At 41.5% G+C, this 127340-nt stretch overlaps 4 protein-coding genes across 7 annotated transcripts; 3 read left to right on the top strand and 1 right to left on the bottom strand.

Moving 5' to 3' along the window:
* The first annotated feature begins 6729 nt into the window (after nt 1-6729).
* On the top strand, nt 6730-40200 carry rbm25a (RNA binding motif protein 25a). Of its 4 annotated transcripts, none has more exons than XM_061743420.1 (18): nt 6730-6905; nt 10767-10884; nt 14945-14994; nt 15991-16158; nt 17020-17077; nt 18128-18288; nt 19211-19399; nt 20527-20607; nt 26545-26831; nt 29514-29625; nt 29711-29800; nt 30767-30840; nt 30941-31091; nt 34840-35398; nt 37060-37364; nt 38138-38236; nt 38369-38416; nt 39751-40200. In XM_061743420.1, the coding sequence occupies exons 2-18, from the start codon at nt 10779-10781 to the stop codon at nt 39841-39843; spliced, it is 2631 nt and encodes an 876-aa protein (XP_061599404.1). In that variant the 5' UTR covers nt 6730-6905; nt 10767-10778; the 3' UTR covers nt 39844-40200. The 4 variants fall into 4 exon arrangements, with proteins under 4 accessions (XP_061599404.1, XP_061599402.1, XP_061599403.1 ...); XM_061743418.1 differs by having other exon boundaries at nt 30920-31091; XM_061743419.1 differs by having other exon boundaries at nt 20524-20607.
* A 2834-nt stretch (nt 40201-43034) lies between these two features.
* Nucleotides 43035-55027, top strand: slc39a9 (solute carrier family 39 member 9). Its single transcript, XM_061743918.1, has 7 exons — nt 43035-43393; nt 46009-46117; nt 49759-49959; nt 50833-50901; nt 51749-51834; nt 52592-52726; nt 53738-55027. The coding sequence occupies exons 1-7, from the start codon at nt 43298-43300 to the stop codon at nt 53975-53977; spliced, it is 936 nt and encodes a 311-aa protein (XP_061599902.1). The 5' UTR covers nt 43035-43297; the 3' UTR covers nt 53978-55027.
* Nucleotides 55028-73789: 18762 nt separating this feature from the next.
* On the top strand, nt 73790-107202 carry plekhd1 (pleckstrin homology domain containing, family D (with coiled-coil domains) member 1). Its single transcript, XM_061743395.1, has 13 exons — nt 73790-74014; nt 77706-77799; nt 77878-77967; nt 79692-79768; nt 82167-82258; nt 82340-82392; nt 82471-82565; nt 84105-84198; nt 85656-85873; nt 90514-90646; nt 94692-94836; nt 97085-97228; nt 106618-107202. Exons 1-13 carry the CDS (start codon nt 73860-73862, stop codon nt 106773-106775), a joined length of 1548 nt encoding a protein of 515 aa, XP_061599379.1. The 5' UTR covers nt 73790-73859; the 3' UTR covers nt 106776-107202.
* Nucleotides 107203-114536: 7334 nt separating this feature from the next.
* Nucleotides 114537-118669, bottom strand: ccdc177 (coiled-coil domain containing 177). The gene is made up of 2 exons (XM_061744112.1): nt 118532-118669; nt 114537-117234 (listed from the first exon to the last, which is right to left on the bottom strand). The coding sequence occupies exon 2, from the start codon at nt 117220-117222 to the stop codon at nt 114778-114780; it is 2445 nt and encodes an 814-aa protein (XP_061600096.1). The 5' UTR covers nt 117223-117234; nt 118532-118669; the 3' UTR covers nt 114537-114777.
* Nucleotides 118670-127340: the final 8671 nt, after the last annotated feature.

Raw genomic sequence — 127340 nt, 5'->3', positions numbered from 1 at the left:
GGGGTGGTGGATTTTATCATATGGGGACAGATCATTTGTGCTGATTACAAATAATATAATATATAACAAATGATAGCAGTGACCAAAACACCTGCAGAAATACTGCAGGAATGACATAGCAGCAGTTAAATGCAGCCTTCTGTAAGCTTTAAATATCCACTGGGCTTACATCAAATACATCAAAACACAACAATAAAAAACACTTTTCTGAACTTATCCATATGACTCTGTCCTTCACAGGATAAGTAACATGGATCACTGCAAAAACTCAAAATCTTAACAAGAATATTTGTCTTATTTCTAGTTAAAATGTCTCATTTTAGTAAAGAAATCTCATTACACTTAAAACAAGACTCATCACTGGAAAAAACAACAATTTTAACCTGTTTCAAGTAGATTTTCACTTGAAATAAGTAGAAAAATCTGCCAGTGGAACAAGAATTTTTTGCTTGTAATGAGAAGATAAATCTTGTTCCACTGGCAGATTTTTCTATTTATTTCAAGTGAAAATTGACTTGAAACAGGTGAAAATTGTCAAATAAGTTATTTTTCTGGTGTTATTTTTCTGGTGATGACTCTAAATGTTGAAATAGCAGTAAAACCACATTCATTGATAAAATGACAAAAGCGATGGAAAGGGGGGATGGCAGTTTTACAGGGGGGGGTGATTTTTGACCGTTTTTATTTCAACTCGAGTACTGCCGGTGCTCAATGACCTGTTTCTGAGTCTGAAACATATAGCGACAGGAAAACACGCGTGTATCGTTTACATGTTTACATTCCATTACATCACCGGAGTCCAGTTGCACCGGTTGTTATTGACCCTTTTGAATTGTGAAACTATTTATATTCACCCAGGGGTGCAGATCCGATGTCAGGATTGGGGGGGACACCAACGTGATTTTAATTTTTAATTTTATGCCAATATGCAACTCATACCATGCCATAAATTGGTAAAGGCTCGCCAAAAAATACTGCACAGGGAATCATTTATTGTGCCTACCGTTCTTGTTTATTTGTCCTAAACAGCCAACAGTGTGTGTCACTGCTTACTTAACTCATAATTTTAAGGGTTTTTATGTAGTGTCTACTCATCTCAAATTCTTCTCACCATCTTCCTTTTATCCTATGGGACTACTTTATGCACGATCAATTGATATATGGATGAAATATGGAGCCCTAAACAAGTTGTTTAAACTAACTTATCATGTTTTAACACAGTTATGGTGGTAAACAGTTCTAAAAAAAAAAAAAGGACCCATTGCTTTCATTCTGTACACCTCAAAACGCACCGTGGATGTATTATTTTTTTAGAAATATATTTTTAATAAATATTCTACATATTCAACCTTTAAGTCTGAAAATACATTTGCTCAATTTTGAATAATTTAGGGTATTTTTATTGGGGGGGGGGGCAATTGATGTTTTTCAGAAATTGGGGGGACATGTCCCCCCCGTCCCCCCCGGGATCTGCACCCATGTATTCACCTTAAAATAAGATAAACTCAATCTCGTTTTTGTTTTTTTTTAATCACCTAGAGGTGACACCTTTTTTCTTTTTTTCTTAGACTCACATATCATACATTTTGGCCCCGCTATATTTAGCTGCTTGGAGGAGATAAACACTCTCCAGCAGCGACTGGTTTCTTTGTCTAGTATAGTTAAACGAGATGAAAGCTATATTTAAAATGAACTTTATCCAGCAAAATCAAGAAGAAGAAGAAGACTTTGCATGACAGAAAACCAGAACAATTTAATGTTTAAAGCATGCACGTCACTAAGTATCTGAGAATAGAAGACTAGATTAGATACAGCTACATTTACCTTTGTGAATGAATTATGAATTCAAAGTGTCAATAAACAATCTCCAGCGACTGGTTTCTTTGTCTAGTATAGTTAAACGAGATGAAACCTATATTTAAAATGAACTTTATCCAGCAAAATGTATGATATGTGAGCCTAAGAAAAAAAGAAAAGAAGAGTCACCTCTAGGTGATTAAAAAAAACAAAAACGAGATTGAGTTTATCTTATTTTAAGGTGAATATAAATAGTTTCACAATTCAAAATATCAATAAACAATGTCCAGTGACCGGTTAATTTGTCTAGTAAAGTTAAACAAGATGAAACCTATATTTAAAATGAACTTTATCCAGCAAAATGAAGAAGAGGAAGACTTTGCATGACATAAAACCAGATGAATTTAATGTTGAACGAATAAGGCAAGATACAAAAGGAAATAAAAAAAATGTGATGCAGGAAGAGGGAGTAAAGTAACGTAAAAAATGAATACAATATACAGAATTTTTGATTTTATGAACTTGCAAACTTGATTCACTTTCTAACTTGCAACAGAAAATTGCTAATTTGCAAGCCAAACCTCTTTTTTTTTTAAATAAATGCAACATTCGATTATAAATTTGCTAACTTGCATGATATTTGTGGAATTATGAAGTTGTAAATTTGTGGGAAAAAAATTCATAAATTGCACCTTTATAAACTTGCATATTTGGGGAAAGAGACAAATTCAATTCAGACTATAAACACACAAATATCCAAGAAAACCATTTTGAATTCCCACGCAGGCAGTGCACATTTGTGGTATAAATTAGTGTATTGGAGTAAAGTATTTAAATGTGTTTATTAACAGGTGAAGAAAGTTAATCGTTATTCCTCCTGAATACTACATATCGAGGCTTAATTTGTAGCTTGGCGCCCCCTAGTGGCCACAGGAGGCCTCTACATCTGACTACTGCAGGAAAGGACTGGATATTACATAAGCAAAAACCTCCGATTGTTTATCTGCAAAGTTTATTTAGAGAAAACATCTGCTTGTTCATTTGGATTCAGAATTAAAACCATGTCCGAACATTAACCAGTAACAAATATAAAAACATGATTTTCACAAGGTACAAAGAGGAAGGGGTTTAGCAGCTTTTAGGGGCCTGATATAATTACTATTGGGTGAACGGGTAGCTTATGTTCAGAAATGGGCAGCTAATTATATGTGTATGTATGCATGTGTGTATATATATATATATATATATATATATATATATATATATATATATATATATATATATATATATATATATATATATATATGTATATGCAAATTTTCTACTGTCTCAGAAAAGAGTATTGTGATAAAGTTCTTTATTTCCTGTAATGCAATTAAAAAAAAACAAAAATGTCATACATTCTGGATTCATTACAAATGAACTGAAATATTGCAAGCCTTTTATTATTTTAATATAGCTGATTATGGCTTACAGTTTAAGATTAAGATTCCCAGAATATTCACATTTTTTGAGATAGGATATTTGAGTTTTCTTAAGCTGTAAACCATGATCAGCAATATTAAAATAATAAAAGGCTTGCAATATTTCTGTTGATTTGTAATGAATCCAGAATGTATGACATTTTTGCATTACAGAAAATAAAGGACTTTATCACAATATTCTAATTTTCTGAGACAGTCCTGTATATCGATATAAAGCAGATGGAGTTAATATAGAGATAGTATAATGTAAATAAGTATATTTATATCGGCATGTGTGTACAAATATATAGAAATACTCAACTATGTGTTTGTATGTAAGTGTGTGAGTACAGTGTGTGAGTATAAGTATAGTATAGTTAGTTATTATAAATACGTGTTAATAAATGATTAGTGAATGACGGTAGGATTAAATAAGTTTACACTTCTTCCTACTACTTTTTGCACATGTAATTAAGATGTTAAGTGTTAAAGTATGAAATTCTTTGTTTTGTTGTTTTTTGTTTGCTTAGTTTTGTTTTCTTATCTTCTCTTTAATTGTTGTCTTTTACAAGTACAAAATGAAAATCAAAAATCAAATCAAATCACGGCATGTGACGTCACTGAGCGTCTGAGAATAGAAGACTAGAATAGATACAGCTACATTTACCTTTCTCAACATATAAGAATGGAGTACTAACTTAATATTAATATAAAAAAAGTGAATTAATCTAACATAAACAGGTTTTGTCATCTTTTAAACCATTTTTTTTCTTTTAAACCATTTACTACGTTAATTGTGGTGGTGTGGTGGATATACACACACAGGACAATTGTTAATTCTCAGAGTTATAATTCACGGCGACCTCGCCCATGTTACAATGCCTTGTTGTTCCTTTTACAAGGGATATTCTTCCCTTTAATTATACGTGCTACTTTAAGAGTAGAGACACACCTCGGAGGTGTTCACGTCTTTACCTGCGCAAGAGTTTGTTTTTTGGTGGTTTTTGATTATTCACTGTGTTAATTTAATTAAATGGAGTGCTCTCCAAAGAGGAATTAATCTCCGTCGTTTCTCTGCCTACATCAACCGCACTCCTACAGTGGAACACATTACAGGAGCAGTCGAATTGTATACTCTGATTACAACTATCAATTTATCCTGAACCCCTTGTACTTGTCAATAGGATTTTCCTGCCTTATTTATGATTTAAGTACTCATTTTTCATTCATTCGTTTATTTATTTTTCCTCTTTCTTTCTTTCTTTCCTTCTTTCTTTCTTTCCTTCTTTCTTTCTTTCTTTCTTTCTTTCTTTCTTTCTTTCTTTCTTTCTTTCTTTCTTTCTTTCTTTCTTTCTTTCTTTCTTTCTTTCTTTCTTTCTTTCTTTCTTTCTTTCTTTCTTTCTTTCTTTCTTTCTTTCTTTCTTTCTTTCTTTCTTTCTTTCTTTCTTTTTTTTATATTAATTTATTTATTTTCTTCCTTTCCCTTCATGCAATCTCAATTTAATAGGTGTGATTGTTCTCTCAATCTGTTGTACTTATGTTAACATCTGAGTTTTTCATTGTTATTGTCAAACAAAGTAATAAAAAAATTAAAATTAAAAAAAAAGTGCTCGTGGAGCTACTCATAATGCACAGACATAAACAGGAAAAGGTGAACAAGTAAGAGGTGTCACTTTCGAAATAAAGCATATATTATATAATATTATATAAATTAAAGCAAATGTAAGCCTTGGGTAGTTATGGAATCCCATCCTTTCTTTATATTTTCTTTGAAATAGTACTGTATTTTTTTTCTCTCTTCTACTGATGTGTTTTTTTTTTTTTTAACCCAAATTTTGGGTTAAAAATAGGGTTAAAAATGTGTGTTTTTAACCCACCCCAAGTTCTACGCTGAACCTCAAGGCCAACACACTAACAAGACCAGAGAGTATCAATAGAATAGAATAGAATAGAATAGAATAGAAAGCCTTTATTGTCATTATAATAATATAATGAGATTAAGCAGCAGCTCCATAAAAGTGCACAAATGTAAAACGCTATGTAAAAACAAAATAAGAAAACAGACCAAGACACTACCAAGACCAGAGAGTATCAAGACCAAGACCAAGAAAAAAAAACAGTTTTTTTTTCTAGATTTCAGAGCACATGACTGCATCCCTTTACGAATCTAATTCAAATCAATTAAATCCTCAATCCTCCCCCTTGGACGGCGCTACAGAGCTCTGTACGCCAAAACCTGCAGACTCAGAGACAGTTTCTTCTCCCAAGCTGTTGCTCTGATGAACTCTCATCACTCATAGAGTCTCAGATTAATCAACCACTGTGCAATAATAACAATAATAATAATAATAATAACAGTAATTATAACACAATCATATGCTGTAGCAATGCACCTTCCAATAACCTTTTTAAAAATTGTATATCATCATCATCATCATCATCATCATCATCATCATCATCATCATCTTTATTTGTGCAGACTTCAAGGTCTATACATATATATCTATATATATCTATATCTATATCTATATATATATATATATATATATATATATATATATATATATATATATATATATATATATATATATGTGTGTGTGTGTGTGTGTTATTAAGAGCTGTCATTACTATGTCTACCTCATACTGCTGCACCTTTCACTTTTTTTTATATATCTTAATAAGTGCCACATTTGTTTATTTATTATTTCAAATCCCTTGTCAGGCATGCTCAAACTTGGCCAATAAAGCTGATTCTGATTCTTATTAAAAGAGATCCTCAGGTCACGTGCTTATCACATGTTGGAGAGTTTAAGTACTTCCGGAAGTAAATAAAATAAAATAAAAAACATTTTTTTTTTACTATTTGTTTTTATTGGCAGATTGTTTCCACAATACAGAGCAAAACAGATGAACATACCTTTTTCTTTTTTTTCTCCCTCTCCCCATGGTTATCATCATTAAGTTTCCTTTGGGAATAGCAAAAAATAAATAAAAATAAACAAAAAATAAAACAAATAACAATAACATTAAAAAAATAGTAAATAAATAAAAATAAAAAGATACTAATATAGTGACATAAAAGTAGTAGTAGTGCAATGACTGTAAACTTAAATAAGAAAATAAAGTGAGAACGAAACAATAAAAAACATTTTGAAACCAAATAAATATTTTAAACAACATTTAATTACTATTGACAGTCACCCATAGACTGAAATAACGCCTCCTTTTAATAATTAAATAATATTTTATTTTATTTTATTCTTCTTCTCTTGATTTAATGGCGGCGGCTCCCTAGCGCCCTCTACTGACCATCCGCCTCTTGTATTATATATTTTTTAAATATATTTTATTTTTATATTATTATTATATACACGTTTTTATAGTTTATATTATAAACTATATAAAAAAAAGTATTTAAAAAAAAAAGTCTGAACTCAGGGCGCGAGGGAGAGATTTCCCATGATTCCTTTCGGGAAGAATAGCCGTTTCCAGCATCGGTCATCTGAGTCTCACGCCGGCGTTCAATATAACTCCGTTTTCCCCTATAAACACACATACATATATGCTCCTATCTTTGATGGGATTTGAGGAGGATAAATCGTCGTGAGTTTCGTGCCCGGGTGTGTTTGTGAGACGAGGCTGCAGGTGAGTGAACCGTCCTCCATTAGCCAGGCCGCTAACGCCAGGCTGCGTCTCCGAGTTTACTCTCAGATCAAATGTTATAACATGTTATCAAAGGTTCCAGCTGCTGCAAACTAACTCCCACCGGCCTTAGACCAACAATGGTGTTGTAAATGCTAGAGCAGTTGCAGTTAGCGAGGTGAGCCGCTCCTGAATGCGCAGGAATGAGGATTCCTGTCAAGTTTAGGGTTTAAAAAATGAGGGAAATCTTCCACCAGCCGGAATTACAGTCCAGTTACTGTCCCTTAAAATACGGAATCTTTACGTAATTGGGAATTGAAAGTTGCGTTCCGTATTGAACCAATACGGGCATATATTATGCTCTTATTTATTGATGTCATAATATACAGATGAAGGTCGGAACATTTGAATATATTGCAAAACTTCATTCTTAGTAAATTCAACTAAAGGTGAAACAAATATATTATTTCCCACTACATGCAAAGTGAGATATTTCAAGCCATTATTTGTTATTATGTTGATGATTATGACTCACAGTTTATGAAACCCCCCCCCCAAAAAAAAAAATCTCAAAAAATTTGAATATTTTATGTAATCAATAAACAATTCAATCATCAAAATGATAACAAATAAAGGTTTAAAATATCTTGCTTTGCATGTAATGAGACTATGTAATGTATTAGTTTTGCCTTTTAAGTTGAGTTATTGAAATAAGTTAACTTTTACACCATATTCTAGTTGAATTATTGAAATAAATTAACTTTTACACCATATTCTAATTTTCCGACCTTCATCTGTAACTATTCTACATCTGGGCTGATGTGGACATGCATAGCATAGGAGGCTATTCCAGTTGCTAGTATGGTTGGCTGTCTGTACAGTCATGCAAGTTCAATGCAATTAAAGCACTTTAGACTTGAAATCAAAGCATTTTATTTTTTCATATAAAATAAATACATTTCTATGCAGTTTAGAAGTTTTGGGGATGTCCCTTTTTTTTGGCGCCTGCGCTGCTGAAATCAGGGCATCAGGGCATCCATTATTTCTATTTCTGAAAGGTGGCAACCCTGATCCAGTATCTTACATTAATACAGATTTAAGAGAAATCTAAAACATCTACCTGTTACCAACTTATAGAAAGATAATACCTAGTGAAATCCGTCATGTTGTTCTGATATGCATTTGTAGTTATTTTATATGTATTAAGTAATAGAATCAATCAATACAAATAGACACAGAGTAATTCCATAAATGTATAAAATAAATAAAAAACACATTTACATTTTCCCCTGAAGCCGAGGTGTGCGGTTGCCCCTGATCTAAATGGCAATAAAATTTCATTCAATACCATTCCGTTTTCATCTGTAATATTATAAGACAGTGTGCTTAAATGTTAAATGAATACTGCATTCAAACTTACACATTGACAGGGAAAGATCTAAAACATGCAGGACAGTGGGCCTCGAGGACCAGGGTTGGGAAACACTGCAATACGTAACGCAACTTTTAATTCCCAATTACGGAACAATTCCGTATTTCAAGGGACGCGTGTCAAAGCTACATAAACATGCACGCATTAAAATCTCTAATTCCATTCGGGTGAAAAAGGACATGGCGTGAAGTATGTGGATCTTCATTAGATGCAAACTAATGTTTCCTCAAAGGGATTTTGTAAATTGAAATGTTAAATTAAGTTTAAAAAGAAAAAAAGAAAAAGTATGTCGCTCTTTTGTTGTCGCCGGTTGCCATGGTGAATCCTTGTATCAGGGCTCTGCTAATGATGGCTTTTTAGCTCGAGCTTAACAAACTCAGAGTTGATTGGACTAACTCATATCAGCTGTTCTGGAACCGAAAACTCAGACTTTCCTTTCTCAGGTTAAGTCAATTCGGAGTTCAGGTTTAAACTCTGAATTTGTTGAACCTGCTTCCTGGAATACCCCTCAGGACAGACTTAGACCAAGACCAGAACCAGGACACTAACAAGACCAGACAGTACCAAGGCTAGGGTTGTCCCGATCAGGATTTTTTAGCTCCCGATCACTTGAGTTTGAGTATCTGCCGATCCCGATTTTTCCCGATCCGATCACTTTTTTTTGGCTCCCGATACATTTCTGATACTTTTTCCCAATCAAATACATTTTGGCAATTAATTAAAAAGAAAAAAAGAGGGCTAAAACTAAATCATCCCAAGTTTCTTTTATTGTCCAATGGAGAACAACATGGACATTTATTTAAACAAAGCTTATCAGCTCTGGTGCCACAAAATGTAAAAACATGAAATTGTAAACTAAAACAAAAAGTGCAGAATAGTGCAATAACAAAAATAAATAAATGTAACTTCAAAAGAGGTAGTTGAATGACATCCAGTCAAACTCACAAACACAAGAAAATTAAAATACTTTTTGGCTTAACCTTAGTGCAACATTCTGAATGGCATGAAATGAATATCAGCAGCTTAATGCAACATGAACAGATATAAAATTTCACAATTCAAACATGTAAACCATGTTAGTTTCGCTTACTTGCCGGAAGTGACGCCAGCCGGAAGTGAAGTTAAATTCAACGATATATAAAACAATTTAATATATATTAAAAACATTAATAACTAGGTATGTCACGATACTTTTATGGCCGATACCGATGCTTTGAAAATGCCGTGAACAGGCCCGATCAATCGGGACAACACTATCAGAGAGTATCAATACCAGGTCAAGACCAAGACCAGAGAGAATCAAGACCAAGACCACATTCCTATGTGTGTAATTCCTATAATAAATGAAAACACAAAAGGGGAATTAAAGCACACTTATTTATTTTAAATATTTTCAGTTTATATCATGCCTGTCAAGTTTTGGATTTAAAAATAAAGGACATTTTCCGCTGCTTTCCCACCAGCCCAACCGAGGTAAGTAAGAATGTAAGTAAAGTTTATTTATATAGCACCTTTCATAGATAACGAAATGTCACGAGGTGCTTCACAAAAAAAATAAAACAACATTAACAATAATAACACGAATAAAACACTACAATAAAAGTAGAAATGCGATTAAAAACAAGACAATACCGATAAAAAAACTCCTAGAATAAAAGTACATAAAGTCAACATGATGGTCATAAAAAAAACCTCTCACTACTAATGTTTAAAAAAAGATCCAGTATCTTACATTTTAAGACAGATTTACGAGAAATCAGATTTACAGATTTACAAGAAATCTAAAATAACTACCTGTCAACCACTTACAAACTACAATTATGTGCTCAGAGTCTGATAGTTCTACCTTTGTTGACACTGAAATTCTGTGGACATTCCTGTGTTTGTAATTCCTGAATGAAAACACAAAAGTGAATTAAAGCACACTTATTTATTTGAAATATTTTCAGTTTATAAACGCATTGATCGCCTTCAGGTGAAACGTTTACAATTTCTTTTAATTTGTCATTTTCACTCATGTGGCTCTCTGGCATTCGCTGCCTGACACAGACACATGTTTCTGTACCTCCTCTTTAGAAAAGTACATTTTCTATCCCATTTTTACAGATATTTACACAGTCTTCTCTTTTTCAGCAGAAATGTCTTCTCTCTCTCGTTACATCCATCTCTCTGATTTGTTGTTCCGAGTTTGTTCCTGTTGTTGCCACGAACCTCGCGAGAACTGGCACCCAGGATACAGCAGGGGGCAGTTCTCGCGAGGCTAGTGACAATTCAGTTAGGAGAGGCACGGGAATGCAGTTTAAAAATTATTATTATTATAAAAGGGGAAATTTACAGGAAAATACTAATACGGGAGGTCGGCGGGAAAGAGGGGTGAAAAACGGGAGACTGGACACGTCTGGTAACGAGGCTTGTTGGTGGTTTTGTTGCAGGTTTCCTCCAGGATGTCGTACCCCCCTCCCATGAACCGGCCTCAGATGGGCCTCCCCCAGCTGCCCCCCAGGATACCCCCCCCACAGTTCGGAGGCTTCGCCCCGCCTGTCCCGCCAGGTAAACCCCCGGACTGATGTTTGCACACATGACGCACACAGTGGACCTGCAAGGGCCCCCCTCCTATCACGACCAGAACCGGTTTCTGATGTGGGCTTTTATAGGCCTGTGTTGAAAAAATTGATTTTCCGATTCTCATATTAATTCCTAAAAATTGATTCGTATGTCTAAAGATCGATAATTTTTTTTTCATCATTACAACTTTTGGTATTTTTTTGTTTTTTTTTGGTTGGACACGAGAATAACTGGTGCCATGTTTTTGCCTTTAAATATGTTTAAAGGTATGAAAACATTACAGTTTTCAGTTATAATTGCATAAATTATCTATATTTCTTTGCTTTATATACTTTCTTGGGGTTACATTTGCATAAAATGCTAAAAAACCAAATTCTCAAAAATTAAAAACCGAAATAGACCGAAAATGGAAAAAATAAAACTGGAATGTGGGAAAAAATAAAACTGATTTCATCCGTCTCTATTTGTTGCCCTGCATCTGTTTGGTAATTCTGCCCCACGATGTTTCTGAAAGCAGTTCTATCAGCATTCTGGGAGGTGATTGGTCCTTACAGCATCATTAGCTGCAATACTTGCTGTTGAATCTCAATATAATACTAGTATTAGCTAGTATTATATAGCTAGCAACAACTCAAAAAACTGTTTTAATAACACTAACCCAAATCAATATCGGAATCGGGACTAATCAAATCTTGATAATTGATTCTGAATCTTAAGAATCAGAATCAAATCCATTCTTAACATTTGAATCGATCCCCAGCTCTAGTCTTTTACTGGTTCTGCTGATCTGATCATGCACTTGATAATGTGACGAGTTTGAATTTACGGTTGCAAAAAGTTAACATCCATTTTTAGAGAAAGACCAATTTATTTTCATTCCCTCCGTGGCTGACTGTAGACTTGTATTCCAGACCTCCTAAACCGAGACCAAGACACTACCAGGACCAGAGAGTATCAAGACCAAGACTAGTTTAGCTCAAGACTGAGATCAGAAACAAACCTAGTAATGTCCTGATCCTGCGTGATTGTATTCCATCATCCTGGTTCAGCTAGTTTCCATATCAGAATCAGAATCAGAAAGGGGGTTTATTGCCAAGTTTCTTAACACACACAAGGAATTTGTTGTGGTGATTGGTGCAATACAATAAAAATATAAAAACAAACAAATTTATAGAGATAAAATAAGAATAAGATAAAATGTATAAACAGAAATGTACAATATGAGGTTTTAAAGTGCCGGATATGAGCTTGTATTCAACTGCAGCTCAATAACACAGAGAAGTGGATGATGATGTTGAACTCACTATAAATGTTTCCATCCATCAGCTGAGATCAGATATGTGTGGTGACTGCACTACCGCTATTTCTACACTATTGGAGGATTGACTCCAGTGCTTTTAAGGATTGACACGACTACTAACTAGTCCCAAAGTCTCTAGCAGAATAACCAGCTCCAACACCCCCCTCCACCTCAGAAAAGGAGTGAATAGTAAATGTTACTGATTTAATTGGACTTAATTTGGAGATGAAACATGAATTTGAAATATTAAAGATTGAAATTACATTATTTACCATTATAGTAATCAGATTACACCGTATATCAGCATCACTGACATGGACCCGATGCTTAATCAATCGGGGAAATACCGTATTTTCGCGACCATATGGCGCACTGTGTGGAAAGGCGCACCCTCAGTTTTGTGTGTCATTTTTGGTTTTAAAACATACATACGGCGCACCGACCCAAAAGGCGCCGTCTACGGAGACGGAGCTGCACACACGCGCGCTGCAGAACACCCACGCGCTATAAATACAGCGGAAGCAAAACTTAGTTTGATATTTTATTTCACTTTTCACATCAATCAAACCCTTCAAAGGTTCATATTCTGTTTCTGCATTAAAGAATTTAAAAAAACACCGGGTTGCTGCACATAAACCTGTCTCAGCCACTGATCATCTCCTCATCCATCCAGCCCTTTTCATTTCACTCTGGCTGGAAAAGTCTCTTTAGGGAACGCTTTTCTTTTAAAAATCCCGACCGCGGCGGTCCCGGGTCCCGCTCCCCGTCTGCTCCCTCGCGCTGGACCGGGCCCGCTCCCCGTCTGCTCCCCCGCGCTGGACCGGGCCCGCTCCCCGTCTGCTCCCCCGCGCTGGACCGGGTCCGCTCCCCGTCTGCTCCCTCGCGCTGGACCGGGCCCGCTCCCCGTCTGCTCCCCCGCGCTGGACCGGGTCCGCTCCCCGTCTGCTCCCTCGCGCTGGACCGGGTCCGCTCCCCGTCTGCTCCCTCGCGCTGGACCGGGTCCGCTCCCCGTCTGCTCCCCCGCGCTGGACCGGGTCCCGGGTCCCGGGTCCCGGTCCGCCCCCCCGCGCTGGTCCTGCGGCGGTCCCGGGTCCCGCGTCCCGGGACCGCCGCGCTGGACCCGCTCACAGGGGAGCCGGTACCGGGTTGTATGCGACAGGAGCTCCGTTAATTCAGCTGCGCCAGTCCGAATTTCCAGACCTCTCTCAGCTTCTTGATCATCATCCTTTCATCCAGCCACCCCTTTTCATTCACCCTTATAATGACTCCGGCTGGAAACGTCTTATGCAAAGTTTTTCTTTTAAAAATCACCATACAGTTTCTGTCCATCAGCTGCGCCAGGCCAGCGCCACATAAACCAGTAAGTGTGTGTCGCGCCGCGAACACACCCGCGCATGTCGGGACCCGGTACCGGGTTTGTAACCGACAGATTTGGCTGCAAATTTCGGAGGGTGAAGCTGATCTGACCTGAGACAGACCCCAGAAATCTCTGCTCCCAAAGCGGCCGGGAACCAGGTCGATCGGACCGCTTTGGGAACCAGGAAGTCGGGCTGCAGCAGCGCCCATCACCGCGGCTTTAACCGGGGAAAGTGACCGGTTCCGACCGACCGGGACCGGAGCAGCCCACATGGACTGGTAGAAGGGGTTCCCGGGGGAAGGGCACCGGCATTTCAGCCGGATCTGCAGCGGGGATGCGGCGATCGGACCCGCAAACCCACGGCAGGTGCTTCCTCGGTTCCGACATGCAAAACACACGCGTGCTGCAGAACACACACACACACAAGTGTGCTTATTTAAATAGAGCGGAGCAAAACTTAGTTTGATTGTATTTTATTTCACTTTACACATCAAGCAAATCCTTAAAAGTTTTCATAATCTGTTTCGCATTAAACAGCTCAGTGGAGTCTCATTCACGTCGCAGCTCACGGGGGCTTCACCCGCCCCCTTCTCTTTTTACAGTTCTCATGGTGGCCGGCCTTACATTACCGTAATTCAGGTAATAGACACGGCGCACCGTTTCAAAAGGCGCCCGGGACATTTAAAAAAAAAAAAAAAAAAAAAATGTGCGCCTTATGGTCGCGAAAATACGGTATACGAAGCAAAGCTTGAAGGCTTACAAAAGTCTTGACGCTTGGTCCGACTTCAAGGCAGGATTTGTTGTAGAAATTAAAGTGATGAGGACACCGAACTTTATGATTTGACAGTTTAACGTTAGCTACCCAAAAATCCAACATTACCTGATACAAAATGGGAACCGCAAATCCACGTTTCGGTGTCTGGAATCCAGTTGTTTCTGAGAATTGCAGTGATCCATTTGTCTCTCTTAAGCTTATTTTTTGGCAGTCTGTAAAACGATAACTACAGTCGATCGCACAACAGCTCTTTCCCATTTTAGATGTTTTCCAGTTGCTCAAACTGAAAGTTTACGCTGACACTCAGTCTTTCTGCCACTCAGTGGGCGAAATCCGCTGTGAAGTCGCAACTGTGACGTCATGCGCATTCCCTCTATAGTCCAGAAAATACGGTAATCAAAATACCGAAGTTACCGACATGGGAAAACTGACGTCGGTCATCGCAGTGAATGACGTAACAGTAAATCTTCGGTTTATCGTCCAGGCCTGGGAAAAAGTGTCCTCAGCTTTACTGCCAGACGTTTCATCCTTTTCTGAAGCTGCATGGAATTTGTTGTGGCAACTGTTCATGATTATTGGTGATTAAAGGCGTGTTTTTCCCTGCTGTTTTCAGGTACTCCCATGATCCCGGTCCATATGGGCGTAGTGTCTCCTGCTCCCACAGTGAGTGTGAAACGGGAGTTTGGACTGCATGAAAACTGAACCATCAGCTTACGGAAGCGTATTGCATTCACTTGAGAAAAATCTGCTCTGTTTTTCAGAATTAATGAGTTAATTATTTCAGAATTCTGAGAAAAGTTTTAATGCAAAGAAAAATCTGCTCTGTTTTTCTGAATTAATGAGTTAATTATTTCAGAATTCTGAGAAAAGTTTTAATGAAAAAAATAATTCTGCTCTGTTTTTCTGAATTAACGAGTTAATTATCTCAGAATTTCGAGAAAAGTTTTAATGAAAAAAAAATCTGCTGTTTTTCTGAATTAACGAGATAATTATCTCAGAATTTCGAGAAAAGTTTTAATGAAAAAAAAATCAGCTGTTTTTCTGAATTAACAAGATAATTATCTCAGAATTTCGAGAAAAGTTTTAATGAAAAAAAAATCTGCTGTTTTTCTGAATTAACGAGATAATTATCTCAGAATTCTGAGAAAAGTTTTAATGATAAAAATTATTCTGCTCTGTTTTTCTGAATTAACGAGATACCTCACAACTTACACAAAGCTGTCATTCACTTGAGAGCTGGATTTCATGGAAGCAAACATGTCCAGTTTCCAGTTTAATCCAGTTTTATTTTGCTTTTGGTTTGAAACATTGGGAGATACTCTTGTCTTTAAGTTATATAGATGGTATTGTTATTAGTTCGTCGACTTTGCGCAGGCACCTCAGGACTTTGCGGTTGTTCAGACTGAAAGCCCATTCTGATCTGCTGGAAATTGCAACTTTTCTCCAGGATCAGTTGAACAAGTACGGCATGCTTCAAGCATATAAGATGATGATTATCTGGTTAATTCAGAAAAACAGAGCAGATTTTCTTTTTTCTCAAGTGAATGCAATACGCTTCCGTATCAGCTCCTCTACGTGACACCATATCATAATCATAGATCATAACAATTGAACTGAGCGGTAGCGACTGAATCCCTGACGGTTGCGCTGACGTTGCAGGTCCTGGTCCCGACCTCCGTCTCCGTAGTGCAGAAGCCCATGCTGTTGAAGAAGGAGCCCGGGGGCCTCAGGGTCAAGGACGACGACAGCGGGGGCCCCACCACCACCGTGTTCGTGGGGAACATCTCTGAAAAGGCGTCGGACATGTTGGTCCGGCAGCTTCTAGCGGTGAGCAAATCGCTGATGACCATTTGTTGCATTCTGGGAATGCTGCTCCACATATCGATGGACTTTGGTATTTTTTTATTTTTTTTTTAATTATTATTCGGAATCACACGAGCATTACAGCAGCATAACATAAGCTTACCAACATTATATCTCTACTGCGATCCATTTTTCTTTTTTTTTTTCTTTATCTTGCAAACAGAAAAACGAACAAAAACATAAACATTGGGTTGTTTTCATTAAGGCCCCGTTTACACGTAGCAAAAATTGTGGTGTTTTCATGCGTTTTGGCCGTTCGTTTACACGAAAACGAAGCTCAAAGTCACCAAAAACCATCATTTCTGAAAACTCCGGCCAAAGTGGAGATTTGCAAAAACTCCGTCTTCACGTTTGCTTGTAAACGGAGAGAAACGGACATTTAGGCTTCAGAACGTCACATTATGCCACAGAAACATCACCACACTGCAAAAGCTCAAACTCTTAACAAGAATATTTGTCTATTTCTAGTTAAAATGTTTCATCTTTAGTCAAAAAAATCTCATTACACTTAAAACAAGACTATTATATTTGGTGCCCAACTGTTTCCCAAGTATATTATTGCGTGTGTGAATGAATAAATGAGACGTAAAACATACATTTCTTTGTAGAAAGGTGCTTTATGAAAACAAGTCCATTTACTTGTATTAGTTTACAGCGCAGTGTTGCCACATCCAATATGGCGGCGACGTTGACGTACGGCTCAGCCCTTGATGGGGCGTTTACGTATATATGTCTATGGATGGTAACAACTCTCCAGGTACAAATGTATCAAGAACAAGCAAGTAAATGATGTGGTTTTTATGTCACTGTCTCTGGTCGTTACAGAAATGTGGTATTGTTCTCAGCTGGAAGAGAGTCCAAGGCGCCTCTGGGAAGCTTCAAGGTACGAGCATCTCCTTTAACCTGCGTTTGGTTGCTTTAATTTCATCTTTTTTGTTGAAATAAACTCATATTCTTAGTGTTAATTTGACTGTTTTTGAAGAGGAGAAACAAAAGTCTCAAATTCAGAGAAAAGCTGGGAGACTAAAATGTAGCTGAAGACTTCAGCGCCGTGAGGGTTGCAGGTCCGGACCTGCTCATGTCCCAACGACTTGAAACATGTTGCTGCCACCAAATTTAGAATGAGCTAATATTTTTCAAGTGGTAAAATGTAAAATGTCTCACTTTTAACATTTGAGATGTTTTCTATATTTTCATAGCGAACAACATAACAAATGATGAGATTTTGCAAATAATTTGTTTTATTTCCAGTTTACGGAGTCCCAACATTCTCAGAATCGGACTTCTATGAACCTTGCATGGTTTATTTTTATTCTTTCCTTTTTTTTAACATGCCGATTCCTAGTGAATAAAATTAGACCTTTTTTAATAGATACACTTTTTCTCTTTTCTTGATTTCACTTTGGTTTGATGGTGTTTGGTGTAAGTTGATGAGCGTTTCCATAAGGTGAACACCGAAAATGTCTCACTTTCAACATTTGAGATGTTTTCTATATTTTCAGGAGATTTTGCAAATTATTTGTTTTATTTCCAGTTTACGGAGTCCCAACTTTCTCAGAATCAGGCTTCTATAAGCCTTGTGTGGTTTATTTTTATTTCATCTTCTTCCTCTTTTTTTTACAATGCATATTCCTAGTGAATAAGATTAGACCTTTTTTAATAGATGCACTTTTTCTCTTTTCTTGATTTCACTTTGGTTTGATGCAAGTTATTGAGCGTTTCCATAACGTGAACACTGAAAATGTCTCAATTTCAACATTTGAGATGGTTTTATATATTTCCAAAGCGAATAACAGTTGATGAGATTTCCAAATAATTTGTTTTATTTTGGTTTACTTTGGTTTGATGCAGTTTGGTCGAAGTTGATGAGCGTTTCCATGAAGTGAACAGCAAAGGAAGTCAGTTTCTCTCTCGTCTCCTCTCGTCTTTGCAGCGTTTGGGTTCTGTGAGTACAAGGAACCCGAGTCCACCCTGCGGGCCCTGCGACTGCTGCATGAGCTGCTGCTCGGGGACAAGAAGCTGCTGGTGAAAGTGGACGCCAAGACCAAGGCCCAGCTGGACGAGTGGAAGGCCAAGAAGAGGAGCTCCAACGGGGTACGCTTGTGAAAAACAGACTAAGACTCTTACATCTTTCTTTTTTTTCCCACAATATGTTTATTGTCGTTTTAAAATGTTTTTCAAACATACAACATTACGCGTACATTACACAGACACATATGTGAGTGATAATGGACGACGCGGGGGCGTGAACCGTCCAACGCTTCGCCTCCGCGAAGTCCATATATTTATGTTAATGTTCACCTCGAAGGGCATTATCCCCTTTATACCACGGTCACTTACCAACAAACATAAATATTAAATCAGTTATTCATGCTTTAATGTGTTTCCAGTTGAAATCGTTAGTTTTATAACAAGCCACAGCTGAGCAACTATTTAATCTCTTGTCTGCAGCCGTTGTAACCTGGTAAGTTACAAAGTTTTTTAACAAGCCATAACTCAGTTTCCTTAGCAACGGGATATATTCTAGTCCACTCAGCTCCGCTCGGCTATTTTCTTTTCTCCTCTTCTACATCCCAGTCATCGAAATTGTTAAATTCACCAAATAAATTAAAAGAAATTACAAAATTACTCATGTCGCCGTCCTGTGGTAGCCGGCTCTTCTTCTCTGAATCTCCGTTGCCGTGGTTACCACCTGGCAGTTGATCCAGCGCAATGATATTAAAGTTATCAGGCAATTTGACCAAACTTGTTTTCTAGGTGTAGATTATCACTTTTAACCTAAACCTGCCAGCCAATCAGAATTGAGTATTCACACAGACCGTGGTTAAAAAAAAAAAAAAAAATTATATATATACACACACACACACACACACACAAATGTTATATGAATATCTATAATAACACATCCTCACACCTATATACACTGATATAAATATACCCTTTTATAAATTAATATATCAGTATCAACAATATAGAAAACCAGTTCTTCTCACATCTTTCTGACTTTGACACAAAGGAAACCACTGACGGGTCTAAAGATGAAGACGAGGAGGAGGTTCTGGACGAGGACACCCTGCGTCGGGACCAGGTGGCCAAGGGTGCGATCGACGTCCTGATCCGAGAGTACGCTAGCGAGCTCAACGCGCCGTCGCAGGACCCTGACAGTCAGCCGCGCAACAAGAAACGCAAAGAGAAGAAGGAGGAGGTAATCGTCCACCACGCAGAAGAAAAAACAAACATTTCCTTCTTTACGTCGTTAAATCTGCTTGATTGAGTGCATTTACATGGGAAACTTAATTCCTCTTTAATTCAGAATTAAAATTAAATCCGATTTTAAAATGAGTAAAAATTACCATGTAAACACCTAATTCCAAATGAAAATGACCATTCTGAATTAAACTTAATTCCAAAGTAAGGGGCTGGTTTATTCCAATTTTAAATCCGAATAGAATAATTCCACGATCATGTATCCACTCATTCCTCTTTAAATTAATTCTGGTCTTTCTTTCTGCTCGTTCCCTCGCCCGTCTGTCTCCATGACGCTTATATTCTGCGCTGGGCTTGTTTTCCAAACAAAGTTTCAAGATGGCAGCACACAGTAAACGGTGGTCAAGAGCAGAGACCATTTATTTAATAAATAGCTTGGAGGACCTGGAAATAATTAAAAGAACAGGTGCCAGGAAACATAAACATTGTGAGCTTTTCAAAGTTGTAGCGGCTAATAGTGATGCACCGAAATGAAAATTTGTGACTGAAACCGAAAATAATAATACACACTTGGCCGAATACAGAACAATACCCAACATGGTTCTTCAGCACTTTTTCATTTATTTTGCCAATTTTTTCACCATTGCGTAAATCAAATACATTTGATTTAGGCATGCTTTTCAAAGAAAAAAATCTTTACAAAATTACAAGGTAGAAAATATTTATTGAACACACTTATTCCACCGAACACCGAAAGTGTTTTTTTGCCATTTTCGGCCGAACAATTTCGGTTACCGAACAATCGGTGCATCACTAGTGGCTAAGTTAGTTTTTCTTCCGGTAGTTTAACTTCCGGTCCGCCCCCCTATCCAATCAGAACCTTCCCAACCCCCAGACCTTAAGAGGAATTGGAGAAAGACCATCAAACGTGTTTTCCATGTAAACCTCAATTTGGAATTAGTATTTCCATGTAAACTCGAAGGAAAATGGTTTAATTCGGAATTATTGAATTCGGAATAATTAATTCCGAATTAAAAGACATCCTGTAACCGTGGCCATTGTTGTAGCTCATGAATGTTTAGTGTTTTCTTTTTCTGTCTTTCTTTCTCTAATTTGCGTAAGGAGGATATCAATGCCATGGAGATGGAAGATGACAAGCGAGACCTGATATCCAGAGAGATCAGTAAATTCAGGGACACGCACAAGGTAACACGTCAATCTGCTGTTTCTACTCCGTATTTTAGATTTTTGAAGCAGAAATCCACCCACAGCCAGTGGATCTTCAGCTAATTTACTGTCGACTGTAGTATCTGGGTTGTAACTCCGTATGTAGAGTAATCAGAGACATTCAGTAGATGAGCAATATTCAGTCATTGATTTGATATTCTGTAGTTTGCATTAAAACACTGCAGCAGCAGAACAGAGATTCCTTTTAATTGTACCTGCCCAGATTTATCACTGTTGCTAATGCTGATTTGAGACGAAAGGTTTTAACTCTGCAATAAGCTAAATTGATCACAGAGCGTGCATGGACTCGATGTTCAGTTCCCAACCAAGCTAATCTATTGATTAAACCCCACCAATATGGTAGAATTCATTTGGTGACTAGAGCAAGATGAATCTCAGAATCTCAGCTTTGGAAAAAGTTGCGAGGAATAGGATGTAGGTAAGATCTTTCATTTCCTCTTTACTTATGTTGGGCGCTCCCTCCTGGAGGGTCTGCAGAGGGGCAGCCGGCTGCCGGTTCGGCAGAACCGAACGTTTCTGGGGGTGAATTGTTGGGAAACGGAGCACCGTGGGCGAGTTTTGCACCGTAGGAAAAGCCGGCTGGTGTTTGAGAGAAGCCGGGCAGCTCAGCGAACCTCTGCAGGTCCTCACCTGTTCACCATTGAGACTGAGAATAACCACTGCAGGAGTTTCACCTGCAGCCAGTCGCCTTGCTAAAGCAGGGAGCGCCCGTCCACAGCACTCTGCGGTCTGAAGACATGCCAGGTCAGTCACGGCTTCTCCTCTTCCCTCCTGTTAAAACCTTTCTCCTTCCTCTCCTGTACTCTAATCACTCCATCACCCCATCTTCACTTTATTAACAACCAATTCACAAAATATGTCAACGTGGCGTCGTTAGGAAATAAAAAATAACAAGCTCGAAACAGAATTTAGATACCAAGAAATCTGATTTCCATGTAAAACCCAACCTCCAATGTGTCAGGATATTGCGGTCAGACTTCCTGCTGCTGCTCCTGTTCGGTGTAACGTATGGAAGAGTATTAGGGCCAGGCAGGAGAAAAAATATTTTAGAGGGGAAGATTGCACGTCGAGAAAAAAGTTGAAATGCCGAGAAAAAAGTTGAAATGTCGAGATTAATGTTGAAGTAAATTTCGAGAAAAAAGTACATTTCATGAATAAAGTCGAAATTTTGCCTTTTTTCTCAACATTTCAACTTTATTCACGAAATTTAGCCTTTTTTCTCAACATTTCAACTTTATTCACGAAATTTTGACTTTTTTCTCGACATTTCGACTTTTTTCTCGAAATTGTACTTCCACATTAATGTCGACATTTTGACTTTTTTCTCGACATTTTGACTTTTTTCTCGACATTTTGACTTTTTTCTCGACATTTTGACTTTTTTCTCGACATTTTGACTTTTTTCTCGACATTTTGACTTTTTTCTCGACATTTCGACTTTTTTTTTCGACATTTTGACTTTTTTCTCGACATTTTGACTTTTTTCTCGACATTTTGACTTTTTTCTCGACATTTCGACTTTTTTCGACTATGGAGACGCATTTCGACTTTTTTCTCGAAATTGTACTTCAACATTGATGTCAACATTTCGACTTTTTTATCGAGATTTCAACTTTTTTCTCGACATTTTGACTTTTTTCTCGACATTTTGACTTTTTTCTCGACATTTCGACTTTTTTCGACTATGGAGACGCATTTCGACTTTTTTCTCGAAATTGTACTTCAACATTGATGTCAACATTTCGACTTTTTTATCGAGATTTCAACTTTTTTCTCGACATTTTGACTTTTTTCTCGACATTTTGACTTTTTTCTCAACATTTCAACTTTTTTCTCGACATTTCGACTTTTTTTCTAAATTGTACTTCAACATTAATCTCTATTTCTACTTTTTTCTCGACATTTCGACTTTTTTCCCGAAATGCATAATGGAAAAAAAAAATCTTCCCCCTCTAAAATTGTATTTTTCTCCTGCCTGGCCCTAATACTCTCCCGTAGTAACAGCTTAGTCTGGTTTAGAATATATTTCTCACATTTGATTGGTGCATACTTAATTTCCACCAACGAACGAGGCCTGAAGCAACCGGAGAATATCCAAACCCATGTTCTGCTTCTTCACAAATACCCTTGACATGTGCTTTTAAAATCTTTTAAATAATAAACTCTATAAAGCCGATGAAAGTTCAGGATGTCCCAGAGTTTTTCGGTGGAGCTGAAGCTGCAGATGTCCGAGTTCTGGTCCCTGTGGAACTGATACTCGGCAGCCATTGGTTCGTCAGTGTTCGAGGGGGCGGGGCTTACTGAAACCGTGTGGGAAAAAAATTAAATTAGATAAATAAAGTAACTTAGAACCTCAATTTTTTGATGACACGTCAGTTAAAAGATATCAGAAGTTGGTTGTTTTTTTTAGTTTGAAATGTCAACTTTTGTCAAAATACTCAGAAAAGAATCTGAATGCAAGAGGTAAGTTTTAAAAGAAAAATAAATGAATAAATAAAGAGGAAAGTTTAATCGCATGGCGTAGACCAGGTAGACCACACCTTTTTCCATCCTCTCTGACTTTTTGTTTCTCATTAGCTGTCGGCCCACATTTCCAACAGTCCAGCACATTTATGTCCTTTTAAATCCTCTAAACTGATTTGCACTACGATACAATATTTACAACAAAAACAAGTCAGCTGTTGGTCTGTTTGAAGTGTGGGGGCCGACAGTTTTGTTGCCTGGGTTGGAGACGCCGCAGAGAAGACACTCGCAGGTAAGACTGCTTCATTACTCTACTTGTGGCAGAAATGTGTGTGTCGTTGTTTCAGCCCTGAACTGAAAGCCGTCGGCCTCACGAGGACGAACGGCTCCGCAGGTTCTGTTGGGATGTTTGCTCTACTGTTCTGGGTCTTGACCTGCTCTTCCACTCGTAGCCTGTAGGAGCTGAAACCTGTAAGTCGGTCGGCGCGAGTCGCCGCCACGTTTACGACGTTAAGAGACGTTGCTGGTTCCTATTAAACTGGTAGCGGCTGTAAGTATCGCTGATTCCAGGTCGTCCTCAAGAGACGTGCTTCTCCTAAAAGGTCTACTCTGCAAAGTCACTCGTATTTAACATCAATAGTTCATCCTAGGGCTGGGCGATATGGACCAAAAGTCATATCTCGATATTTTCTAGCTAAATGGCGATACTCCATATATATCGATATTTTTTTCTGTGACATAATTGGGGTTTCCCCCAAAGCATTATAGCATAGCATCTCTGTTAGCATCTCTGTTAGCATCTCTGCTAGCATCTCTGTTAGCATCTCTGTTAGCTTCATTTTTTTCTGAGGAAAACCCTTAAAAAAACAGTCAGTTTTAATACAAAGCCTCGTGCCAAATGTCACACAGGTATCTTTATTAACAGAGGTCTGCACAATATCAAAATGTATAAAACAAATAAAATAAAAATAAACTGCTTGCATATATAGAATAAAAATGCTTCTTCAATAAAATAAAACAAATATCCCTTTCCTGCATAACAATTAAATTAAAATACACTGTGCAATTAATACAATGTAGACAGTAACAGGCAGACTTTTCCACTGAGGTTGACAGTTGTGCAAATACCAAAACATTTGTGCAAATCTCAAATAAAACATTCAAGTCAATTTGTCACAAAATAAGCTATATCAAAATCATAAAAAAAAAAGGTATCGATATAAACGATATTGTCTTGTACCATATCGCGTTTGAAAATATATCGATATATATTAAAATCTCAATATATTGCCCAGCCCTAGCACCAGCCATAAAATGCAAAATAAAGAAGGAAAAAACATATATAAGTTGCACTGGATTATAAGTATAAGGCATTTTTGGGGGAAATTTATTTTACAAAATCCAGCACACACATGAACAGACATGTCATCTTGAAAGGCAATTTAAAAACAACTCTAACTCCGGAGGTGGAAGATGCAGCTTCCTCTTCTACGTCGCTTACGTCAGACTCATAATCAGAGGGTGAATAAAACCGATAATTAGTTTAATTTGGGATGAAGAACATAAAAATTAGACGGGTTTCACGTCAGTACTCGCGTCTCTCACCTAATCCACGTGAAGGACGACCAGCAGTAACCGCAGGATCGGTGATTTATAATGGCACTTTTCCACTAGTATCGGCTCAGCCCGGCACGGCGCGGCGCGGCTTTACACGGTTCCACACATGTGTTTTCGCACTGCCAGGGGAGAAGCGGGCAGGTTTGGGTGAAGCTGCTGTGACGTACTCGATTGCGCAACCGCTTTGTTTATGTGGCGCTGATGAGAAATCAGCTGGAGCCGGGAGCGGCTGAGAGTAAAACAGCCCGTCTACATCGCTTTTTAAATTTTTTCTCGACAGCCACCAGGTTTATGAACATCTGCACCTCAGAGTTGGATCACCAAACAGACGTTTTGCGCTTTATAATAAAATCGCCGCGAGCCGCGAGTCCCCTCGCGCTGACTCCATGGATCGGCTGACTCCCGCTTCCTGATTCAAACGTCTGCCGGCCCCGCCCCCCGACCAATCAGAGGCGCGGAGGGTGGTGACGTCCCCGCCCCCCGACCAATCGGTGGCGAGGAGGTGGTGACGTCAGAAATAGTCCCTGCTCAGACCGCTTTCAGAACCTCACTGAAATGGTTACAGAAAAAGGTACCGGCTTGGAGCGGCTCTACTCGTCTCAGCCCTAGTGCGAAAGCGCAAAACGGGTAGAACCGAGCTAAACTGATACTAATGCAAAAGCGCCATAAGTGACTCCAACGGTTTAGGAAGTGGAAACTCCCCGCCATGATACAGAAAGAGGATGAATATCTTGTTAAAGTTCTGCTATCGGCAAGTAAAAAAGCAATAACGAGGTTATGGTATAAAGCAGAACCAGCGACCGCGGGGCCGTGGCTGAGAAGAAATATCTGTAATGGAAAAAATGACGTATAAACTACGATTACAAGACACAATTTCAGGAAAAATGGACAGATTATAGAGCACAGCAGGAGGACACCACCATCACCACTGGACAATAAGGACATTGATATAAGAATAATTGCTTTGTGAAGTTTGTAAAACCTGACACTGTAATTGTTGATGGAATTTTCATTAAAAAAAAAGAAACACCGCCACATCAATGTTCAAAAACCTAGAAAACTAAATCCAGTCTGATGTTCTGATAATAGAAACAATAGATCTGTAAATACAGTTTCCATTGATTAAAATGCACTACAATCAATCAAAATCAGGGCAAAATGATTCCATAGCTGGACACCAGAGGGATCGTGGGATGTTAAATATCAAGCGTTTTTAACCTGCAGCCTCACTTTTATCAGATCGAATCCATCGCTAATCTGCAACCAATACTCGTTTAGCCCACAGCTGAGTTTTTATCAGAATTATCTCTTATTACATCAGAGGATCCACCGTGAGAGCAGAGGTCAAACCCCCCTCCCCGTTACGAGTCTGGGGCTTAAAAAAAGAGAGAATGTAAACAATCTAAAGTATATTCTGGTTGTTTTTTCTTGTTGTTTTTAACTTCCATTCCTGCTACAGCTCCTCATGTGACCTTAGTTCTGTAGGAGTTTTCTAAGAATGAACTGTGTGTTACTGTCTGCTATGAATGTGGCCTGAACTGAGTGGTATTATACTTCAAACCTGCTCTAGCAGCGGATCGCTCCCCCCTGCAGGACCACAGAGCCAGGAAGACTCCCTGACTTGGAGCAGCCATCCTCTCTAAGTCATGGTAGTATGTGGACTTGTCCAGGACGGGGAATCTCAATGCTTTTTCTCATTTATCATGTGGACATGTACTGCTCATATTCATGTATTTCTTAAGACGGATGTCTTGTCCGGTGAAGTTGTGCCCCGTGGTGACGGCGGCCCCGTTTTCTCCTGTTGGGCTCCTGCAGAAACTGGAGGAGGAGAAAGGGAAGAAGGAGAAGGAGCGTCTGGAGCTGGAGAGGGAGCGGCGGGAGCGCGACAAGGAGCGCGAGCGCGAGAGGGAGCGCCGCGACCGCGAGAAGGAGAAGGAGCGGGAGAGGGAGCGGGACAAGGAGCGGGAGAGGGACCGCGACCGGGAACGAGAGCGGGAGCGGGAACGAGAGAGGACAAAGGAGAGGGAGAGGGAGAGAGAGAGGGAGAGGACGAAAGAGCGGGAGAGGAGTCTGGACACCAGCGAAGCTCGCAGCAGGTCCAGGTCAGTGGCTGGAACAGAGCCGTCCCACTCACTTAAGGTGGAACTAGTATTGGCCCGAATATAAGACATAGAATATAAGTGCATTGAAATAAGACTGAAAAAGTGGGCGTCGTCTAGACATTAGACCCATTCACAACGCTAGATGGCGCCAGATATCTTTAAAGCGAATGCTGAACTTAACTCCCCAGCCCAAAGCAAACCTACGGAAGCATATTGCATTCACTTGAGAAAAAAAAATCTGCTCTGTTTTTCTGAATTAACGAGATAATTATCTCAGAATTCTGAGAAACATTTTAATAAAAAAAAAAAATATCTGCTCTGTTTTTCTGAATTAACGAGTTAATTATGTCAGAATTCCGAGAAAAATGTTAATAAAAATCTGCTCTGTTTTTCTGAAATAACGAGATAATTATTTCAGAATTCCGAGAAAAATTTTAATAAAAATCTGCTCTGTTTTTCTGAATTAACGAGTTAATTATCTCATAATTCCGAGAAGAATTTTAATTTAAAAAAAATCTGCTCTGTTTTTCTGAATTAAAGAGATAATTATCTCTGAATTCTGAGAAAAGTTTTAATGAAAAAAAAAAATCTGCTCTGTTTACAACCTGCGAGAAGCTCTCACAACCGCAAAGTCCTGAGGTGCCTGCGCAAAGTTGACAAACTAATAACAATACCATCTATATAACTTAAAAAACAAGAGTATCTCCCAATGTTTCAAACCAAAAGTAGTATGAAAAAAATAAAATAAAATACAGTAAAAAATAAGCTGAGTGTAAGTGTAAACGTTTCCAGGACACTTCCAGGGATAAAGTGGATCATTGAGTCGCCTGAAAAACCACTTCCTGGAAGCGTAGAAAGGTTTTGTGATTTCTGGGAGGTTTTTCTAATTAGAGGCACCTTTTAAGGAAAGATCTTCAAACGTGCTGATGTTCCTCATTAAGTTCCCAGTTGTGGGAACCTTTTAGTTGCCTTTTCAACTTAAAGAACTGCCTGTTGAAATGTGATTAATCTCTTAAGTCCCTGCTTTTCTGATTGCTCCGTCATCTCCGACCAGGTTCCAGTAAAAAACCACAAGATGTTTAAAACTCTATTAACCGTTTTTTAAATTTGTAAAACCATCACGTTTGCATCGCCCCACGCTAAGGTCGGCTAACTACCCAAAACAAACAAAAAGCAGTGGAATGGCCCTTTTTACATTTTCAAAAATAGAATCAAAGTTTCACAGACTTTGTTGTGTAAAAGATAATTTGATCCAAGCTTGAGTAGTATCGTGGTTTTTGAACTGAGGTGGTCTCAGTGCTGTAAAAAGCACTTTTAGGTCTCAAGAACCTTTTCAAGTTCAAAAATTCACGTAGATCCTCGCGTTTGAGTAAATACCTGCAACTACGTGTATCCTGGTAAACAAATCAAATCAAACTTTATTTGTTGAGCCCTAAAAAAATGCAGCGCAAAGCGCTTTACATAAAAGAAAACGACTTAATAACCCCCCCCCCCCCCTCAACCTATTTTTGTTGTGTTTTTGATATGAGGCATGAAATTCAGCTCAGAGTCAAAAATAACACCCAGGTTCTTTACACAATGTGATGGTTTAAAATCTTGTAGTTTTAGTAAATGTTTCTCTCTCTCTTGGCTTCAGGACCAAGAATTAAAACATCTGTTTTGTCCTGGTTGAGCTGTAGAAATTGCTCTGCCATCCATGACTTTATATCTCAACAACGAAGTATCTATAAAGTCACATAAAATTTTTTTTTTTTTTAAATGTGCCGCGCGCCCAATGAAACGGTGCGCCGTATCTATTACCTGTATTACGGTAATGTAAGGTGGGCGGCCCCCATGAGAACGGTAAAGGGAGAAGGGGGCGTGTGAAGCACAGGCGGAAGAAATGAAAATTTAACATTTTCATGGAGGTCCGTCTTGGTGCTTTCGCTTCATGAAACAGTGCCAGCACAGCAGCAGCGCCCGGCGGATTATAAGGAAAAGATGGAGAGCTTCCGCTCATTCTGCAGCCGACACATCACGAACATGGACAGGTGCCGCTCACGTTAGGTGAATCACACGGTGGAGTTAATGGGACCAGCGCGGGGGCGGGGGGGGGGTTGGACGCGGGACCACCGCGGTCGGGATCAGCAGCACAACGGGGTATGAAAAGTTTATTTACTCTTGTGCTTGCCTGCCACGCTGATGAACAGAAACTGCCGGCTATGGTGATTTTTAAAAGAAAAGCGTTGCCTAAACAGACTTTTCCAGCCAGAGTGAAATGAAAAGGGCTGGTGGCTGAGACAGGTTTATGTGCAGCGACCCGGTGGTTTTTTTTTATTCTTTAATGCGGAAACAGAAGATGAACCTTTTGAAGGGTTTGATTGATGTGAAAAGTGAAATAAAATATCAAACTAAGTTTTGCTCCTCTCTATTTTTAAATAAGCACTCTTGTGTGTGTGTTCTGCAGCGCGTGTGTGTGTTTTGCGGTGCGCGTGTGTGCAGCTCCGTGTCTGTAGACGGCGACTTTTGGGTCGGTGCGCCGTATGTGTGTTTAAAATCCAAAAATGACACACAAAACTGAGGGTGCGCCTTTTCACACGGTGCGCCGAATGGTCGTGAAAATACGGTAATCAGTCAGCACCTTCTTGCCGTCTCCTGATTTCAACCTCAGGCGTGAGATTGTTCTGTAACTGTGTTTCTCAGGGAAAGGACTCGAGATGATAAAAAACGAGACCGCGATGAGGACGAGGAAGACGTGTACGAGCGACGGAGACTGGAGCGGAGGCTGAGAGACAAGGAGGCCGCTTACCAAGAAGTATGCACTTAATCTTTTTATAATTCACATTTAATTCAATATTCACTCTCATTTATTTATTTATTTATGCATCTTTTTCTAATAGCGCCTGAAAAACTGGGAGATCAGAGAGAGGAAGAAAACCCGCGACTACAATAAAGAAAACGAGAGGGAGGAGGAGCGGAGGCGTGAGATGGTAAATTAAATTAAACACTTACCTGCTGTACTCTACTGCCCTTACTTATTAACAACTTGTGCTTTTTATTATTTTACCTCTTTTCTTATAATTTTATTTCATTGTATTTGTTATTTACTGTTTAATTGTGTCTCGCCGCTTTTAATGTTGATGTAAAGAACTTTGAATTAGGCCTGTGTTGAAAAAAATCGATTTTCTGATTCTAAATCGATTCTCATATTAATTCCTAAAAATAGATTCGTAGATCGATTTTTTTTTTTTTTTTTTTTTTAATTTTTCATCATTACATTACAACTTTTGGTATTTTTTTGTTTATGCCCAAAAAAGGAATGACAATAACTTGTCATGTTTTTGCCTTTAAATCTGTTTAAAGGTAAAGGCATTTTTCAGTTATAATTGCATAAATTGTCTATATTTCATTACTTTATATACTGTCTTGGGGTTACATTTGCATAAATATTAAAAACCAAATTCCCAAAAATTAAAAACCAAAATATTATGAAAATGGAAAAAAATTTAACGGAATTTGGGAAAAAAATAAAACCGATTTAATCCGTCTCTGTTTCCTCCCTGGATCTGTTTGGTAATTCTGCCCCACATGATGTTTCTGAAAGCAGTTCTATCAGCATTCTGGTAGCTGATTGGTCCTTACAGCATCATTAGCTGCCAATACTTGCTGTTGAATCTCAATATAATACTAGTATTAATATGTATGCATAAATACAGTCATATAACTCATGCAACAGCTCAAAAAACAGTTTCAATAACACTAACCCAAATCAATCGGATCAAATCAAATCTTGATAATCGATTCTGAATCTTAAGAATCGGAATCGAATCGAATCTTGACATTTGAATTGATCCCCAGCCCTACTTTGAATTACCTTGTGTTGAATAAACTTGCCTTACCTAAAGAAACCCTCCGGTTCCGGCTCAGATAACCGACTCGTTGTTTGTCTTCTCCAGATGAAAGAAGCCAAGCGGCTGAAAGAGTTCCTGGAGGACTACGACGACGACAGAGACGACCCCAAATACTACAGGTGATTTGATGCCTCGTTTTCTCCCCGTCCTCCCAGCCGCTCATTCAGACTGGTGCTCTGTTCTTTAGTCGCTACTCAGCCCTCCTCTCCTCGTCCTCAGGGGCAGCGCCTTTCAGAAGCGGCTCCGCGACCGCGAGAAGGAGATCGAGCTGGACGAGCGGGACAGGAAGAGGGAGAAGGAGGAGCTGGAGGAGATCAGACAGAGACTGCTGGCCGAGGGCCACCCCGACCCCGACGCCGAGCTGCAGAGGGTGAGTCCGAGGTCACGGTGCCGGAGACACCCGGGGGGGTCGACGGCTGAGAGCTGAGAGCTGAGAGCCAAACTGCAGCAGAATCTGCAGTTTGCTTCTCAGGAACGAGAGAAAATCAAATGGCTGTGCCAAATACATGAAATAAACAGAACAAAACCAAGCCTAACTACCGTATTGGCCCGAATATAAGACGGTGTTTCTTGCATTGAAATAAGACTGAAAAAATGGGCGTTGTCTTCCATTCGGGGTCTAGACGTTATACCCATTCACAACGCTAGATCTTTAAAGCAAATGCTGAATTTAAAGGAGCATGAGGCAGGATTTATGAAAAAAAAATGCGTATACGTTTTAAGTTTTTTAGTAATAATGTCAGATGAAAAGTCAAACCAAAAAGAATGAGTCCTCTAGTGTATCTCTCCGTTGCCTTGAACAGGTTGTGTGCTGCAAAATGTGCTGCAATTCCGGGCCCGAATTTCCCGCGCTGTCCTGCGGATGTGACGTCAAATGACGCTGCATGCCCGTTCTCCCGTGCCGGCTTCACTGTTGGCTGCAGTAACCCCGATGGCCGTTGTGGCGCTAATGAGTCTCATTTCTTATTCTTGCCTCATGCTCCTTTAAAGGGGACCTATTATGAAAAACAGGTTTTTTCTTGCTTTAACATATACAGGTAAAAGCCAGTAAATTAGAATATTTTGAAAAACTTGATTTATTTCAGTAATTGCAGTCAAAAGGTGTAACTTGTACATTATATGTATTCATTGCACACAGACTGATGCATTCAAATGTTTATTTCATTTAATTGTGATGATTTGAAGTGGCAACAAATGAAAATCCAAAATTCTGTGTGTCACAAAATTAGAATATTGTGTAAGGGTTACATTTTGAAGACACCTGGTGCCACAAACTAATCAGCTGATTAACTCAAAACACCTGCAAAGGGCTTTAAATGGTCTCTCAGTCCAGTTCTGAAGCCTTCACAAACATGGGGAAGACTTCAGATTTGACAGCTGTCCAAAAGGCGACCATCGACACATTGCACTAGGAGGGCAAGACACAAAAGGTTATTGCTGAAGAGGCTGGCTGTTCTCAGAGCCCTGTGTCCAAACACATTAATGGAGAGGCAAAGGGAAGGAAAATCTGTGGTAAGAAAAAGTGTACAAGTGATAGGGATCACCGCGCCCTGGTCAAGATTGTGAAAAAAACCCCGTTCAAAAATGTGGGGGAGATTCACAAGGAGTGGACAGCTGCTGGAGTCAGTGCTTCAAGATCCACCACCAAGAGACGCTTGAAAGACATGGGTTTCAACTGCCGCATACCTCGTGTCAAGCCACTGTTGACCAAGAAACAGCGCGAAAAGCATCTCACCTGGGCTAAGGAAAAAAAGAGCTGGACTGCTGCTGAGTGGTCCAAAGTCATGTTTTCTGACGAAAGCAAATTTTGCATTTCCTTTGGAAATGGAGGTCCCAGAGTCTGGAGGAGGACAGGAGAGGCACAGGATCCACGTTGCCTGAAGTCTAGTGTAAAGTTTCCACCATCAGTGATGGTTTGGGGTGCCATGTCATCTGCTGGTGTCGGTCCACTCTGTTTCCTGAGATCCAGGGTCAACGCAGCAGTCTACCAGCAAGTTTTAGAGCACTTCATGCTTCCTGCTGCTGACCTGCTCTATGGAGATGGAGATTTCAAGTTCCAACAGGACTTGGCGCCTGCACACAGTGCAAAATCTACCCGTGCCTGGTTTACGGACAATGGTATTTCTGTTCTAAATTGGCCAGCCAACTCCCCTGACCTTAGCCCCATAGAAGATCTGTGGGGTATTGTGAAAAGGAAGATGCAGAATGCCAGACCCAAAAACGCAGAAGAGTTGAAGGCCACTATCAGAGCAACCTGGGCGCTCATAACACCTGAGCAGTGCCAGAAACTCATCGACTCCATGCCACGCCGCATTAATGCAGTAATTGAGGCAAAAGGAGCTCCAACCAACTATTGAGTATTGTACATGCTCATATTTTTCATTTTCATACTTTTCAGTTGGCCAACATTTCTAAAAATCCCTTTTTTGTATTTGCCTTAAGTAATATTCTAATTTTGTGACACACGGAATTTTGGATTTTCATTTGTTGCCGCTTCAAATCATCACAATTAAATGAAATAAACATTTGAATGCATCAGTCTGTGTGCAATGAATACATATAATGTACAAGTTACACCTTTTGACTGCAATTACTGAAATAAATCAAGTTTTTCAAAATATTCTAATTTACTGGCTTTTACCTGTATAAAGTGGTCTCCCCTCAGCAACTCAGAGAAGGAGGAAAGCAACCAAATTCTGCAGTGTCTGTACAGCCGCCCGGATGAGCCGTCCAGTGTGACGTGGATCTACGAGACGCTCTCTGTCCATCTCCCTCCAGCAGCTGCCACTTTATTGAGGTTTTTGTGGTGAAATGAGGAGGAATCATAGAGATAACTTCTCATTTCAACTAACTGGATCAGCCGTTCCTCATCCGTGACCGTTTCCTACAGCGCTTTCAACCGGCTTTCAACGCGAGCAGCAGGAAGAAAATAGAAGCAGGGCGTCCGACAAATGTTCAGCTCAAAACGGTGCGCCGCGTCGCTGCGGCCGGTTAGGACAGTCCAATAGAAAATAAAGCACATGAATGGATGGAATTGATTTTGTCGCTGACGCTCGCTCGTATTGCATGCAGTTATGACACGGTAACTCCGCCGGCCGGAGCTTCCGCCATTTTTTCGTAGCGGTGTATCGCGTCATTCAGGCGGCAAATCAGCACAGAGCCTCATTATCATAGCCCCGCCCACTCAGAATCCTGCATAGATAATGAGGTTAGAGACTGTGATGATAAAGACATGGTTTAGAGGAGGAATTTCTAATTTATTTAGCAAAAACAATCAAAAGCTTGTTTTTAAGACATTCAAGGCCTGTTTAAAATAGGTATTAGATTCCATAATAGGTCACCTTTAACTTCCCAGCCCAAAGCCAACCCGTTACGAAGAATAAAAATTAAAATAGCGGTAAGAAAGAAAAGAGAAGAAAATAAGAGAAGAGATAACAGAAAAGAAAAGAAAAGATAACAGAAGATAACAGGCAGCGGAAGAGAAGTTATGATATTAGAAGTTACTTCAAGATGATGATTTGAATTAGGCAAAATAACATGCTTTTACAATTGAATTTTATTTATATAGCGTCTATTACAACAGTAGTTGTCTCTAGGCGCTTTCCAGAGATCCAGAACATGACCCCCGAGCAATTATTACAACATATTACATATTTCTCTTGAATATATTGTCATATATCATTTGTTTCCGATGAACTGTCATTATTTTCTGTATAAAAATTGAAGTTGGTGTTCACACACACACACACGAAGAAAAGAGCGCTGAAAGTTCACCACTGCTTCACGAACCGGAACCGGAAATGCGTTGCTACCAGGAAAACCAATCACAGCCCTCTCGGTCTGCGTCGGGTCTGCGTCGCCGCGACGTGTAGTTACATTTTTTGGGAGGTAACGTCAGTGACGGCGTAGGCTACGGAGAGACTCCCGCGTAGCCGCGTACCCTACGGAGTAGGCTCTGTGTTGATTTAACGCAGAACCATAATTCAGTCTTAACCGTACTGCGGTACCGGTTGGATGCGCTTATCTGTTTTAAAACCCGGGTTCTGGTTTATTTTAAGCAGAGGGGTCCTCATATCTCTTTCATGATGTTTTTTGTTTGTTTTTGCTTATTTGTGTAGATGGAGGAGGAGGCGGAGCGTAAGCGGCAGCCCCCCCTGAAGCTGGATTCAGAGGAGACCGCCAGCCAGGAAAAAGCTCACAGGGATCGGGATCGAGACCGGGAGCGAGATCGGGAGCGAGACCGAGACCGGGACCGGGAACGGGAAAGAGAGCGGGACCGGGAGCGCGAACGAGAGCGTGAACGGGAGCGCGAGCGGGAACGGGACCGGGAGCGTGAGCGCGAGCGGGAACGGGACCGGGAACGAGAGAAGAGGGGCTCCGAGAGGCCGATCGAGCCGGCGCCGCCCGTCCCCCCGCAGCACTCGGACGACGACGTGGAGGAGGGCGAGGACGACGACTACCACGACCACGAGGACCTGCCGGAGGTCAAGCCGCAGCCCAAACCCGTCATGCGACCGATCACCACGGCCCCCTCGGTGTCCTCGGCCAGCGGCAACGCCACGCCCAACACGCCCGGCAACGACTCGCCCTGCGGCATCATCATTCCCGGGGAAAACACTCCTGACCTGGCGCCGCTGGAGGAGCACCGGCCCAAGATCGGCCTCAGCCTCAAGCTAGGTGAGCGGGGTGGGGGATGGGGGTCCTCCTCCGTTAGCCAGGGTGGCCGCGGGTCCTTAAAAAGCCTTAACAAGTCTTAAAAAGCCTTAAAAAGTCTTAAAAGGCCTTAAACAGCCTTAAAAAGCCTTAAAAAGTCTTAAAAAAGTCTTAAAAGGCCTTAACAAGTCTTAACAAGTCTTAAAAGGCCTTAAAAAGTCTAAAAAAGCCTTAAAAAGCCTTAAAAAGTCTTAAAAGGCCTTAAACAGCCTTAAAAAGCCTTAAAAGGTATTAAAAAGCCTTAACAAGTCTTAAAAGGCCTTAAACAGCCTTAAAAAAGCCTTAACAAGTCTTAAAAAGCCTTAACAAGTCTTAAAAGGCCTTAAAAAGTCTAAAAAAGTCTTAAAAAGTCTTAAAAAGCCTTAAAAGGTCTTAAAAAGCCTTAAAAAGTCTTATAAGGCCTTTAAAAGGCTTAAAGAGCATTAAAAGGTCTTAAATCCCATTTTCCTGAAATAAGGCCTTTAAATGTCTTAATTTGTCTTAAATCTCAATCCAAGGGTCTTAATTTTTTAATCTTAATTTTAGAGGGAATTTATCCAGTCATCATTAAAAAGTTTTCTTACACTTTGAAAAGGAAAAGTTTTATTAAATAGTTTTGAGGAGAAATAAACCTCTTTACCAGTTGTTAGACGCCTCAGTCAGGGTTGCCAGGTTGAGTGGGTTTCAGCCCAATTGGGCGGATTGATAAAATTTGGGCTGCTTTTCTTGGTTTTTACAAAATATTTAGGAGAAATTATAAACAAAAAAGTTTCCATTATGGCAGAGAAAAGTAGAAACTTACACAATAAACTCACTGATATTTTATTTGCTTTAATCTTCTTAATTTAATTGTTATCTTTGTTTGGAGCCTGAACCTTTTGGGGATATTTAGTGGTGTTGTGAAGCTTGAAATGTATTATGCATTTAATAATTTACGGTTTTAACATAGTGAATGTATAATTTCGGATTGTTTTTCATTATTTCGGTGGTTTTTACATGACGTTTGGGCTGGAACCTGACAGATTTGGCAACCTCGACTTAGTTGAGCAGGTTTCAAAATAACAGACTTTGCGGGTTGATAAAATCTGGGCTGCTTTACTTGGTTTTTACAAAATATTTAGGAGAAATTATTAACAAAAAGGTTTCCATTATGGCAGAGAAAAGTAGAAACTTACACAATAAACTTACTGATATTTTATTTGCTTTAATCTGCTCAATTTAATTGTAGTCTTTGTTTGGAGCCTGAACTTTTTTTGGCTTCATTTGGTTATGACTTGAAATTTATTCCGCATTTAATAATTTAGGGTTTTAACATAGAGAATGTCTGATTCGGGCTGGATTTTCATTATTTTGGCGGGTTTTACGTCGCGTTTGGGCTGGTACCTGTCAGATCTGGCAACCTTGACCTCAGCACTGGATTTCTTGGTCGGCGTAGTCGAGACCCGGCAAAGCAAATATGGGAAAAATGTAAATTTAGTAACAAATGGCTGGAGAATTCCAGTTTCTTTGAGGACATTGGGTTCAAAGTGCCTTTTTGGTCTTTTTGTTTGAAAATGGTTTTACAAAGTCTTAAATGTAACCTGGCCAGACCTGTAGACGCCTTGTAGCTGCTTCTCTTGGTCACCGCAGATGTGTTTCTCCCGCAGGCGCCACCAACAGTCCCAGTCAGCTCAGCGCCGGGAAGCGGAAGAAGCTCGCCGCCGTGGACAGCGTTTTCAACAAGTTTGACGACGACGAGGCCGACGAGCAGCCGCGTAAACGGAAGCTGGTGCCGCTGGACTACGGCGACGACGACAAGAGCCTGGGGCTCGACGGGGCCGACATCTCCGCCGCCAAAGGCAGCATCAACTCGGAGGAGAAGCGCAAGCACATAAAGAGCCTGATCGAGAAGATCCCCACGGGCCGGCCGGAGCTCTTCTCCTACCCCCTGGACTGGGCCATGGTGGACTCGGTACCACAACTCTGGATTTCATGTGTTTTAATGGCTACACACACTAATATATACCAATATTACAGTCGTTAGGTTTCTGATGGCTGACAGCTAAGGTACTAAATAGGGTTCCGATCAGGATTTTTTAGCTCCCGATTCCAATCACTTGAGTTTGAGTATCTACCGATCCCGATTTTTTTTTTTTCCGATCACTTTTTTTGGCTCCCAATACATTTCCGATTTTTCCCGATTAGATACATTTTGGCAATGAATTAAGAAAAAAAAGAAAAGAGGACTAAAACTGAATCATCCCAAGTTTCTTTTATTGTCCATTGGAAACAACATGGACATTTATTTCAACAAAACTTATCAGCTCTGGTGCCACAAAATGTAAAAACATGAAATTGTAAACTAAAACAAAAAGTGCAGAATAATGCAATAACAAAAATAAATACATTTAACTTCAAAAGAGGTAGTTGAATGACATCCAGTCAAACTCAAACACAAGAAAATTAAAATACTTTTTGGCTTAACCTTAGTGCAACATTCTGAATGGATGAATGAATAGCAGCAGCTTAATGAACATGAACAGATAGAACATTTCACAATTCAAACATGTAAACCATGTTAGTTTGACGGAAGTGACGCTAAATGCAACGATATATAAACGATTTAATATATATTAAAAACATTAATAACTAGGTATGTCCCGATACTTTTTTGGCCGATACCGATGTTTTGAAAATGCCGTGATCGGGCACTAGTACTAAATATTCTGATTTGACCTCGTCTAGATTCTGATGGATCGGCGCATCAGGCCATGGATCAATAAGAAGATTATTGAATACATCGGGGAGGAGGAACCCACGCTGGTTGACTTTGTCTGTTCTAAGGTCGGTATTTATTTACACAATCCTCTGGAAAAAAAGGCCTTTTATGACCTGACTGTCGTCTTGAAACCCTCTGGATATAGGTTGGATTTATTTATATTTGTGGTGTTTATTGCTCCTCCTTTCTGACTCCAGGTAATGGCACACAGCACCCCTCAGGGCATTCTAGACGACGTCGCAATGGTAAGTTGAAATACGCTGCTTTGATTGGTCTGAGTTATGCACGAGTAAAAGTCATTGCACCTTTTGTCATTAAATTTTTCATTTATTCATACAACCATAAACAAAACAAACAATAGCACCATCATCATCCAGTTTACAATCCTCTATATAAGCCCTCCTGCAGAATTACACTTATTTATTTACAGTATTTTCCAGACTATAAGTCTCACCAGCCATAACATGCTTAATAAAGAAGGAAAAAACATGTATAAGTCGCACTGGAGTATAAGTCGCATTTTTGGGGGAAATTTATTTAATAAAATCCAACACCAAGAACAGACATGTCATCTTGAAAGGCAATTTAAAATAAAGCTAGAATAGAGGCAACAACAGGCTGGTTAATTGTACGGTTTGCTTACGTTACAACTGAGAACACAACTGAGAACGTGCCTGGTGTGTTAACATAACATATTAAGAGTTATTCAGATAACTATAGTATAAATAACATGCTAAGAAGTTTACCAAACCATCCGTGTCTCTCCAAATAACTAAAATCCAATGAAATCTTCATCCTTGGTGTCACTTTTAAACTCCGGAGGTGGAAGATGCAGCTTCCTCTTCTGCGTCGCTTACGTCAGACTCATCCTCAGTTGCAGTTTAGTGTGAAAATAACATGTGAAATGATAAACCGGTAATAATTTGTTAATAATTTCACATATAAGTCTTGACAGAGTGTAAGTCGCACCCCCGGCCAAACTATGAAAAAAAAAAAAACGCGACATATAGTCGGGAAAATACAGTAATTATTTTAAATAAACATTCAGCACCATGTCTACAAAATGTCTCAAAGTTCCAAGGACGTCCGACAATGTGAAACTGACTGTTTTACATTTCATGATTCAGCAACACAAAATCATTAATTAAATGTGTCATTAATTAATTAAATGCAGTTTTACATTTCATGATTCACACGCAACACGAAATCATTAATTAAATGTGTCAGTAATTAATTAATTAAATGCTGAAATAATAAATATATATTTTTACTTAAAATGAATTGTATTTTAATTAATTAATGACATATTCCATTCTAATTTTAATTAATTAATGACACATTTAATTAATTAATGATATATTTCATTCCCATTTTAATTAATTAATGATGTATTTATTTATTTAATTTTGGCACAAAAAATCCTCCATTATACACATGGTTCATTTTTGATCTAATTTGAAAATAAAAGCCAGCTGTTCATGATCTCTTTATTTATGCCGGTTAAACCAGCGACTTCACTAATCGGTGATCAGCTACTCCCGTCAGTCCCGAGTTTAACCACCCGTCTGTTTGGTCCTAGGTCCTTGATGAAGAGGCAGAAGTCTTCATCGTAAAAATGTGGAGGCTGTTGATATATGAAACAGAAGCCAAGAAGATCGGATTGGTCAAGTAGAGACAAAATCACTCACTCCATGAATGACTTTGAGCTTTGGCTTCGCCGGCTAAAGCTCCAGCTAGAGTTCTCTTGTCCAGCAGACTGTAAACGTGCCCAAACATCCCTCCATGTCCATCAGCGAGGAGCTGCTGCCTTCTGTGTGTTTGTACAAGAAGATCTTAACTGTGAACAGAAAGGGTTTGTGCAACCATGCTGCATGGGTTGTGTTCTTCCTCAGTTTGTCGATGTCATTGCATTTTCACACACAACTTTTTCTCTGAATCAACGGACACATTCTGCTTTGATTTCCTGGTGTTTTGTGGAGGCACTGTTCTGACGTGTGAACTAATAAACATGCTTTTTTTAAAAAAAGAAAAAAAAAGAGACTACGTAGTTCTTAAAAATGAAATCTTTTGTGTGAAATAAACTCTTCTTGCAGCAGAGAAGTTAATACAAACAGCTAGTTACATTGCTAAGCGAGGTAGCATGACGATTACGGAAGAGGAAGTGATAACGGCCAGCCATTGGCTGAGCCGACTGTCAATCAAGGCAAGGTAAGGAAAGTTTATTTGTATAGCACAATATAACAAGGTAATTCAAAGTGCTTTACATCAATATTAAAAGCAGCAAGACACAATTAAACAGTAACTAACAAATGAAATGATAGGAGAAGAGGTAAAATAATAAAAAGCGTAAGTTGTTAAAAAGTAAGGGGAGTAGAGTACAGCAGGTAAGTATTTAATTGAAGAGTACGCTTCAGTAAACATGTTTTTAGCCCTGATTTAAAGGACCTGACAGTTTGAGCAGACCTCAGATCTACAGGAAATTTGTGGCATTATAAATAAATGTAATACTTTGTAAAGGATGCAAAAACATCCAGCCCCCTCAGTCGTCAATGACGTGAAATCAAACGATTGAGACCAAAAACGTTATTTTGAACCAGGTGGTAAATGTGTTAGTTTCTCCTGTAAAGTTGAAAATTTTTACACAGGTAAAAAGAGACATGTTTTTTATTTAGGGGTTGTGCGTAAATAAAATGAATAGGAAAGTAAATATTTTTTCAGTTTCTATATTTTAACATACATTTCCGTATTTATTAATTTAGGTTTTTTTTGTTTTATTTTGGTAGCTTTGTCTTCATCAATATAGTTCTAGTTTGGATCGATGAGCATTTACTGCATAGGTTGTATCAAAAAAAAGTCTTGGTGCAGCCTGTTAGTTTTCTTTGCTAAGCAGTTATTATTTAATTAATTATTTCAGATTAGTTGGAATTTTATTTTGGAACTGCCTTGAGATTTAATTTTTTTTTTTTTTATTTGATCGATGAGCATTTACTGCATATTGTGTGTTAAATAAATCCGTCCAGTAGGAGATATGGAGGAGTTAAACTTTCCCTAATAAAATAAGGTAAAGACAGAAAAAAGGGAAAAAAACAAAACCAAAAAAAAAACTTTTTTTTTAATTTAATTTTATTTATTTATCTATTTATTTTAAACAAAACACACATACGTTAAATAAATCCGTCCACTAGCAGATATGAAGGATTTAAACGTTCCCTAATAAAATACTGTAAAGTTAATGACAGAAAAAAAGGAAAAAAAAAACCTTTTTTTTTTCCAATTCTTTTATTTGTGTCAAAGGTTCATTATAAAACAAACATGGCAAATATACAATCCATACAAATACAAATTGTAAACGAAACGAGGTTGATAAAGGGAGCAGTAGATTGGACACTGTCTGTATGTAAACATGAGAATAAGGTGTGTAGAGATTGAAGGTCCCATGACAATTATACAGTAATATAATATGAAAATAAGGTACAAACAATAATAATTAAATTACGGTAAATACATGACATTTAAGTAAAATAATACAACAAGGTCCATCATACAAGGGTTAAGTAATGATATCAGTCTTCTAAATCAGTGGGAAAATGTCTTAACACTTCATACATTTTTTGTGCTTTTGTTTCAGTTATTAGTTTTAAAGATTTTAAATATAATCCAAAGTCATTTAAAAAAAATAAAAAATTTGGGGATGACTTTAAATATCTATTTTTATGAATAGAGAATTTGGCTATACAGAGGATTACATTACAACAGAGCTTTTTTTTAATTGAAACATAGATACAAACACAAGGCACATAAAAGTCATATCAGAATTACAAACTTTTGCCTTGGGTTGAGCAACATCAGTATTACAAAATATACACTGAGAATCTACTTATTGTACAACATAAAATAAAAAAAAACAAGTAAATAATAATAAAAAATAATTCACAAGGGCCATCTCATATTAAATCATATCTTTCAAGTAAAGAAAATAGTTTAAGAGCTTTCTTTTCTTTAACAAGACTCAAGGACTTACTCAAGAGCTTTAGCTCATTTCTCCTATGGGTCAAACACGGTTTGGTCTTAAAAAATCGACATTTGTGAATAAAGAACTTTCCCAATAACACCAAATTATTAAGGACAAAGTCCAAATTCTTGTCTTCAGCAAAAACACCAAATATAACTGTCTTCACATTACAACAGAGCTCGTGAAAAAAAACAATCTTTTATAACTCTATGAATTTACATTATTGCTATTATTATATCTACACAATATCCATATACATATAGTATTACATAATTATCCATATAAGTATATAGAAAATATAAATATTACATTAATATTATATCAACATATAGAAAATACAAATATATAAATTATACACTATTTAAACTACATAAATATCCCTATAAATATATATATGCTACATACATAATAAATATATGACATATATTATATAATTATAACTATCCCTCTCAACACATAATATATACTACATAAATAAAATACTGTAAAGTTAATGACAGAAAAAAAGGAAAAACAAAGCAAACTTTTTTTTATTCGTTTATTTTTTTAAGCAAAAAAATGTATTTTTTTTCCTTTTTTTTTTTTATTATTTTTTTTTTAACAAAACAAACATATATCATCCGTCCACTAGGAGATATGACTTTCCCTGTAAAGACAGAAAAAAGGGAAAAAAACAACTTTTTTTTAATTTAATTTTATTTATTTATTTATTTATTTATTTTAAACAAAAAAAACATACGTTAAATAAAAGATATGAAGGATTTAAACGTTCCCTAATACAATACTGTAATGACAGAAAAAAAGGAAAAAACCAAAACAAACATACGTGGCAGCGCCGGCGTGACCTCTGACCCGGAAGTAGTCGCTCCAAACAAGAGCTGCTCCAGTTTCCGACACGTCGAGGAATTACGGCGTTTTCGTGACATTTGAATGTTATTTTTCTTTAAAAAAGGCGCTTTATTAGATGTTTGCAATGAAAGCGGGTGGGATCGGGTCGTGGTTTATCTGTTGATGCGCGGAGCCGCGTGGCAGAGCAGCGGCTAGTTAGCTTAGCTCGGACCGGTGAGGGTTCTGGTTAAACCTGAGCGGTTCTGGTTCTGGTTCTGGCTCGATCATGGAGGACTTCAGCTCCATCAGCCTGCTCTCTCTGGCCATGCTGGTCGGCTGCTACGTGGCGGGGACGATCCCGCTGGCCGTCAACTTCTCCGAGGTGAGTTCTGGTTCTGGAATAAACACACATCTGCTGGGACTGATGACAGAAGAGAGTTAAATAGAATATATGTGTCAACTTCTCCGAGGTGAGTCCGAATCTGGAGTAAACAGACATCTGCGGGGATAAAACAACCTTTATCTTCTGAACTACAACTACCTTTATGTTCTGCGGATGCTGGAACTACAACTACCAGCATCCTCTTGGGGGCTGGAATACAATAATAGAGGATAGAATAGAAGAAGAGAGTAGAATAGATGCTATCCTATACTACCAACATGTGGAATTCCTTACCGACAGCCATAAAAGAGAGCAAATCCCTAATCTCCTTCAAGTCTGCCCTAAAAAGCCACCTACAGGAGGCTGCTACTCGTAACTGGGAATAATCAAAGCCTCTACTGCACATCCCGCTGTTCCCTCTGATTATTGCTTCTTGTTTTTGTTTTTGTGTTGTATTACCTAGCTTATTCTATTTGTCTCATCACCTTTTTAGTCTCTCTCGGTGCAAAATAACACTAAATTCCCCCCTTTTCTTTTTTTTTTACAATCTTCCCTACAAAGTACTGCTTCTTACCTGTATTTTATACGAGTTAAAAAAGGTCTCCAATGTAAACAAGTGTAATGCTTTCTTGGAATAATTCCTTTTAGTTGACTTTGTATCAGCGAATCTGTACTGTCATGAAACTGTACCTGATCCTATGCAATTCTTCTAATAAATTCTTCAATCAATCAATCAAAAGAAGAAGAGAGTAGAGTAGAAGGAGAAGAAGAGAATGGAATAGAAGGAGAAGAAGAGAATAGAATAGAAGGAGAATAGAATAGAAGGAGAAGAAGAGAATAGGAGAAGAATAGAAGAGAATAGAATAGAAGGAGAAGAAGAGAAGATAATAGAATAGAAGGAGAAGAGAAGAGAATAGAATAGGAGAAGAAGAGAATAGAATAGAAGGAGAAGACAAGAGAATAGAATAGGAGAAGAAGAGAATAGAATAGAAGGAGAAGAGAAGAGAATAGAATAGGAGAAGAAGAGAATAGAATAGAAGGAGAAGAAGAGAATAGAATAGAAGGAGAAGAAGAGAATAGAATAGAAGGAGAAGAAGAGAATAGAAGGAGAAGAAGAGAATAGAAGGAGAAGAAGAGAATAGAAGGAGAAGAAGAGAATAGAATAGAAGAGAATAGAATAGAAGGAGAAGAGAATAGAAGGAGAAGAAGAGAATAGAATAGAATAGAAGGAGAAGAGAATAGAAGAGAAGGAGAAGAAGAGAATGGAATAGAAGGAGAAGAGAATAGAAGAGAAGAGAAGGAGAAGAATAGAATAGAAGAAGAAGAGAAGAGAATAGAATAGAAGGAGAAGAGAATAGAATAGAAGGAGAAGAAGAGAATAGAAGGAGAATAATAGAATAGAAGAGAATAGAATAGAAGGAGAAGGAGGAGAATAGAATAGAAGGAGGAGAATAGAATAGAAGAGAATAGAAGGAGAAGAAGAGAAAAGAATAGAATAGAAGGAGAAGAAGAGAATAAAAGAAGAGAATAGAATAGAAGGAGAAGAAGAGAATAAAAGAAGAGAATAGAATAGAAGGAGGAGAATAGAATAGAATAGGAGGAGAAGAAGAGAAAAGAATAGAATAGAAGGAGAAGAAGAGAATAAAAGAAGAGAATAGAATAGAAGGAGGAGAATAGAATAGAATAGGAGGAGAAGAGGAGAAGAGAAGAGAATAGAATAGAAGGAGAAGAAGAGAATAGAAGGAGAAGAAGAGAAGAGAAGGAGAAGAAGAGAATAGAAGGAGAAGAAGAGAAGAGAAGGAGAAGAAGAGAATAGAAGGAGAAGAAGAGAATAGAAGGAGAAGAAGAGAAGAGAAGGAGAAGAAGAGAATAGAAGGAGAAGAAGAGAAGAGAAGGAGAAGAAGAGAATAGAAGGAGAAGAAGAGAATAGAAGGAGAAGAAGAGAAGAGAAGGAGAAGAAGAGAATAGAAGGAGGAGAATAGAATAGAAGGAGAATGGAGTAGAATAAAATAGAGTAAAGTAGAATATAAGAAGAGAATAGAGTATAATACAGTGTTTCCCAACCCTGGTCCTCAGGGCAACACTGTCCCACATGTTTTATATGTTTCCCTTCATCATCACACCTGATTCTAATTAATGGTCCTAATTAGCTTGTCATCGAGTTCTGCACAGTTCTGTTGCTGACGCAGCTACTTATATCACGGTGTGCTGAAGCAGGGAAACATCTAAAACATGCAGGACAGTGGGCCTTGAGGACCAGGGTTGGCTGCCAATACTTGCTGTTGAATCTCAATATAGTACTAGTATTAATATGTTGCAGAACTACAGTCATATAATTCATGCAACAGCTGAAAAAACAGTTTTATTAACACTAACCCAAATCAATATCGGAATCGAATCAAATCTTGATAATCGATTCTGAATCTTTAGAATCGGAATCGAATTGATTCTTGACATTTGAATCGATCCCCAGGCCTACTGTTGGGGGGGAGTGGCGGTGGGTTTTTCCTGAAGTCTTGAGCAGGTTCAGCTCCATCCTCTGCTGATGCTGGAACTACAACAGCCTTTATGCTCTGCTGATTCGTCCTCTAACCAGTGTTGTATTTGCTCTGCAGGAGAAGCTGAAGCTGATCACGGTGCTGGGAGCCGGGCTGCTCTGCGGGACGGCCCTCGCCGTCATCATCCCCGAGGGCGTCCACGCTCTGTACGAGGAAGTTCTCGAAGGTAGGAGCACAATTTAATTATTACAATACTAGCAATGTGACTGTCTGTGTTGGCCGGCCGCCATTTTATTGAATTGTATTGAAGTTTATCTCAATGGATTTGGACCAAACGGCTATGTTGACTTAAGAAAGCCACACAGAAGTGAGTGTAAATCGTTAAAAATGGGGGGGGGTTAGTTAGTTTTGTAGTGAGCGTAAATGTTGGACTCTGGAGCAGCAGAAAAAGGTCAGAGTTCCAGAGTGGTGGGTGACGGGTCAGTCACGCTGAGGCCGTTACAGAGTCTAAACCTCACAGAGAATCAACAGAATGAACTGAAAAGGACTTGAAACGGCATCATCATCGGTACAAGATCTTTGAGAAAAATTAACAGAAATGAATGTTGTAAATAAATTACATAAACGTGTTTAAACTGTACAACAAAATATTACCAGTGTGCCTTTTTTGTAAACCAGGCTTTGCATTTACTGTTCTTTGTTTCTCTTCTATTGGTATTTGATCCTTGCATTTGACTTTGACAAGCTGAAAAACTGGATTTTAAATTCTTTCTTTAGGCAAGACAGGTTTATTTCTAAAGCTCAGTTCAACACCACGGTCGACTTAAATACATTGAGTGTTTCAGCTGATCTGAGGCATTCTGGGAGTTTGATAGAAACTGAACGCAGCCTCTCCATGTCTGGTTCAATCTAGACACCTAAAATTTACAGTGAGAGTGAAAGAAGCTTCAAGCGGCAACGCTTTTTAAAAAAAAAAATTGTCTCGGAGCTGCTTAAAGTCAGCCCGAGCCGCGAGCAGCTATGAAGTGACAGAGCTCCTGGTAGATCTGGTCGTTCCTTATCTCCCTCTAGATCCCTTTTTAATTCTCTCCTCAGCACCAGGTTTATGAACATCTGCACCTCAGAGTTGGAGCACCAAACAGACTTTTTGTGCTGCCATTGCCTGTCGAATAAAATGAAGAAGCTGCGAGTCGCTCTTTTGCTGATTTCCGCCTCCTGACTCAGACGTCTGACTCCAACCCCCCGACCAATCGGTGGCCTGTACTGTGATGATGTCAGAAACAGCCCGACTCAGCCGCTTGGAACCTCGGCAGAATAGAAACAGAAAAGTATCTACTCGGCACGCCTCCACCTAGGGCTGGGCGATATATCGAGATTTGAATATATATCGATATATTTTCAAACGTGATATGGTACAAGACAATATCGTTTATATCGATATAGCTTTTTTTTTTAATGATTTTGATATAGCTTATTTTGTGACAAATTGACTTGAATGTTTTATTTGAGATTTGCACAAATGTTTTGTTATTTGCACAACTGTCAACTTCAGTGGAAAAGTCTGCCTGTTACTGTCTACATTGTATTAATTGCACAGTGTATTTTAATTTAATTGTTATGCAGGAAAGGGATATTTGTTTTATTTTATTCAAGAAGCATTTTTATTCTATATATGCAGGCAGTTTATTTTTATTTCATTTGTTTTATACATTTTGATATTGTGCAGACCTCTGTTAATAAAATGAACCTGTGTGACATTTGGCACGAGGCTTTGTATTAAAACTGACTGTTTTTTTAAGGGTTTGCCTCAGAAAAAAATGAAGCTAACAGAGATGCTAACAGAGATGCTATGCTATAATTCTTTGGGGGAAACCCCAATTATGGCACAGAAAAAATATCGATATATATCAAGTATCGCCATTCAGCTAGAAAATATAGAGATATGACTTTTGGTCCATATCACCCAGCCCTATCTCCACCCGCCTCGACCCCTAGTGGAGAAGCGCAAAACGGGGTTGAGTTGAGTTGAGTAGGTACTTGTGGAAAAGCGCTATTAGTGGGGACCGGAGCAGCAGAGTCCTGAATGAGCTGCAGTTGTCTAACTCGCTGTTTCCCATCCCTGGTCCTCGGGCCACACGGTCCTGCATGTTTTAGATGTTTCCCTGCGTCGACACACCTGATTCTAATAAATGGTCCTCATTAACTTGTCATCAAGGTCGGTACATCTCTGTTGATGACGCAGCTACTTGTAACAGGGTGTGCTGAAGCAGAGAAACATCTAAAACATGCAGGAAAGTGTGACCCGAGGACCAGGGTTGGGAAACACTGGTCTAACTGACTTTTAAGGTGGACTGTAAATATGCTGTTACAATAATGAAGCTACTAAAGATGGATGCTGGTCTCCAGGTCCTGCTGAGATATCAGATCTTTTATCCTTGATATATTCTTAAGGTGGTAGTAGGCTGACTTTGTTATTGCTGTTTTTCCATCTCTACACCCAGATTTCTGGCCTGGTTGGTGGTTTTTAGGTGTCTAGATTGAAGCTCTGTGGTGACCTGTAGTCGTTTCTCTTTGGCTCCAAAGACAATTACCTCAGTTTTATTTTTGTTTAACTGGAGAAAGCTGTGGCGCATCCAGTCATTAATCTCCGCAATTCATTTACAACATTCACGCGTTTATGAATTTTTGTCTTTATCATTTTAATTTTAACAATATCAGTGGCACTTTAATGACCCAAAGCTCTGTACATTATTAGAAATAAATATTGCTGTTGAAAATAGGTTCCTGAAATAAAAGTATGAAAATACTTAAGGTACTAATTTCTTTCAAATTTTAACAAGATGAAGAGTTTATAGATGATTATATAGAGAGTTTAGTGTCATGGTTGAAGCTGCATCCAACAGAACGATGACTGGAGCTGGTTCGGTGTGAAAACGACCCTATTTATTCTGATGGGACTCAGGTTGGTTTTGACTGGCAGGCGGTTGCCGTGACAACGGCAGTCCGCAGACGGATGCTGACAGAAACCAGTCCAGAGTACCGGTAGTCCTCTCCATCTCCAGAACGCACTTGTACCTTGTAGGAAATCTGCATCGCGGCGTCCCATAATCCTCTGCAGCAGTTTCAGAAAGGAAGAAGCAGAATAATTAGGGCCTATTGTATCTGTAGGAATTGTTCTCGTTGTTTTTCTCGTTTTTCTTCCAACGAAGTGAGGGCCTTTTTTCCCCTCTAAACGTGCCCCAAAAGTCACCAAATTTTGCACGCAAGTCAGGCCTGGTAAAAAATGTGACATTTAATGATTTGCATTAATGGGCGTGGCCTAATGGCTCAACAGCGCCCCCTAGAAAACTTTGTGCCTCAAGCCCCACAATACGGTTTGACGTACATGCATGAAAATCGCTACACACCTGTATCATGTCGCAACTTAAAGAAAAGTCTCTTGGCGCCATGGCCGAAACCAAACAGGAAGTCGTCCATTTTGAAATAATCGTGTAATTTTGCCGCTTCTTCGCCCGAACCATAACGTGCACCCAGGTGTTATTCATCAAAATGTGCGTCTCCATCCTGCGCCGATGCGCATTACTTTTCTCAGTTAAAAGCGTTACCGTGGCGACGATAGACGCCAAAAAGCGTGCCCCCCCTTCATCTGATTGGTCCATATTTGATAGTTCCTATTTTCTGCCATAACTTTTGAATGGTTTGATATAAATAGTTACGGGTGTTGTCATCGGACTCAGTTTTGAGTCCTTGACCTTTTATTGGTGAAAATTGCACGTGCGAGGGCTCGTTCATCGCTGCTTGCAGATTTTCGGCTTGGTGTGTCAGGGCCTTAATTGTAAATGTAATGTAATAATCCCTGTTTCCCAGGTGCGCACCAACACCAGCATGCCCAGGTGGGGGCAGTCGAGGCCTCTCAGGCGAAGGAAGCAGATGCGGCGGTCGGCACCACCAACCACGAACACGGCCACGAGCAGCTCCACGCCTGCATCGGCGTCTCCCTGGTCCTGGGCTTCGTCTTCATGCTGCTGGTGGACCAGATCGGCTCGTCCCACGTCCACAACACCGAAGGTCCGCAGCAAGAACTAAGAGAGGGGGGTGTAAACTATTAATCTGGCAATTATTTTATTGATTAGTCGGCTAAGCGAATGAGTAATTGGAGGATTATTCTAACGATTATTTTTCTGTTGTTCGATTAATAAAAACCCTAATGTATCAAATAAATATTAAAATCCAAAACAATATAGTTTAATGAACACAGCAAAATTAAAATAAAGAATAAAATTATACCAAATAAAAAGGCCTGTTTACTCTAACAGTCCAACAAAACTCTCTCCTGTACAAAATTACTAAAGAACACTTAGCAGTTGGAATTTATAAAATCCAAATGTGTTAAAAATAACATATTTGGATAAAACAGCACTGTTTCACTCTAAATTACACATTTTTATTACATAAAGAAAAGTCCAACCACGTAAAGGAAACATAGGAACCTTTGTATAGGGGATGGAACTTCAAATAAACTAAAAGTTTTCGGTAAGAATAATTTTTCGGTGGCACTTTAGCTTCTGTTCACAGATTTAAAAAAGAAAACAAAAAAACAACATGTTTTTATGCCGGTAAACGGAGTTATGACCAGAAAACATCAAATGTAGGAGCTGACGCAAACAATAATTTGATCATGTGACATTTGTTTTTACAATTATTGTTGTCTCGTCCATGAGAGACGAGGGGGGACTCCTTTAGATGCTCCAACATCTACGGCGGTGGTACGGCGTTTGGGACAAAATTTAGTATTAGTATAGTATTTAGAAGTAAAGTATTCCCAGACTTTTGATCTTCTGATGACTTTTTGGGCTGTTTTTGGGGCTCTGTTGGGAATTGTTGGGGTGGGTTTCCAGGATCACCTGGCTCATCCCAGAACCTGTTTGTCACCTGTTTCAGATCCAGAGTCGGCCAGAGTGGCCTCCTCAAAGATCACCACCACCCTGGGCCTGGTGGTTCACGCCGCCGGTGAGTCTGGTGTGTTTCAGAGAGGCAGTACTCGAGTTGAGGGGGGTGGCATCCCCCCTTAAATAAAAACGGTCCAAATCATCCCCCCTGTAAAACTGTCATCCCTCCTTTCCATCCCTTATGTCATTTCATCAATTAATGTGGTTTTATTGCTATTTCAACATTTAGAGTCATCACCAGAAAAATAACACCAGAAAAATAACTTATTTGACAATTTTCACCTGTTTCAAGTAAATTTTCACTTGAAATAAGTAGGAAAATCTGCCAGTGGGACAAGATTTATCTTCTCATTACAAGCAAAAAAATCTTGTTCCACTAGCAGATTTTCCTACTTATTTCAAGTGAAAATCTACTTGAAACAGGGGAAAATTGTTGTTTTTTCCAGTGATGAGTCTTGTTTTAAATGTAATGAGATTTTTTTTACTAAAATGAGACATTTTAACTAGAAATAAGGCAAACATTCTTGTTAAGATTTTGAGTTTTTGCAGTGATCCATGTTACTTATCCTGTGAAGGACAGAGTGATATTGATAAGTTCAGAAAAGTGTTTTTTATTGTTGTGTTTTGATGTATTTGATGTAAGCCCAGTGGATATTTAAAGCTTACAGAAGGCTGCATTTAACTGCTGCTATGTCATTCCTGCAGTATTTCTGCAGGTGTTTTGGTCACTGCTATTATTTGTAATATATTCTACTATTTGTAATCAGCACAAATTATCTGTCCCCATATGATAAAATCCACCATCCCCCCTGATTTGTTTTTTTTACAACTCGAGTACTGCAGAGAGGGTATAGATGTTGTTGTTTGGTTATTGCATGTGAATCACCTGGTTTTATCCTGGTCACCAGCTGACGGCGTGGCGCTGGGAGCTGCTGCTTCCACCTCTCAGACCAGCGTCCAGCTCATCGTCTTCGTCGCCATCATGCTGCACAAGGTAACAGGAGAGAAGAGGCTTCATGGTGTTTTTGTTTGCTGCCACCACAATATGCAGCTTTCTCTCTAAGATAAAAAGATGAAATAGAATTGCAATAATTAGAATTATATGAAAAGGAAAAAAGAAAATAGAATACAAATGCATGTGCATATACACGTGTGTGTGTGTACCGGAAACATGCATAATATAACATGTAGCATATTTTCCGGACTATAAGTTTCCAAGTCATAAAATGCATAATAAAGTAGGAAAAATAAGTCGCATTTTTGGGTGAAATTTATTTGATAAAATCTAACACCAAGCACAGACATGTCATCTTGAAAGGCAATTTAAAATAAAACTAGAATAGAGGCAACAACAGTTATTCAGATAACTATAGCATAAATAACATGCTAAGAAATTTACAAAACCAGCCGTGTCTCTCCAAACAACTCAAATCTAATGAAATCTTCATCCTGGGTGTCACTTTTAAACAACTCCACTAACTCCGGAGGTGGAAGATGCAGCTTCCTCTTCTACGTCACTTATGTCAGACTGATCGTCAGTTGCAGTTTAGTGTGAAAATAACATGTGAAAAGATAAACCAGTAATAATGTGTTAATAATTTCACACCTAAGTCGCTCCAGAGTATAAGTCGCACCCCCGGTCAAACTATGAAGAAAAACGTTACTTACTTAAATCCGGTCCCTTCCCCACCAGTCTGAACCTGATCAGTAGTTACTGTACGTGTTTAACGGCTGCTGCTCCTGGTCTTTAGGCCCCGGCAGCCTTCGGCCTCGTGTCCTTCCTGATGCACGCCGGCCTGGAGAGGAACCGCATCCGGAAACACCTGCTGGTCTTCGCCCTGGCGGCGCCGGTCCTGGCCATGCTCACCTTCCTGGGCCTCAGCCAGGTAACTGTTTCCATGTTTGGGAGGAACCAGCGTTTAGCTACTGACACAAATGTGGTTCTGGTTTGATTTATTACAGTTCATTCTGCACATAAATACAAACAAATGTTTGGTGTAGTTTTAGTTCAGCATCTTTTTTTTTTTTAAATGTGTTTTTTTTTATTGTATTATTTTTTTAACTTTTTATTTTGATATTATTATTATTATTATTATTATTATTATTATTATTATTTTTATCCAGCAGCTTCTTAAATTTGTTATTTTTTTAACTTTTTTATTTTTTACTTTTTGATAATTTTTTTTATTTTTTGTTTAAATTATTATTATCCAGCAGCTTCTCTTTTTTTAAATTCATTTATTTTTTACTTTTTAATTTTTATTTTTTACTTTTTGATAATTTATTTTTAATTTTTTAATTTTTGTTTAAGTTATTATTATCCAGCAGCTTCTCTTTTTTTTAAATTCATTTATTTTTTACTTTTTTATTTTTTACTTTTTGATAATTTATTTTTAATTTTTTAATTTTTGTTTAAATTATTATTATCCAGCAGCTTCTTTTTTTTTTTACTTTATTTTTATTTTTTACTTTTTGATAATTAATTCTTTATTTTTTGTTTAAATTATTATTATCCAGCAGCTTCTCTTTTTTTATTATTATTTTTTCTTTTTACTTTTTTATTTTTTACTTTTTGGTAATTTTTTTTTTTTAATTATTTTTAAAATTATTTTTATTTTTTACTTTATTTTGTTGTTATTATTATTATTATTATTATTATTATTATTGTTATTTATATTTATATCCAGCAACTTCTTTTTTTTTGTTTATTTTTTACTTTTTTATTTAATTTCTTTTAATGATTATTATCCAGCAGCTTCTTTTTTTAAAATGTATTTATTTTTTACTTGTATTTTTTACTTTTTTATTTAATTTTTTTTAATGATTATTATCCAGCAGCTTGTTTAGCACTGCTCCCTGCATGTTGTCTGAGTCTCTCCTCTCTCTTCCCTCCTCAGAGCAGTAAGGAGGCTCTGTCCGACATCAACGCCACCGGCGTGGCCATGCTCTTCTCCGCCGGCACCTTCCTGTACGTCGCCACCGTCCACGTCCTGCCCGAGGTGGGCGGCGGCCACAGCCACGCCCCCCCCGGGGCCAACGGGGGCCCCGGGGCCAAAGGACTGAGCAAGGTGGAGGTGGGGGCGCTGGTGCTGGGCTGCCTCATCCCGCTGGTGCTGTCCGTGGGCCACCAGCACTAGAGCATCATGGGAGATCGGACCTTACCAGTGTCTTATCTCCTCAGCAGCTTCGTCAGACTTGAGGATGAACTTGAACCGGGGAGCGAGTGGACGACGACGTCCGCCGGACGTCCTCTCTAAGGGAAACTTGGACCTTTTCTTTTTCTAAAGCTCCGTTTGTTGACATCAATGTGGAGTTTTCGGTGTTGCGTTGTCATGTTTGTCCGGAGTCCGAGAACCAGCCCAGATTTTATCGGTTATCTTTGTGCGGAAGGCGGTCGAGCGGCGAGGGTTCGACCTGCGGGAGCCGCGTAAATCTCTTTTTAAGTAACTGTACAGTGTAAATCTCTTTGCAAGAATACAGATTTATTCAAAAAACAAAAAAAAAACGTTCAAGTGCCATATTAGTGGGCGTGGAACCGCGGGGAGCTCGCAGTTTGCACAAGACCCCGCCTCTCTCCGACAGCTTCAGCTCGGCTCGCCGGGTCGGAGGATTGAGCGCCGCTGGAAACATCTGTTGTGGGAAGCCCCGCCCCCCACTGTTTCCTCATGGGAAGCCCCGCCCCCCGCTGTTTCCTCGTGGGAAGCCCCGCCCCCGGACCGCCCCCGACGCATCGCAGCGTCGCCGCTCTTCCTTCTGGGACAAATTCTTTCTGCTCTTTTACCTGTGATGTAAAAATGGACCTCGGTAACCGAGATCTGTACATACTTTCCTGTGATTGTAGAGTCTTAAAGGGAGTTTTTTCGGTGATTCTCAGTGAAAGATTTGCCTTACAGAGGGGCATTAAAGCCACGCCGTGCAGCAGTACCACCTCCGACCACGAGGGGGTGACGTTTTCACCAGAAGTTCAGCAGATCCAGCGCTGCCCCCGTGTGGCCGGAGGCGGCATCGCTCCACGGACGGAGAACCTTTAGGGACCACCGGCTCAGGAGAACAGACGTGTTGTTGTACGACGGTTTTATATTGATTAACACAACGAAGGGCAATAATCATGCAGTCAAAGGTTGGAAGGTAACGAATCTGTCGGATGTTCTCAAACTCGGTCCCATTAAAGCAGACGTTGGTCAACACAGCAGAGCCCCGTGTTCTTGCTTCAGGTGTCGGTGCTTTACTTTCAGAGAAACTTCTTCCCTCCACAGGCGACAACCTTCAGGTTTCTGATCCTGCGTTTTCTTTTGACCTTGGCATACATGGGGGTGTAACTTACTTACTTACGTACTTAAAGGGGACCTAATATGGCAACTAATACCTATTTTGACCAGGCCTTGAATGTCTTAAAAACTAGCTTTTGATTGTTTTTGCTAAATAAATTAGAAATTCAGCCTCTGATCCATGTCTTTATATTCCCATTCTCTAACCTCATTATCTATGTGGGATTCTGAGTGGGCGGGGCTATGATAATGAGGCTATGTGCTGATTGGCTGCCTGAATGACGCGATACAACGCTATGAAAACATGGTGGAACTCCGGCCGGCAGAGTTAGTTGTGGGCGTGATTTCACGCATCGGAGGCCAACCGATGTAAATCTCTCCCGTCGTGACGTCACGACAGGAGCAGAATCTTATTGGCTCGTAGATCCACATCAGAGTGGATGGATCATCCGGGCGGCTGTACAGACACTGCAGAATTTAGTTGCTTTCCTCCTTCTCTGAGTTGGCAGGCTGAGGGGAGACCACTTTATATATGTTAAAGTAAGAAAAAACCTGTTTTTCATAATAGGTCCCCTTTAAATTTTATTTGAGAGGGACCATGTGCAATTAAAAACATAAATGTAAACATTTGATGCATTGCACCAGAGTTAGCCTTAGGCTAATTTGCGGTACACAGAAGTCACATTTTTAATTTTGAAAAATGTAACCATCCAACAACAATGGCTTATTGGTCCTGAGTTTTAGTGAAGCAGTTCAGTTCTGCTGCAGTGGAAAAAGAAAACTGAACATAAAGTCGAGGTTTAACATTTCAACAAGTCCAGTTATTTTGTATTGTTTTTTTCTTCCTGGTTTGGGTTCAGTTTATTTTTACACATTTTTTTACACACACAGAAAAACATTAACATTTCCATTGTTCTGTCTGGAATTTATATTATTATTTGAAAAGGTAACATTCCTTTCAGATATTTGATCAACAAATATTTCAAAAGCAAGTGTTATTTAACCTATTTAAATGTTGTTCAGTTTGATTTTCTAAAAAAGACGGGGAATGAATTGTCCAATCAGATTAAATTAAACCAACATACGAGTCACGATGCTGATCGCTGATTCGTTGCTGATAACTGAGTTTCTTCTACTAATCTAATTCAAACCAATTAAGAGATCCTCAGGTCACGTTTATCAAATGTTGGAGAGTTTATACTGGATTCTGTTTGACCGGCGTCCCTTACTTCCGGAAGTAAATAAAATAGAAAACATTTTGGAACCAAATAAATATTTAAACAATATTTTTTTTTTTTTTTTTTTTTTATACCTTGTCTGCACACATATTATTGATTGATACCATGACGGTAGAAACCAAAAGTGTATATATGTGCATTATTACTATATGTAATATATACATATATATACGCACACATATGCGTACACATACATAAATATACACATACAAACCCAGTGTTTTTTTTTTTTTTTTGGGGGGGGTGGGGGGGGGGGGGGTGACGACATCCACTGCCAATCCAGGAAGCAGGAACACACGGAGACACACGTCAAGCACTGGAAATCTGCAACAAAAAACCACAAACAAAGCACGAAACCGGCACGGAGCCATCCAAAACACGAACAGCAATCGACCTAAATCTTGGGATCTGATCGCAGTCTGAGCTAAGCTATCGCTACCGCTACCTAAACCCAAAAACTAGAGAGCCAGCATGCAGGTGAACAAGCCAGTGTGTATGTCTATGTGTGTGTGTGTGTATGTATATGATCATGCGTGTGTGTGTGTGTGTGTGTGTGTGTGTGTGTGTGTGTGTGTGTGTGTGTGTGTGTGTGTGTGTGTGTGTGTGTGTGTGTGTGTGTGTGTGTGTGTGTGTGTGTGCGCATGTGACTAAATGACTATGTGTGTGTGTGTGTGTGTGTGTGTGTGTGTGTGTGTGTGTGTGTGTGTGTAATAAACCAAACAAAGCTCCACCTGAAGTGTATCTATAGTGGGGGAGGGGGGGAGCGACCCCGCCACCCGCGAGACCAGAGGCCGACAAGGAAGAGCCCGGAACCCAGGCCACCGGCAACCCCACAGAGGGGAGAAGTAGGAGGGAGGCAACCCACCGCCTGCGAGCCCCCCCCCCCCACCCGGCGGCGGCCGAGGGGGCCCGCGGGCGGGGCCCCCACGGCGCGGAAAGAAGCAGCCAGGGATCCCGCGGCGGCGGACCGCGACCCAGGCAATCCCCGGCCACCCGGTCCGGGCCGGACACGCGGCCAGGAGGCCCTCACCCTTCAGGCCAACGACCCCCACCCGGCAGGGGGCCAGCCCGCCCGGAGAGACAGAGCCGCCCCGGCCGCCGACGCGGGCAGGCGCACCCGTCCCCCACGAAAGTGGCCCTCCAAGACCAGAGGGGCGCCCCGCCGTAGAGGCAGCGGGGGGGACCGGAGACGGGCCCGGAGAGAGGGAACCCCCCAACAAGGCGACACCCGCGCAGGCCCGACAACGGAGGGCCCCAGACCCAGGCATCCCATTCATTCATCCATTCACCTATCCGATACCTATACTAATAATAATATAATATACTATACATAATAATAATAATACTAATAATAATAATAATAATAATAATAACCATCTTTGTATAATATAATATTGATAAATTATTAAGTTTTTGATGTCCTGCCAATGGAGGCTCAAATCCTCCATGGCAGGACCCTTCCATACCGCATTCTCACCGACACAGACACACAATCACGCACCGTTTCCCCCTCCCCGGGGGGGTCCAGCACCGCCAGAAGGCACCCCAGGCTGCACGGCGGGCCCCGCCAGGCCCGGGTAACCCGACCCACCCGTCCGAGGCCCAGGCCGGTGAGGGAACGCGGGTGATGTGGGACCCCCTCCCGCCCCTTGTGTTGAGTGCATGTGATTAATGCCATAAAAACAGGGAGGAGGGAGGGCCAAGTATCGATTGACACCGACCCCCCCCCCCCTCCCGAACTACGTGTCCTTGTCAAGTGTATTTATAAAGTGTTGAATGTGCAGTGTCTAGTTTGCTGTTAAAACCGTGAGGCGGGGAGTGCCGGGCCACGCGGGACAGTGCCCCCCACGACCCGGACCCCCCGCCTTTCGCCTATGTACGTATGAATCGTGTATGGGGGGCAAGAGGGGGAGCGGAGGCCGAAGCCAGGAGGCAGGACCAGCAAAGCCGGCCCCGATAAGACACCCGCGTCCCCCCACCGGCCATCCAGTAGACGGGGGCCGGCCCCCCGAGCCGGGCAAGGGCCCCACCGTACCTCCACGGGCGCCCCCGGAGCCGCCGGAGCCCCCAGACGGAGGGGGAAACGGTCCAACATCCTCTCATTCATACTGACAACATAAGACATAGATACCTGGGAATGGCGCCACCCCCGCCGCCGCGCCCGCCCGTGCACCCCCCAGTCAGGGGAGGCCCGATCTCCGGACCCGGCCCCACCCCCCCCCCCGAGGCCACCCCGGCGGACACCCCAAGGGTCACGGAGTCCCCACATCCGCAGGGGCACTTGGCCCCCGCCCAGCGACGGAGGACCAAGGCAGCAATGCCCCCCCAGCGCAGACAGCCACCCCCCACCCAGGCAGGACCGGGCCCTCCGGGTGGGACCCCCACGTCCACGGCCCAGCCCCCCCCAGGAGGCCCGGAGACGCCCAAGCCACCGCCCCCCGCCCGAGCCCTCCCCAGCCACCCCCCCACCGCCATGAGGTACCCCCCCCACAGGCCCCCAAGGCCCCCACCGGCCAGGGACAGGACCCCGCGGCCCCACCCACCGCCCCCCAGGGGCCACCAGAGGCCCGCGCCCCAGACCCCCCAAGCCGACCCCCAACCCCAAGGGCTACGAGATCACCCCCCCCCCCGCCCCCACTAGGTAACGAGGCCAATAATCGGGGACCACAGAGAGTGCAATTCAGCCGAGTGTTGTTCAGTGGAGGCAGACATTATCTCACTACTAATATGATCTGATAAAAGGTTCCTAAAATGGTTGATACATAAACTGGATTTTTGTTTCCAATTTACTAGAATGGTTTTCTTTGCGATACATAAGGCAGTGAGAACCCGGTGTGTCCAATTAGGATCTATTTGAGTGTCTCCCAGGTGACCTAATATACATACCGTGGGGCACACTGGGATTCTGTAGTTGATCCATGTGGATAAATCCTCACAAATCTCCTTCCAGAACCTCTGTACCGGTGTACAGAACCATAAAGCATGCATATAATTATCTGGGGTGTTCTCTGTGCACTGTGAACAGATATTAGAGGTGACAAAGCCCATCTGGAACATCCTTTGTCCAGTATAATGTATTCTATGAAGAACTTTATACTGTATAAGTTGTAAGTTTGGGTTTTTAGTCATAGTAAACGTATTTAAGCATATTTGTGACCAAGAAAGCTGGTCGGTATTCAGAGAGAGATCCGCCTCCCACTTGGAGATCGGGAGAGAGACTGACTCGTCCAGTTTAGACACTAACCTGTAAAGTTTTGATAACAACTTTAAATTGCTTAGATTTAATAAATCTATTATCTTAGCGGGAAGTTGTAAGTCTAATTGTCTAATTTTGTATGTTTTATTTATTATGGCCTTGAGTTGTTGATACTCTAAAAATGTACTCCTGCTAACTCCGTATTGAACCATAAGTGTATTGAAAGGTACAAACTGTCCTCCTACAATTACGTGCTGTAAGTACCGTATTCCTTGATCTCTCCATTGAACGAAGTTAACCATCTTTTTATCATTTTTCACGATGTCTGGGTTGTTCCATATGGGTGTACGGTCACATGGAAAAAGTGAAATTTTAGCTACTTTAAGAAATTCCCACCAAGCTGATAAAGTTGTGCTAATATTAATGCTTTTGAAACATTGATGACGTTTGATACTTTGACTAATAAATGGTAACTCTGAGATTTCTAGTTCGTTGCAAAACACTTGCTCTGAGTCCAGCCATTGACTATCTAAAGGATGATCTTTTGACCATTTTACAATATACTGTAATTTATTGGCAAGGAAGTAATACTGAAAATTAGGTGGCTCTAAACCTCCATATTCTTTAGATTTCTGCAATGTCTTTAAACTAATGCGTGGAGTTTTATTTTTCCACAGAAATTTTGAAACACCTGAGTCCAGCGATTTAAACCAGGAAAGAGGGGGTTTGCATGGTATCATTGAGAAAAAATAATTTACTTTTGGTAAAACCATCATTTTAATGGTGGCTATTCTACCCATGAGTGAAATGGGGAGAGAGCTCCATCTAGCAAGATCATCTTCTATTTTCTTTAAAAGCTGAACATAATTTAATTTTATTAACTCTGACAGCCTAGGGGAGATGTTTATGCCTAAATATCTAATGTTCCCTGATTGTAATTGAGTATTGGATATATTCCTAAAATTGCAGTTAACACACAAAACGGTGGATTTAGACCAATTAATAGAATAATCAGACAGAGATGAAAATCCCTCTATAAGTGCGATTGTCTGTGATAGTGAAGATCGTGAGTTCTGGAGGAAGAGGAGTACGTCATCCGCATAAAGACTTATTTTGTGCTCTACTATTTTGCATTGTATACCTTTAATATTTTGATTTTGTCTAATAGCTGCTGCTAAAGGTTCGATAAATATTGCAAATAATGAGGGAGATAGAGGGCAACCCTGTCTAGTGCCTCTTTGCAAGGTAAAACTTGTAGAGATTTGATCATTTGTCCTTACACGTGCCTTGGGAGAGCTGTATAATATTTTTACCCAGTCAATGAAAGATTCACCAAATCCAAATTTATGTAAGGTTGCCAATAGAAACTTCCAATTTACCTTATCGAATGCTTTTTCCGCGTCTAAGGATATAATAGTAGTTTCCTGTTTATTGATACTGGAATAATCTATAATATTTAATAATCTGCGAATATTAGTAGAGGAATGTCTACCTTTAATGAAGCCTGTTTGATCTGGATGTATAATAGAAGGGGTGACTCTTTTCAGACGTTCAGTAAGGGCCTTGCTAATTATTTTAAGGTCTACATTTATTAATGAAATTGGGCGGTAGCTCGATGGGAGCAAGGGATCTTTATCCGGTTTTAATAAAAGACTAATATTAGCAGAGTTCATATTTAAGAGTAAGCTTTTATTTTCCCTAATATTTAGAATCATTTTATAAAATGTTGGTGCTAATATGCTCCAGAATTCCTTATAAAATTCAGCTGGGAAACCGTCTGGGCCCGGAGCTTTATTATTGGGCATATGTTGAAGAGCTTCATGGAGTTCTCCTATTGAGAGTGGTGAATCTAAATTCGTAACCTGTTCCTGATGTAACTTTGGCAGGTTAATTTCTCCAAGAAACTCATTAATGGATTGAAACAATATTATATTATATTATAACAATATTAAACAATATTTAATTACTATTGACAGTCACCCACAGACTCAAATAACACCTTTTTAATAATTATATGCATCTTACAGCATGTATTTTATTTTTATTTTTCATCTATTTTGATTTGATGGGGGGCCTCTACTGACCAACTGCCACTGGTCCTAACATTTAATCCACACTTCACTTTTCCTGTTTTAATTCTACACCCATAATCTTTAATTGAACATCATAACCGAGACCAGTAGCGCAGGTTTCTTTGGATAAAATAGTGAAGTCTAAACCATTTGAAATGTCCTAATTCTGAGTTTTCACTGCTGATGTCTTTCCTCTGTGGCGTTGTGTTAGCATTCCCCTGATTGACCAGCCTGTAAACACGGAGACATGGAAGCTTGAAAGAGTTTAATCTTTCAGCCCGACTGATCAGAATGATCAACGAATGATCCCGATCCACATCTTTCAGTTTAAATCAGTGTTTTTGTTTTTAGGTTCATGTAAAATCCCATAATTAATAATGAAACAAACAAACACACTCCTGAGTCTGTCAAAATTCAGTTAGACTGTTTTACTGAATCGTGTTGATGCTCTGAGTCCTCCTGGCCACCAGGGGGCAGCGTGTTTCTCAAGTGTCAAAGTGCAGCTCCGGTGGGAGGAACTGGTGTTTCAGGGTAACTGGACCCCAACAGCGCTCTCAGGTATGTGTACGCCCCCTTGTGGCCAGGGATGGTATTAAATACGGTGGTTCTAGACCAGGGGTCGGCAACCCGCGGCTCTAGAGCCGCATGTGGCTCTTTAGCGCCGCCCTAGTGGTTCCCTATTTTCTTTTTTTTCTTTTTTCCTTTTTTTCTTTTTTCTTCCTTTACTCGACATTTCCACTTTCTTCTCAACATTTCCACTTTTTTCTCGACATTTCCACTTTTTTTCAACATTTCCACTTTTTTCTCGAGATTGTACTTCAACATTAATTTTGACATTTCGACTTTTTTCTGGACATTTCAACTTTTTTCTGGACATTTCCACTTTTTTCTCAAAATTTCCACTTTTTTCTCGAGATTGTACTTCAAAATTAATTTCGACATTGACTTTTTTCTCGACATTTTGACTTTTTTCTCAACATTTCTCCTTTCGCCATTTGCCTTCATTCTAAGGCTTATACAAGACTTTTCATTTTTTGCGGCTCCAGACATATTTGTTTTTTATGTTTTTGGTCCAATATGGCTCTTTGAACATTTTGGGTTGCCGACCTCTTCTAGACACCACCCACTGATGACGTCAGCAGGTGTTAACAACAACAAAAAAGTGCTTTTGAGTGTTGTAAAGTAAATAATTTGGGGTCTTTATTGGTTTTAGTTGTCAGAAATTAAATAGATGAGGAAACTAATTGGACATGTGAAGATATTTTTGTTTCTCCGTTTCAGAGATGACACGAAATGAAACGGGTTTGGTTGTTTTATAAACTATGGGACTTTATTTTTGTAACTCTTATAGACCGTATAAGAGAAACTGGACAAAACCTTAGTGACGTCATCCAGAGGTTTAATGACGGAGCCTGGAGGCCACGCCCAGCTGTTAACAGAAGCTCGCTACTTTAGCCTGGCTTAACTCACGTTAACCTGTGTCGCTAACTGGGGTTCCTTTCCACTTATTCTGATTTACGGTAACTTACTCTTCTGTCCCAGTTTCTGTTGTCGTTACTGAAACATTTGAAGTGAGCAGAGGTCCGGCAGAGCAGCGGCGGTACCCTCGCCGAGCTAACGCCTGTAAAGGTTCGGGCAGAAGCAGCCGGTCTGGGCGTGGGTGGGGCCTCAGCCAGAAGAGCCCCTCGCTCAACTGTGAAAAGATTTACAGCAATATCTTTTATTTTTTCTAATGTTACAAAACATTTCGGCATATTTTGATGTCTTAAGGACTGATTTTGATTTTGAAAATTGAATATTTTGATTGTAACTGGAGTAGGGATGCCCCGATACCAGTATCGGTATCAGGGCCGAGACTGCTCTCATATACTCGTACTTGTACAAAAATTCTCCGATACCACTTCATTGTTGTTGTAGTTACTAGTTAGTGACTCCAGGGGGAGATGTGGAGCCGCCCCGTGGCTCCCCGGGTGAGTCTGCAGCCTGGCTGAGCAGCAGCCGCAGAGGCGCCGCCGCTCAGCCACCTGTTCCGGTTAGCCGCTAGTCGGCTAAGCTTAGCGTGGTGATGAGATGAGAGTGATACCAGTGAGTGAGACTGGCAGCGCCGTTTCAGTCAAGATAGCGACTATTAATGCAAGTCGAATGTCAGCAGTGTGGACATATTAAGGGACAACGACATGAAGCAAGACAGACTGCAAGCTACGTGCTGCTAAGGTGTCAAGAGGAGGAAAGGAGAATACGTCGTTTAATACCAGCAACTTGATAAAACATCTCAAGACGCATCATAAATCTGAGTATACAGAGTTGCTAATGCTACTGCAAGATCACAACAGCCAACATTAGCTCAGGTTCTGCAAAAGCGACAGACGACGGCAAGAGACAACCCACGTGTTGGGACTCAGCGGGCTGTCGGCGCGGCGCGAGGCCAGGGGGGCTGCGCGCTCCCAGCGCCACCGGGCGGCCACCGCGGAGGAAAGCCCAGCCAGCTGAGTTTGGTTTAAAATAGTTATTCTACTAATTTTATTTGTTTTTATTGAATTTATCTGTTGCAATAAAACCTGTCCTCCAATTCCTTGCATTTTTCATTGCATTTTTAGCCTAGTTATTTTTGTGGTAGAAGTATCGTATCAGTACTCTGTATCGGCGAGTACACAAATTAAAATACTGTGAAAAAAATGGTATCAGGGCATCCCTAAACTGCAGCCTGAAGTCATCTGACCCGGTCAGTTTGTGGGAAACTTGACAAAGCGCGTCTAATAAAAGGTTTGAGAGGCTGGCTAAATGTTCAAGCCGAGGTCACTGAGGTGGCTCATTACCAGGGACCAGAGGGGATCTGGTTTAGGAACCACTTTTTGCAGATGATGTTGTCCTGTTGGCTGCATCGGACCGGGACCTTAGGCGTGTTCTGGGGCAGTTTGGGATGAGAATCCGCACCTCCAAATCCGAGGCCATGATTCTCCACTGGGAAAGGGTGGCGTGCCTTCTCCGGGTGGGTGGAGAAGTCCTGCCTCAGGTGGAGGAGTTCAAGTATCTCGGGGTCTTGTTCACGAGTGAGGGAACGATGGAGCGGGAGATTGACAGACGGATCAATGCAGCGTCGTCGGTGTACTGGACCTTCGTGGTGAAGAAGGAGTCCAAAGGCGAAGCTTTAGATTTACCACTCGATCTACGCTCCCATGGATGGATGGATGGAAGGATGGATGGGTGGAGGCCTACGTTAGGATCTGAAGGGACCAACAGTCTGGACAGGCTCGGTTCCTGCTCCTGCTGCAGAGGACCTCAGCTCTGCTGGATGTTTTTAATTAGATCCTCAGATCAGAAACATCTGGGACAAAGTGGGAAGAGTGAAGCAGGAAAGTGCAGAGATTCTGACTTTTACGTCTTTGCAAACAGCAGAACTGAAGAAATTTTATACGAGCGAGAAGGAGAAAGATAAAAAAGGAAGTAAAAGGGACCCCGGCTGGTGATTTAATGATGATTTAGTGCAACACTACTTTCCGAGGAGTTTTTAAGGAGCAGCGATGGAGAGATAAGCGACGTGTATAAAACGAATGTTGGAAGGAATCAGCATGTTTCTATCTTTACCGAGCCTGACGGGCAGGCATTGAAACATTCAAGGCCGTCGGCCTAAGCTTTTTCCTTTTTTCTTTTTCCTTCCTTGTTCCTTTTTCCTCCCTTCCTTCCTTCACTGTTTGGCTTAAGGTTTTTCTCCCACTAGGGGAGTTTTTACCTGCCATTGTTTATGTAATAATTGCTCGGGGGTTTATGTTCTGGGTCTCTGGAAAGATCCTAGAGACAACTTCTGTTGTAATAGACGCTATATAAATAAAATTGAATTGAATTGAGCTGGATTCCCGTGATCCCCCCCCTGACGGGACTGCATCACAGACTGAATCACAAACTGTCATTCGTCAATAGCTGATATAACCCAGAGGAGAAGAGGTTACCGTGGAAACCAAATGATACAGAGCTACATTCACAAATGCAGTTTAAAGTCAATAACATCAACCTCCGCTAGCGGTGGGGTCAGAGGTCGGGGTCAGGGGTCAGGGATGGTCCACCAGAACCTGTATGATTTATTATTATAGGAGTCCTGGTTGAGAGTTGGGGTTCAGCTTTTACTGTCCCAATTGGTGGAAACAATAATGTATAATAATAATAATAATAATAATAATAATTAAAGCTGCAAGCAGCGATGAACGGGTCCTCGCACCCTTGTGCACGTTCAGGCTGCAGTCGAAGCGCTTGTATGACTTGCATGTAGATTCTTCAGGCCTGGACATTTAGCAGATGACACCACCCACAACTCTCTATGTCAAACCATTCAAATTATGGCAGAAAGTAGGAACTATCAAATATGGACCAATCAGATGAAGGGGGGGGGGCTTTTTGGCGTCTATCGTCGCCACGGTAACGCTTTTGACTGAGAAAAGTAATGCGCATCGTTGCAGTAAAGAGATGTATAACACACCTGGGTGCACGTTACGGTTCGGGTGAAGAAGCGGCCGAAGAAATGGCATAAATTGCGCCAAAATTACACGATTCATTCAAAATGGCCGACTTCCTGTTGGGTTTCGGCCATGGCACCAAGAGACTTTTCTTTAAGTTGTGACATGATACGATTCTCTCATTGTCTAAGCCATTTAAATTGATTGATTTCGGGGCTTCCGGCTTAGCTGTACATGGGGTGAGACGTGCTTAGCGGAGCTCCTGCAGAGTTAATTTTAATTCATCATTTATTGGCACTTTTTGCATCACTCCCACAGCTTTGGTTTTAACCAACTTATTTTTAACGCGGTTACTTCGACTACTTACCACGGAAATGCCTCCAAAGTCCATTAAAGCGGGGAATAACCCTCCAGCTAACCCGCGGCCTGCTGCTCATGCTGTCTCCTCGCCTCGCGGTGATTCTCCTCCTCCGGAGAGCACCTGCGCCACGCCGGCTCCCGCCGCGGAGTTCAGCCGGCTCAAAACTGAACTGCTCTCCGCTCTTCGCAATGATGTTGCGGCTATATTTAAGACAGAGCTTCAGGCAGCACCCAGTGAGAATTTAACGTCCATTAAGTCCGAGCTGCTTTCCCTTAAAGCGGATCTTTCTGGCAGTATTTCCTCCATGAAGGCGGACGTTGCGGGTCTCACGGCCACGGTTGCTGGGATGGAACAGTCTCTCTCAAGCTGCTCAGACGACATTGTTACTCTCCAGAAAAAAGTTGATCACTTGTCGAAAGAATGTGTGAGGCTGGAGGACAGATGCGAGGATTTGGAGTCGAGGTCTCGTCGGCAGAACATACGGATTATTGGTGTCCCGGAGGAGGATCCTGACTCTTCATCTGCAGCCGGTATTTCCAGGCTCTTGGCGGAAGCCTTCTCCCTCGACGCGGAGCCGTGGTTGACAGAGCCCACCGCACTCTCATGCCAAAGCCCAAGCCCGGGGACCGGCCCCGCGCTATTGTGGCCAAGCTTCATTATTACACCGACTGCGCTGACATCCTGAGAAAGGCGAGAGAGCGGCAGCGGATAAAAGTCTGGGATATGATCATCTCCGTCTTCCCGGACCACACCGCCAAGACAGCGCGTGCGCGCGCTGCCTTTAATGACGTGCGCCGTCAGCTGCGGGAGATTGAAGGAGTCCGGTATGGATTGCTGTACCCCGCCCGGCTGCGTGTAACCCATAACGGCCAGCAACGGGACTTCACGTCGCCAGATGAAGCCCTGGCATTCATCAATAAAAAAAGTGACTACCAGCTAGTTTTCTGGACGATTTATCCAGCTTGCTGTCCATGCGGGACTCTGGCCCTGGGTGAGTGAGTGAGTCAATTCAGAAAATGGGACTTTATGTCGTAATTTTTATTTTTTATTTTTTATTTTTTTTCTAACTATCAATGGGAACAGCACCGTTTAAAATTGAAGGCCTAATCATTTCTCTGGTATGATGCCTTGATTAGAAATATGCACACATCCCTGTCTATTGCTTAAATTGTGTGCATGTGTGTGCGTGTCTGTGTGGGTGTGCGAGTGCATATATGTATATATCATTGTTCTACAAGCCAAAGATCTCCTTAATTTAATTATCGTTTGTTGTTACCCTGACAAGACAGCGATCGTCAGAATGGCTCAGATTGTTGGTTTTATATGCCTCATATTTTATTTTAATTTTTTTTTAAGGTTTTAACTCTGCAGGAGCTAATTTTGTTTTTGTTTTCGTATTTAGCTTTATAGTCGAAAGCATCTCTTTTCGAGAATGGCTTCCTTTGAAGCCTGCATGGCTGTTTCCATCGTTTGGGGATGGGATCATCTAATGTACGTTGGGTGGGTGGGCGGGGGTTATGGGTTGTTGGCTTTTTGTCTCTGTAGGTATGTATATACTCCTGAGTTTTGTTTGTTTTGGTTTTCCCTTTTACCTCTTTTTCTTATATCTCCTCTTGTGGTGGGTGAGTCTGTCTTATTTTCTCTCAAAGAATGCCTATATGAACGATCATAATCTGCGCAAGCCTGATACTGGATCAAACATTACATTCACTAGCTGGAATGTTAAAGGTGTGAATAATCCAATTAAGCGATCAAAGATTTTTTCACATTTGAAACGCTTGGACACTGACATAGCTTTCCTTCAGGAAACTCATTTGCGAAATAAAGATCATTTCAGACTCAAACGAGCTTGGGTGGGTGATATTTTTCATTCAAATTTTGATTCTAGGTCTAGAGGAGTAGCAATTTTGATCAACAAAAGAGTCAATTTCTCCGTCTCCAGGACAATATCCGATAGGAATGGTAGATATCTTATTGTTGCGGGCACTCTATACTGTAACCCTGTATTGTTGGTGAATATTAATTTTGATGACCCCAATTTTACGGATAGGCTGTTTGGCAACCTCCCTTTCTTAAATACGCATATTAAAATACTGGGCGGTGATCTGAATTATGTTATTAATCCTTCTTTGGACCGTTTGAATCCTCGTACTTTGACTCAATCCTCTATGTCAAAATCTATTACCGATTTTACAGTCAAGAACGGGCTTGTTGATCCGTGGAGGTTCTCACATCCTGGAGATAAGGAATTCTCTTTTTTTTCACAAGTACACCAGTCATATTCACGTATTGACTATTTTTTTGTTGATGGCTCTCTTCTCCCCAAAGTTACTTCTGTCGTATACCACCCAATTGTTATTTCAGATCACGCCCCTCTAACTTTGAATATAACATGGTCTGAGCGCCCCCGTTTTTCTTCGCCCTGGAGGTTTAATCCATTGCTTTTATCCGACGATGCATTTAATGTTTCTATATCTGCTTCAATAGATGATTGCATTGCATTAAACAAAACAGATTCTACCAGTTTTTCGCTAGTATGGGAATCACTCAAAGCATATTTGCGAGGACTCTTATTCAGCATACGCCAGTAAAATCCGCAGGGCTAAATTACAGGAGCTCACATCTAAAATTCAGGACATAGACAGACTAAACTCAGTTAACCCAAGTCCGAATTTACTGAAACAACGGCTTGATTTGCAGTCAAAATTCGATCTTATAGCGACAGCCGATTCTGAACAGCTCCTATTACGCGCTCATGCCAACTATTATGAACACGGCGATAAACCAAGCAGGTTATTGGCTCACCAATTAAAAAGGCAAGCAACGTCGAGACTGATTCCCAGCATTAGAGATTCTACTGGCACACTTGCCACCGATCCAATCGCTATCAACACAATTTTTAAGTCATACTACTCCTCTCTCTATGAATCAGAATCTCCACTTGACACAGCAGAAATGACCTCCTTTCTTGATAATATCACTGTCCCTACTATTAATTTGGATGTGACTAATGGCCTCGATGCTCCTTTCAGCTTGCAAGAAATTGCTGCCGCCATTGAAGCTATGCAAAGCAACAAGGCCCCTGGTTTAAAAATTCAAAGACAAATTAGCCCCCCTTCTACTCTCAATGTACAATGAGTCCCTTGATCATGGCTCATTGCCTCCCTCTTTAATGCAGGCGTCCATTGCCGTCCTTTTGAAGAAGGACAAGGACCCTGAATCACGCACTTCTTACAGGCCCTTGTCTTTACTGAATGTGGATGTCAAAATTTTAGCCAAAGCACTAGCAATTCGTCTTGATAAGATCCTTCCTAGCATCATATCTGAGGAGCAGAATGGTTTCATCAAGGGACGCCAGCTCTTTTATAATGTTCGTACACTTTTTAATGTGATTCTCTCTAAAGATTCTTCTCCACTCCCTGAAGTTGTTATCGCGATTGATGCTGAAAAAGCGTTTGATCGTGTCGAATTTAACTATCTTTTTGCAACACTTCATAAATTCGGATTTGGACACAGGTTTATATCTTGGATTAGACTTATTTACACTTCCCCTCAGGCCAGCATTCACACCAATGACAACTACTCCACTTATTTTACATTATCACGTGGCACGAGACAGGGCTGCCCTCTCTCCCCTTTGCTATTCGCTCTATCCGTCGAACCACTTTCAATTGCTTTAAGAACTCTTCCTCTATTTCGCAGAGTCTCTAGGTCCAATGTGGAACTCAAATTGTCACTTTATGCAGACGACCTCCTTTTATATGTATCTGACCCTTTAACCAGCATTGCACCAATATTATCTCTGTTGAAGAATTATGGATCCTTCTCCGGCTATAAGGTCAACCTTCACAAGTGTGAATGCTTCCCCATAAACTCCTCTGCTTTACAACTCAAACAATCTGATATCCCCTTTAAACTCAGCCCGTCAGGCTTTAGATACTTAGGGATTAATGTGACCCGCACTCTGCCCTCTCTTTTCACCGCTAATTTTTCCTCACTGGTAACTCGAGTGAAGGTGGACTTACAGAGGTGGAACTCCCTACCATTGTCGCTGATAGGAAGAATTAACACAGTGAAAATGACTGTATTGCCTAAATTTCTTTTTTTGTTCCAATGCACTCCTTTATTTCTACCAAAATCTTTTTTTAAATCACTTGACCAAATTGTTTCCAACTTTTTATGGGCCGGTAAGACACCCAGAGTGAGGTATTCGCTTCTCCAAAAATTTAAATTTAATGGGGGTCTAGCACTACCAAACTTTTTGCTTTACTATTGGTCAGCGCATATTCACAAACTAATTTATTGGCTTCAGTCTCCTGAGTTATTATGGTGCAGATTGGAGGCTCAGTCACTCTCTTCATCCTCTGTAACGGCCCTACTCTCCTCCTCTTTACCATTGAATCCCTCTAAGTTTACAAATAGCCCTGTGGTGCTTTCCTCCCTTAAGATTTGGTCACAGTTTAGGCGCCACTTTAAATTTGCTTCTCCATCCATCTATACACCTGTTACTAAGAATCATCTGTTCCCTCCATCACTAATATACACCACTTTTATGATTTGGTACAACCGGGGCATTAAGCACTTCAGGGATCTATATAAGGATGGTATCTTTTCCACATTTTCAGATCTGAGGTCAAAGTTCAATTTGCCTGCCTCCCATTTGTTTTGCTACTTCCAGCTTCGACACTGCGCCTCTGCTCTGTTTCCATGCTTCCCTTCCCTTCCTGCGAACCAACCGTGGGATGATCTTCTAACTATGAAACTCAGTCAAAAGTCTCTGATATCTAAGATATATGAACTGTGTATGACATTTGATGATCATTCTGTAGATAAAGCTCGGGAAGGTTGGGGACGGAAGTTGGGCCTTGACTTCACAGGGGAGCTGTGGGACAAAGCTATCCGTAGCATACGATCTAGCACGCCTTGCGCTAGACTTGAACTTATTCAATTCAAGGTGCTGCATAGAGCCCACCTATCAAAATCCCGATTATATACATATATAATATATCCGAATGTTGCAGACCTATGCAAGAGATGCCAGGGCTCTCCCTGCAATTTAAGTCATATGTTTTTCTCCTGTCCTAGGTTACAGAAATTTTGGAGTGATTATTCTGTGATCATGTCTAAAGTTCTGGGTAAAAAAGTTGTTATGGCCCCTCTCTTAGCAATATTCGGACTCTCTGTTGACTCCTCACATATCAGCACCACACAGTCAGAAGTATTGGCTTTCACATCCCTTTTAGCAAGACGTTGTATCTTACTTTCATGGAAATCCCCCAAGTCTCCGTCTATTTCTCTTTGGCTTAGTGATGTTATGTTTTTTCTCAAATTGGAAAAGGTGAGATACTCCGTAAAAGGCAACTCAGCTAAATTCGTTCATAAATGGCAATCTTTCATAGATCACTTTATCGCGTTGAAGACTCTACCCACCGACTGACCCCCCCTCCCTTAATTTTCTTTTCATTTCCTCTATTTGTTTTTTATTATTATCATTTATGTTGCATTTTAGGTTTTATTTATTTTCAGTTAATGGGATATCAGTGATGGGCATTTGCATTTACTACTGCATTTGTTTTTTGTATGCACTTTTGCTCATTCATTACTTTCCTCCTTTGATCATTTCTTGCTCATCTGTTTATTTATTATTTAATGCTACAGAGACTCTGTTCCTTAGTTAGGTTTTGTGTGTTTATAAAAAAAAAAAAAAAAAAAAAGGAGACAATGTATAATGTATAATGCGTATCTTTGATTACATGTTTCCATGTTTTCATTGTATGTTGTTTCTTCTAAAAAGATCAATAAAAAAAAAAAAAAAAGTTGTCCCATGATACAGGTGTGTACCAATTTTCGTGCATGTACGTCAAACCGTATTGTGGGGCTTGAGGCACAAAGTTTTCTAGGGGGCGCTGTTGAGCCATTTTGCCACGCCCATTAATGCAAACCATTAAATATCACATTTTTAGCCAGGCCTGGCTTGCGTGCAAAATTTGGGGATTTTGGGGGCACGTTTAGGGGGGCAAAAAGGCCCTCATTACGTCGGCAGAAAAACAAGAAGAAAAAATAAATCCTACAGATAAAATAGGTCCTTCCCACTGTAAGTGCTCGGGCCCTAATAATAATAATAATACATTTTATTCATAGGCGCCTTTCATGACACTCAAGGTCGCCATACGAAAGGACAATAAAAACAATCAATAAAAACATGGCAATCAATCAAAAACATAACAAAGTACAATACATAAAACAACAGTAAAGTGCAATAGTGAGGTCATTCCGGTCCCAAGATTATTGTGAGTCTGCAGGTCTGAAGAGGTGAGTTTTAAGGTGGGATTTGAAGTTGGACAGGTAGAGCTGGGTGTCATCCGCATAGCAATGAAAATTAATGTTATATTTACGGAAAATACTGCCCAGGGGGAGGAGGTAGATGATGAAAAGGAGGGGTCCAAGCACTGATCCTTGGGGTACACCAGAGGAGAGGGGGATGGGCTATGATGTAAATGTTTTCAGGTGAACCTGCCGAGAGATATGATTTAAACCGTCCAGGGGTGCGTCGGATACTCCAACGGCGGATAATCTGTCAATGAGGACGGTGTCTCATGTGATTGTTGTTTATCTGAGATTTTTCCTTTTTAAATACCTTGTGCAATAGAAAAACACAGTGGGTTTTATTGTTAAGTATATATGGCATATCTTGAGGTCACACTGTTTGCAAAGCAACAAAAGTATATCAATATAAGTATATGTTTTCCTCGTGGTTTAAGGTTTTACTAGGTCTTTTCAGTGAAACACTCCAGGACTTGTGTCGGGTTGTTTTGAGAGAACGACGCCGCAGCTGTCGGTATCGTTTTAATCCGCCGCTCATCCAGCAACACATGTGCTTCAAATTAATCTGATCCCCGTGACACTAAAGCTGCAGGCGGCTCCCCATCCTAGAAAGTCCCATCTGCCTAATTCAGAATTCTGGATGATGGCTGGATGGAGGAGGGATGGAGGAGGGATGGAGCAGGGATGGAGCAGGGATGGAGCAGGGATGGAGCAGGGATGGAGCAGGGATGGAGGAGGGAGGGATGGATCCCAGGGTTCGTACCTGCCAGACGCCGGAGATGCTGCCTGTCGTAAGTGCAGTAATCTGAGGAGCAGCTTTTACTGGCTGGAATATATCGACCGGCTTCAGATTTAGCCTCCCTCCATCCCTCTCTTCCTCCCTCTCTCCTCCCTCTCTTCCATCCCACCAGCCTGCCTCCAGCTGACGAGCGTATTGGCAGCTGCATCATTCCACCCTGCTGCGTTATTGGGATTTTGCTGGCCACTTTTCCTGCCCGACCTCTCTTCTCTCATAACCGTCATCGACGGGCCACGCAGGGATTTATTTTTTTTGTTTTATCGACTTTTCTCCCCCCCTTTCTTTTAACCCGCCCCACCTCCGCCCGGCCGGGATGTTCTCGTCCTCGTCCAGGAACTCCCTGTTGTCGTCCTGGGCGTCCATGGAGCAGTCGGACTCGGAGGTGCTGGACTTCAGCACCAAGGTGCAGCTGCACGGCGTCCTGTGGAAACGGCCCTTCGGACGCCCGTCGGCCAAGTGGTCCCGCAGGTGAGGGTCACCTGTGGCCGCCTTCCCTCTTTACTCTTTAAAACTGGCTTTACTGGGGTTGTTCTGGCTGTTAGACGACTATCATTCAGGGAATTGCTTTAAAAGCTTGTGCAGGAGCCAGGGCCGGCCAAAGCCTCCATGGGGCCCTAAGCAAAATGTGATTTTTGGGCCCTCTATTACTGCCAATAATACTGATTATTATTCACACACCCACTATAAACTTATTTCATGTTCTTCCCTGTCATTACAAATACACTTGTAAAACTAGATGTAAGAAATTGTTGTTTGTTGTAGTTAGATTGTAATCCACAGGGATTAAGATACGGAAGAGTATTAGGGCCAGGAAGGAGAAAAACAAAAATAATGTTTTAGAGGAGGAAGATTTTTTTTTCATTATGCACTTCGAGAAAAAAGTCGAAATGTCGAGATTAATGTTGAAGTACAATTTTGAGAAAGAAGTCGAAATATATTTTCACTTTATTCATGAAATTTCGACTTTCACTTTCGGTGTCTCTGGGTTTACTGGAGTTGTTCTGGGTGTTACACGACTATTATTCATGAAAGTGCTTTAAAAGCTTGTGGAGGAACTGAAAAACAAGTTAAAGTTACCCGTTTTTAAAAATAAGATATGATGATCCTTTATTTCTCCCTCAATGGGGAAATTCACTTTGTGCAGCAGCAGTACACTCAACACATACATGCAGGGAAGGGTAAAAAATATATAATTACGAAATATAAGCAGTATATACATTGCAATGAAAAATAAAAAGTAGTGCAGTACGGGAAAGAAAGAAAAACAGTGCAAAAAAAGCAGGTATGAGGTAGACAGATATTACACAGATATTGCACATGTTGTTATTGTCCATTGCTACTGTGAGCAGGCCTGGTCGGTTGATTGAAATAATCAATCAACCGAGCCTACAGCTAAAATACATCAATCTGTAATTTAATAATCACAAATTTAAGAATATTTTATTACTTTTGTTCATCTCAAGAAGATGTCACCAGATAGTTTTATTTTCTTTCAGTTATCCAACGTGTGTGATGAGGTTCAGAAACGCGTGACTGGCCCGTTAAATCGGACCAGAGGTCGTGAAGGTTAAGGCTGAATTATGGTTCTGCGTCAAATCGACGCCGTGCCTATGCCGTCACCGTGACACCGTCGTGAACCCTTCGGACTTCTCCGTCACTCCATTTCGCCGCGGTGCAGTACCCCCCGCGACCACTAGGTCGCGATCTTTTCCTGAATGGTTTATCCGACTTTTCCGGTCACAGTGAATCAAAGAGATAAGGACAACTATTGTGCAAAAAAAACAAAACTTAAAAAAATCACACTTACATGAAGAAAAGAACGCTGTAAGTTCACGACTGCTTCAAACCGGAACCGGAAATGCGTTGCTACCAAGCGAACCAATCACAGCCTTGACACGTACCCTACGGCGTAGGCACCGTGGTGGGAACCTCCGATGATTTAAGAAGTTCTCTCATTGGTCAGATTCCTGGAGGCTTGCCAAGGGGGCGGGGTTATTTGTAATTGTAATTGTATTTTATTTATTTCAAAACAGGAACAGTGCACAATAAGACTTTAATCTTGTAATTTTGAGACAATACATTAAATAGATAAATAGAAACATTGAACTACATCCAACAGAGCATGGGATAAGTCAGATGTTGGCACCTAAGATTTAAAGGGGACCTATTATCGCATCTAATACCTATTTTAAAGAGGCCTTGAATGTCTTAAAAAAAAGCTTTTGATTGTTTTTGCTAAATAAATTAGAAATTCAGCCTCTGAGTCATGTCTTTATCTTCCTAGTCTCTAACCTCATTATCTATGCAGGATTGTGAGTGGTTGGGGCTATGACGATGTGCTGATTGGCTGCCTGAATGACGCGATACACCGCTACGAAAAAATGGAGGAAGCTCCGGCCAGCGGAGTTGTTGTTGTTGTTGTTCCGGCCAGAGTTAGTTGTGGTTTCACGCATTGCTCCTGTCGTTACGTAACGACGGGAGCAGAATCTTATTGGCTCGTAGATCCACATCACACTGGACGATCATCCGGGCGGCTGTACAGACACTGCAGAATCTGGTTTCTTTCCTCCTTCTCTGAGTTGGCAGGCTGAGGGCAGACCACTTTATATATGTTAAAGCAAGAAAAAACCTGTTTTTATTAATAGGTCCCTTTTAAATTTTATTTGAGAGGGAACATGTGCAATTAAAAACATAAATGTAAACATTTGATGCATTGCAGCAGAGTTAGCCTTAGGCTAATTTGCAGTACACAGAAGTCACGTTTTTAATTTTGAAAAATGTAACCATCCAACAATAATGGCTTATTGGTCCTAAGTTTTAGTGAAGCAGTGGAAAAAGAAAACTGAACATAAAGTCGGGGGTTAACATTTCAACAAGTCCAGTTATTTTGTATTGTTTTTTACTTCCTGGTTTGGGTTGAGTTTATTTTTACACATTAGAGAGAAGAAAAACATTAACATTTCCATTGTTCTGTCAGTATTATTATTTAAAAAGGTAACGTTCTTTTCAGATATTCGATGAACAAATATTATTTAAAAAGCAAGTGTTATTTAACCTTTTTAAAACAAACCCCCCAACACACATGTCTACTCATGTTTAGTTTTATCAACACGTTATCATTTCCTGAAAACGAGACGCTCACATTCTGGACAGTCCAGGTAGCCGACACACTTAGCGTGCTCAGCTACATCACTGACGGGTCCCATGTGGGCCAGACGTGTCCCGATGTTCACGAACTGGGCCCCACGTGAGTTTTATGAGGCAGATGTTGCATGGATTTCCTCATCCAGGACCAGATCTGGGCCCAGAGGCCCGTAGGAAGTGAGGACTTGAGCCACGTGTGGTGGACGAGTGGCCGAGTTTAGGCTTCCACTTCGCCGGATTCCCAGTGTCGCCTGTCCTGTTTAGATGAGCTGATACGGGCCGGGTGTCGACCTGGGCTGCTCAATAACCCGCCTCCGAGGCAGCACTTAAACCCGGGTCTGGTCTGATGGGGGTCCGGTCCTAAGGTTTAGAGCACGGATCAGCAACCCAAAATGTTGAAAGAGCCATATTGGACCAAAAACACAAAAAACAAATATGTCTGGAGCCGCAAAAAATGAAAAGTCTTGTATAAGCCTTAGAATGAAGACAAGCGGGGGAAGCTTTTATTTTTCATTATCCACTTAAAGAAAAAAGTTGAAATGTCGAGAAAAAAGTTGAAATGTCAAGATTAATGTTGAAGTACAATCTTGAGAAAAAAGTCGAAATGTCGAGAAAAAAGTCAAAATTTCGAGGAAAAAGTCAAAATGTCGAGAAAAAAGTCAAAATGTCGAGAAAAAAGTCAAAATTCCGAGAAAAAAGTCGAAATATCAAGATCAATGTTGAAGTACAATCTTGAGAAAAAAGTAGAAATTTCGAGAAACAAGTCGAAATGTCAAGATTAATGTTGAAGTACAATCTTGAGAAAAAAGTCAAAATGTCGAGAAAAAAGTCAAAATGTCGAGAAAAAAGTCAAAATTCCGAGAAAAAAGTCGAAATATCAAAAAAGCGAAAAAAAAGAAAAAAAAGAAGAAAAAAAGAGAAAAAAGGGAAAAAAAGAAAAAAGAAGTTAGCGGGTTTGGGGTTCAGGGTTCAGGGTTCACCTACCTCTGCTCTCGTTGTCTTCCTCGGTACGGAGATTCTTCATCATCAAAGACAGCTTCCTGCTCTACTATGCGGAGAGCGAGAAGAAGAGCTTCGAGACCAACAGGTTCTTCAACATCCACCCCAAGGTGAGACCCGCTGCTCGGTTCCCCTCTTCCACCAGGGAAGGAAAGGAAGGTGTGTTACAGCTTTATTATCTCCGTCAGGGAGTCATTCCTCTGGGAGGATGCGTGGTGGCGGCCAGTGAGGACGCGGCAATGCCCTTCGCCATCGCGGTCAACCTTGAAGACTTCTCCGTAAGTCCAGGTTTTACTGTCATTTATCACCTTTTACAGAGTTTTGGAGCAAGTTTAAGGATGTAATCTCTCTCAAAGCTTCATCAACGATGTTTTTTTTTAAGTTAAAAACGTTCTGGGTTCTTGCTCAGCGACGAACAAACCTGCCGACACCGGAACCTGAACTACGAACCTGAACCCAGTCACTAAGAACTGACTGGGTTTATACCGAGTGGGTCCACCACAGGGCCTCCTTCCAACTGGATATAAAGCTGGCCCGGGGGTCCAGATCCAGAAGGGAACCCACTTCCCCCTCCTGAATCAGAGGTCTTGCTATTAGTCCTGTATTGAAAAAATCGATTTTCCAATTCTAAATCGATTCTCATATTAATTCCTAAAAATTGATCCGTAGGACTATGTCTAAAGATTGATTTTTTTTTTTTTTCATCATTACATTACACCTTTGGGTCATGTTTAGGGGTGGGTATTGGGAAGGACCTCACGATACGATACGCATCACGATACTTGAGCCACGATACGATACAAATTGCGATATCCCGATTATGCGATATATCGCGATATTCTACATAGTTCACCGAAAAATTTTAAAATGCATTACACATATTAAAATCTTAAAACATCTTAAAAAAGTTGTATATATGTACATCAGATGAGAGTGATAATGCATTGGACAGACTGAGTCAAAACAATGTAATTTAAACTTTCCATTTTAATTATGCAACATATTTGCATGAAAAAACACACTGAAACACAATGAAAAGTGCAGTGTGTGCATTATTCTTAGATACAAAATACTCAAAATAAAATGCAGTGTCTCACCCACACTGAAATTGAAATCACAAAAATACAGTACAGCTACTTGCCCCTGACTTAAAATGACAAAAATAAAATGCAGTGTCTCACCCACACTGAAATCACAAAATATTGTGCAGCTAGGGGTGGGCAAAAATATTGATACGGCAATATATCACGATACATACATTGAATATCGATATCGCATCGGGAGACTATGTATTGCGATATATTGCCGTTTCAATATTTTTGCCCACCCCTAGTCATGTTGTCATGTTTTTGCCTTTAAATATGTTTAAAGGTATGAAAACAATAAAGTTTTCAGTTATAATTGCATAAATTGTCTATATTCCATTACTTTACACACTGGCTTGGGGTCACATTTGCATAAAATGCTAAAAACCAAATTCTCAAAAATTTTAAACTGAAATAGACCGAAAATGGAAAAAATAAAACTGGAATCTGGGAATAAATAAAACTGATTTCATACGTTTCCTCCCTGGATATGTTTGGTAATTCTGCCCAACAATGTTTCTGAAAGCAGTTCTATCAGCATTCTGGGAGCTGGTCCTTACAGCATCATTATCTGTCAATACTTGCTGTTGAATCTCAATATAATACTAGTATTCATATGTTGCATAACTACACAGTCATATAATTCATGCAACAGCTCAAAAAACAGTTTTAATAACACAAACCCAAATCAATATGGTATCAAATGGAATCGGATCCAATCAAATCTTGATAATCGATTCTGAATCTTAAGAATCTGAATTGATTCTTGACATTTGAATTGATCCCCAGCCCTACTTGCCATAGACCTTACTCCCTTCTCCAAATGGCCCTGCAAGGGTTCTACCAAGGACTTTCAGGGCCGGGAGGAGTGTGACCACCCCGTAACTGAAGTAACCCTCTGGTTCCCATGTTGTCAGGGAACCATCGTCCTGGCGGCCGAGTCTGAGGAGGAGCAGGTCCAGTGGATCGAGATGCTCCAGGAATCAGGGAAAGTGTGAGTAACTGCCCAACATCATACGCTGTAAAATCACTAAACAAGCTCCTCCCAGGTGCTTTCGGGGCTTTTGGGGCTTCTTGGTCCTCGTACTGGCCTGAGACACGCCCACCGCATGTCAATCAAAGTTGGTGGTTTTAGACTGAAGCGCTTCGCCTTGAGCACCAACAACAGCCTGTATAAAACAATAGATGAAAGATTAGGTCACATGACCCGTCGGTTTCTGAAGACCGGCTTTGTAGTTGTACTTTTCTCCGTATGTCAATCAAAGTTAGCAGCGGCGGCTCCTCCAACAGATCCCCGCTGAAATAGTGGCAGACGTTAACGGCAGAATACGCTAACATCTAACCTCCAGGTTCAGACTCATGCAGAACTAAGATTCGTTGCAGTTCCTTGACTAGCCACTAGGGGGCCTTATACAGCGAGTCCATCTCCACGGACCACCGTGTTAAAATGTCCAACTTTAGGGCGGAAATAAAGGTTTCAAAATGGTTCTTTGAACCCAATTGTTTGATTTCACATCCATAACATCTTTTAAGCATTGAATGAATTTCTAATATGCTTGACAGTTGACTTAGCCAATGGCTAGCCGTTATCACTCATGCTACCAAACAAAACATTTCAGCCTATTTTGCTGTCTAAAGAACTGATTTTGTTTTTGAAAATGTAATATTTTGATCGTAACCGTAGCCTGAAGTCATTTGACCCATTCAGACCGGCTGACTCAAGTCTGAGGGTTTGTGGGAAACTTGTTCCTCAGCGTCCGAACTGACAAAACTCGTCTAATAAAAGGTTTGAGAGGCTAAATGTTCAAGCTGAGGTCACTGAGGTAGCTCGTTAGGGGGCCGGAGGGGGTCCGGTTTGGGAACCACTTTTTGCAGATTATGTTGTCCTGTTGGCTTCATCGAACTGGGACCTTCAGGGTGAGCAACTTAGCAAAGCCGTCGGCCGCTCGTTTTTACCCGGCATCAGCTAAATGCAGCAGTATCTTTGTTTTCGCCGTCTTGTCAAGTCGTCGGTATATCGCACCGTGAAAGTCGGCGGGGAACCGCTGGAAGAGCTGGTAGCCACTGCTAACTTTGATTGACATACAGTGGGCGTGTTCACGAGCAACGTGGCTGCATCCGTCTGTACGGACAAGAAGAGACTCCTCAGGAACCAGAGAGTCACGTGAGTGACCTAACGGCTCCTCCATTGTTCTTTACAGTTAATTAATTATAATTAGGGGTGTCAAATTAGCGCGTCAATTGCGATTCATTTATTATCTGTAGCTTGTTTTGTTTTTGTTTTATTTAGCTTGTTTTGTTTTTTAACATATTTTATTGAATCCAGGCAACAATGTACAGTGACAATGAAACAATCACTATTGTTTTGTTTTTTAATGGCTTAATCTATTTTTTAATCTTTTACTTGACTTTTTCTGTTTGCGAGTTGCCTTTATCGTGAAATCTGCCTTTGGGTGTGTTTAGCTACGCTGGTAGCCTCCCGCTGTAGCTGGATGCGTCTCGGGGGGGTGGGGTAGAGGAGAAAAGAATTGAAAATGGAGGAGCATGTGAAAGTTTACATTTCTAAAACGCCCCGACGGCAGAGTGATATGAGTTGTTTGTGGAAAGGACTTTGTTTACCACCGAAGCAGCTCAAGTTTAGCCAAATAAACGCAAAGCACCTGGTGGCAAGCACAGCCACAGCTAACGTTAGCAGCAACGATGTTGCCACAGCAACGTTCTTCCCCAAACTAGATTCGAGATGAGCAACCCGCGCATGCGCACGTCTGCGATGGAGAGGCTGGCGAATGTAAACAGCTAGGACTGCATCTGTTCAAGTCTGTTAAAAGACGTTAAAAGTATTTATAAAGACACTTTTTTTGTTGGGATATATTAATCTTTAGATATGTCACAATAATGTAATGAATTCAAAGGGAAAACACACCTCAAGTTGAGGGCTTTTCTCAGCAATTCTTAGGTTAAAAAAGAGATTAATTCTGTCTCTTAATTTACCTATTTAACTTATTTGTTTTATGCATATGTACTGCGCAGCGCTTACTGTTGGTTTGGGGTGGGGTTTTTTTCTCTTTTAATTTTATTTTTATGTTTTGTTGTATTTCATTTTGTTCTGTTCTGTTTGTACCCATAAAATTGAAAAACCAATAAAAAGAGTATTAAAAAAAAGAGATTAATTCGATTAATTAATTACAGATCTTAATTAATTGATCTCAATTTTTTTTTTATCGCTTGACACTACTAATTATAAATCAAATTAGTCCAACTATCACCGTTTCAAGTGAAACGAGGACCAGCAGAACTCTGCAGACTGATGTTTATCAGGAAGTTGGAGCACCGGCGTTTGTTCCTCCGATTAAACCCCTAAACCTCCCCGATAACTCGTCTCTCTCCGGCAGAACGTGGAAGAACGCCCAGCTCGGGGAGGCCATGATCGAGAGCCTGGAGGCCCAGGGGCTGCAGCTGGCCAAGGAGAAGCAGGAGTACCTGGGTAAGCAAGGCGCTGCGCCGCTACACGACTAACCGAACCTGCGGGTCGGGTCATCTCAGCTGTGTTGGTTCCCCCCCCCAGATAAACTCATGGAGGAGACGGAGGAGCTCAGCCATCAGAGGGCCCAGCGAGAGGTGGGTCACTCGCCTCACCTCGGAGGTTCTGCCGCCTTGGCCGGTTGTCACAGCAACGGTTGACTTTGTTCCCTGCAGGAGCTGGAGCGCCTGAACCAGGTTCTGGAAGAGGAGAAGATGAAGTTCGAGGAGGTGGTGCTGGAGCTGAAGGCGGAGCAGGAGCAGATCAGACTGTAACCACCTCGGCCGTCTCCCTGTAGTGGCACTTTCACACTAGAACCTACTCAGCCTGACTAGACTCGCCCTCGTTTCTTTTCAATACCCAGATGAGAAGTAGGAGGTTGGAGCGAAGCTGCTGTGACGTATTTGATTGTGTGTCTAAACGAAGAAGACAACAACACTAAAGATGTAGAACCTGGAGGAGATGATAAATGTGCTGCTGGATCTGTGGCTTGTGTTCAATATCAAGTTAAAAAATGAGAGTGAGAGAAGCTTCAAGGAGAGATGCTTTTTAATGTTTTTAGTTTGTCTCTGCGCTGCTGAAAAGTCAGCTGGAGCCGTGAGCAGCTATGAAGAGACAGAGCTCCTGGTAGATCTGGTCGTTCCTTATCGCCCGTTTAGATCCCGTTTTAATTCTCTCCTCAGCACCAGGTTTATGAACATCTGCACCTCCAACAGAGTTGGATCACCAAACAGACTTCTGCTGCCGTTGCTGCTGGAATAAAATGAACAAGAATCTCCGTCAGAGTCGCTCTTTCTCTGACTCACATCCTGACTCAGACGTCTGACTCCAACCCCCCGACCAATCGGTGGCCTGGAGTGTGATGACATCACAGCCCGAGTCAGCCGCTTAGAACCTCGGCAGAATAGAAACAGAAAAGTATCTACTCGGCACGTTAGACCTAGGGTTGCCACTCTTCAGAAATAGAAATAAGGGACGCCTAGATTTCAGTAGCGCAGGGAGCCAAAAAAAAGGGACATCCCCAAAACTTCTAAAGTGCATAGAAATGTGTTTATTTTACGTGAAAAAAACAAAATTCTTTGATTTAAAGTTTAAAGTGCCTTAATAGCATTGAACTTGCCAACCATATAGCAACTGAAATAGCCTTTGCACCTATAGTAAATATAAATATAGCTACAGGTGAAGGTCGGAACATTAGAATATGGTGTAAAAGTTAATTTATTTCAATAATTCAACTAAAAAGGTGAAACTAATATATTACATAGTCTCATTACATGCAAAGCAAGATATGTTAAACCTTTATTTGTTATAATTTTGATGATTGAATTGTTTATTGATTCCATAAAATATTCTAATGTTTTGAGAGTTTCTATTTGGGGTTTTCATAAACTGTGAGCCATAATCATCAAAATTATAACAAATAAAGGCTTGAAATATCTCACTTTGAATGTAATGGGAAATAATATATTTGTTTCACCTTTAGTGGAATTTACTACGAATGAAGTTTTGCAATATATTAAAATTTTCCGACCTCCACCTGTATATTATTACATAAGTAAATAAGAGCATAATATATGCCCGTATTGGTTCAATACGGAACGCAACTTTTAATTCCCAATTACGTAACAATTCCGTATTTCAAGAGACGGGTGGGAAGCCTAATTAGACCCCTAGTGGGAAAGAACCAAGGCGAGTCGAGTCGGGCCGAGTAGGTACTAGTGGAAAAGCGTCATAGATGTCGCCCGGCGCTGACTGCGCCGCTCGGCCCGGTCCGACCCGCTAACCTGTCTGTTCTGTGTGCCGACGGCAGGGACCTGGACGGGACGACCCAGTCGCTGAAGAGCGTCGAGCGGGAGAAGAAGGAGCTGAGCTGCCTGACGGTGACGCTGCAGACGTCCATCGAGGTATAGAGGGAATGTTCATGACGTCACAGATGCGACTTCACGGCGGGTTCCGCCCACTGAGTGTCAGAAAGACTGAGTGGCAGAAAGACTGAGTGGCAGAAAGACTGAGTGTCAGCGTAAACTTTCAGTTTGAGCAACTGGAAAACATCTAAAATGGGAAAGAGCTGTTGTGCGATCGACTGTACTCATAGATTTAGCAAGAAATCAGAGTTATTGTTTTACAGACTAACGAAAAATAAGCTTAAGAGACAAATGGATCTCTGCAATTCACAGAAACAACTGGATTCCAGGCACCGAAACGTGGATTTGTGGTTCCCATTTTGTATCAGGTAATGTTGGATTTTTGGGTAGCTAACGTTAAACGGTCAAATCATAAAGTTCGGTGTCCTCATCACTTTAATTTCTACAACAAATCCTGTGTTGAAGTCGGACCAAGCGTCAAGACTTTTGTAAGCCTTCAAGCTTTGCTTCGTGTATTTCCCCGGTGTAGAAATTAAGTACATATAAATATCAGGAAACTGGATTCGTGTCCAAATATTAATGTCCATGGACCACTGGTTCTTGGTAACTGTACCAAATATTAATGTCCATGGACCACTGGTTCTTGGGGTAACTGTACCAAATATTAATGTCCATGGACCACTGGTTCTTGGTAACTGTACCAAATATTAATGTCCATGGACCACTGGTTCTTGGGGTAACTGTACTAAATATTAATGTCCATGGACCACTGGTTCTTGGGGTAACTGTACTAAATATTAATGTCCATGGACCACTGGTTCTTGGTAACTGTACCAAATATTAATGTCCATGGACCACTGGTTCTTGGTAACTGTACCAAATATTAATGTCCATGGACCACTGGTTCTTGGTAACTGTACCAAATATTAATGTCCATGGACCACTGGTTCTTGGTAACTGTACCAAATATTAATGTCCATGGACCACTGGTTCTTGGTAACTGTACCAAATATTAATGTCCATGGACCACTGGTTCTTGGGGTAACTGTACAAGTCACTGTCAAGTCCAACTGACTTTAATTTAATCCCATAATCGTCTGTTGTTCCGTCTTCTCCACTAGTTGCAGCTGTTTGTGCCACTCAGTGCGAGTAAGTGGGGAAGTGACGTCAATGCAGACCCTCTATTCAGAGCCGGAAACACTTCCTTGTGTCAACTCAGAGCCGCTCGGTCCGAACGACGGGTCCCGGAGGTCCGATTGTTCAGCCCAAACACCAACATGTGTTATTCTTATGCTTAATTTACAGAACAAACAAACAAGAAAATAGCTTTAAATCTGCTGATTGTAAAAACCTCTGGGTGGAAACGAGCTGGATTCAGTTATTTGACCATGAACCCCAGACCATGATGCCTCCGCCGCCGTGCCTCGCACCTGAAATCAGGTTTGGCCCCCTGCCATGTCTGGTTTTGTTGTTTCCTTCACCTTCCCTGTGTGCAGGAGCTCTCGCAGGAGAAGAAGCGACGGCTGGAGCTGCTGGGGGTGAAAGAGGAGGACGAGGAGGATGAAGCCGGTGCCGCGGAGCGGGGCTCGGACCCGACCTGCCGGGAGTCCCGGGACCGGCAGGAGCCCGGGGATCCAGACCTGCTGCAGGACCTGCGGCACATCGAGGAGCAGATGAAGGTCCTGCTGAAGGAGAAGGAGCAGGCGGAGGAGAAGTGAGTGGGAGAGAACAATGGGTCCGTGCTGAAACACCTCCGTGGTTCATGACGTCGTTAGTCTGATGATTGGAGGAGGAGATCGCTTCCTGCGTGATTTTACCGGCGTCTCTCGTCCTCCTGGACAACTTTGGTCCGTCCTTCTTTGCTTCGGTTCAGTGAAGCTTCGGTCCGGCTCTCGATGAGTCTCACCGCAGCCTCTCAGCTCTTTCATGGTGTCGTACCGACAACCCAGATCTGTAACCCGACCCAGACTGTTGCCCGTCCACCGCCCGGCTCAACGGTGGGAGCGAGGTTCCTGCTGGGATGCTGCTATTTTTTTTATTTACTTATTTATTTTTTATCATTTAATGCAAATCTACGAACGAGTATTAGGGCCATGCAGGAGAAAAAATATTTGAGAGAGGAAGATTTTTTTTTATTGTGCACTTCGAGAAAAAAGTTGAAATGACGAGAATAATGTTTAAATACAATTTCAAGAATAAAGTTGAAATTTTGCCTTTTTTCCTCAACATTCCAACTTTATTCACGAAATTTTGACTTTTTTCTTGAAATTGTACTTCAACATTAATAAAGTTGAAATTTCGCCAACATTATTCTCGACATTTCAACTTTTTTCTCAACATTTCGACTTTTTTCTCGAAATTGTACTTCAACATTTATCTCGACATTTCAACTTTTTTCTCGACATTTTTACTTCTTTCTCAACATTTCGACTTTTTAATTCGAAATTGTACATCAACATTAATCTCGACATTTCGACTTTTTTCTTGACATTTCAACTTTTTTCTCGACATTTCGACTTTTTTCACAAAATTGTACTTCAACATTAATCTTGACATTTCGACTTTTTTCTCGACATTTTGACTTTTTTCTCAAAGTGCATATTGAAAAAAAGATCTTCCTCCTCTAAAATATTATTTTTATGTTTCACCTGCCTGGCCCTAATACTCTTCCAGTTTTGTTTATTCATTGTTCATCTGCTAAATGACAGTAGTAGTAGTAGCTGTCCCACCCCAGTACTGGGATGCTTCCTTCTTCACATTTAACGTGTGCGTTGACACCTGTGGGATCTGAGATCCTGAGATCCTGCTTCCTATTTATTTTGGGGCTTTTCCTCCGAGCATTGCATGGTCAGACCCTGACGTTGGCAGCGTCTCCAATGCTTTCCACTCCTGAGCGTCTTTCTCATTGTAGAATACAGTAATCCCTTGTTTACGTCCCAAAAAGAACCCCTGATAGGTGAAATCCGTGAAGTATTAACCTTTATTTTGTCTACGATTATTATACAAGGCTTCAGATTGCGGAGATCAGCACCGCCCCACCGCGACCCGAGTAGCAGGATTTGAACGGGGGAATCGGTGCAGAACGTTTTGTCGACTTTATGGGTTTTGGCAAAAATTTGCAAACTTAAATTTGTCAGCTGTTTTACGTACATGTACATATTAAACCGTAACGTTATTGACACACAGGAAGTGTAGAAGCAGGGAAGCTGTTTAGCCAATCAGAATGCAGAACACGCAGTGAGACAGTGAAAGGTGAGCCGCGTTATCGTGAGGGATTACTGTATTGAACTCCAAATTGTTTGGAAATTGCTGACTAATAACTCTTCTTACATCAACCTGCGATGAATATTAATAATATCTAAGATCATTGCTTGTGTCTTTCCCTCTTGGCAATGGTTGTTCTTGACCAGCAAAGAGCTGAAACATAATATTTATAGAGGTCTGCAGACCTGCTGACGATCAGATAACAGAGTTTGGCCCGGTTTCCCAGATCAGTTAAGTAGTTCTTAACAGCGAAAGACTTCTTTCACAGGCTCCTTAAGAAGGTTTGAAAGAAGTCTTTCGCTGTTAAGAACTACTTAACTGATCTGGGAAACCGGGCCTTTGACTGTTTAAAATCCTCTGAAAGCTGTGGGGGGGAGGGTGTACTTGGTATTGCTCAGGTGATTTTCTTCTTTCAGTTTTATTATTTTATTATTATTATGCACAGTGAGAGAAGAGATATGTTGTATTTGCATCAAATATGATCAGATCCGTCTGTAAACACTAAAACATGATGAAAGTAGAGGGGAGTAACTGTACGATCACGGCGTTGTAGCTTCGCCCCGCTAATGGTGCAGAGGATGGAACGGCGGGTGGAAATGTGCATCGACCCACAAAAACCAGCCCATTGATGCGCTGCTGCAGTAAGTGGGATATTACAGGTCGCTGCTATCGACTGTGAAGCACTAATGTTCAGTTAGGAGTGCTGAAGCACACGATCCATAACGCTGTACTTCCGCTAGCGGGGCCTCCCCCGTCCTCCTCCTCCTCGGCAGGATCAGGCGGGACGGCTGTCACGTGAAAGGCAAAGTCACACTGATCCTCACCTGTATGGAGCTAGAACAGTCTCATAATTCACAAATGCACAGGACAAGATTCACAAATGCACAGAAAAATTCACACGTGCGTAGGACAAGATACACAAATGTATTTTTATACAAATATAACTTGATTTACAAATGGTTTTTTGTCACTTTTCTAAGTGAACGACGCAAACGCAAGCTCAAACAGCAGGTGTAGTAAATCGTCCCCCACGTGGGGTGTGCTCTTATGATTGGCTGAAACAAAGGAAGAAATCTGATTGGTTATAGATCCTTTCGTGTTAAAAAAAACGCATTTGTGAATTGAGTCACGTCAGGGGAGTCTCAAAAGTCACACGTAAATCCAGCGCAGCCCACAGACAAAAAAACGTTTGTAAATCAGGTTATATTTGTGTGCGCATCAAAAATACATTTGTGTATCTTGTCCTACGCACGTGTGAATTGTTCTGTGCATTTGTGGATCGGCCTGTGCATTTGTGAATTTTGTCCAACCAAAAAACCAACCAACCACCAGCAGTTAAACTGGTTAGATTACAATTTAACTAGTTTAACGAAAAGTTTTATTTTTTTTTTATTTTTATTTAACCTTTATTTCACCAGGAAACAAAAACTCGTTGAGATTAAAAATCTCTTTTACAAGAGGGTCCTGGCCAAGACAGGCAGCAACACAGTAACATGACATATGACACGACACATAACAAAACAAAACACTGTTGACATTACATATCGCATCTGCAGGCAGAATTGGACATCTCAAGATCTTTCAGGAGCGATTTAAAAGCATTAAGTGAGACCAGTTCTCTGAGATTCAAGGTGTTTTGCAGCTGGTTCCAGGAGGAAGGCGCAGCATACCTGAAGGCCTTCTTTCCCAGCTCAGTATGCACTCTAGGGACAGATAGTAGAGAGAGCGTAGATGGTAGCCTCCTGATTCTTTACGGTCAATGTATGACTGTAAATATATTGGAATCAGACCAAGAATAGCCTTATAGAGGAAAATGTACCAGTGGTTGAGCCTGCGAGTGGACAAGGCCGACCAACCCACCCGGGCATACAATGTACAATGGTGAGTGAGAGCTCTCAGATTCGTTATAAATCTCAATGCACCATGATAAACAGTGTCAAGCGAGTGGAGGCATTGAGAAGATGCATGCATATACAGAATGTCACCGTAATCCAGCACAGACATATTTTTAAAGAAAATAGTGACCAAATGTTAAAAAAAATATATAATAAAAATACATAAAATAAAATAAAAATAATGAAAACATTTAAAAATAGAAAGAATAAAAATAAAATAGTGATGTTTGTTAAATTGTTTGTAAAAATGAGGCAATTATGTGAGTATATAATAATATATTCATAACAAACAAATACATGTAGAAATATAAAAAATAACATAAAACCATTTTAATTAATTGATATATATATATACGTGTGTGTGTGTGTGCGTGTGCGTGTGCGTGTGTGTGTATATATATATGTATGTATGTATGTATGTATGTATGTATGTATGTATGTATGTATGTATGTATGTATGTATGTATGTATGTATGTATATATATATATATATATGTGTGTGTGTGTGTGTGTGTGTGTGTGTGTGTATATATATATGTATGTATGTATGTATGTAATATATATATATATATATGTGTGTGTGTGTGTGTGTGTGTGTGTGTGTGTACATAGTACAGGCCAACAGTTTGGACACACTTCCCCATTTGTTTGAATGAGAAGGTGTGTTCAAACTTTTGGTCTGTACTGTATATATAATAAAGATATGAGTCAATTACCCCACTTTTCCCCCAACATATTTCTTCTTTCCTTCATTTCTCCTTTTTAGTTTTTCACATCCTTTTTGTTCCGTTTACATCTTGTCTTCGCTGCTTCCTCTTCCGTTTGTTCTGAGGCCATTGGGTCGGAGCGGGACTCGACTACTACAGCATCGTCCAGTCTGAGGACGACTACGCTTCACTTTAAAGCCACTTTATGTAGCAACTCCACATCTGGCCACACGGGGGCAGCGTATCACAACAGAGCCCAGGCGTCAGTGTAACACGTGAGGAGGTTCACCTGGTGGTATAAAGTGGTATAACAACGTTTGCACCGGGTCCACGAGCCTCCATGTGGTCAGAACCGGTATTTCTACATTAAGGAGCTTCGTCCAGACACCAAAAACACATTTGAGACAACAAGGGAGCAGAGTCTTATATTGTTCGGGGGTTCAGAAACACCACAGTAATTAACACGTGCAATGCTTTTGTGGTCTCAGGCTCTGGGAGAACGAGCAGCGGGCCAAAGTCCTGCAGCAGGAGCGGGAGTTCTACTCCACCCAGGCCCAGACGCTGCAGCAGTCGCTGTCCCAGCTCAGCGTGGACAAGCAGCAGACGGAGGCCGAGCTCAAGGTAACGCAGCGCTGCGCGATGGCGGACGGGCTGCACCGGAACACATTATCACCGCTCTCTGGCTCCATCTTACTAAAATTAAATAAATAGTCACATTTTTCAATTCGTTCAAGGTTATTTGTTTGTGTTTAGGTCGGCGATATTTACAGATGGTAGAATATTTTTTTGGCCACCAGAAAAACAATCTTGACCAGGCCTATATATTATATATATATATATATATATATATATATATATATATATATATATATATATATATATATATATAAAATATTTGCTACAGCTGGCGGATAATTGGGACTCTGTCATTATTTTAAGTTTTAAGTGCAGTTACAGATTGTTCTGCATTAGCATTGCATTTTTGGAACTTTTATGGACAGAATTTCTCTACAACAGGACTTAGTTCATGCTTTTTGCAGATGACATGATCCTGTTGGTGTAACTGAGCTACAATTTTCAGTTCCAGTTTTAAATGTGAGCTTATAGTAATGATAATTCTGGGTAGTGACCAAATGAAATGACTCTGCCATTATTTGAAGTTTTACAGTAAGTGCAGTTAACGTTTGTTCTGTTTAAGCGGCAGCGAGTAAGGCTCGTTTTGGGTGCTAGTTGGACGCTGACAGGGCTGCACTGTGTAAACTGTTCCGTTTGTACCTTTTATGCACCAAATTTCTCTACGATCTAAGTTCTGTTTCGTGGCCGCGGGATTTCGTTCATGCTTTTTGCAGATGATGTGATCCTGTTGGTGTAACTGAGCTACAGCTGTTCAGTTCGGGTTCAAAATGTGAGCCTATAGTAATGATAATTGTGGGTAGTGACCAAATCAAATGACTCGGCCATTATTTGAGGTTTTACAGTAAGTGCAGTTAGTGTTTGTTCGGTTTAAGCGGCAGCGAGTAAGACTCGTTCTGGGTGCTAGTTGGACGCACTGTGTCACCAGCTCCGTTTGTACCTTTTATGGACAGAATTTCTGTACGATATAAGTTCTGTTTTCGTTGGTGTAACTGTGCTACGATTTTCAGTTCTAGTTCAAAATGGGAACGTATGGTAATCAACTGTGGGTAGTGACCAAATGAAATGACTCGGCCATTATTTGAAATTTTACAGTAATCAATGAACTACAGTTTTTCCTACTTCCTGGACTGTTGGCGTTGGGTTTTCGCTTGCCTTCCATCAGTCTGTGTTTAATCCCTGTGTTTAACACAAGTTCTCTTTGTATTTGTATTTACTTATTTATTTATTTGACAGGGACAATGCAGTCAAACATAGATACAAGCTTGCAGCTGATGTGATGCATTGATTGATTGATTTGATTGATTGAACTTTTTATTTACGTGTCATGCACATGAAGTGCCCAGCCTGAGTGGGCTTACAAGACACCAAAAAAAGAAAAAGGAAACATAAAGCAAATGAAGGCCAGTCAACAGACCCTGTACCAATTAAACATATAAACAATCCTGATGCTTTATCCAGGCTTCAGAAACAAAATGAGCCAACATAAAAACATTGAAGTTAAACAACCCGTCCATTCTATCATCGTCAGAGCACCAGAACATTTCTGGGTTTTTAACAGACATTTCAGTAAATAATGGAGTTCTCGGTTCATCATACAGAGGGCAATATAACAGAAAATGTGATTCACTTTCCACTTCATTAAGTTCACATAATTCACACAACCTTTCATCTTCGGGAATGTTTTTAAATCTACCGACTTCAAGATTCAGGGGAAGGATTCCTGTTCTCAGCTGAGCCATTAAAGACCTTTGATTTCTTGTTAGGTTTGCTTTAACAGAAGGTTCAGGGACATAATTGTGCTTGATTTGGATGTTCGTAATTTGGGCTTAAACAAAATATAATTTAACCATTTTGTCTCAAATAAAGAAAATAAGTTAGCACTAATTGAAGTTATTGAACAGTTTAAGTTATTACTATACATATACTGTAATCCAACCTCTTCAAATAATGCAAATATTTCTTTAGCCCATGGCGAGCCATTTAATTTACTCCAAACAAAAACTTTCTTATTGACCCTGTCTTCTGGCATATTAAGTAAACGATTCCACAATCTAATGGAACCAGGAAGCCAACCCATGTCGCCTTGAACGGCCAAGATCGGAGCAAATTTATGAACACCAAAGAAACAGCGAGCAGCTCTGTTCTGTATAGAATCTGCAATCTTAGACTCCTTATATCCCCAGACCCCCGAAGCATAATTTAATATGGGGGAGACACAGGCATCATACAGTTGTGAGTAGGTAGAGTATCCAAGAGTTTTACATATCTTAATCTTGCTGACCACAGACCCTAAAGGCTGAGTTATGGTTCTGCGTCACACCGACGCAGAGCACACGCCGCAGCCGTGACGTGCAGTACCCCCCGCGGCCACTAGTTAGCGATCTTTTTCTGAATGGTTTATCCGACTTTTTCCGGTCACAGTAAATCAAAGAAATAAGGACAACTATTGTGCAAAAAACCAAAACAAAAAAAATCACATATAAACAAAGAAAAGAGCCCTGGAAGTTAACTACTGATTCAAACCGGAAACCGGAAATGCTTCGCTTTCAAGTGAACCAATCACAGCCCTCTCGGTCTGCGTGTGGTCTGCGTCTCCTCGACGCGTAGTTACAATTTTCGGGAGGCGCACGTCAGTGACGGCGCAGGTGACGGCGTGTCCTCTGCGTCGACGAAAACCAGACGCCGTAGGCATGGCGCCATTTTGACGCAGAAGCATAACTCAGCCTTAACGCCCTCCCAGCTGAATCTGCATGTAGAGTTTATAGCTAGTGCTAATTCTCTTCCACAACATTGCAGTACAATATAAAATTCATATACATCAATTAAAAAGACCATACAATTCAATAATACAATAATGCAATATTGCATTTACATGATATAAAACCTTCCCTCACTCACTCTCCCACACAAATATACACACTATTTATAGATGAGTACAGTTTAGATTTTTCTTTAACCAGGTTTTAGTTTTGGTGATGAACATGTTAAACTCCGAGATGGATTTAATTTGTGATGGCAGTGAGTTCCAGAGTTTACAGCTCTTATAGGAGAAGGCTGTTGGAAAGGTTGGCTGAAGGAGAAGCCAACGATGCTGCTGCTACTGATATAATCATTACCTTTACGATGTCACGTGTATCTAGGGTTGCCACCTTTCAGAAATAGAAATAATGGATGCCCCGATTTCAGCATCGCAGGCGCCAAAAAAAGGGAACATCCCCAAAACTTCTAAACTGCATAGAAATGTATTAATTTTATATGAAAGAACAAAATGATTTGATAAAGTAATAATAATAATAATAATAATAATAATAATAATAATAGTAATAATAATAATAATAATAATAAAGTTTAAAGTGCTTTGATAGCATTGAACTTGCATGAATGTACAGACAGTCAACCATACTAGCAACTGAAATGCTATGTATTTTTATTTCAATAATTCAACTTAGAAGGGTGAAACTAATATATTACATAGTCTCATTACATGCACAGCAAGATATATTAAACCTTTATCTGTTATCATTTTGATGATTGAATTGTTTATTGATTTCATAAAATATTCAAATTTTTTGAGATTTTATATTTGGGGTTTTCATAAACTGCGAGCCATAATCATCAAAATTATAATAAATAAAGGCTTGGAATATCTCACTTTGCATGTAGTGGGAAATAATATATTGAATATATTTGTTTTCACCTTAGTTGAGTTTACTTAAACGAATGAAGTGACATGACATCAATAAATAACAGAGAGTGAACCAACACATGTTGCTGTCCTTAATATATCCTGTCCTTTATTTTGTTCATTACTGTTAGTTCGTTGTTCCTGTGTATGGGACAATTGTGAAATACAGAATAAACTGCGTTCCGTATTAGTTCAATACGGAACGCAACTTTTAATTCCCAACTACGTAACAATTCCGTATTTCAAGGGACGGGTGGCGACCCTGCGTGTATCTGTCTGAGTTCACCCACAGCGACGGTTTCCGAGCTAAAGCTAACGGTCATCTTCTGGCCGTCTGTGTCCCAGGTGGAGATCGAGTCCCGGGTGGAGCTGGAGCAGCGGCTGAAGCAGGCCGAGGAGGCTCTGCAGAACCTGGAGGAAGGCCTGAACTGTGTGGAGCGAACCAAGGAGAGCGACGAGAAGATGAAAGGCGACGTGACGCAGCTGAGGAGTGAGTTGGATCGTTTCCTCCGCAGACCTGTCAAATCTCCCGCTTTGGCCGGGAAACTACCGTATTTCTCCCCTCTTTCCCGCCGTCGTCCCATATTAGCATTTTCCCGTAAATTTCCCGTTTTATAATATAATAATTTTTAAACTGCAAACTGAATTGTCACTAACCTCACGAGAACTGCCCCCTGCTGTATCCTGGGTGGCAGTTCTCGCGAGGTTAGTGGCGACAACAGGAACAAACTGGGAAAAACAAATCAGAGAGATGGATGTAACCAGAGAGGAGAGATTTCTGCCAAAAAAGCGAAGACTTCGTATAAATATCTCTAAAAATGAGATATCAAATTTACTTTCCTAAAGAGGAGCAGGACGGGGTGATTTTAGTTTCTCTCACGGGGGAAGGACGATGTCCGTCAGCAGCAGCGCTTTATTATCAGTGAAGGCCAGAGTCACATGAGTGAAAATGACAAATTAAAAGAAAATGTAAATGTTTCACTTGAAGACAATCAATGTGTATATAAACTGAAAATATTTAAAATGAATAAATGTGCTTTAATGTACTAGTGTTTTCATTTAGGCTCTATTATAGGAATTACAAACACAGGAATGTCCACAGCTTTTCAGTGTCAACAAAGGTAGAACTATCAGACTCTGAGCACATAATTGTAGTTTGTAAGTTATTTTGAATTTCTCGTAAATCTGTCTTAAAATGCTGATACGTCTGCTGCAGACCCACGTTTAGGCTCGTTAGAGGATGTCACATGACCAAACTTAAAACAGACTATTTTAATAAGAGATAAGTGTTTATTACACTTGAGTTTGTGATTTGTGAGTCAAAACTGAAATCACAATTGAAACTTGGCAGTGGCTCAGCTCCAGTAAAAATGCTCCTTGACCTCCGCCCGGTGGTAAACCATCACTTCCTGACGCCCAGCTAACAAACAGGTTGGACTGAGGGTCTGGTTTGAGATAAATAATGTAATTTCAAGTTGATAACTGTATATTTAATATTTAAAATTCAGTTTTCATCTCCAAATTAAGTCCAATTTAAATCAGTAACATTTCCTATTCCCTCCTTTTCTGAGGTGGAGGGGGGTGTTGGAGCTGGTTATTCTGCTAGAGGACTTTGGGACTAGTTAGTAGTCGTGTCAATCCTTAAAAGCACTGGAGTCAATCCTCCAATAGTGTAGAAATAGCGGTAGTGCAGTCGCCACACATATCTGATCTCAGCTGATGGATGGAAACATTTATAGTGAGTTCAACATCATCATCCACTTCTCTGTGTTATTGAGCTGCAGTTGAAAACAAGCTCATATGGAAACTAGCTGAACCAGGATGGAGCTGATGTTCTACAACGGGGGTCGGCAACCCGCGGCTCTGTAGCGCCGCCCTAGTGGCTCCTGGAGCTTTTTCAAAAATGTTTGACCTTTTTTCTTTTTTCCTTTTTTTCTTCTTTTTTCTTTTTCTTCTTTTTCCTTTTTTTCTTTTTTCTTTTTTCCTTTTTTTAATCTCGACATTTCAACTTTTTTCTCGACATTTAGACTTTTTTCTCGACATTTAGACTTTTTTCTCGAAATTTTGACTTTTTTCTTAAGCTTGTACTTCAACATTAATCTTGAAATTTCAACTTTTTTCTCGAAACTTTGACTTTTTTCATGACATTTTGACTTTTTTCCTCAACATTTCGACTTTTTTCTCGAAGTGCATAATGAAAAAAAAATCTTCCCCCAGTTATAATTCATATAGAAACATGCAGCATGTGTTTCTTCATTCTAAGGCTGATACAAGACTTTTAATTTTTTGCGGCTCCAGACATATTTGTTTTTTGTGTTTTTGGTCTAATATGGCTCTTTCAACATTTTGGGTTGCCGACCTCTGTTCTACAATCACGCAGGATCAGGAAATAGCTAGGTTTCTGTTCGGTCTCGTTCTTGACCTGAACTAGACTTGATCTTGATACTCTCTGGTCTTGGTAGTGTCTTGGTCTCAGTTTAGGTCTTGACCTACAAGTCTAGTTTGAGATGCTGATAATCCGCTTTGAAAGATGAGACATTAGTGGACCTCCTCCGCAGACCTGAGATGTTTGGAGAGTTTCACGCTCTTACTTTGACCGAACCCCTTTTCCTGTGAGGCCTTTCTCTCCTCGGCTGGTAACTGACGTGTCTCCTCGAACCTCAGCCGGATCTCCAGGTTTGGGCCGCAGCATCGCGATAACGAGGGTCACGTGTTTCTGGTTTTGTGTGTTTACCTAGAGTTCTTTGAAGACTGCATCTGTGCTGCCGAGATCGAGGCAAAGCTCCCGGCGATAATGAAGAACGCCGTGTACCTTCACAAGGCGGCTGCGCGCAGGATCAAGAGCTGTCGGATCCAGAGGAGGGCGTCCAAGCGCCACTGGTGTAAGTCTGCAGGTCAACACACCTCAGCACACTGAGATGCCGTCAGTGGCGGAGCGTAGGTCTCAGTACAGAGGGGGCGGAGCCTGAGTCAGGTGACCAGCGGGTCTCAGTACTGAGGGGGCGGAGCATTCTCCATGGGCCTTATGATAGTCATTTTAACGTTCAACAACACCTCATCCTACCCATCAAACTACATTTATTCCCACTTTTATTGAGCTGAGCAAACCTCTAGACCAGGGGTCGGCAACCCGCGGCTCTAGAGCCGCATGCTCCTGGAGCTTTTTAAAAAATGTTTGACCTTTTTTTTCCTCTTTGTCTCCTTTCCCTTTTTCCTTTCTCTTTTTTCTTCCTTTTTCCTTTCTTTTTTAATCTCGACATTTCAACTTTTGTCTCGAAATTTTGACTTTTTTCTCGACATTTCGACTTTTTTCTCAAGATTGTACTTCAACATTAATCTTAACATTTCGACTTTTTTCACGAAAGTTTGACTATTTCCTCGACATTTCGACTTTTTTCTCCACATTTCGACTTTTCTCGACATTTCAACGTTTTTCTCTAGATTGTACTTCAACATTAATTTTAACATTTCGACTTTTATGTTGAAATTTCGACTTTTTTCTCAACATTTCAACTTTTTACTCGAAGTGCATAATGGAAAAAAAAAAATCTCCCCCCAGTTATAACTAATATAGAAACATGCAGCATGTGTTGCCTTCATTCTAAGGCTGATACAAGACTTTTCATTTTTTGCGGCTCTTTCAACATTTTGGGTTGTAGACCCCTGCTCTAGGCCTATGCTGCAGAAAGCAGAGTAAAGTCACAAACTTGTTCAGAAGAACACACACACACACACACACACACACACACGCACACACACACACACACACACACACAGGCCTGACAGCTGTCAATCACATGGCGCTGAAAACTCAGATAGTCACGGACTAACTCAGTTCCATCTTTGATACAGCTTAAATACAAAAAAAACATAACTGGTCTAAAATTACACAATCTATTTAGATAGATATAGACACAGCGGTCTATAACATCATTTCTGAGCTCTATAACAGAGAATAGACTCTAGTCTAGTTGACAACAACACAAAGCTCATTCAAATAGGCAGGTGGTCAAAGCTACCACAACATTCTGATTAAGAAATTATTTATGAAGGTTAGGTTACACCGACTCACCAATGGCAGTTGACTCTTCCATTCGTTCGGCTCATCTGGTGCTCAGAACGTTCGCTGTTCACTCGTTGCATTGCTGCAGACTATAGTTGCCATTTCAAGGCAAGCAGACGTTTCTTAAGGCCCGATAATGGAGAAGGCCAGCCCATAGCTATTAGCTCTTCATGCTAAAATAGGAGCTGTGGCCTTCTTCATAGCTCACAGAGAACTCCATGGGACATTGGACAGGGCTGAGGGTGAAGAGAGAAGAGGAAGGGGGGAGCCTGCTCTTTATAGCTGGGCCTGGGCTGCAATAAATCGTCAGTGGCCCCTCCTGCGTTTCGGGCCCAATGACTACGTTTACATGCATCAATAACCCTTTTCTAACCGGAATATTAGCAATAACCCGGTTGAGCACGGCCATGTAAACACAAATAACCCCTTTGAATAAACGGAATTTGCTCATATTCCGGTTTTTAAAAACCTGAAAATGACCCCTGGGTTACTCCTTTTCTAACCCAAATATTTGGTCATGTAAACGCCTAACGGGATATCCTCATCAGAAGGAACAGGAATTTGTTTTCTGCACATATTCTTTTCGCAAGGAATCTTGGTCTTTGAGTCCAGGAAGTATTTATAAACATGGCGAAACCAACCTGATCTCACAAAAATCCGTGAAATGCCCACGACCTCTCACCACTATTTTCCGTGGTATATACACGGAAAATTGTATAATTCCGTGTGGGCACCACGGATATTGTACCATGCAAAGTCAATGGGATCCATTGTCGTGATATATACACGGATTATTATATTATTATTATTTATATATTATTCTTTATTATAGTGGCTAAATTATGAGTTTTTGTCGCGGAAGGTACTGTTTGTTACTGTCAGTTTGTAAAAGCATGCTTTTAACACTGTTTTAGCAGTGTTTTATTGAGGTTTTAATGGGAGCACCACAGGTATAGTACTATGCAAAGTCAATGGGATCCGTCACCTGATTTGACTGCTGTCATACCATTGAATGAAGGACAAAACGATCACAAACATCCCATAGATATTTGCCAGTAGGGCCCTACTCTACCTACTAGTAGGCGCAGGAGGCTGTTATCGCCCCTTTCTATGGCTAACCCCATGTTATAAATGCTCAGTAGGCACAGAAGTTTTGTTATGAAGCTCACACCTCACCTCCCTTTTTTATGTATCTAGCTAGAATTTTAAAAACTGAACAATAGAATTCAATGTAAAATGCCGGATCTTGTCCATTAAAAACAATACTTTTTGGAACATAGTGTAATGACCACAGATAAGATAAGGCCTTTGCAGACTGGTTAGTGCAGTTGATTGTGGTCTGGGAGACTGTGGTTCGAGACACGCTCTGGGCACGACTTGTTCGCCACAGTATTTTCCTCATTGTGTTATGGTTTTCTTTTAATATCTTTAACATTTCTGAACACAAAAACACGAAAGTGTCCTTGATAATTCAATAATACAATAGGTTCATGTTAAGGACATCCGTTTTAATTAGTTCTCCTTCGATTATGACATGTTATTAATGCTCAGTAGGCACAGGAGGTTTGTTATGTATTGTTATAGGTTTGCCTATGAGGCCTATTTCGTGTCTATTTTTGCACAGTTCACTAACGCTTTGAGCTAGGAGGCTGAAATTCTAGACTCTGTATCAGGAGGTGACTCTCATCCACTGTGCCGAGGTCCAGACCCGTGCGACCTTCGGAAGTGTCAAAGGTCACCGCGTGTGTTGCCTTTTTCGGGCCTTTTTGTGTGTTTTTTGAATAATTCAGTAACGCTTTGAGCTGGGAGGCTGATTTTTGACTATGTTGCAATGCAGAAGGCCCTTTGCTAGGATCTTTTGGTCCCGTGGCTGTACGACTTCCACAGAGCTAGTTGGCGTTGCAGAGGGTTCACAGAGTTGAGACTTGGCAAGCCCAATATAGACTCCTGTTGTGCAACTCAAGGTAGCTTGGCTGTCCAGTTATCAAGGCTAATGATAATTCTATTAAAGAATTATTAATAATTAATAAAGTTGACTATTTATCAAATTGTATTATCAAAAATGATAATTCTCGTAGGGGCACCACCGCCGGGGCCTTACTTCCGGTGGAATTCGATAACTAACAGCAGAAAATCAGTCTCATTATGATTTGAATTATCCTGCAGAACAGCAAATCTTACAGAATAACAGTGAAGGCGTGATATCCGAACACTAGGCTCTGCTTAAACAAATCAATTTGTGACCAAATCTTGCATGAAATAACACAACCACTCATAAAGAAATCAATCAGAATTTATTTACATACGGGTGTCAAAAGATGATAAACGCAACACCCAAATAAATCTGATGGCAGAAATGGCTTAAGTATCCATAAAACAATTAATTAACTAGAAAAACAACAATCAATAAAATGAAACATAAACGTTAAATGCATGGAATGAAAAAGAAAAGAAATCAAGCAATAATAACGAAGATACAGAACATCTACAGTTCAAACGGGGCTCCTGTGGTCTTTTAAAGATGGACGCGCCCTCTGGGCCACGTGCAATTAGAACGGATGGTGATCCCGGTGTTAAACCGTGATCAACTGCAGAAAACAGCGCTTTAAAACATGAATGACTAGCAGAAAGTAGTGACTACAAATTAATGAAAACAGTCCTTATAATGATGGTGGTGTAATCTCAGCTCTGAACACAGATTTAGCTCTGTAACACTCCCAGTTAAACTCATACACCCAGGTCTCAAAACCTCACGCCTCCTCGGGTCTCCGGGTGCCGATCAGGGGTTCCTGCCGGGTCTTTGGTCGGAGTCCGATCCCAGAGAGTCCTCCCGCCTCTCCCGCTCCTCCTCCTGACTCTGGAATCACGAGAGGACGGGGGTACAGCTGAAGCAGCCGGCGCTCCAGCTCCGGTCCGGAGGCGATCACGTCGTCTCGGGGGCGCGCGGGGCCAGTCTACTTCTTCTGAGTGCTGGTGCCCGTCGGCCTGAGCGCGTGGCCCCGGGACGGGCAGCGGGATGCGTCTCGGTTCTGCGCGGGGCAGGCTGTCCACAGGTCCTTTCAGGTGAAGTTTTAAGAGCAGAGAGAGAGGTTAGGAAAGAAGAACGGGTCTCACCCTGGGCCGGGGCCGAGCTTCGGAGCGGCTTCCCCCCCCTTTCCAGCTCCCAGGGACCGGGGACACGTGAAGCAGGACTCTGGATGAAAAGTTGAGACCGGGAGCTGATGGGGGCGGCTCCGTGCACCGCGGCTTCAACGGGCTGCAGGTCCACCGGAGCGGCCCGATGGGGCCTTACACCTCCCCCCAGCCGGGGGGAGAAAGGGAGATGGGATCTTGGCCCAGAGCCAAACGATCCAGCTCGGATGAGAGGGTGATCGGAAGAGCAAAGAGAGTGAAGAGGAGCAGCGGCAGGGGTTTTGATCCTACGCGCGCTGCGGTGACGTCATCGGTGCCTCATTGCGATTGGATGGGGCCGTTTGTAGGCGCCACCCCCCCCGCAAGGCATGCTGGGGGTTGTAGTTCAGGCAACAGCGCCATTTTATGAGGCACATTAAAGCGGAAAAGGGGGGGTTCAAAGAAGCAGTACCATTTTGAGGTCTGGTTTTGGCTCCGCTGCATCCCGACCCCTGCTTAGGTGTCATAAAACCCCCAAGGAAGTCTGTTTTCCCTGGCAGAAACCCTGCTGGGTCCTTGTTTTGATCTCCGGCCATGCCGTGGGGGTCGTAAACGGACTATCTCGACCCAGGCCGAGATAACCAGGAGTTAGCAGCAGGGGGTCGCAGGACTTCAGGAAGAAGGGGCAAAGTCTGGTTTTACAAGTCCTCAAAATCACAAAATATTCATACATTTATAAGTCCAGATTTCACATGGGCGACGCACAACATCCCCCCTTTAAGATTCGATGAAGGACTGCAGGGTCCGCGTCGGAGCTAAAACAAACGGTCCAAGTCCATGTGATCATCAAACTCTGAGGGCGTGAGCTGGCCTGGTTAGTCCACTAGGCGAGCAATGCACAAAAATACGAAAAGAACAACATATTTGAAGCAATAACATCATTCATTTACCTAACACAGTGATATCACTCTTAAAGTGCGGTAGATGAAAGATAAAAGGAGGGGTTAGTTAGGTTTCAGGATGTACACTGTACCTAAAATCAAAAGCCAACAATTTAACCACTCTTTGATTAATTGCTAGGCGACAAAAACACACATTAACTTATGTTTGGCTGTGGAAGCCTGAAAGTTGTGTGTAGGCGTGAATTTTTCTTTAACGCCACAAGGTATCCTACCCCCCTTTCCAGGTGTGGAGCGGACTTCCACTTCTGGGTCAGAAAAATTGTGAGGGGGCCGCTGCATACAAGGTAATGCAGCTGTTCAGTGTTCTTTGGCTAAAAAAAAGGTCAAACGTGGGACCCCCCTCGCTCTAAGGTACGGCGTCTGCGCCTTGGTTGTTAATCGTGATCTGTTCTCCTCTGGTTTACTTTAAGAAGACGCTGAGCTGCTTCTTCAGCGTCAGTAACAGTGAAAACTGGGAAGGGCCGCAGCTCCTTTCGGGTAATTAATTTTTGGCTTACTCATGGTGGCGTCTGACCAGGGGGCTCAGGGGATGAGATGACCGGGCTCACCACTTTTGGGTCCAGCCTAAGAACAGACTTGCCTGTCGGTCGATCTCTATCAGCCTGCATGTCCACCTCTGCTGGTTCTCCGTCCACTGCGATGAGCTCTCTGCCATTAATAACCACACCTCAGCTCACGGTCCAGGCCCCAGCGCTTCGCTTGGGATTCTGGCAAGAGATTACACTTATTAACGAAGTCAGCTCACGTTATCACTCAGATTAGAAGAAATTAAACCGATAACAAACCCTGAGAGACTGGGGTATTGGTTATAACCTTAGAAGCAAGAACCAACTGAAAGGAATTAATAAAGTGAGTTAACAGGGAGGAATCTTTAAATAACTTTAAATTAAAGATTCAATTTAAAACACAGTAGAGATTAATCTGAGAAGATTAATAACTCACATGGGGTAATCAGCAACAGTTCAATTAATAGAATTAAAGAAATTAAGTCAACCATTGCCTTCAGTTAAGTATGGTTGCAAAAGGGAATTAATCAGAGATTAATAAAATAGTGATCCCTCAATAAAAGTTCAGATTAATAAAAATCAGGAATTTACAGCGAGCCAACCATTAGTTTCCATGGAACCTGGTTGCAAGAGGAAATTACTCAAACAGATTCACAAAAATTGAGTGATAGAAAAAGTTCAGGTTAATAAAATTAACAGAACTTAAAGCAAACCCAACCATTACCTTCAGTGAAGCAAGGTTGCAGAGGAAATCAATCACAAGATTAATAATCGTGTGATGAAAAATAAAAGTTCAAATTAATAAAATTAAAGAACTTAACAAAGCAATCACCCTTTAGTGAGGCGAGGTTGCCATTAGAACAGGGATGTTTTAAAATAACCGTAGGAATCAGATAATGAGGGGGGAAGAAAAATAAAAATATTTTCTTTCCCGATCAAAATTAATGTTCTGTTATTTCATACAAACTGGTCACAAATATCGTTTCGAGAGAGCCTCACGCTGGGGCGCCATTTATGTTGTGCAACTCAAGGTAGCTTGGCTGTCCAGTTATCAAGGCTAATGATAATTCTATTAAAGAATTATTAATAATTAATAAAGTTGACTATTTATCAAATTGTATTATCAAAAATGATAATTCTCGTAGGGGCACCACCGCCGGGGCCTTACTTCCGGTGGAATTCGATAACTAACAGCAGAAAATCAGTCTCATTATGATTTGAATTATCCTGCAGAACAGCAAATCTTACAGAATAACAGTGAAGGCGTGATATCCGAACACTAGGCTCTGCTTAAACAAATCAATTTGTGACCAAATCTTGCATGAAATAACACAACCACTCATAAAGAAATCAATCAGAATTTATTTACATACGGGTGTCAAAAGATGATAAACGCAACACCCAAATAAATCTGATGGCAGAAATGGCTTAAGTATCCATAAAACAATTAATTAACTAGAAAAACAACAATCAATAAAATGAAACATAAACGTTAAATGCATGGAATGAAAAAGAAAAGAAATCAAGCAATAATAACGAAGATACAGAACATCTACAGTTCAAACGGGGCTCCTGTGGTCTTTTAAAGATGGACGCGCCCTCTGGGCCACGTGCAATTAGAACGGATGGTGATCCCGGTGTTAAACCGTGATCAACTGCAGAAAACAGCGCTTTAAAACATGAATGACTAGCAGAAAGTAGTGACTACAAATTAATGAAAACAGTCCTTATAATGATGGTGGTGTAATCTCAGCTCTGAACACAGATTTAGCTCTGTAACACTCCCAGTTAAACTCATACACCCAGGTCTCAAAACCTCACGCCTCCTCGGGTCTCCGGGTGCCGATCAGGGGTTCCTGCCGGGTCTTTGGTCGGAGTCCGATCCCAGAGAGTCCTCCCGCCTCTCCCGCTCCTCCTCCTGACTCTGGAATCACGAGAGGACGGGGGTACAGCTGAAGCAGCCGGCGCTCCAGCTCCGGTCCGGAGGCGATCACGTCGTCTCGGGGGCGCGCGGGGCCAGTCTACTTCTTCTGAGTGCTGGTGCCCGTCGGCCTGAGCGCGTGGCCCCGGGACGGGCAGCGGGATGCGTCTCGGTTCTGCGCGGGGCAGGCTGTCCACAGGTCCTTTCAGGTGAAGTTTTAAGAGCAGAGAGAGAGGTTAGGAAAGAAGAACGGGTCTCACCCTGGGCCGGGGCCGAGCTTCGGAGCGGCTTCCCCCCCCTTTCCAGCTCCCAGGGACCGGGGACACGTGAAGCAGGACTCTGGATGAAAAGTTGAGACCGGGAGCTGATGGGGGCGGCTCCGTGCACCGCGGCTTCAACGGGCTGCAGGTCCACCGGAGCGGCCCGATGGGGCCTTACACCTCCCCCCAGCCGGGGGGAGAAAGGGAGATGGGATCTTGGCCCAGAGCCAAACGATCCAGCTCGGATGAGAGGGTGATCGGAAGAGCAAAGAGAGTGAAGAGGAGCAGCGGCAGGGGTTTTGATCCTACGCGCGCTGCGGTGACGTCATCGGTGCCTCATTGCGATTGGATGGGGCCGTTTGTAGGCGCCACCCCCCCCGCAAGGCATGCTGGGGGTTGTAGTTCAGGCAACAGCGCCATTTTATGAGGCACATTAAAGCGGAAAAGGGGGGGTTCAAAGAAGCAGTACCATTTTGAGGTCTGGTTTTGGCTCCGCTGCATCCCGACCCCTGCTTAGGTGTCATAAAACCCCCAAGGAAGTCTGTTTTCCCTGGCAGAAACCCTGCTGGGTCCTTGTTTTGATCTCCGGCCATGCCGTGGGGGTCGTAAACGGACTATCTCGACCCAGGCCGAGATAACCAGGAGTTAGCAGCAGGGGGTCGCAGGACTTCAGGAAGAAGGGGCAAAGTCTGGTTTTACAAGTCCTCAAAATCACAAAATATTCATACATTTATAAGTCCAGATTTCACATGGGCGACGCACAACACTCCATATGGAGGCCACAGCTCAAGTTTTACTTGGTTTGGTCAAATGTTGTGGCAACGGCGTCCGTTCGAATGGTGGAAATGGTGAAGTTTCAAAAGTACAGGTCCGATCTGCACCAAACTAACGTCTGTCTGTTCAGGGGATGCCCCCAAACAACATATAAAATTCAGACTTCTATGACTTCTGCAACAGTGTTTCCTCCAAAACGTCCTGGCTGGTTAGGAGGTTGTAGAAACGTATAGCTCTGAGAGCCTCCTGATTAATGGAATAGGGCCTATTTTGTGTCTTTTTTTGCATAGTTCACTAACGCTTTTAGCTAGGAGTCTGAAATTTAGCCACTATAACAAAGAATAATATATAAATGATAATAATGCCATAATCCGTGTATATATCACAACAACGGATCCCATTGACTTTGCATAGTATTATATCCGTGGTGCTCACACGGAATTTTATCACCGAAGGGCCGTAAATGCAAAACCTGCTGCGGCTTTGAGTCATTATGGAGGTTCCTTTGTTTCAAACCATGCAGTCAATGTTAAAAAATCAAGGCTGGGCTCAGAGTTGGGCCTCAGAATTGGAATCAAGTCTTCCCATGTTCAAAGGGTTGTGGCCAAGACTCGGTTCCACCAAGGCCTTGAAGTCCAGAGTTCTTGATTGCTTGTTTCGTCTCGTCTCCGCAGTAAAGCACTCCAAGTCGTTCGCGTCGCCGAGCGCCGACGGCGGCAGCATGGAGGACCTGCGGGCGACGGCCCGGCGGCTGACCTCCGACAGCAGCTTCAGGGAGAGCGTGTACAAGATCATCACCCGCAAGGACGCCGCCAGAGAGACGCAGGACTGAGGAGAGGACGAGAGGTCAAGGAGGACAGACGAGGTCACCTCCGTCCACTGGGATCCACCAGAGGTCGGATCCCAAACCGGCCGCGGTGACGAAAATCTGAAATTAGTCAAGTTAGTGTGTGGTAGAAGTTCCCGCTGCTACAGGAGCAAAAGGGAGCTGGAGCGAGTCCTTGATCGGGTCTCACCTGCATCTGGAAAAGCCCGAAGTCTGCTGGAGCAGGATGTAAAAAAAAGGTTTTGAGGTAAAGAATGATAGAAAATGTTCTTAAATTAATCAGTTTTACCTTCAAATATTCTTAAATTAATCAGTTTTACCTTCAAATATTCTTAAATTAAGCAGTTTTACCTTCAAATGTTCTTAAATTAACCAGTTTTACCTCAAATGTTCTTAAATTAACCAGTTTTACCTTCAAATGTTCTTAAATTAACCAGTTTTACCTCAAATGTTCTTAAATGAACCAGTTTTACCTTCAGATGTTCTTAAATTAACCAGTTTTGCCTTCAGAAGCTCTTAAATAAACCAGTTTTACCTTCAAATGTTCTTAAATGAACCAATTTTACCTTCAAATGTTCTTAAATGAATCAGTTTTACCTTCAGATGTTCTTAAATTAACGAGTTTTTACCTTCAAATGTTCTTAAATTAACCAGTTTTACCTTCAAATGTTTTTAAATTAACCAGTTTTACCTTAAAATGTTCTTAAATGAACCAGTTTTACCTTCAGATGTTCTTAAAATAACCAGTTTTACCCTCAAATGTTCTTAAATTAACCAGTTTTACCTTCGTCAACCACTTTAATGTATTTCTGCAGCAAACTGACGTCATAAATTCTCTCTTTTCAACCAATAACTTTAAGAGTTAAGAGACTTTAACATGTCGGAAGTTTGAATTTTCCTAACGTTAATGTTTGATATATCTGCAGGCATAATCTTTAAATAATCATTTGTTTCAAATTATTAGCAAAACAAATGTGTTTTTTCGTCCTCCTCTAGTTGAAACAGCCTTAATCTGTGTTGGATCACTCAGTATTTATCGGTTAATCCAGACTCACTTATTTAATTGTACATAAATTCAGAAGTTACTGCATGAAACAATGTCATTTTAATGCTCAACAACTGCGGGATTCCCTCCAGTCTCCTTTTAGACATGAAAGCGGCTCGGTATTATACTGTAATACAACTGTTATGATCTTGTTTCCACCTGCTTCTGTGCAGACATGAGGTAGTTTATTCATTTTTATGGGAACATCGATAATCTCTGACATATTTGTAAAGTGTGGAGCATCATTTGCTTCACATAGAGGACTGCACTTCCCAGAGTTCACCACCGGGGGGCGGCCACGTCTCACGCTGGCTGATGGTCGGGTGGAAACGAGGCGCCAGTGGAGGTTTTATCGCCTGGCAGTGAGACAGCGAGGCCTTGTAAATGAGTCACTTTAACATCTTTAAACGTGCAATAAAAGAAACATACGGCACAGACGATGCAACTTGAAAAATGTGTTTTTATTCTTTCATCTTTGATTGCTTGCACTGATTGTTTGTGTCTTCGTGGAGCTGAAATCAACCTCAACCGTTTCATTAGTCCAGCGTCGGAAAATCTTTTCTTTCTTTTCTTTTTTTTCCCACAATCCACATGAGGGTAACTCACGGAGGAAAGCTTTTTATGAAAATGTACAAACGTTTAATAATAACTCAACACCAGAAATGGCACAGAAACAATGGTGGACATGTCAGGATGAGCTTTGGAGGGAACAAGGGACGGACTAGAGGCCCGGCGGCCCGACGGCCGGCCTCAGTGCTGATGAAGCACCTGTGGACTCTCTCTGGTCCTCGTCTCCACAGCAGACGGATGGAAACAGGATAAAAAGTGAGTCACAGCCTCTTCGTGAGCACATCTCCACCGGAGGACGGATCCGTCTCTCTTTGAGAAAGCAATGATTGGACGATGTCTGGAGTCGGAAGCTCTGGTTCGTCACCAGGACCTGCAGCAGATACAAGACACGGGACGTGAGCGACCCGACCAGGAGCGGAACATATCAGAGCCGGGCCGGGGGCGGGGCATATGACCGGGCCCTTTGCAGCTGCTGAGTCCCTATTATCATCGCTACAGCTGAGAGACAGAGAAGGAAATAAGCTAGACGGCCGGGCTACTATATCAACAATTTACCAAAAACTCCCATTTTTCTTGCTGACAGTGACTGCATTTCCATGCATCAATAACCCTTTTAAAACCCGAATATTGGCAATAACCCGAATTTGCACGGCCATGTAAACACCAATTACCCCTTTGAATAACCCGAATTTGCTCATATTCGGGTTTTTAAAAACCCCAATATGACCCCTGGGTTACTCCTTTTAAAACCCGAATATTGGGTCATGTAAACACCAAACGGAATATCCCCATCAAACGGAACAGGAATTTGTTTTCTGCGCATGCTCTGTTCACAAGGAATCCTGGTCTTTTGAGTCCAGGAAGTTTTTATAAACACGGAGAAACCAAGACCAGGAGGAGACTAATCACTTCATAAATGTAATGAAGGATATGAACATTTCTGCATTTGTAGACGGTAGAAAGTACCGGGATAGAAGATTTACAAGAAGGTGAGCGAAAAGTTGTTGTTTTGAATTTGGATACAGGAAGAATTTGTGCCATGATGTTCTCCGTGCGTCGCTGGTTTGATCCAGATATCCCGAATAATTAATTACCATGTAAACGGAATATTCCGAATGTTTCAGTAACTGGAATATTAGCAATAACCCAAATTTTGACTGCATGTAAACGTAGTCAGTGTGTGTCTGTGATTGTTCTAACTGTATCTACCTGTAAACCTGCTCCCTGACCATGATGCAGCTTTTGGCGTCCCGGGCCCAGGGATGAATCGCTGCTAACGTCAGATGTATCTCCCACAGGAGGATTAGGGTGAACAAAATATGCATCTTGTTTGGGCAATTTGGCTTTTTCTTGCACCCTTTTTTCTTTTTCTTTGCGTTTTATCGCTCCACTTTTGTGTTTCTAACTCCCGCTCATGTTTAGACTGTAGGATTACTGCTCTCCCTTGACAAGTGATCGATGATGGTGTATGATGTTGATAGACGGCTGTTGATGACGAACGATTTTACCCAAAATACATTTGGATTAACTTCCAATTTTTGTTTTAATGTTAACTGAGAGTGTGAAAATCTCAGCACAACATATTATACAACGCTTTATACCTAATATGAACCAAGTGGTGCCACAAAAAAATAAATAAATAAAATCTTGCGGGTGGAGGCTGCTGCCTCAGGGGTGAGGGGGGATGAGAGGGGATGGCATCCCCCCCTGAAATAAAAACAGTCAAAATCATCCCCCCCTGTAAAACTGCCATTCCCCCTTTCCATCCCTTATGTCATTTCATCAATGAATGTGGTTTTACTGATATTTCAACATTTAGAGTCATCACCAGAAAAATAACTTATTTGACAATTTTCACCTGTTTCAAGTAAATTTTCACTTGAAATAAGTAGGAAAATCTGCCAGTGGGACAAGATTTATCAAATTTATCAGATTTATCAGCAAAACAATCTTGTTCCAGTGGCAGATTGTTCTACTTATTTCAAGTGAAAATCTACTTGAAACAGGTGAAAATTGTTGTTTTTTCCAGTGATGTGTCGTGTTTTAAGTGTAATGAGATTTTTTTACTAAAATGAGACATTTTAACTAGAAATAAGACAAATATTCTTGTGAAGATTGTGAGTTTTTGCAGTGATCCATTTTACTTATCCTGTGAAGGACAGAATCATATTGATAAGTTCAGAAAAGTGTTTTTTATTGTTGTGTTTTGATGTATTTGATGTAAGCCCAGTGGATATTTAAAGCTTACAGAAGGCTGCATTTAACTGCTGCTATGTCATTCCTGCAGTATTTCTGCAGGTGTTTTGGTCAGTGCTATTATTTGTAATATATTATATTATTTGTAATCAGCACAAATTATCTGCTCCCATATGATAAAATCCACCATCCCCCCTGATTTTCTTTTTACAACTCGAGTACTGATGACAACCCATAACAAGTACTGCCTGCAGCCCATGTGACCCGGCTGAGTGCAGTGGAGGTCAGAGGTCATTCTGGGTAGCTGTCCCCCGGTTGGCCCTGCCCAGTTGCTTTGGGCCTCCCTGGTGCCCGTATGGCTACGTAGTGACTCGTAGGAGGGTTCAGAGCTTAAACACGTTTCTAATCTAAAGTGCTGAGTCACTTTATAAAGTGTTGTGACTGAAAACTTCCTCGACACAACAAAAATAGAATAATTTTGAGGAGTAACGACCTTTCCTGGGTTTACTTCCCCCCCCCGAGCGTCAGGTCTCCTCTGTCCTGCTCAGAACCTGCTCGTAGCCGCGTCGGCGGTCCTTATTTAAAACAACTGCAGCCGCTGCACTCTAAAACAAAATGCTGCAGCTTCATCCTTTCTGCCACGGCTGGATTTGTCCTCCTGCCCTCGCCCTCGCAGCCGCCGCGTGATTATCTGCTTGGACCAGCACTCGGCCGCTCTGCTGCGGGTCGTGTCAGCACTAAGCTGGCAGGGGCCACGTGACGGCTGTCACGCTAGCTCTCGTCTCCGTCCCGGCTGCAGATGTGCTGCAGCTGACCACCCCCCTCCTCCACTCTCCCAGCTCAGCAACGGCCCTCCTGCAGCGCCGTCCTGGTTCCTATCGCCGTGGCAACAGCTACGTCTGACAGAAACACCCGTGTTTACATGCTTTTTAATTTTAATCTTACAGATTGTAGGATTAGTGCAGCCAGAGACCTTTGAACGGGTTGATGCTGGCGGGGAAAAGCACCTCTTTCCCTCCGTCATGTTGAGTCACCTTTGTGTCTTGGACGGTACGACCCCTGAAGGGCCGCGACCAGTACTGAAGTTGAGGGGGGATGAGGGGGGATGGCATCCCCCCCTGAAATAAAAACGGTCAAAATCATCCCCCCTGTAAAACTAAGTGAAAATCTACTTGAAACAGGTGAAAATTGTTGTTTTTTCCAGTGATGAGTCTGGTTTTAAGTGTAATGAGATTTTTTTTACTAAAATGAGACATTTTAACTAGAAATAAGACAAATATTCTTGTTAAGATTGTGAGTTTTTGCAGTGATCCATTTTACTTATCCTGTGAAGGACAGAGTCATATTGATAAGTTCAGAAAAGTGTTTTTTATTGTTGTGTTTTGATGTATTTGATGTAAGCCCAGTGGATATTTAAAGCTTACAGAAGGCTGCATTTAACTGCTGCTATGTCATTCCTGCAGTATTTCTGCAGCTGTTTTGGTCAGTGCTATTATTTGTAATATATTATATTATTTGTAATCAGCACAAATTATCTGTCCCCATATGATAAAATCCACCATCCCCCCTGATTTTTTTTTACAACTCGAGTACTGGCCGCGACTAAGGATGGGAATCAAGAACCGGTTCTTGTTCGGAACCGGTTCCCAGTGTTTCAATTCCTTGGAATCGTTTGCAAATTTTGCAAACTATTCCCTTTTCCATTCCAGTGGGAATGAACAACGTCACACAGCATTCAATAGTAAACATGGCGCCCAAGCAATACAAACGCTCAATAGTCTGGTTACGTTTCAGTAAAAGAGACAACAGGGCAACTTGAAATACTTGCTAAAATCGAAAATGGAATTGGAATTGTAAAAATCGTATCAATTCCCGTCCCTAGCCCCGAAGGGCAAAGGCAATGGGCAAAGAAGCACATACCTGTCGATCGTGTCCTGGTCACCAGGCGGTGGTTCCGACATCAGCGGGATCGAAAAGTGCCACGAGACCCGCCCGGCCCCGTTCCCGGGTTTGGACGGCTCTTCTAAAGCGGTCCAAAGTGCCATCAGGGCACGAGTCTCTTCTGGTGCCGGGGTAGGAACGGATCTCTGGACACCAGCCTCAGACGGAGCGATGGCGCTGTCAGGTATGGAGGCGGGTGCAGACGCCGTGCCGCCAGTGTTTTATGGATCTACAGGAGCCCCGCTGCAACCCAGTGGGACTCCTGCAGGACTTAATCGGACATAAAAGTAGCTGAATGCCTGAGTCCACCGGTGACGGACTCGTTTCCCCTCGTGGGGTGAATAAAGATTCATAAATAAACTAAATTAAACTAATATCGTGGCTAACGAGTGATTGTGTCTGTGGTTGTGAAGCAGCTCGCGGCTAACAGGTTAGCTAAACCCGTCTCAGTCGGTCCAGACTAGCCAATAGCGTTAGCAGGTGGAACAGTGCCTCTGACTTCCGGGGGGGTTCTAGTTCTAGTTCTAGTTAAGATCTCTGACTAGAAAAATGTCCGTTGGCTCCGAAGTTTTGCTACGGCCAGGCTAGCTACAGTTAGCCGTGTTTAGCTGCATGTTAGTAACATCCTGAATGATTTCCTGCCCTTTCACGAGCAGACGTGAGGCGGCTACGCATCTAAACAATATAATATTCATATTTCAGATGTAAATGTGCATTTCTTTGATTATGGTGCCATGTGTTGGCGCCGGCGCGGTAAATAAAGCGTCTTTCAGTCTAAGTCAAAAGGTCGTTCAGACCCCGTGACGGTCAGCCGGCGGCTCGGGACCCAGAACCTGAAGCCGGGGCCAGTTGAGAACCGCTGAGTTAGACAACCGCGGAGTTGTCAGAAGATACTAGTGCAGGGGTCGGCAACCCGCGGCTCTAGAGCCGCATGTGGCTCTTTAGCGCCGCCCTAGTGGCTCCTGGAGCTTTCAAAAATGTTTGACCTTTTTTTTCCTTTTTTTCTTCTTTTTTTTCCTCTTTATTTTCTCTTTTTTCTTTTTTTCCTTTTTTTCTCTTTTTTTCTTCCTTTTTCCTTTCTTTTTTAATCTCGACATTTCAACTTTTTTCTCAACATATCGATTTTTTTCTCAACATTTCGACTTTTTTCTCAACATTTCCACTTATTGGAAAATACGGACGCCATTAATACGGCCATTAATATGGCGTCCGTATTAATGGTGCCATCGGTGTAAACCGGAGTCAAGTTCTCTCATCTGATTATGTCTGACCTGGCAATAAAGCTTTTTCTGATTCTGATTCTGATTCTGATTTTCTCGACATTTCGACTTTTTTCTCGACATTTCGACTTTTTTCTCGACATTTCCACTTTTTTCTCGACATTTCCACTTTTTTCTCAACATTTCCACTTTTTTCTCGAGATTTTACTTACTACTAACCAACATTAATTTCGACATTGACTTTTTTCTCGACATTTCCCCTTTTTTCTCAACATTTCGCCTTTCGCCATTTGCCTTCATTCTAAGGCTTATACGAGACTTTTCATTTCTTGCGGCTCCAGACATATTTGTTTTTTATGTTTTTGGTCCAATATGGCTCTTTCAGCATTTTGGGTTGCCGACCCCTGTACTAGCGGCACGGGCACGAAGCAGCGCGTGATTACAGACGCCTTCAGAGCCTGACAGCGCCATCTACCGCTCTTCGGGCGTGCATGTGCCACTTTTAGATCTCGCTGTCTTTCCTGCCGGAGGACCTCCGCGTTCAACTGTCATTGTAGAAGAAGAAGAAAAAGAAGAAAAGCAGAGCGCTGCTTCTGGATCCCCTGGAGGATCCAGCGTCCTCTGCACCGTCTGGCGCTCCGACTCGTTCCTCCGTTGCAGAAGTGCCTCTAGAGTTGCTATGGAGTTGTGCTTCCCAAAGAAAAACAAGGACTCTTTTCATTCCTGCACAGCTTTCAGTCGGCTGGGCGAAGCAGACGGAGCAGAGGGAGAGGGAGGGATAGAGAGGGGGAGAGAGAGAGAGGGAGAGAGAGTGGAGGGCGCTCTCTCCCCATCGGGTCCCCGGAGGCTTCAGCGGGCGCCGGGTCGAGGGAGAATAAATCCATGATACAAAAATGGTTTGTTTGTGTTGCTGGGGCCTCTGGAAATCCAAAACGTGAGGAAGCTGCTCATGGAGATGACGGGAGGTAAAACGGAGCAGTGGGGGGTTGTGGGTAAAGCTGCTGTAGTGACGAGGGCCGCCGCGACGGCCCGCGGTTCACTTCTCGTCCAGGCTGGCCTTGAGCCGCGCCTCCAGGGCCATCTTGTCGAAGGTGCGCATGTTGGTCTCCTCTCGCACTTTGTCGCGGACGTGGAAGGAGGCCTGGGCCACGGAGCGGGCGCTTTCCAGCACCGCTTTCTTCTCCCGGAAGATCTGCTCGCTCTTCTCCAGCTTCCTCTCGATGGACTGCAGCAGCTCGTGGCGCCGCTGCCGCTCCTCGTCCTCCACGCGCTGCCGGTTCTGCTTCTGCAGCCGCTCCTTCTCCTGCCGGCTCTGCACGGCCCGCTGGGCCTTCTCCCTGGCCTTCTCCTCCGCCGCCAGCGCCGCCTGCTGGGCGCGTTTCTCCGCCTCCTTGACCCGGGTGGCCATCAGCTGCTGCTGCTGCCGCTCGCGCCGCTCCGCCGCCTTGCGGGCCTTCTGGATCTGCTTCTCCTCGCGCTTGGCCTTCTCCTTCAGCTCCAGGCCCCGCCGCTCCACGATGTGCTCGTAGTTCTCCAGGGAGCGGCTGAGCTTCTCCTCCGCCGCCCTCCTGGCCTCCTCCCGCTCCTCCTGCTCCCGCCGGGCGATTTCCTGGATCAGGGCGGCGTGGCGGCGCTTCTCGGCCTTGTTCAGGCCACGGCGCTCCTCCTGCGACTGGTGCTCCCGCTCCTGCCGCTTCAGCTCGGCCATGGTGAGCTTCTCCTGCAGCAGCAGCCGCTCCTGCTCCAGCATGGCAGCGCGCTCCTCCTCCAGCGCCCGCAGGTTCTGCTCCTGCAGCGCCTTCTTGTGCTTCTCCTCGCGGGCCGCCAGCTGCAGCCGGAGCAGGCGGCTGCGCTCCTGCTGCTCCGCCATCTCCCTCCAGCGCTCCTCGCTCTCCTCCGCCTGCCTCATCCTGGCGGCCGTCGAGTCCCGCTCCTGCTGGCTGAGGCGCCGCTGCCGCCGGGTCACCTTGGTCTGCCAAACCCGCTGGCACTGCAGCACGGCGCGCTGCTTCTCCCGGTCCTCCTGCTCGCGCCGCAGCTCCTCCATGCGCCGCTCGCTGTCCCACTGCAGGTGGGCCACGTAGCGGGTCTGGCTCATGATGTCCTCCTCCTGGTAGCGCGCCAGCATCAGGGCGGCAATCTTGCGGTCGCGCTCCGACACGGCCTTCAGGCCTCGCCGCTTCACCTCCTTCACGATGCGCTCCACCTTCTGCGTGGTCTGGGGGGAGTGGCTGAGGTCGCCCAGGCTGAGGCTGCGGCCCATCAGAGAGTTGAAGGTGGCCAGGGTGCGAGCCCGGGGGCTGGACACCTTGGCCCAGCGGTCCCGCGCTCCGTCCCAGCTATAGGAGGAGGAGGCGCCCGACTCGTCGGAGGTGCATGTGGTGGTGGTGGTGGAGGTCGAAGGGCAGAGGGGATCCATCCTGCGCTGCAGAGACTCCAGCGAGTGGCTTTTTCCTCGCTCTTTGGCATGGAGTCCAAGATGTCCGTTGTGCTGAGAGAAAGGTCTGGTCAAGCCGTTCTGAGGCGTCGCGGCGCTCTGAACCGGCGACTTCGACACCGACGAGGTCAAGGTGGACTTGGCTCTTGGGAAGGCCGGAGGTTTGGGTGTGGACCTGGGAAAGGTGTTGGAGGATTTGGCCCCCGAGTACCTCCTGACCACCGCCGGGGGGCCGGACGAGAGCGGCCGGGGGGCTCTGGCGTGTCCAGACGGTGAGGACGGTGAATGTTTGGCAGATCCTTGAGCCCCAGCCTTGGAAGGTGGGGCCGAGGTTGTGGGGACAGTTTTTGAGGATGCTGGGATAGATTTGGGGGAGGAGGGGGCGGCTTTAGCTACAACAGTCGCTGCAGAGGATGTTTCTCCATCAGGAACCGAGCTGGAGGCCTTCCCGGACTGAGGAGGGGAGGCCCCGACCCCTCCGGGTGAGGACGGGGTAGCGGCGGCGCTGCTGTTGGCTGCCGCCTGCAGCATCCGCCTCTTCTCCTCCCGGACGATCCTCTCCCTCTCCTCCCGGCACTGCCTCAGCTTTCCGTGCCTGTCCTTCTCGTAGACCTCGAACAGACCGGTGGCGACCCGCATGGAGCGCCCGGGGGCCTCCCGGACGAAGTCGGCGAGGGGGCGGGACAGCAGCTCCACCGGTTTGACCCCGCAGCGGGCGCACGCCTCCAAGGAGCGGGGGCTCGTCAGCACGTAGCGACTGCCCTCGGCGGCCGGCGAGTCAAAGTTGTACAGGTCCAGGTGCAGCTTGGGGGGGGCCGGTTCCTCAGAGGGAACGTCCGGCCCCGCCGGTGGCGGCGACGCGGCCCGACTGGGGCTCGGCTCGGGGCTGCCGGAAGGTGGCGTCTCAAAACCGTCTCCATCCTCCTCTGTGGTGGTGCCGTCGGCCTGGTCGGGCAGGCGCTGGTCCTCGGGGGCCACAGCAGGGGGGTCGAGCTGCGGGCCTTTGCACTTGCTTTGCTCCTCAGCATCCGAAGGGTCCACCATCGCTGGCTACCACTGCAGGTACAGAGAGGGGGGGGGGGGTAACAGCGTGAGAGCAGTGGCGTCAATTCAGTGGAAGCTAAGGTATGGCAAGGTTACGAGTCACAGAACTTAACTAGAGTATCAATCAACACGTCCAGCAAATACTCAGCACAGAAGTTTATGTAGCTTATCTGTGTGGTCAAGAAAATTGGATCTTTTTCAAATGCAGTCTCGCTCACTGCAAAAACTCAAAATCTTACCAGGAATATTTGTCTTATTTCTAGTTAAAATGTCTCATTTTTAGTCAAAAACCTCATTACACTTAAAACAAGAGTCATCAACAGAAAAAAAAAAACTGTTATTTGACAATTTTCACCTGTTTCAAGTAAATTTTCACTTGAAATAAGTAGAAAAATCTGCCAGTGGGACAAGATTTATCTTCTCATTACAAGCAAAAAAATCTTGTTCCACTGGCAGATTTTTCCACTTATTTTAAGTTAAAATCTACTTGAAACTGGTGAAAATTGTTGTTTTTGAGTCTTGTCTTAAATGTAATGAGATTTTTCTTTACTAAAAATTTGACATTTTAACTAGAAAAAAGACAAATATTCTTGTTAAGATTTTGAGTTTTTGCAGTGTATAATAACTAGTGAAATCGATCATGTTGTTCTGATTTGCATTTGTAGTTATTCTTAATGTATTAAGTAATAGAATAATCAATACAAACAGACACAGAGTAATTCCATAAATGTATTTAAAAAACATTTACATTTAACCCTTGAAGCCAAGGTGTGGCGGCTGCCGTACCTTCATACCCAATTGACCCCCCTGCGTGAGAGGAAGTGGACAAAACCAGGATTAAAGCTTAAAGCAGATGCAATCGGCGGGGGGAGGGCGGTCGCGCACATCTTCTCCGTGTTTTTCAACACCAGATGAGACTTCTCCCTTCAGGGAAGTGACATAACTGCCAGAAAAACCACCACAGTCCTCTAATGGGGGTCTATTTTTGGCGGAGTTACTGGGTTGAGAGAATTTGATTACTCATAGCGATGTTTTCACTCCACCTCACACCGCCGGCCGGTCTGGAAACATCCACCATGGTCGAGAGAATGTCACCTAGGTCGTTTCGGTGCACCGAAACGACCTAGGTGACATTCTCTCGATCGGCTGATGTATTTATTATTCAAGGACCAGAGTGGGATGACTCTCCTCTGGATCCACGCACGGGTGTAAACAGGGGAAGGCCTCCGATTTTTCTCCACGAGAATATAATAAATCACAGTTGGATTTCACTGCCACGTAGTTATTAAATCTCGGTTCATCCTCTCACCTGCCAGTCTGCGAAGCGTCGTCTGAACCGGTGCGCTGTTCCCCTGTGATCCGCCCAGCCCCCCTCGTTCCCCGCATAATATCGGGTTTCAGGGGGGGAGAAGGGAAGAAGGCTCCGGCCGGGGATGCGGGGATGGATGCGGGGGATGCGGGGATGGAGCGTCACATCGTCGCACCGTTACCCGGCGGTTATCACCGTCTCTGAGCCTCGGCTGGGGTCCGATCTGCGGTCTGATCTGGGGCCGCGGAGCCGTGTGACGGGGTGGGGGAGTCGCCGTGTCCTGCGGATGTTCCTGCTCCTGCGACCCTCCCCGAGCAAAGCGCATCCCGTCAACATCCGCGTCTCCACCTGCTGTTCAGCATCGCAGCCTCCGTAGCTCCGCCCGCTCCTAATGCTGGAAATAAATACGTTTCCTTTTTTATTTTTTATTTTTTTTATTTATTTTTATTGAGTTTAAAATAGACACATTTCTATCTCCATATTTATATACTACTGTTTTTTTCTGTTATCTATCTATCTATCTATCTATCTATCTATCTATCTATCTATCTATCTATCTATCTATCTATCTATCTATCTATCTATCTATCTATCTATCTATCTATCTATCTATCTATCTATCTATCTATCTATCTATCTATCTATCTATCTATCTATCTATCTATCTATCTATCTATCCATCCATCCATCCATCCATCCATCCATCCATCCATCCATCCATCCATCCATCCATCCATCCATCCATCCATCCATCCATCCATCCATCCATCCATCCATCCATCCATCCATCCATCCATCCATCCATCCATCCATCCAGTCTCTATTTTTAGCCTCCTATACCTCATTTAAAGATTTTAATGTAAAAGATTTTACAATTTGCAAGTTAATAAGGTCAGAAAGTCAAAGTTTTAACTTGACAACTGAGTTGTTATTTTTCATAAAAATGTTCAAGTTTTTGTTCTCAACGTCCTGACCCAACGAGGCTGGATGTTCGCCTTCAGCACAAACCTTTAAATAGCTACCAAACAATTTAGTTTAAAATAGCCACATTTCTATCTCCACATTTCTATTCTACTGTTTTTTTTCTGTTTTTTTTTTTTCCATTTGTTTTTCATTAACCGTATGAAATAATATATGGACAAAGAAACGAGCATGGAAAGAGGGAAACGACAGATCTACCAGTGATAAACACAAGTAAAAGTAAATATTAATCCGTGCAGGCAGGTCCAGCTGCCGTGTGTCTGCTGAGTGGACTGTAACTGGGTGTAATTACTACAAATGGCCACCAGATGGAGCCACAGTAAAAGACTTCTATCTATCTCCAGGACTGTTTCAGAAAATTAGAATATTGTGATAAAGTTCTTTATTTTCTGTAATGCAATTAATAAAACAAAAATGTCATACATTCTGGATTCATTACAAAACAACTGAAATATTACAAGCCTTTTATTATTTTAATATTGCTGATTATGGCTTACAGTTTAAGATTAAGATTCCCAGAATATTCAAATTTTTTGAGATAGGATATTTGAGTTTTCTTAAGCTGTAAACCATGATCAGCAATATTAAAATAATAAAAGGCTTGCAATATTTCAGTTGATTTGTAATGAATCCAGAATGTATGACATTTTTGCATTACAGAAAATAAAGGACTTTATCACAATATTCTAATTTTCTGAGACAGTCCTGTATCTGTCTGTCTGTCTGTCTGTCTGTCTGTCTGTCTGTCTGTCTGTCTGTCTGTCTGTCTGTCTGTCTGTCTGTCTGTCTGTCTATAGAAAGTCACATTTCTAACTTACATGTGTTTGAGTTTATAAAATAAGTAGTTCCGAAGGTTTTTTTCATAAAAATATTCAAGTTTTTGTTTATTTTTTATTTTTTTAATTTATTTATTTATTTTATTCTTTATTTCATTCATTAAAAGAAAAACAAAACAGTTCAATATAATTACAACAAATCTCTTTCCTTGAATGAAAGGGAACAGAAAGAAGACTAAGCTTAGTTTTTGTTCACCAGTTTGAGTTTTTTATTAGTTTTCTTCTGCAGATTTGCAGCTTCATACAATCAGAAACTTTTCCTTAAAAAGTTACTAATTCATTAAGTTAGACATTATTTATGTTTCTGTGTTTTTAAGGTTTTCAAAGTTAAAACTTGTGAGTTGTCTTAAACCAGTTTACAAGTTTTCCTTTGCAAACTTGTAAAATCATAAAGTAAGTAATTAAGTTTTTTTTTTTCAAGCAAGATTGCAAGTTTAACATTTCAGAAATACAGAGTTTTCACACATATAATTTACAACTACATAACAAAAAATGCAGGATATTAATTTTGATCACTTACTTTGCAAAAAAATGTATACTTTTATTTTGGAAGAACGATTCCCCTCCATCTTATAAGACTTTCATAGACCAAATCACAGCATTTCTACCATTAAAAAAGCTAACATTGGGGTTGTAGGCGAGATTTGGCATGTGTGCACAAAAGAAAATTGTAAGACCTACTGTCATTAAGGATGTTTCGGATTGCCTTTCTTTTGTGAAATAGAAAGATATTGAAAAAAAAAAGAAATACAGAGTTTTCTATGACAAATGTGGGATTTTATAGATCAGATATTCAGATATAAAGTCAAAAATTCAGAGTTTTCTTGTACAGATTTGCAAGTTTATGGTTAAAAATCTAGTTTTACTTAGATAATTTGTTTATCAAAACAATTAACTGGTGTGTAGTTTTTTCACAGTATAAAACATATGAACATGTTTATTTAATTGCGCTGCTGCCGTCTGCGGCCTAAAACCAGATGTAATTTCAGGGTTCGGCCACCAGATGGCGACAAAGTGACAGAGTTGTGCTTCGGTCCTGGAGTTTAGCAGCGAGGGAGCGTTACTTACGTTTTTGGTGTATTTATTAAAAGACGTAATTTTGTTTTCACATAATTCATACATTTTTATTTTTTATTTTATTCTTTATTTCATTCATTAAAAGAAAAACAAAAATTACAACAAATATCTTTCCTTGAATGAAAGGGAACAGAAAGAAGACTAAGCTTAGTTTTTGTTCACCAGTTGGAGTTTTTTATTAGAAAAATCTTCATACAATCAGAATCTTGGGATTGCAAGTATGTAATTTCAGGGTTCGGCCACCAGATGGCGACAAAGCGACAGAGTTGTGAGGTAGCGTTACTTACGTTTTTGGTGTATTAATTAAAAGACGTAATTTTGTTTTCACATAATTCATACATTTTTATTTATTTTTTAATACTGTTGTGTCCTTCCTAACTCCATATTTGCACGGTCTCTTGTCCTCGTCATCCCCCTCTTCCCGGCTGACCAGCTCCTCTCAACTGCAGGAGAAGCCAGAAGCACAGGTGTGAGTAATCAAAGCCCTCGTGGATGTTAGAGCTTGATTGAGTAATGCTTTCCTTTTAAGGTCATGTGGCCTTCATTGACAGGAACCAGAGCAGAGAACCAGGGGTGGGGGGCATAATGGTCCAGCTGCATGTGTGGGGGCCACTCAGCCAGGTGAGCCATCTCGTGTCTCATCAGGTGAAAACACTTAACGTCACAGGAGAATAAGATTTATTTGGTTGTCTGAAGTGTCTTCAAAGTCATAACAACCCTGTTTTAATCCCAAATAATGACTTTTTTACATGCCAAACTCACATTAGAGTATAATTATCCAGTTTCTCCCTTCTCTCTTCATATGATGTTGCATCTGCTGAACCTCAACTTTTAAACAGTATTGTTCGTTAAAAGCACTCCTGGGAAAACACATGAATGACATCACAGAGAGGGGGGGTTGTCCAGGGATTATACAATCAATCGTTATAACAGGCATTCTTTAATTTTTTTTTTTAATCAAGGTATTTTTACTTAGTTTTACAAGTTATAGTTTACAATTTAACATAAGTTCAACAGAACACACAAGGAGAAAACAAACAAATCGTAAATCCCATCGACCCCCTCACAAATACCACACACACAGAGTTCACAGTATGAAATACATAGTTCAATATTCAGAACTCATATAGCCAGATAACAAAAAACAAACAACAAAAAGATACAATAATAAAGATGACTGAGGACAGTAACAGAGGTTTACAGTACTATATTGTCTGTCTCCATATCTTCTTTTTTTATTTTTATTTATTAACATACGGTGCAAACAGCAACAAAATACGACATCAGTTACAATGATATGTATCTAGGTGTGTGTGTGTGTGTGTGTGTGTGTGTGTGTGCGTGTCTGTGTGCGTGTAAATAAGATGTTTAAAGTAGATAAATAAATTAAAAATATTAATTTGAGAATAAATAAGTAAACAAATAAATAATTATCATATAGAGTGGTGTAGCACAATATAATATAAATATAGCATAATAATATAATAATATCCTAATATAACATAATAATTTTTATAATATAACATATAACAAAATGATATCACCTTACTATAATATATAACAATATAATAATACTATAGTTTAACATCCCATGAGATTTCATAACTTAATTTTCATTTTCATTTCATTTAATTATTTATTCAGGTTAAAACAAAAACAAAATAATCAGAATACATAAAATGTATATACCGAAAAAAAACCCAAAGAAAACCATAAGCAAAACAATTTATAATATATTTATATTTATTTATAATTAATATAATAATACACTATGAAACAATATATCATGATAATACCAGGAATAATTATTAGAGTTAGAATTGGTAATTTATGTTTTGCAATGAGTCCTTCTTGTAGACCTTTTTGATTTTAAGCATTTTTAAATTTGTATGTATATGTGTGTATGTATATGTATATATATATATATCTTTTTCCCCCTATTTGTGATATGTCTCCATATCTTCAACAAACATTAAGAAAAGCTGTCATACGTTATAAAATGTTCTAGTAGACCCCTGATTCCATTTCAATAATATCCTAGCTCCTAGCTAGGAGAGAGCAGAAAGCCACCATTATTCTTTCCCACATCTCTAGATGGGAGTCTATCTGAGTTACACCAAAAAGTGCAATGAATAAGCCTTCTTTAATTTTAATCTGGTCACAATTTTCACCTTTGTCTTGAATGCATCGTTACATGAATTCAGCTCTCCTGTCTTCTGGTTTTGTCGTCTGTGATTATGTCAGTGCCCGACTGGTGACAGTGTTGTGTGTAAAAGAGGGATCATTACCGAATGAGCCAGCAAACCGCAGACGAGGGGAGTCTTTGAGAACAAAACTGTTTATTTTGTCAGTTTGTGGTGGTGAGAGCTCCCAGGGTCTATGCTGAGACTACATCTCCATTAACTTCCCTTTTTTTAGTCATTCTACGGTTTTAAGTGACTCAACATGCAAAAGTCACCACATTGTCGTTCCTGTCGTTCCTCGGAAGAAAAGTTAGCAGTGCTAACAAAATCCTTTTACCCACATCAGTCTTCTGAATCCTTAACAACATGTTTTGCTTTTAATTCTCAAAAAGAGAGAAAAGTGAAGTAGAATAATTTAAAGGCACCCTGAGTAAACGAGACAGCTACAGACCAGCAGGCGGCAGCACAGCACAGGACGGTTAATGTGTTTTTCATTACATCACCACAAAGTTCAGCCAGTTCAGTTCAGTTCAGTAGTGTTTGTGGCTCGTCCAGCTTGACCTCACGGTCTCTCCGGGTCGGTTCTGTCAACATTAGCATCCGTCAGCCAAACCTCGAGTGAGGAAGTGCAACAAGGCTCGATTGTCATAGTATTTCTAGGGTCTCTTTTTGCAAACATGGTCACAGTCTGTGTTTAACATATCAGAGCTTGTTCTCTGATATACTCGCTTTTTGTTTTTAAAAAGATTAGAAAAAATTTCCATTTTAGAGCTTTTAAGACAAATCAGGGAATTTGCACTAAACATGAATAGAGGGAATGCGCATGACGTCACAGATGTGACTTCACAGCGGGTTTCGCCCACTGAGTGTCAGAAAGACTGAGTGTCGGAAAGACTGAGTGGCAGCGTAAACTTTCAGTTTGAGCAACTGGAAAACATCTAAAATGGGAAAGAGCTGTTGTGTTATCGACTGTACTCATAGATTTAGCAAGAAATCGGAGTTATCGTTTTACAGACTGCTGAAAAATAAGCTTAAGAGAGACAAATGGATCTCTGCAATTCACAGAAACGACTAGATTCCAGGCACCGAAACGTGGATTTGTGGTTCCCATTTTGTATCAGGTAATGTTGGATTTTTGGGTAGCTAACGTTAAACGGTCAAATCATAAAGTTCGGTGTCCTCATCACTTCAAATCAAATCAATCATCACCAAACAATGACAGGCTCACGTTCTACCTATCAGATCATCATTTTTTTGATGACCTGGTCCTTACCACTTTTCAAAACTCAGTAACCACAACCTCAGGTCTAAACAGTATATACAGTGGGGAAAAAAAGTATTTAGTTAACCACCAATTGTGCAAGTTCTCCCACTTAAAAAGATGAGAGGACTGTAATTTTCATCATAGGTACATTTCAACTATGAGAGACAGAATGGGGAGAATGGGGAGAGACAGAATTTTGTATCAGGTAATGTTGGATTTTTGGGTAGCTAACGTTAAACGGTAAAATCATAAAGTTCGGTGTCCTCATCACTTTAATTTCTACAACAAATCCTGCCTTGAAGTAGGACCAAGCCTCAAGACTTTTGTATGCCTTCAAGCTTTGCTTCGTGTATTTCCCCGCCGTAGAAATTAAGTTCATATAAATATCAGGAAACTGGATTGGTGTCCAAATATTAATGTCCATGGACCACTGGTTCTTGGTAACTGTACCAAATATTAATGTCCATGGACCACTGGTTCTTAGTAACTGTACCAAATATTAATGTCCATGGACCACTGGTTCTTAGTAACTGTACCAAATATTAATGTCCATGGACCACTGGTTCTTAGTAACTGTACCAAATATTAATGTCCATGGACCACTGGTTCTTGGTAACTGTACCAAATATTAATGTCCATGGACCACTGGTTCTTGGTAACTGTACCAAATATTAATGTCCATGGACCACTGGTTCTTGGTAACTGTACCAAATATTAATGTCCATGGACCACTGGTTCTTGGTAACTGTACCAAATATTAATGTTCATGGACCACTGGTTCTTGGTAACTGTACCAAATATTAATGTCCATGGACCACTGGTTCTTGGGGTAACTGTACCAAATATTAATGTCCATGGACCACTGGTTCTTGGGGTAACTGTACGGGTCACTGTCAAGTCCAACTGCCTTTAATTTAAGCCGATAATCGTCTGTTATCCCGTCTTCTCCACTAGTTGCAGCCATTTTTGCCACCCAGTGCACTCAGTAACCGGGCTGGTCCTGTGGGGAAGTGACATCGATGCAGACCCTCTATTGATGAGCAGATTTAGTCCGAGGTGAGGCGTCAGGGGAAGGACTCGGTTGGATACCAGCACCTGAGGTTCTCATCAACTCATCTACGCACCATCTGATAGCACGTTAGTTAGCCGGTACTGCCTTTTACCAGTCTGAGTCGACAGGAGGAGTAGAGGCGGGGCGTGAATGGTTGGACCGCGTTGGTCATCGAGCGTTAGTGTTACCTCGACAACACGGCTCTGGAACGCAGACAGTCACAGTAATCGTGGGGAGACTGTAGAAGTCCTGGATCATCTGCCTGTGTCGTTGTCTGAAAAGTTTCGTCGTCTCTGGCGTTTGGACTTCCGCGCTGTAATTCCACCCCCAACCGCTAGGCAGAGGTGTCTTCAGTATTCACATTCATTACTCAGGTAGAAGTATAGATACTAGAGTTTAAAAATACTCCTGTAGAAGTTGAAGTATCAACTCAAGTTTTTTACTCAAGTAAAAGTATAAAAGTACTGGTTTCAAAACTACTTAAAGTATAAAAGTAAAAGTAATGTAAGGGGGAAAAAGCCATTAAGGACAAAAGCCATTGAAAATGAATGCATCTTAGTATAATGCAAATATATTAAAGAACCATATATGTGTACTATTGAGCATTAACATGTGTTTCAGAGAGCAGGAGATATGATGACTAGTTGCCTATAAGTATTGTAATGGTGCAAAAAGTCAAACTTCAGAGGCATGTTATCATTTATCCTAACCTTTATTGGAATGTACATCCAAGTTTAGTTGCAGGAATCTGAGGGAACGGATGCAAGAACAAAACTGGACAAGAACATCTGAAACAACCACAACCAAATTCACTCTATCCGGATGGCGCAATTTAACTGGATAGTTTTTATTTAAAGGCCGAAATGAAATAGAGTAACGAGGCTGTTTTTACAATGTAAGGAGTAAAAAGTACAGATAATTGTGTGAAAATGTAAGGAGTAAAAGTAAAAAGTCGTCTGAAAAATAATGACTCCAGTGAAGTATAGATAACAAAATTTCTACTTAATTAAGGTAACGAAGTATTTGTACGTTGACACCTCTGCCGCAAGGTGGCAGTGTAGGACGTTTGTCTGCAGCAGCGTAGCCCGCGGTGGCCGGTTTCCTTCCTCTATGTAGCTCAAACATAGCAGAGCTGATTAATGTTGTTTCTACATCAAACTATCCTCCAACCCAACACAAAAGTGATGAATAAGAAATGGTTGTATATTTGAATGTGAAGTAACCAAAAATCTATCATCGCCTTTCTTGCAGACCGCGTTGATGCGACGCGTAGCTACATTTGGACGCCGATGCATGTCAGGCTACGCCAGGGGTCGGCAACCCAAAATGTTGAAAGAGCCAGATTGGACCAAAAACACAAAAAGCAAATATGTCTGGAGCCGCAGAAAATGAAAAGTCTTGTATCAGCCTTAGAATG

Source organism: Cololabis saira, chromosome 16, assembly GCF_033807715.1.
Source record: "Cololabis saira isolate AMF1-May2022 chromosome 16, fColSai1.1, whole genome shotgun sequence".
Classification (NCBI taxonomy): Eukaryota; Metazoa; Chordata; class Actinopteri; order Beloniformes; family Belonidae; genus Cololabis; species Cololabis saira.
Note: the sequence above shows the minus strand (reverse complement) of the source record. Positions and strands in the feature narration are given on the sequence as shown.

Bases quoted from the DNA above. Each gene is read 5' to 3' on its own strand.
- rbm25a (XM_061743417.1), top strand. From the start codon at position 10,779: ATGTCGTACCCCCCTCCCATGAACCGGCCTCAGATGGGCCTCCCCCAG. The intron at 31,092-34,839 runs GTGAGTCCGAGG...TTATTTGTGTAG, and splicing joins CCGACGCCGAGCTGCAGAGG to ATGGAGGAGGAGGCGGAGCG. The intron at 38,237-38,368 runs GTCGGTATTTAT...TTCTGACTCCAG, and splicing joins TTGACTTTGTCTGTTCTAAG to GTAATGGCACACAGCACCCC.
- plekhd1 (XM_061743395.1), top strand. From the start codon at position 73,860: ATGTTCTCGTCCTCGTCCAGGAACTCCCTGTTGTCGTCCTGGGCGTCC. The intron at 74,015-77,705 runs GTGAGGGTCACC...CTCGGTACGGAG, and splicing joins TCGGCCAAGTGGTCCCGCAG to ATTCTTCATCATCAAAGACA. The intron at 90,647-94,691 runs GTAACGCAGCGC...TCTGTGTCCCAG, and splicing joins AGACGGAGGCCGAGCTCAAG to GTGGAGATCGAGTCCCGGGT.
- slc39a9 (XM_061743918.1), top strand. From the start codon at position 43,298: ATGGAGGACTTCAGCTCCATCAGCCTGCTCTCTCTGGCCATGCTGGTC. The intron at 49,960-50,832 runs GTCCGCAGCAAG...CACCTGTTTCAG, and splicing joins CCACGTCCACAACACCGAAG to ATCCAGAGTCGGCCAGAGTG. The intron at 52,727-53,737 runs GTAACTGTTTCC...TTCCCTCCTCAG, and splicing joins CCTTCCTGGGCCTCAGCCAG to AGCAGTAAGGAGGCTCTGTC.
- ccdc177 (XM_061744112.1), bottom strand. From the start codon at position 117,222: ATGGTGGACCCTTCGGATGCTGAGGAGCAAAGCAAGTGCAAAGGCCCG.